At 41.6% G+C, this 144,179-nt stretch overlaps 4 protein-coding genes across 5 annotated transcripts; 3 read left to right on the top strand and 1 right to left on the bottom strand.

Moving 5' to 3' along the window:
- Positions 1-10,171: 10,171 nt before the first annotated feature.
- SCD (stearoyl-CoA desaturase) lies at positions 10,172-31,959 on the bottom strand. Its single transcript, XM_063307595.1, has 6 exons — positions 31,773-31,959; positions 29,659-29,932; positions 19,025-19,155; positions 17,775-17,980; positions 16,422-16,651; positions 10,172-14,421 (listed from the first exon to the last, which is right to left on the bottom strand). The coding sequence occupies exons 1-6, from the start codon at positions 31,797-31,799 to the stop codon at positions 14,234-14,236; spliced, it is 1,056 nt and encodes a 351-aa protein (XP_063163665.1). The 5' UTR covers positions 31,800-31,959; the 3' UTR covers positions 10,172-14,233.
- Positions 31,960-48,715: 16,756 nt separating this feature from the next.
- Positions 48,716-82,298, top strand: PKD2L1 (polycystin 2 like 1, transient receptor potential cation channel). The gene is made up of 15 exons (XM_063307594.1): positions 48,716-49,206; positions 55,516-55,629; positions 64,141-64,268; positions 65,034-65,287; positions 66,328-66,552; positions 68,639-68,867; positions 69,261-69,431; positions 70,082-70,263; positions 75,668-75,788; positions 76,393-76,491; positions 77,057-77,178; positions 77,352-77,469; positions 78,140-78,276; positions 79,149-79,275; positions 81,312-82,298. The coding sequence occupies exons 1-15, from the start codon at positions 48,906-48,908 to the stop codon at positions 81,525-81,527; spliced, it is 2,544 nt and encodes an 847-aa protein (XP_063163664.1). The 5' UTR covers positions 48,716-48,905; the 3' UTR covers positions 81,528-82,298.
- A 5,830-nt stretch (positions 82,299-88,128) lies between these two features.
- On the top strand, positions 88,129-97,064 carry BLOC1S2 (biogenesis of lysosomal organelles complex 1 subunit 2). The gene is made up of 5 exons (XM_063307592.1): positions 88,129-88,324; positions 93,718-93,834; positions 94,411-94,530; positions 95,098-95,202; positions 96,840-97,064. Exons 1-5 carry the CDS (start codon positions 88,264-88,266, stop codon positions 96,869-96,871), a joined length of 435 nt encoding a protein of 144 aa, XP_063163662.1. The 5' UTR covers positions 88,129-88,263; the 3' UTR covers positions 96,872-97,064.
- A 2,523-nt stretch (positions 97,065-99,587) lies between these two features.
- Positions 99,588-142,999, top strand: HELLS (helicase, lymphoid specific). 2 transcript variants are annotated; one of them, XM_063307590.1, is made up of 22 exons: positions 99,590-99,729; positions 99,853-99,998; positions 101,020-101,142; positions 103,465-103,518; positions 106,922-106,958; positions 107,039-107,100; positions 110,341-110,385; positions 111,773-111,997; positions 113,571-113,753; positions 115,549-115,692; positions 116,939-117,135; positions 119,968-120,064; positions 120,802-120,963; positions 123,328-123,473; positions 123,774-123,912; positions 129,481-129,564; positions 129,639-129,758; positions 130,418-130,534; positions 132,059-132,218; positions 136,414-136,510; positions 136,868-136,944; positions 142,518-142,996. In XM_063307590.1, exons 1-22 carry the CDS (start codon positions 99,678-99,680, stop codon positions 142,598-142,600), a joined length of 2,550 nt encoding a protein of 849 aa, XP_063163660.1. In that variant the 5' UTR covers positions 99,590-99,677; the 3' UTR covers positions 142,601-142,996. The 2 variants fall into 2 exon arrangements, with proteins under 2 accessions (XP_063163661.1, XP_063163660.1); XM_063307591.1 differs by lacking the exon at positions 136,868-136,944 and having other exon boundaries at positions 99,588-99,729; positions 142,518-142,999.
- The last annotated feature ends 1,180 nt before the right edge of the window (positions 143,000-144,179 follow it).

Below are 144,179 nucleotides of genomic sequence, written 5' to 3'. Positions count from 1 at the left end.
TATTATGATAATGACATATTTATTTACCTAAACATTAATAGATCCATTATATTAATACTACCTATTACTCCTTCCTCCTCCTATTTTCCCCACAACCACCCTGTGAGGTGGGTTGGGCTGAGAGAGAGTGACTGGCCCAGGTCATCCAGCTGGCTTTCATGCCTCAGGCGGGACTAGAACGCACCGCCTCCACATTGTGGCTTTTTCAGCAGGCTTGAGAATCCTTGGAAATAGAGACCCTCGAGTGGGTTACATTATGTGTAGGATGTTGGTCCATTCTCCCACAGTCTTATTTATATTTATGTTGAATTGTACTTAATAGTTATTTTAAACTTGTTTTAATTGTTTGTTTTGTTGTACGCTGCCCAGAGTCACATTTGTGAGAGCCAGTTTGGTCTAGTGTTTAAGGCAACAGGCTAGAAACCAGGAGACGCAGAGGCCAGACCCCTTCCCATATTTCCTTTCCAATATTCTGGTGGGCTGGAAAGTATAAAAAGGAATCCGTTGCAGAAAGCTTACCTGTAATCATTTTTTCAGGTGCTGAAGTTTCTAGAGACAGCTATAGCTGTTAAAATATCCTTTTGCTTATTCAGCAGCAAAAGAGAACATTTATGAGTAATTTAATCAAATGATAAAAACAAAACTGTACAGGAATTTTACAGCTAACAGTACCCTAAACTAAACACAGATATTCTTTTGCAATTCTTAAAATGGTGTCATTTCAGGTGTCACCTCTGAAGGGGGGGGGGGGTGTTCAAAAGTCAAGATAGCAGCCACAGCTGTGAGATTGAAGCCCTACCCCATGCACATAAAAAAGGTGGGTGACTTCCATCCTGTGGTTGCAGTCACCATTTTGAGACCTTTTTTCCCTCCCCTCTCCCTCCGCCATTCCCCCAGCCTCCCCTTAGCTACTGTTTGATTTCATTTGAAATTTCTTTCACCTATTTAGTCTGTTCTTGGGACACAAGTTGCTAAGCAAAATAAAGTCAGAGTCAAGGGACTGTCCAGCTCCCTGTTTAGCCATTATAAGAGGTCCAAGTCTGGCCGTGTTCAAAAGGGTGGGCACCGCCTGCAGCTGTGTGAGCCCACAGAGGGCTTCCCTTTCAAACTATCAAGCCTCCAATTTAATATACACTTTTGATTGATTGATTGATTGATTACGTGTTACCAAGTCGTTTAGTGAACACACAGATGGGTCTTCTCCATGACAATCTGTCCCTAACCGGGCCTTTCAGGTCTTCCAGCACTTTACCCATTGCCACTGGGATTAAGTCTACCCACCATGGTGTGCTTATTTCCTTCCCTATTTTCCTTAAGATCTCCAAGAGGCAGGTGAGTTCCAAAGCAAGGATATAATCTCACATGGGAGTTGCAATAGGAGGCCATTTTTCACAGGGCAGGGGGAGGAGGGAATCCTGTAACAAGTCTCTGCAGGATTTAAAGTGACCTGCCAGGCAGGCTCAGCTTGGCATCCGTTTCCCTCTCCGGATAACTGTACGCTACTGTCAGACATATTTGAGAGTTTGCAGCTCAACGTGTTTGAGCTTGAAGCGCAACCTCCTTCCAGAAAGTAGAAGCACCCTCGCCTCCCATGGCAACTGCAGCAGCCTTTGTAATCGGCTGTAGTTCCATAAATTAAGTGGGCAGGGCTGACCCTCCTCCCCTCCCTGGAGGTTACTGCCGGTCACAGCTGACTGTTTGCATTCATAACAGCCTGCAACTTCTGACCGCAGCACAGCCAATCGGCAAGCTGGCTTTCTTGTCTGACCCTGGCTGCACCAATGGGTGACAAACTCTCTGAGTCATTCCCACTTGCAAATTACTCACAGCTCTGTGGCTTTTTTAGAGTCATAAAGGGAAAGGTAATCATGGCAGAATGACAGCTTAATTAAGTGCGCATATCAGTACAGGTGTGCATATGTGTGCCTGTGAGAGAAAATGTGCGTATGATACCGGCACGCACACACACATAGAAATAGAATGGGGCATTGTCTCCAAACCTTTACTGCTCTAGCACTCGTGAGCCAGTGAAGAACGTGAAAGGTAGCTGCTTCTTAATCTGTCTTCCAAGGCCAGATAGCAATGAAGCAAAGCTCTTGGATCTGCCCCACCACGGAACTTTTGAAGCACCCTGCCCCAGAGGGAGGTAGGGAAGGAAGGATAACTCTGGCTTGCCTTTAGCAGTTTTATTTGAAATGTTGAGGGCCTCTGTAAATTTTATTTTCCTGGCGCTATTAATTGATTTTACAGTTTTAATTATCTTTTAATAGCTATGTACCTTATCCAAAGAACTCTCCAGTTAATCTCTGTTTCTGACTCCCTTCCAGTATGCTCCACCATTCCCCAAAGGAGGCAACCAAACTTTGGTTGATCCAACTTAAATTTGGAAAATCTCCTGGGGGTAATTTCAAAGCACTGTTACTAGTAAAATCCTACATGCCCATGATAATGGCATTTTTTAAAACTTGTATTGATCAGATATCCCAGACAGATCCAGATTGGGTCAAACCACAATCATCCTAATCCATGAAAAGGTCCGTGCTCTGATCTTCCTGCAAACAAACCTGACTCTTATGAATAGCAAGCTCTGTGCCAGGCACCCCTATTGAAAGCTCTTGGATTGGATGGAACAGCACTGAACAGTAGAACGAGGGTGAGGTGGGATCAGTCCCGCTAAATCAAGTCTTTATGCAATTCAGATGAGCTCCTGACTCCATATTCAAGAGCATAAAGCTAGAAGTCATTAGGTAACACCAGCAGGCTGACCTTGTCTAGGCTTGGAACGTAAGCAGGATTGCCTTATTTACTGCTTGGATGGAAGAACATCAGAAAATACCACAGCTACAGACTAGAGTGAGAAGTTGAAAAAAGCATTCCAGAAGTAGCCAATGACTGTTACTTTCCTGTTGCTGCAAGAAAAAAATGCATGGATGTGTCCATAAAGTCTCTGGGAATTGATCTTATCTTAATCTTGGGAAGCTTCCTTTATTTATAACTGTTGGCTCCTGCTAATCCGTATACCCTACAGATAGTCCTTGCTTAACAACCATTCATTTAGTGCTAGTTTGGACTTACAGTGGTCCTGGACTTATGACCGATCCTCACACTTACGACTGGTGCAGCATCCCTGTGGTCACATGATCACAATTTGGGTGCTTGGCAACCAGTTCGCATTTATGACCATCACAGCATCTTGTGGTCATGTGATTGCCATTTTCAACCTTCCTGGCTGGCTTCTGGCAAGCAAAATCAATGGGGAACCACATAATTTGCTTAACAACCACATGATTCGCTTAACATCCACAGTAATTCACCTAACAACCACCACAGAAAAGGTTGTAAAATCAGGTCAGATTCGCTTAATGACCACTTCGCTTAACAACCGAAATTCCTGTCCCAATTGTGGTCATTAAGCAAGGACTACCTATATGATAATACCTCTCTTATGATAAATTGCAATCTCTCTTGAGACACAATGCAATCCACAGGACAGTATGCCTGATTAGTTCTAAGACGTGAAGCACCTTAGTTGAAAGGTGTGAAGCTGAAAGGTGTGAAACAAAGAAACATTGTTGAAAGGTGAAAGGTGTGAAGCAAAGAAACATTATTGCATCCTCATTGGTAAAATGCTGCTATTCTAACTAGAAAACCAACAGCAACATTGCTAGACACTCAGAGCTCATCCATACCACCTCCTTATCCCAGCCAAAGGCACCCCACTTACCCTTTGCCAAGGGCATGTCTTCATGACTTCATCTCAGTCCCATTGTCAGCCCACTGGTAAGGCAGCCTGACCATGGCTTTACGGGATCTCATGTGGAAGTGATGTTTGCCATGCATTCTATGCAGATAAGCTAGGGTGCGTGGAGGAGGAGGCTTGGGATGATGCCATCGGGGTCAGGGATCTGCTCAGCTACAACTGGTCCAGCAAGTCTGCTGTGGGATCACCCCCTTCTGTCTGTGCTCTAGGAATCTTTTCAGTTTTGGTTGCAAGGGAGACCGGAATTCCAGCTTTTATAGCTACTTACTTGTTATGTTTTGTTTTGTGTTATGTTTTGCTCTTTTTTTTAAGTTAGTTTGACCAGTTGACATAAAGGTGGTCACTGCCTCAATCAAGGCTCTGTGCAACCCAGAACATTGGGGGTAAAAGGTGGACAGGGGACCTTCCTCTGCATTTACCATTGCTGTGGCTACAAGAGAGTCTGGAACCCCAATTGCAAGGAACTCACCAAATGGTTTATTTTCTGTATTTTGAAGAATACGTTGACCTATCCACCTCTACATATCCAGCAAAATACCTTTCTCAAACTCCAACTCTTCAACAATGCATTTCTAGAGCTGCATCTTGGCTGGACATATCTGGATGACAGGTTGATAATGGTTTTAGAGGAACAATATACTCAAGAGCATCCCCTAGGTTAACATGTTTGATATACTTCAGGAACACTTATGGTGCATAGCTTTGGGAATGAGCAACATACAAATATGGAAAACAAATAAATGGAATAAAATACACCTTGGCTGCACAAATCTGGGCCCCTTTGTGGAAAAAAAAAGATGGGATGGAGTTTCTAGAGCATATAGGCAACACTCCAGCACATATTCTCTATGGTGATTGATGGAGGCTTTTCCTGCAGTTGGTGACATTCAAACTTCAACCAAGGGAAACCACCAATCACTGTCCTTACCACACCAACGTGGTCCACCATGTGGACAGCAGCACACAGTCCTGTTCCAGTTGCAAAGTAAGAGCAGACTGTGGGGGCAGCAAGATTTAAAGCAACAGGAGTCCCTCCTGCTCTGGGACATCAAAGTGGCTGGGTGGATGAGCTCCCTCAGAGATGAGAAGAGCCCTTCAAGCTATAACCAAGATCATTTGAATTTAGCAGGACCCAAGATACCAGCTTTGCCAAAAGGCTTGTATCTCACAAATGGTAGTTTGTGGAAATGAAATTGAGCAAGCGCTTTCCAGGCTACACTAGACTTAAGCTGAGTTTGTCATATCTAAGGCCTGAAGAAGTGCTACAACCATCCTCAACTTCTTTCATTCTAGAGGTGAACATCCCATAGTGGCAACTCTTAAGGTATTTGAAGGTCAGGCTTTAGCTCAACTATTGTGTGGCTCTCAGATCTGCTTAAACTCCATTTGCACAACCTAAATTTCTTCAAACAGCCTTCTGTGATGCAAGGCGCATGCTCAGTGCAGCCCTGTGTCTGAAATAGGCTTAATCAAGAAGGGTGTTACAATATTTTCAAATTCACTTGAATAATTTCTTAGAGATCTTATGCAATGTCAAAGCAGAGCAATACACTACCACAGTAGGAGTTGGAACGAGCCAGGAGAACAAACAGTCATTTTGTAGCTCAGGGTTGAACCGTGGAGTCCTGGGTGCTCTCTGAGCCTTGTTGTTTTCTGGCAGACGTTTCATTGCCAGACTAGGCAACATCTTCAGTACGATTTGCCTAGTCTGGCAATGAAATGTCTGCAAGAAAAGAACAAGACTCAGAGAGCACCAAGGACTCCACAGTCATTTTCTCAGTTTTGTCTAGTGGTTAAGGTGCTGGGCTGTGAGTTCTAGTTCTGCCTTAGTCTGTGAGTTCTAGTCCTGCCTTAGGCATGAAAGCTGGCTGGGTGACCTTAGGCCCGTCACTCCTTCTCAGCCCAACTCACCTCACAGGGTTGCTGTTGTGGGGAAAAGAGGAGGAGGAAGGAGTATTAGGTATGTTCGCTGCCTTGAGTTATTTATAAAAATAATAAAGGCGGGATAAAAATTAAATAAATAAGTAAACTACTTTATTAGAGTTCATTCCATGCATACAGAGAACAGACACACACCCAGTCAGGCTTGTGGTTGGCCAGCCAAAGAAAAGAGAGTTGGGAGATCTAGGATGAGCATTTTTTTTTCTGAGGGAGGAGAGGTACTGCAAATCTCAGTTTTGCATTACCATTATTCGTCATTATATTTTCCTGCCATCATTTCTTTACCAGTTGGAACTGCTGGCTGCTTTTGCTCAGTCTGCATTGCAGGTGATCAAGACCTATCATAATAAGTGCCTCTGTGATTCTTGACGTGCTGGGTATGTTTATCCATATGGCCTGGTATTCAGCACCTGGTTCTTTTGGGCTAATTTCCACAAGTCTGTTGCAACATAGACTTGAAACACAGGGAGACCATGAGTTAAAGTATATCCCTCTCTTAGGCATGGGAGCCAGCTGGCTGACATCGGGTTAATCACTCTCTCTCAGCCCAACCTCCTCACAGGGTTGTTGTTGTGGGGAAATAGGGAACATTAGGTATATACACCACCTTAAGTTGATCAAAAATGACAGTGGGATAAAAATAAAATAAATAGGTAAATATCCCCTTGTTCCTTCCTTCACCTCTAGCATTCCAAACCCTATTCTCCCTTGGGCCTGCTAGTCCTTAATAGAGTATAATAAAAATGTGTGTGCGTGTTTGTGCGTGCATGTGCATGTGTAAAAAAATTCTCAGACTGAAAAGTTTTGATTGTGAATGTCAATATTCATCATACATCAGCTTTTGGGGAAATTTTCTGAATCTTTTCAAGCCCCCTGCTCGGACTAACCTTGTTATCTTGAAACAACATCAACCCTTCACTGTGACTCCCCTCAACATCGTAAGAGCAGTGTTGTCCCTGTGAACAGGGGTGGCCTCTTCCTGCCCTGCCCTTCCATCCTAACCCCCACTCTGCTGTCATTGTCCTCTCTTCATTGAATCAACTGGATACGCCTGATGAATTTGTGCTTACTGGCTTTAGGCAGGTCTGAAGCCATCAGTTACCCTCGGTGTGGCAGAATTTAGGGCTGCTGCCTGCCAGAGTTGGGCAGAGGTTGACTTGGGGCCCCGACCATTGTGAAATCACATCAGACAAGCAACCAGAATGCCAGGACGTGATATTCCCATGCAGTTGGCCAATTCCATGCAACTGCATACTATGAAGTAGCTCACAGCGTAGGGGATGGTTTTCTGCTCATTTCCCTGTAATGTATATTTGTAATCTTACTGGTTTGGCCAAGGATCATAATATTCATTCCACTTATCCTGTTTATCAGCAGATTAAAAACATAATACTGATAAAATATTCAAAAGTCATCAGAGGTTTCCTAACAAAGCTCCAGTGGCCTTATGGCTGCCTCATCTACAAGGAAACCCCCTTTGCAATGGGAATGTTCAGAGCACCCTCTTTTCACCTGAGCTTTCCCAATGCAGTAGTGCAAGGGAGAGAAGGGGTCATGAAGGCCCTCAAAGTCCAAGTCTTGTTCAGATCAGGAATCCAAATTTAGGCATAGAAGACAGATGGCAGTCCAGCCCCTATTTGAATACGTACCTCCAGTGAAAGGAGCCCACCATATCAACAGTTGTTGCCTCCACTAACTGCTTTGCAATAGGAAATGTGATTATTTCTTCCAGTATCTGTATGTGAAAGTGCTACTAACACCGCCCCCCGCTCAAACTCTTTTCTTCTCAAGGAAGAACATTCCCGTTTCCTTCAACCCCTGTTCATAAGATTTAGTTTCTAATCCCCTGTTCATAACCATTTCTCTTCTCTGTACCTATTCTAATTTCTTTAAATTGGTCTTAAAATATGGTGTCCAGAACTGGGGACATTGTTCAAAGTGGGGTTGGGCAAATGCAGTGTAGAAGAGCCATAGGACTGGACCGTAGGGCACCCTACTCAATACCTCTCCAGTTTGATAAGGAACCATTGAGGAGAGTTCTTGGAGTGCACGTTTTGAGCCAACTATGAATCCACTTAATTACTATGTTATTGAACCCACACTTAACTAGTTTGCCAAGCTGTTCTGAATGGCCCCTTAGAAATGCTTAGCATGGTAAAAGAGGCCTACTCAGCATTCCAAAAAGCTTTTAATTCTACCCTACCCTTAATACTTGCTGAGATCAACAGCATGAAGTTATGTAAGACAAAGGTCAAATTAACAAAACACTTCCAGAGGATCCTGAACCAAAATGTGGGGTATTGTGCAATTTTATTGAAAAGTGGGTGCCTATGTGGGTAAAAAGGAAGATAATAAGTATCAACAGGATTCCTACCAAAAGATGTTAACATTAATACCGGAACTCAAGAGCCGCAGGGCCAATCGCATCCAGCCTCCAAGGTGATATAAAAATGGTGCACATCCTGAAAGGGGAGGCCAGAGGCCTTCCCCCACTGGAGTGAGTTATTGGTGGAGGTGAGGTGCAAAGACTCCTTCTGCATACAGCTACACTTACAGTATATGTGTGAACGTTTTGAGGAGGACATTATTTCAGGGACATCAGCCAGGACCTATTGTAATGATGTGTGGGAATGACCTTGGGAGACAGGAGGAAGACCCGCAGCCAGGGCAATGGTCTGATGAGAGGCAGCTCAGACCACAGGTGGGGAAAAGGCATGAGAAGCATTTCAGAAGGGGGGCTCCCTAGTTTTCCGGAGACTAAAAAGAGGGGAGGGGAGAAATACTTTCAGTCTTGCAAGTTTGTTACTGTAACCTTACAATAAAGTAGGATTCATTCATCTGGGGTGCTTCTTGTCTGGAATACCTGACAAGGCTGACACCTACCCATATGCTGTGTGTGAATGTCTGAGAGAATTTCTCTTCTTTAGAATCCTGAATTCATCAACTGTCTCCATTTGAAATAGATCAAGGTTCAAAACTTTCTTCTTTGCCTGCATTCACACTAGTTACTAAATATATCTACTTTTTGGATTGGGACTATACATTAAACCATAAACTTCCCAAATGGGCCTGGTTCACACAACATGCTCAGCCATAAGAAAACCTAATCAAGCTTAGCACGTTATACAAATGCACCTGCTAGGTCTTTAAATGAGTTGGGTCCACGGCTGGTGTAAAGACAGTCTCAATCTCTCCATTTAAGAACCTCACATGTCTCTCTCCTTCTGTCTTGACTCCCTCACTTCGATATTCCAAACAAGGTTCTCCACCACTAGTCCCTATTCCAACATGCACAATTGCATCATGCCTTTCATCGTATATACACAGTATCTGTAATTATCTACAGTACCCTAAAAATACAATCTCAAAGTAAAATGCAATTCTTCTAGAGCTGTCACCTTTAATCTGATTGCTGTGAGTTGGTAGAGTGATTCCAAAGCTGAGGGCTGCCTTTTCCAGCCTGGGTATTACCCAGATACCAGAGCATTCTTTGCAACTAATATGCATGTTAGAGAATTCTGGGAATTTTGGTTGACAAAGGGTGGTCTAAGGTCTCTGGTCTCAACATCCAAATTTCAAGCAAGCTAGAAAATGAAACAGAGAGGGCATTCCTAGGTTTAGGCTAATTTAAAGTATTTGTCAGTACCTATCACACACAGTGGGTATGAGTGGAAAAGAATGTCCTTGATTTTCCCGTTATTTTATGGTTGGTTGAGTAACCAGGGTTGCATCCAAAGTGGTGGTGTTGCAAAATAAATCTTCCAGGTTTTTAACTTTTTAGTTTTAGGCAATTGAACTTGAGTGACACATGAACTTGAGACTCAATTGCCCAACTCTGACCCAGCAATGTCCTGTATTTAGTTGCAGGCTTTGAGGTTGGCACCACACCCCTGGTAAAGGGCCTGAACTGAAATATACTTCAGCCTGGACTAATTTCCAATGTTCCAGGCAGGGATTAAACAATGCAAATTAAAAGCACTCAATATAGCTCACTTACTTTCCCCTGAAGTCTCCAGTAATCTGAATGACGAAGGTTCCCAACTAAATCAACAACTCAGATTGGTTAAAAAAGGGAGACTCATCTGGCCTAGTTAGTTAGCTAACAAGACTAGAGATCTTTAAGCACTGAAATGGGCATTTAATTCTGGAGAATTTTTGAACTGGCTGAACGAGAAAAAGGAGACTAGCTGGGCAGAAGCAGCCCAGGAGATTTGGGACAATTGTTATGTAGTTCACCCCCGTTCTCTTATCTTTCTCAACCTATACATTTGTAGGATTGTGCAGTACTTTGGATTCAAAGAGGCACACATATGTCAGACTTTGTGGGGTGCTACCATAGCTATACTTAAAATCAAATTTCCATAGAGCAGTAGAAGTCTCTCCTTCAAGGAAAAATGTACTCCTAAGAGGCCTGGGAGTAGGAACTGAATAAGGGGAATGTAAGGTGGATTCACAGAAAGTCTGAAGAACTTGAAAATCAACTATTTTATTATAAACAAAAACTTCAAGTCTCATATTAGAAGCAATTAGTTGTGAGCACATAACATGTGAAAATATTAGAAATAGAAAAACAAAGGTTCTACCCAACTTCAAGAGCTTTGGAGCTTAGACAATACACATTAACTTTCATACCAACTGTTTAGATATTCTGCTTTTCAGCTTAAAAGGAGTGGGGCAATAAACTTGCTTATCTATTGCATTCTGATGGTTTGACACTATCACCTTTATTAGAATATTGCCAGCAAGTGTTACAAACAAAGTAACATTAAATTAATACTACAAACAAATTGTTAAACTAGAAAGAAGATATGCAAGCCAACTTTGTCCCAAATAGTAAACAGAAGTCCAGTGATGCAGATATCAGACCTGAAGCCATGGAAGAGTTAAGTCACGTCACATTTCCAGCTTAGGGCAGGCAGAAGAGGCTTGTCTATGACTCTAAGCTGCTGCCTTGCCAAATGTGAAGGCTCTGCTCTGGCTGCAAGGCCTCGCTCTCTCCTAAGACCGACACATCATGCTAAGCCCAACAACATGATTCCCAGTAGTATCAGTGAAAAGGCACTGAACAGCAAATCTTTCATTCCTTCCACAATGGATTTTCCATGGTCAAAAAAAGCAGCCAAAGAAGCAGTACAAAAACCTGAAAGAAAAATTTAACACCCCCTGATTCTGTGAGTAAGGAGCAAGGGAACCCTGTGGTAACAGCCTCATCTGGAAGCGCCCAGCAAGAGAGAGACAGAGAGGCACAGAGAGAGAGAGAGAGAGAGACACACACACACACACACACACTAAAATGTTCTGCACTAAGCACAAACCTCAGCAAATAAGACTAGTTTTGGCAAGTGATGAAAGCCTTTAATTAACCAAAACTGAACCCAACCCAAGAAAAAAAAAACTCCCTGTATCCGCAATTGAATGCAGGTGAATAATTAATGTAAAAATATTTCTTGAAAGATACTTCAGAAATAATTTACACACTAAACAACAATAAAAGACAGCAAATAACTCAATACTTGTATTCATGTTTTTAAAAAAAAACCCTAAAAAATCAACCCAATAAACCTGTAAGACACATCCAAATAGTTGTCCAATTACCAAGACATGTGAGGCAACTAAGTTTCCTTCCATGGACTTTCAGTAGCATCCCATTCATAAGTTCACATAGCTCCGGTCAAGTGTCCAATCGCATTTGTCCATGTGTGTGTGAATGTGACCGTGCCTTTGTTTCAAAACCCCATCCTGAGGAGGAAAAGGCATGTTTGGCCTGTCGGCCTCTTTTTTGTTGCCCCTGTCACATGACTGAATAGACCAGTTCGTAGCGTGACATTACCAGGGTTAAGAGGAAGACAAAGAGCATTTTTACCAGGCCTATATAATTCCAAACATCTTATGGCAGATTCAGCATGTGCCATCATACGATCTTTTTGTGATCTCTTGATCTCTTTAGGCCACTGACATAAAAAATGGAGGGGGCCGCATTCTTGGAGAAAAGAAAATGCCCCGCTAAGAAGCGGGCTTTTCCTGATCTCAGGTTCCCACCAATGTTAGAGACTTTGCTCTGCTCCTGTGCTTTTCTAACAGCATCTAAGCAAACCATCAGCTTCCAATTCAGTACAAACCTCTAAATCAAGAATCATAAAGCACATAGCATCTAATTAGCTAAGTAAGGGACTTTATTGATTTTATTTAGAATCTTTGCTATATATCAGTGTTTCTCAACATTAGCCATTTTAAGGTGTGTGGAATTCTACCCCCAGAACTCCCAGCAAGTATCTTAAAATGGCCAAGGTTGAGAAACGCTACTAAACATAATCGCTGCTTTCCTTTGTCCGTTTCCTCTTTCCCTTTTGCTCTGCTATTGAAAAAAGGGAATGTCTCACTAAATCTTCCTCAATTCAAGCCTGCAGGCTGCTTAACTTAGAGTTTTTACAAGGTTTTTGTTAAACTCTTTACTTCTGGGCAAAAACTTCCCAAGTACATTCTTTCTCTTTCCTCAACTGAAGGGAAGGGCCTTGGATATCTCTGGCTAAGAGAACTAAAACCTGAGACCTTTCAGGAAGTCCTGCCAGCCTGGTAATAACTTCCTGCCCTCTGAGATCCTTTTGTATTCACTTTTGTAGGTAAACAATAATGAAGGTATAAGTTCAATAAATACCTATAGAACTCACAATTGTCCATCAGCAAAACGATTGGTCTTTACACCTTTGGTACATGCTGTTCTTTAAAGATGCACTCAAAGGGGGAAACAAGTATGTTCAGTCAAGGGTGTCTGAGATCCTACCTTTCCAAATACCAGAAGAATGAAGTCCATGGGGTTTTCCATTATTTCCTTGTGTTGCTGAAGTGCTTAAGGAAGTACAACCAAATTTTAACTAACTGGTTATTATACCCTTGCTTTCGACTGGGGCAAAATACTCATCTTGGTGCCATATCTACTTGTCTTTGTTGATGCATCTTAACCAAGAATTTTCAGATAAGCCTAGATATTTAGAGGAGGCCTGATGGGTCAAAGTAGTCATTCATCAAATCCTGTCTTCCAGGGCCCAGCCAGATGTTTTTGGGAAACTGAGCAACAGGGAATGGAGATATGCCATCCCTTCTTGCTCTGCTGTTTGACCTCTATGTAGTACATTTACTCTCATGGCTAATATAAAAGCCCTGGAGAGACCAATTAGACTGCTAGAGGTAGGTGTGGCAAGGACATCGTGTCCTCCACTGGCTAGCAAACAAGTGCCCTAAAAATGAGACCTAATGGGATACATGAAAAAATAAACCACATGCTCCCAAGTTCCCTCTTTCTGGTATAAAAGCTCTGCCTCTCTCAATGTCAGGTCTCCACAATGACTACCTCAAAGGTTCCCATCATGACTTCATAGTAAATACTGAGATAATCAAATCAAGTAAGAGAATAGTGTAGCCTCTGCCCCTTCCTAAAAACGGGATCAGTTGTGGGGCAAGTGACTTCCCCGTTTGGAAGCAGCGACTAGCCAGCTGAACACTCAAGGGGAGTAAGAGTTGGGCCTATGGGAGATGTCCGCAAAACGAAGCCGAGAGCAGTCAGATGTTCTGCCCCACCATTTGCAAGGTAAGCGATAGGGGGAAATTGCTGAGAGAGAGAGACTGAGCAGGATAAAATTCAAAACAGATCCTGCCTTTACCATTAAGGAACAACCTGACTCTCCTCCAAGAGACAATACAACTTTTTCCTAGGACGTGGAGGGAGGGAGCTCCAATTGCCTAGTCCCAGCTAAAAACTCAACGGCTACTTCTGGGATTGATCTGTAAAATTAGGTGCTTCTCATATAAGATGATCTTATCTTCTGCCTTCCCATTCAGTATACACATCCTTTTCTCAATTTCTAATAGTTTTCAGAACTGCTGCCTAGAAGTCTAACTAACTCTAATGAGAGAAACAGAGAAAAAAACAGAGAAGAGAAAAGGAAAAGTTTGCAGAGGAGGGGTGGAAAAGACTTAGAAAAGCAGCCTCCAAGACCGACTGGGGGTGGGGGGCAAGGTTTGGCTACATGCCTTGAATATATTGTTTCAAAAGACAAAACTAGAATGAGTTAGTCACCCATTTAAACATCCTAAACACATTGCTTGGTAGTTATGTGGCTGTGCAAAGCATTTGAAAGGGGGGCTTTGCAAAATTAGTGAATTATCCACCCTCAAAGCATGAAGCAGCTGCAACGTGAAGACAGCTTGGCTTGGCTGTTTTGAGGGGCGACCCTGACTGTTCCCATCTGTGTGTGCATGCACAGAAAGCCCATCTGATTCAACTATCAGCCAAGCAAAGCAGCTGTGTATACACACACCTGAGCAGGGAACCAGGAAAATCTTCAAAACAGCAGCTCCTGGCCTTTCAGAGGACACAACTGATTTAATGTTCATTTGTGTCAATGCACTTTGCGAAGCCCCCTCCGTTTGATGCTTTGCACAGTCCTAACAGCTAGTAAACAAATCAAATGTATAACTAAGTTGCTGGAAAGACAAGGAAACAAACGTCAGGGAAACAGGTCTTCAGCCAGTCTTCTAGCTTCCATCACCAGTCCGAATTTTTCGAGCCAAGATGGTCTCCTTGGCCACTTTCTTGCAGTCGCTGGCCAAGCCAAGATAGCACATCAGATCAATGAAACCAGTAGTGAAATTCCACCGCCAGCCAAATTCACTCGTTGAGTAATCGAAGGGGAAAGTATGATGGTAATTATGGAAGCCTTCCCCTAAAGAGAGAGAGGAACAAGAAGAAAATGGTAAGAGGCAAAGCCCATCTTCCCCTCCTTTCCCTAGGAGTAGCCTTTGGGAAGTAGCCAACTCTACTCAGTGTTCCCCTCTTGTGACACAGGAAATGCATTTATCTGAAACGGGCTTCCTGGCATCATAGTCCTTTACTTTTTATTATTTATTCGTAACGTTTACTAGCCCCTCTTCATTATAAAATACTCCTAAAGCCAGGAGACAGCATCATAAAGCATGTAATAGAAAAGCAAAACAAAAGACATCGACACCCACAGCACAAACCCATCCAAAACCCTGTGTGGGCAAGAAAGATGTTGGTTTGTGTGGAAAGCTTACAAGCGCCAGCATCTCTGAGCAGGGAGAGGGGTCTGCAATTGGGAAGGGCTTCTTTTGCTTTTCCCCACAAGGAAGTGAACCCACAGCAGCACCAGAAAGAGGACAATGTTGAGATGGTAGCAAAGTTTTCTGATCTCCTTGTTGCCATCTAGCGGTCTTCCCAAATTTTGCGCCACTGATCTGGTAGTCCTTCCCAGACCACAAGTATTGAGTTTTGCAGATCAGTTCGAGGACGTTGTGCTTAGCTCGGTAGCATATTTAAATTCCCTATTCTTCACTGTTTATCCCTATATTGTCGCATATATTGTTGTCTGTCTTACCACCATTAACTTGTTTTTAAAAACACAGGATTAAACAGCTCATCTTTTATGAATACTACCACAGCACTAACTGAGTTAAACCTCGTTCCTTTCTGGTCATTTCAAGTGCTGATTTACTATTGGAATTATCATGGAAAGTGAGATTTACATTGTGGGATTTACACGCTCAAAATACTTTGATATGAAGTCTAGATTTCTTTCTTTTTTTAAAATCCAACATTAAGAAGCCTCTAGCCCAGAAATCTTCCTTTCCTGTTTCCAGGAAAAAGCTTTTTTTCCTCCTCAGATGAGTAGCTGATGGTGGGGCACGGAAATGCTGTTATCTGCAATAGAGCTTCCAAGAGCCTCTATTTCTATCAGTGGAGGCTGTTTTACAACCTAATTGCCCTGAAGGCCCTTGGGACTGGATGATGCTGAGGAAAGGGGGCCTGTACCTACCTTCTTTGAAAAGCATCTCACAACAGCCGAGAGTCATGGTGGCACTGAAGACTGCTTTAAGGCCAGCTGCTGCACACCAGAAGGGAATTTTCAAAGGTGGCCGAGAGGGAGGGAAAGATCTGTTGCTGTGTTACCACCCCTGCTCCTCCCAATGCTGAGAAAAAAAATTCTGCCCAGTATTTATTTTGGGTGGTGCAAAACCAGTGCCTTAATCCTTGCAAAGCTTTGTAAGGCTCTTCTTTTATCTTTTAAAACAACCCTATGCTTTCCCCATCTTGAACAGGACCCATTTTTCTTGTTTCTTGGTGGAACAGCCTTAAGCTGCTTAAGCCACTCATCTCACCACAGAAGCCAACCTGCTGGCCTCTGCCTATTCCAAGGGCATCACGAAGTTCCCGGCCATTCCCCTGCACCCCCAGCCAAAACCTGTTGCCAATTCCTAGCCTAAAAGCTGAACAGGAGCAATTTGACAAGGCTATAAAGAGAACAGCTGATATTTTCCAAAAGTGTCACCCACCCACCCTTCGTACTAAAATATGGCTTTAACATATCCTCCACTGGTAGGATTCAGATCTGGATTTCCAAGATGGGAAAAAACATAATCCTTCTCTCAGTTCCTTTGGAAAAATAAGACAAGACTGCAGAGTCTGCAGGTGAAAAACTCCACTGGCCACAACAGAGGGTCTCTTAAAAATCTGTTACAGCATGAGGGAGGCTGAACTATCCAACGAAGCAGGGAAGGGAAGGGTTAGGTCTTCTCCATCCCTCCTAGAGCGGCCTTGGTCTGCACTGGGCCCCTGATGAAATAGAATAAATAGAAACCGGAACTGAAGCGCCACAATCTACCACCAGCTCCATGGCTGCTGGCTGGCTTCCTACGCCTTACGTACCCAAGGCTCCAAAGACCACAAAGTGGTTTTCTCTGGGGTTGATATGGCGATCATATGGCCGATTGCCATACGTGTGTGCTGCACTGTTCACCAGCCAGGAGGCATTGAGGGTTACTGTGTAGCGGAGAATAGACAGCAGGAAGCTGGTGAGAAAGGCTTCTCCCCAGCAGTACCAAGGAACAAAGGAAGGAAACAAGAAGCACAGGAGCACCACGGAGGCCTTGTAATGCCTGAAAAGAAAATTGGATGTATTAATATACCAAACTATGGGGTGTCATGGAAATCATGGCAGAACTCTAATTTCTGCATTTTCAGTAAGGAAACTATTGGTGATACTGCTCCGGGTAGCAAAAAGTCAGGAGCCTAGTAGCACCTTTTCCAATTAACGGATTTTATTAAAAGGCGCAAACTTTTGTGCTACCAGACTCCTGATTTTTTGCCACCATGGAACACAGCTCTCCTCCTACAGTGCTCAAGGGTGGCATGTTTCATTCAAAAGCAATGAATGTTCAAGTTCAAAATTACAATTGCTAAAAATCTGAACTGCTGCCCTTGACTCGAGTCGAACACTGTCATTCTAGTTGTTGAACATTCTAGAAATCTTTACTTCACCAAAGGTTCAATTTTTGATAAATTACCTTGATGTATATATTATTCATTCTTGTCGATGGGACCTGCGGCACGCCCTGTTAGACCTAATGGGATTGGCAGATGTATTCAGGGAATACCTCTGATAACCCAATCCATACCACAGAGGGCTTTGAAGGTCAAAACCAGCACCTTGAATTGGACCGGAAACAGACTGATAACTGATGCAGCTCGTGGAGCAGAGGTGTGACGTGTGTTCTTCTGGAAACACATATAACTGCTCACGCCGCTACAGTCTGCACCAGCTGACGCTTCCGGATACTCTTCAAGGGCAGCTCCATGTAGAGTGCATTACAGCAGTCCAACTGGGAGGTGACGAGGGCATGAGTAACTGTGAGTAGAGCTCCTCAATCTAGAAATGGGTGCAACTGATGCACAATACGAAGTTAAGCAAAGGCCCTCCTAGCCACGATTGCCACCTGCTCCTCGAATGTATATAATTCTGATATACTGTAGGAAATGGAAGATAACATGCAGCAAATAAAAAGAAGAATTCAACAGAAGAATTATAATGGCTTAAACACAAGGTCTGGCCTTTAGTCTCTAGTCAAGTAGTAAACATTTGGGCTCAATTAGCAATTCAGTAACAGATAGCAATTGCAGCAGATGATGAAAAGAATTCAGCTGGCATTGTAATTCAGTCACTGCCAAGCACTTTTCCCAGATCGTTTTCATTTCTCATGACTGCAATAACCCCTTGCTCACCTTCTCTGGAACATCACAACTCGGTCACCTTTCAGGTCAGACAAGTCCAGCTTCTGTCCTTTTTCAATGACATCAGGGTGTTTGCGCACCAATAGCCAGCCAATATGAGCAAAGAAAAAGCCCCGTTTTGCATTGTGGGGATCTGCATCAGTCTCAGAGAATTTGTGGTGTGCACGGTGGTCTCTGGCCCACTCATAAATATCATTCTAGATGGAGCACAAAGAGAATAATTTGAACGATGTTCAAAAGTAGAATGCTCCTTAGATTTACTCCCTGCCTATCCCCAAGGAACAGGGAAGAAGGGAAAAAATACTTTATTAATCCTTTACTCTACTCTAGGGTAGGCAAAAAGTATTCCCATCTGACCAAATCACTGGATGATTTTGGCTACCTACCTATTCCTAGCCATTATTAATTCTGGTGATGGATTATAAAGATCGTAGTCTAACAATGTAACAAGATCCAACATGAGCGGGGAGGAGGGAAGGCTGCCTTGAGCTTGGGGACCTTCAGCTTGGATCCCTTCCAAATCGCAAAGCCAGCCTTCCACACTGACTCAAGTGTTTGTGAGCAGAGCATCCTGTTATTTCCACCCTTTCCAATAAGAGTATAACCCTTAGAAACAAAAGTAATATTCAACCATTTAAAACTATTTTATTTTGCTGATGTTACTTGACAGGTCTTGACTAAATGATGCCAGGAGAGACCAGAAAAATGGCAGTCTGATGTCCAAAAGTCTTTGGATGGTGTTTCCCAGTGTCAGGTACTTTAAGATATGTGGACTTCAACGCCCAGAATTCCCCAGCCAGCATCCCTAACCCCTGCTCCAGCTCCTGTTCTTTTCTAGGAGGAAATATTTGCTTTCTCTGCAAACAGTGGGAGGGAATATCTTTAGACCAACTTGAGCGTTGGTCACATTTGAGACAACAATGGCTGGAAGTCTTTGGCAGCCAGTTTTGGTTCACCCATCTCGCTCAAAATGTTATTTTGGGGATTGGCTTGTCACATGAACTGAGCTTTTGGTGGAATATAAATGATGGTTTATAGCTAGCCCCAAGCCTAGGTTAATTAAAAAGTAACTAGGTAACCAAAACAAAACGCCAACTGGAAACTTTTTTATAAAAATGACAGGGGGAAGTGTTCACATTCTCCATGAGATGCCAAATTCTGTACGGAATTCCAGGGCCAAACTGCAGAAATGTGCAGCCTTGTCTGCCGTATTTCCTATTGCCTTTGAAGCCCCTTCCTACCTGGAAAGCCATGGAGTTGATTATGGCCAAGAATATTCGGAGAGGCAAGGTAGCTTTGTAAGACCGGTGACTCCAAAGTCGATGTGCTCCAGCTGTAACTCCAAGACCACCCAAGATGAAGCACAAAACAGCTATAGATGAAAAAGGGGAGGAAAAGAACCTGTCAAGAGGATGGAACTGACATCTTAGCATAATCCCCAAAAGCCCCAGCTTTAAAAAAAAACTTCTTTAATATTCAGAAAAGATAAACTTCAGACAGAAGAGGGATTTCCATTCAGCTAACTAACCATGGGACCTGACACTATCCACTCTGGTGCATGGTTGTCCAGGTTCTTTCCAGATTCACTTTCACTACTAAATCACACAACTAATGTGTAAGGTTTGCATATTCCTTGTGTAGGAATCAAAAGTCTTCTATTATGAAGCATCACAGATGTCCAGAAATAATTCCTTTATCTATGGAACTTAAGAACCCGAACTGTATGACTTACGTGTTGCTTTTGATATGACAAGTGATTAATTATCCAATTCCAAACCACATTTCAAACATCCTGATTATCATGCTAACTCCTGCAAAGTAAGGACTCATGCCACAGGCAAAATTTTAAAACATTATCCCCAGTAATTCCTTAAGAGGATTCAGATCTGCTCTTGCATAAATCACTTCAGTCCAGTCAAGAGTTTTTTTGTCTAAGGTAAAGGTAAAGGTTTCCCTTGACGTAAAGTCCAGTTGTGTCCGACTCTAGGGGGCGGTGCTCATCTCCGTTTCTAAGCCTTAGAGCCGGCGTTGTCATAGACACTTCCGGGTCATGTGGCCAGCATGACTCGGAACGCCGTTACCTTCCCGCCGAAGCAGTACCTATTGATCTACTCACATTTGCATGTTTTCGAACTGCTAGGTGAGCAGGAGCTGGGATGAGCAACGGGAGCTCACCCCGCTGCGTGGCTTCGAACCGCCGACCTTCCGATCGGCAGCTCAGCGGTTTAACCCGCAGCGCCACCGCGTCCCTTACTTTTTTTGTCTAAGAAGGCACCTTATCTACCCAACTCAACAAAAAGAGGGATGGAAGTATCTGGATGCTGACAAGTCCACTCTATCTCCTTACTCACTAAGTTTGGCCTGGAAACCACGTGAGGTCTTCAGTCCAGGTCTTGTGGAGTGCAGGTTAAGATGCAGATAGGCTAGGATCTGAACTCACCCTCTGGAGAATTCTTTCAGGCAGATGAATACTGCGTACCTAAATGGATGCTACATTATTTTAACTATCATAGGAACTGGAGTTTGAATCAAGTGCTAGTGATTCATTAATAGGAAGAGCTGGGAATAGAATTCAGGACAATCCCCATATTGCTACCCAAACAAAGGGCAGGTGCCAGTCAAGAAAGCCTTCACCTGACATTACTACATTTGGGAAGCATTAAGCAAAAGTGCGTGCAAATCTGAGCACTGGATTTCAGCTGCAACTATTTATGATGACCCTGAACATTCCATTAATCCCATTGGTTTGGAAACAGGCAATACTATAATCAAGAGCAAACCCCTTTACTACCAGGTTTCCTTACCTGCACAACCTTGCAAGGTCACATTTTTTCGAGCCTATCACCAACACCTTCAATCACAATATTCACTAAGTAAATGTTGAAGCATGCAAATTAGGTAATTTATGTAGAGATGCTTAATTAGCAGCTTGTTCCAATTACATCTAATACTAAACAATAATGTGGGATTTTAAAAGCCAAAATTGCAAACCTTCCTGTCGCCAAAAGCCACTGACACAGCAACACCTATCATCTGCAAACTGAAAATGCCAATTGTTTGTAAGTTTTTGCAAGATCCCAACCCACGCCCAGAAAAAACTGTTGTGAAGAACAAATAGATTTGGAAAAGGAGGGGTCATTCTAAAAATATGTGCACACATATAAGCAAAGCATAGCCTGATCTAGTTCTGCAGGTCCTAGGAAAGAAATAAGCTTATAAGCTTTGTCTGGCTAAGGTGGTTGTCAGTTCATTCAGTTTCATTTTTTTTATTTATAAATGCATATTCAATTTTTGTCAGGGAAATAAACACTCAAAATGATTTACAATTACAGCAGAAGAAGAAAAAGCAATCTAAAGAAAATATTTTATTTATTTTTATGTATTTTTATGTATTTTTAATTTTATTTAATTTATTAGGCACTGATCGGCTCCAGGCAACTCTGGGAGGCTCACAATGTAACAAACAATAAAACACAATATGAATAATAAAAAACTAAAGAAAGAAAGAACAAGAAAATAAGAATAAGAAAAATAAAGAACAAAACCAAGATGGCAGTGTGGCCAATGACACAATTCTCTATGACTGCTTAAAAGCATTCAACGTGGGCTGGGGAAACATTCCATAAACTGGTATTTTTACAAATCGTACAGTGGAGCTTTCATAGATGGAGTACATTCTCAACCCAGATATTTCTTCCTACAGATGTTGATACTTCTCCAAATTGTACTTTACTTATATTGAAAAACACTATAATCTGAGAACATCTGTCAACTATCATAGTGCTGAAATCACTGTAAAAAGGTGCCACTTACACATCTGGAACTGAGAGGCAGTGTAGAAAACTGGGCTGTCTTCAAGCCCCAGTGGTCCTTTGGGATCATTGTCAAGAAAGTGGCTGAATAAGTACATGAGAGACACTCAAAAGCAAAATAGATCTCAACCTTTGAAACAAAGATTCCCTGACTAGATTATCCTTCTGCTATTCCATTATTCTCAAAGACGGAGGTGGACTGCAGATGGATGTGAGTAATATGGAGACACACCTGAGCTGATGGCCAATTTTAGGTTGCCTTTCAAAGCTCTTCCAGGAAAAGACATTGTGCTTTCCATTATTTCCAGCAATGACTTCACAGGATATTCCCAGAGCTAGCCTCCCACAGTTCTCAGATTCATCCCTGAGAAATGCAAATGTTACCACTGGGATGTTTTATATCCTCCCAGAAGGAACATTTAACAAGACAATCTATATAATGATGGCAGCTTGAACATGAACCAGATGCCACTCTTGCAGTACATCTTCTCAGAGAAATGACCAAATTGACTTAGAACTCAGATCTTGTTCAGAACAAAATGCCTTTGTGAGGACTCAACTTCTGCTTCCATTAGGGGGAAAAACAGTGCTAAGCCACAGAAATATATTAATGGGAAATAAAAAGGGGAACATTTGGTTGAGCTATCATTCCCAAACCTTGAATATCTCTCTCCAGCTGATTGCCTGCCTATATCTTAGAAGGCAACCTTTAAGTAGCAAATTGTTGCCTTAAATTCCATTCTGATCATACTGGCCATGATCCCCTCCCAGCAATTTGTACTGAATTTTCAAATGCCCCCCAGATCTTGTGGTATGTTCCATAGTCAAACCCTATTTTGTACTTTGTATCAAGTACAGCGTGGTGAAATGGTCAGCTACTCTAGTGAGGGGAGAGAGAATGGATGTTCATTTCTAGTTGTAAGTACCAGCCACAATGACCATATGTTCTTTATTATAAAGAACAATCCTTTATTTCAGAAAGCTGTCCTTTGGATTTATTTATTTATTTTCTTGGTTTTGCTCTTTTATTGTCCTTTGTAAAGCAAAGTTATAAACATAAACATTTTTTTAAATCCTGATGAACCTCTTTCAGATTTGCCAAGAAAATTTTCCAAGAAAATTGGGCACTGTAGTACTTGTCGGCATTTTTTTTCTGCTCTTGGCTACCATGGTAATTAAGTACTTCCTTAAGCATCTGCTGAGTGAAGAGGCCAAATTTAATTGTCCTCAGTTTAGGTGTTAATAGTTGCATTGCCTGAGGGGAAGGCAGCTTGCAGGACTTGTCTAGTTTTTAGCCTTGCAGCTAAGTAAGCAGCTCCTCTCTGAGAACGAGTGTGAATGCACAAGCCTGTAAATATGTTTTTGTGCTTTCTGTAAATAAACTTATTTTTTATAGAAATGCCTGGTGTGTGATTTTTCTGATCTCTCTGGGCCAAATGCTTTCCAGCACTCTGCAAGAGGTTATGGTCCCAGTAAACCCAGTAAAACAGCCCAATAAAACCCCAGAGAGAGCAGAGAGATCAGCTCCATACCTCATGCACAACTTAAAGGCAGGTAGCAAAGACCTGTGAAGATTTTTCTTTGGAGCCGCCTGGAGATTTTCCAGCAACTGCTGGTCTACAGGACAAAGAAGCCAGCTGAGGTGATTTGCAAAAGAAGGAAGAAGCCATGGCTACCTCCCAGCCCTCAGCGATGCCTCTGGAGCGCCTATCAGAGACCAACTATTTGAACTGGGCCCTGAAGATGGAAATGTATCTTCGCAGAGAGAATCTTTGGCTGCCAATTGGTGAGCAAACCCCCCAAAATCCCACTGTTGAATGGCTTAGACAGGATGAGTGGGCTAGAGCCACCATTATCCTGGGAGTTGAGGATAATCAGCTAGTCCACATGTGAGATATGCAGTCTGCAAAGCAACTTTGGGATGCTTTGAGAGACTTGTATGTAAAGGCAACAGCAGGGAGTAAAGTTACCTTGACGAAAAAGCTGTACAGAGCCTACCTTGCAGAAGGAGATAGCCTTCCTGAGCACCTGCATCATATTCAGCAGCTGTTTGTTGAGTTGCAGGAGAGAGGAATGGAATTTACACCTCGCACAAAATCCTATATACTGCTGTCCTCATGGGACACGCTAATTTATACCCTGGAGGCTATGCCTGAAGCAGACCTCACCCCATCGTATGTTACACAGCACTTACTCGCTGATTGGGAGAAGAGAGAGGAAAGAACCACCCCCCCACATCTCTTCTGGAAAGCTACAGCATCAGAAAACGAGGGAAAAGAAGGGAAAAGAAGCTGAGGCTACAGCGCTAGCCAGCCAGTGATGCTTCACTTGTAGTTCAGCTGGCCATTTGCAGAAAGACTGTGCCTTGAGACCCAAGAGTAGAAAGACAGAGAAGAAGAACACAAGGGCAACACAGAAGAAGGCTCTTCAGACAACCCAAATTGCACAGGTTGCTGAGAAGGGTAATTCTGATGTATGGGTGTTAGATTCTGGGGCCAATTGTCATTGATGTAATTGAAAAAGCTCTTTTGTGTCACTGTCTAAAACTGAAAGACAAAGTGTATCTTTGGCTGATGGGTCTGTGACCAAAATTATGGGACAAGGTGACTTGTATTTATCCTGCTTGGGAGAAACTGTAAAAAGTGTGTTGTATGTGCCAGATTTACAATCAAACCTTTTATCTGTGGCACAATTGGCTGCAACAGGGTATATCATAACATTTAAGAAAAATGATTGTGAGATACGTAAAAATGGGAAATTGTGTGCTACTGGTATGTTAAAAGACTCCTCGTACATTGTGCAAAATGCAAGGAAGCCACGCTGCAAGCCTGCAGTTGGCAACACGCCATATCATGACCAATTTGTACACCTGATGCATAGGAGATTTGGTCATGCTAATTTCAAGTATATAGCACAAATGCCACAGCTGTGTGCTGACCTAAAGATAAAACCCTGTGACAAATACTTAGACTGTGTAGTTTGCAAAGAGTGCAAAACACTAAAAGCTCCTGTGAGTAAGCACAGTGACAGAGTTACAACTAGACTTTTGGAAATTGTACACTCTGACATTATTGGTCCTTTTGCTCCACGTCTTGGACAAGCAAGGTATGCAATGACCATCATTGATGATTTCTCAAGATACACATTTATCTACATCTTAAAACATAAAGATGAGGCATTTGAGAAATTTAAAAGTTTTGTGACATGGGCAAATGGAAAATTCCCTAGGCCTGTATCTGCACTCCAATGTGATAGAGGAGGAGAGTACCTTTCTCACAAATTCAAAATGTTCCTAGCAGAAAAGGGGATAGAACAAATTCTAACCCTTACACCCCTCAGCAAAATGGTGTTGCTGAAAGAAAGGGCAGAACCTTGCAAAATGCAATGGAATGCATACTTAAAGATTCACATTTATCTTTTAAGTATTGGGGAGAGGCAATGTCCACTGCCTGTTATGTGCAAAACAGACTGTATAACTCTGTAATTCAGGACACTCCATTCCATTTGTTTTATGGTGCGAAAACAAAGGTAAATCATCTGAGAGTGTTTGGTAGCACTGCATGGGTTCATATTCCAAAACAACAGAGAAGGAAAGGAGGCCCCACAACAAAGAAAGCCATCTTTGTTGGCTGTGAACAAAGCCAAAGGAGCTACAGGCTCATAGTGGGAGAGAAATTAATAATTAGCAAAAGCGCTTCTTTTGCTGAACAAAACTGGGGGAGATTAAACTCTAGCTCTCCAGTTGATCTGACCACCACAAGAGAGCAGCAAGGACTTGCTGATGGTGATCTTTTGCCTGATGAGGACATTAAGCCAGAAAAGCAAACTGAAGATCTGTCTGATGAGACAGATGCTTCTCAGGAAAGTGATAGGAGTCAAAATTTAAGCCCTGTATTACCTCGCAGATCTCAGAGGAGTAATAAAGGCGTTCCTCCATCACGTTTTCAGGCTGAAACAGTAAAGGCTTTTCACATATTCACAGAACCTGAGTCCTTAGAACAAGTGAATGCTTTACCACCTGAGATTGCACAAAATTGGCATTCTGCCATGCAACAGGAGTTAGCATCCTTGAAAGAAAATAAAACATGGAAACTAGTAAATCTACCTCCCAATGAACGCTGTTTAGGTTGTAGGTGGGTTTTCAAACTGAAAAGGGATGCTCATGGCAAAATCCAAAAATATAAAGCAAGGTTGGTTGCAAAAGTGTTCACTCAAAGGAAAGATTTAGACTTTGACAAGACTTTTGCACCAGTTACTAAAGGTGAATCAATTAGATTACTGTTAAAAATTGTTGCACTCAAAGGAATGTCAGTTCATCACTATGGCTTGATTTTGAAGCCTGCATGAAAAGCCATTTCACATTAAAAAGCCTTGGAACAGTAACAAATTATCTAGGCTTGGAAATACACAGGAAGAAGGATGGTAGCTTTCTGTTAAGCCAACGTAGTAAAATTCAAAAGCTCCTAGAGGATTTTAATATGCAAGTCTGTAAACCAGTCTCTACTCCAATGATAACAAATTTTCGAAAGATATAGGAGAAACTCAATTAACTGAGGCAGAGAAATATAGATCTGCAATTGGAAGTTTACTGTACATTGCAAATCACTCTTGCCCAGATATCTCAAATTCTATGGCCATTTAAAATAGACAGGTACAGAAGCCTACATCTACTGGAAAAGCAGCACTGAAGAGGTTAATAAGGTATTTGCAAGGAACAAAGAATTATTGCCTGAAGCTAAATGCCTGTGGAACAAAGAAATTGCAGGCTTTTGCCAATTCTGACTGGGGAGCAGATGCCAGTAACAGGAAATCCACTTCTGGGATTTTAATTCAATTTGCTGGGTCGAGCTTAGGCTGGCATTCTAGAAAGCAAACACTTGTTGCTCTTTCCACTGCAGAAGCAGAGTTTTATTCTCTAGCACAAACCTGTAATGAGGTTATATGGTTTAAACAGTTGTGAAAAGACATAGGCATGGAAGTGAACCAGCCTATAACTGTTTATGAGGATAATCAAGCTTGCATTGCTATGGCAAAATCTGAAACCTGCAAGAATAGGACAAAACATGTAGATATTAGATATCACTATATCAAAGACATGATAGCCAAAGGGGAAATAATGTTAAAATATTGTGAATCAAAATATATGATGGCTGATATTTTAACCAAACCTCTTGCTCTACCAAGACATACAGAGTTGACAAAGAAAATTGGTTTGTGTCTTACTTGTTAGCATAAAAAAAGGGGGAGTGTTGGCATTTTTTTTCTGCTCTTGGCTGCCATGGTAATTAAGTACTTCCTTAAGCATCTGCTGAGTGAAGAGGTCAAATTTAATTGTCCTCAGTTTGGGTGTTAATAGTTGCATTGCCTGAGGGGAAGGCAGCTTGCAGGACTTGTCTAGTTTTTAGCCTTGCAGCTAAGTAAGCAGCTCCTCTCTGAGAGCGTGTGTGAATGCACAAGCCTGTAAATATGTTTTTGTGCTTTCTGTAAATAAATTTATTTTTATAGAAATGCCTGGTGTGTGATTTTTCTGATCTCTCTGGGCCAAATGCTTTCCAGCACTCTGCAAGAGTACTAGACCCCAATGAAGACATCAGAGGGAATGGAACAGATACTTTGGAAATTTAGATAAGTCTCAGGGGAACTCCATAGATGGTATGCTTGCTATGGTGGGCACAGCCAATAGCCATACTCCAGTTTTTGAGGAAAATGAGAGTAAAAGACAAGCCAGCCGCCCAGGAACCAGTTTAGAAGGCTGAGTTGAGGTCTAAAACCTAAAACAAAAATATACTTGAGGAACCCAGTTTCTCACTCTTCCTCCAGCAGGCAAGGGTCATTCCCTATAATCCATTCTTTCTCTTTAATGTTCATCCCAATGTGTCTGCCTGACTTTTCTGAACACACACTGAAAACACAGCATACTTTGTCCCCTCTCTGCCCTCGCAGTGCCTGCCAGTCTCTGCATTCCACTCCTGCTCTGGTGTCTTCTTTCTCTGCCAGGTAAGTTTGATGCACTCTAGTTCTGCCCCCCACTCCACTTCCCCCCTGCTCCTTGTTAAGACACAGCCAAATGCAGCCTCTTCCTCTTTCAGCTCTTCCTGAGTTACTTCCATTTCTCTCTCAATTTCCTTAATGTAGTTGCCTTCTCCTAATCTTTACCCTTTCCAAGTCATGGAATATGCCAGCTTTGACCACTTTTTCACTTCTTAAGTATGTTTCTTGGTCCATAAGGATCTCAGAGGCAGGCAAAGGAATTAACAGTGCCAACTGCTGGCCATCTGGATCGCCTCTTGATCAAAAATGTTCAGTGTTCAAATGTTGAAAGCACAGGGCCATTTTCCACAGATACAATTATGTCTATGGGTCTCCGCTGCCTGTTTCTAGCACATGTCAACAAAACTCAGACTTGGAGCAGCCAAAGAAAAAAGAACCAACCTTAATTGATGGCTCAATTGTTCTTGCCAGTGGTGAAAAAAATTATAAAGGTGAAAATAGATAGGCTGAGATGTGGCTTTTGCTATCTAGCCCAGTATTTAGAATGCTATCTAGAGTCAAAGAGAGTTGTAATTAAGATATTCTATACCATTATGACTGTTTTAATTTCTACTTCTCAAATAAATTCACTTCTCAGTTTGAAGAGGCTTTTGTGCAATGGTTCAAACAATTAACTAGATGGAGCTTCTGGCATTTGTTCGTGTGCTGTTCACTCCTCCTATCCAGCACACCCACGCCACCCTCCATCTACTTTGATCTTCAGTGGATATAATGAAAAAGTGGGGGTGGAGGAAGCAGCAAGCCATGGAAGGTTTTCTTCAACTCCATCTCCTCTCAAGTGGATGTTTCTACCTCCTCCACCTGGACTTGGCTCCCCCAGGAGATACCCTCAAATCCCCCCTTTCTGCTTTTAGACAAAGAGCCAAGACCTACCTTCATTAGCTAACCCTTTTCAATCTGAATTAATTTGCATTACTGGTGATTTTTACTGTTTGTCTCTTTGTTTTTTGTTAACTTCCTAGAGCAGGTTAAAGTGCTATGTACATAATGAAAAATGTATACATTATAACTATCTTCATATTTAGTTATGTACTTATTTATACAAATATTTGTGTGCCATCCACTCTCCAGACTCTTAGGAGACTGCACATCTCACTAGTGGGAAATGCCACAGTTGCATTTAAGACAACCCGCATGCAACATAAGGCCATTTAAATGCTGCCCTCTGAAAACGTGTAGCACAAAGCTCTAAGTGGAGATGAGCGACATCGTGGACAGCAAGTCTTTTCTGTCTTGTTACACTTTCCCTCAACCAACGCAACTTCATAAAACTAGGAAGAAGCACTTATCTATTAAGACATGTTAGGGAGCAGATTTTCAAAAATGATTTTTAAAAGGCACAATCTCAAATACTTGCACCTTTATTTTACTCTCTGACCACCTTTTGAAGAACTTAGAAATTGTTTATTATCTGGAAAACATTATCTCATTCATCATTTAACTACCTCTGCTACCCTAGAAGGATGCTGGATACTTCCCAGCACTACCCCTAAGTATTGTATTCTGAAGCGCCTGCTCTCTGTGGTGAATCCTGAAGGAAATGCTTTATGCTCAGTCAAATCACTGGATTCATCCAATTGGTTGTTGACTATGCTTAGGGCCCTCCAGATGTTGATGAACTGCATTATCTCCAAGGAGTATGGGAAACCGTAGTCTGTGCTGTGGTCCATATTGACCAGCAGCCATTCTTCAAGGTCTCAGCCTTAAGTACTGCATGGCAGGCCTGGTTCTCTTGCACGTAGCAAAATCCAATGACCTTCTGAAGCACTGAATATTTCTTACAGAATTGGGTATGTCTTTTGAACTCTTAAAGCATTCATGTGGCTGCCCAGAACAGCTTGTTTCTGAGTTCAAATGGCTATGACCCTCCCTGTGGCTATTGGGGAGATGTTGGGAACTCGAAGGGGAGGAAAGAAACCAACTGAAAACAACAGAAGCCCCTGCAGCAAGGCAGACCCTCTTATTTGTAAATTTACCCTCTTCCAACATAAATGAGGACAGTTTTGGCTTACCCCACACCAAAGTGAGTGGCTTTGCAGAAGGTATGAACAAGATGGCATACAGTGCAGTTACATGGAGAAGAGTCATGAGGATAATGTTCCTCCAGACGTATCTCATCACAGGCTTAGGACCCTCCTTCTCACGATACGTCTCATCGAAAATGTCATCTGTCATCTCTCTCCCTGACCCCAGATGCTCATAAGTGGGATGGACTTTTTCTGAATGAGCTACCCCATTCTGGGTAATGTCAGCAAAGGCAGGCATGGTAGAAAACTCTGGAGTAATCTGGCAAATAAAGAAAACAACCAAAATTACACACAAAATCCTATGTTGACCAAAAACCAGTAACATCTTCCTCCTTTCTGGGTTCTTCACTCTTGAAAGCTGGCACATGCCTAGGAGGCAACAGAATGCTTGCATCTCGTATGATATGAGTAGACAGTGATGGGTATTAAGTGACACATTAAATACAAGTCTGAAAGCCACTATTTGTAATTATAACTTATACAGTTTGCTGGATACCTAACTGTACTTGCAACTAGTGCTCCATAGGATAAGAAATTTGAGCATGCAGGCAGAGATACCCATGTTCCTCAGCTCGGTACTGAAGTTATGTCAGGAGTGGAGTCAGCAAGAGATTCCACTTATCTTCTCCATGCATTTCATTTATTTGGTGCATATATGCACTAGAAGGTATGATGCAAGTTTTTAAATGAATAATTATTATATTTCTGTACCAAGAGTTCTGGACAATATAGATGTTCAGATATGAATGGAGAATGTCTGTATACAGCATAAATCTGTAGCAGCTAAATAGTCCACCAGCCCTAAGTACAATATTTTAACTACAGGCTTGCTCCTTAAAAGCCATAGCACAAATCAAATCTGAGGCATAAAGAAATTGAGGCTGAATATTATGTAGACTTACTTAGAAATCCAGAAGCAAATCCCACTGAAGTCAGTACAGTTTTCTTCTACTGATTTCAGTGGGATTTGCTTCTGGATTTCTAAGTAAGTCTACATAATATTCAGCCTCAGTTTCTTTATGCCTCAGATTTGATTTGTGCTATGACTTTTAAGGAGGAAGCCTGTAGTTAAAATATTACACTTAGGGCTTGTAAATAGTGTTTTTGAAACATGGCAAAAGTGATGGATAATTCAGAGGGCTTTATTTCAACTAAATATAAAGAAGATTCTGACCTAATTTTAAGACTATTTTTTTCTCTCTGCCATAAGAGACTACAGCGAGACTGCTAAAGCCTATCCAGGGAGTGGGCTCCCAGCTGAAAGACACAATGGAAGCTTCTCCAGTAGCAAAAGAGAATTGGTGGGGAAACTCAGAGATTTGAATGAGTAACATCTGAACCCTGCAACAGCTTTGTAGCTAAGGCAGGGCAATTGCACAATGCAAGGCTCCCTGGGAATGTTGCCAGTGTGGAAATCTCACTGCCACTGAAGTGCCGGGTGTGGGGGCTGGCTACCTCAGAGGGCTTCCAAAGAGCAGCCTCCCAGCTCTGCCATTTCAGAAATCCAAGGTAGCCATTCCCTCTTTACCTTTCCCTGAGATTTCCTTGCAAACAGTCAGGACTGGGTGGCAAAAGAAAGGAGAGTAACCGGTTGTCTGGACTGCTAGTTAAGCGCTATGATAAGCCCAGGGCGATGCGCCAGAAGCATCCTTAGTAGGCAGCCCTACCTTCAAGCGGGCTCAGTGCCAGCGATGGCCGGGCATGCAGCTACCCAAAAAGAAAGCCACTGCCTGCCCCCCACCCACCCCAGAGCGCGCGCGCACCTCCCCTCGCAGCAAGCGCCTCAGATCTGCCCCGGGACCTCCCTCCCCGCCGCGGCGTGGATTCACCTGCGGGGAGCCAGGCGCCTCTTCCCGGCCACTGCGAAGGCGAAGCCCAACGGAGGCATCCTTCCGCCGGTAAACGCCAGTCGCTAGGGGAGGGGGCTGTGAAAAGGAGCCCCGGCGTCGCCTGGGGGCGGAGGCGGGGGGCCGGGGGCGCTACGTTTCTAAAGGCTCCCGGCGGCTGAGGGCACCTCGCGGCGCACCGCCCCCGCCCCGGGTTGGCTGGGCGCGGAGAGAGGGGCTCCCCCGCCGGCCGGCTCCGCGGGGAAGGCGTACCTCCTCCTGCAAAAACTGCGACGGCATCGAAAGGCCCTCGACCTGCAGGGTTGAAGCTCCTTCGCCCGGAACGGCGGCGAGAGGCGCGGCTTTCTCGGTTCTCGCCCGATCCTCCGGAGCCTCCTCGGATGCTGCGTCGCCGGCGGGGCTCTAGCGACGTCTGGCAGCCTGCGCTTAGCGCTCTCCGTCCCTCGAGCCCTTCCCCAGGAATTTAAACTGCCGGCAACGACCTGCAGTAACCCGCCACTGGCTGGCTGCGCTCCCACGACCTTGGCAGAAGTGCTGGCCGAGCCGAAGCAGCGCGCGCCGGGCGAGCGCTTGCCGGGGCTGGAAGCCGGTGACGCTGCAACGGGGCGGAGGGCGAGGCGGAGGGCGGCGATTGGCTGGCGGAACTTTGGTGCCACCGCGGAGCCTCCTCGGCATTGGCTGTCCGCAATCTGCTGTTGGACGTCGCTGCGGTGCCCCGGCTTTTCCCCGCGCTTCTGCGCTGCTGGTTCGGCCGGCCGGCGGCCACGCCTCTCCCGCGGCCGGGAAGGAAAGCCTCGGGCTGGGAGAGGGAGGCCGGCGTGTGGTGCTGCTTCGCGCCCCAGGTGGAAGCAGCTCGAAACCTCCGCTTGGCGCCCGGAGCGGGCCGCGGGTGAAGAGCCGCGCTCTGGCCTCCCCCGAGCCCTTCCACAGGGCTGCGTTTGTTGCAGCCACCCGGACCCTTCCTCAGTCCAGCGCCAAGGGGGAAGGGGGGGCGGCGCCTGAGCCAGGTGCCCCAAAGCAGCCGGACGCTCCCCCTTTCAGGGCGAAGCTTCCGAACTCCCCTTTCCCGGAGCAAGAGCCCCTTGAGCGGGGGGGGGAGACCGTCCCCCATTAGCCTGGCTTAGGGAACAAACGCAGCCGCGCAGAGTCAGCGTCCTCGGCCCCCCGAAAATTGGATGTAAGCCGTGGCCCCATTCCCCGGGGTTAAGTACGGCCTAGCAGGATCCCCAATGGTTGGGAGACACTGGAAGTGAGGCATGGCCAGGGACTGTGCTGGGTTCTGCTAAGCCTGCAAAATCACCTCTGCTTTTGACCTCCTGCCACGTGCCTCCAGCGCCAGATCTCCTCTTCTGGGGATTCCTGGTTTTCCCATCAAAGGCTGGGAGGGAGGCAGCCATGCCACTCTGGGTGTTTGTGTGGTGTTTGCATAAGAACATTTGCGACATACTCAGAGTGACCAGAGGTGGTAAGCATTTCATTATAAACTCAACTTATCACTTACTAGAAGGGCTTTACCCCTAGGAAGCCAGAATTCTTCAGTGAGTTACATCAGCAGCACCCACTTCTCTACCTCCTGTCATTTCAGTACTTCCAAATATCTGTATGTTGAAAATATACTTAAAAAGTCAAAAATTTCAATGGATGTACTTAGTTTTTCACATGACTATATCTAACCTTGAATCCAATCTTGAGTTTCAGCGTAGGAGTACAAGAAGAATGCTGTCTAAAGAATTTTTGTTTCTTTTAACAAAAACAGTACTATTATTTTGTTTAAAATGTGACAGGACATCTGTCTTTCTTTCTTATTTATTTATTTATATACATGTACATATACATGTACATATATATATATATATATATATATATTCATATTCTATCTTGCCTTTATTATATTATAGATAACTCAAGGCGGCAAACAGACCTAATGCTCCTTCCTCCTCCTATTTTCCCCACAACAACAACCCTGTGAGGTGGGTTGGGCTGAGAGAGCGACTGGCCCAAGGTCACCCAGCCGGCTTTCACGTCTGAGGCGGGACTAGAACTCACTGTCTCCTGATTTCTAGCCGGTTGCCTTAACCACTAGACCAAACTGGTTTATCCTTCATCAATTGTGATTTGCCTAATCATATTTTATAGAAAAAGCCACAAGTGGCTGGGTTCACACAACACATTAACCTAAAACCAAACCGTGCTGTGGCTTGAGGTGAAGCAGGCTATACTGATGTGCCTAGGCCAGTGTGGGAAAGTGCCAGACCAAAGGCATGGCAGGCAGAAAGAATAACTGTAAGTGACACTCTACAGCAGTGCTTCTCAACCTTGGCAGCTTGAAGATGCGTGGACTTCAACTGCCAGAGTTCCCCTGCCAGCATTCTGAGGAATTGAAGAATTCTGGGAGTTGAAGTCCACACATCTTCAAGCTGCCAAGGTTGAGAAACGCTGCTGTAGAGAGAAGCAGCCACTGGATCATGTGCAACAAGCCATGAATATCCAGCCCTTCATCTGGAAGATAGGCAAAGACTGGCCATTATTCTGAGGCTCATGGCAAGAACATGGCTTGTATCCCTTTCAGCCAATAGCAGAGGATGATGTTGGCCAACACTGAAAGCAAGTAGGACACTGTTCCCTTCTAGCTGCAGTGCAACAAGACTTCAGGCTGGGAAGTGCCAGAAATGGACAGATGGTGTAGAGAGCCTTTATTCCCAACCAAGTCCAGTGGGTTCAAGGAAAGACCTCTTTTTCACGTGACTGTAATAACAGAAATAACATCTTTACATGTAAGCAACAATGTAAGCAAAAATAAAATGCATGAACAACACACTAACCAATAGGAAACCATGAGGGCTATGCATAAATAAGCATAATACCAAAGGAATAAAACAGGAAAACATGAAATTTTGGAACTGATGCAAAACTTAGGGGAAAAATACTATTGAAAAAGGCTTAAATATATATCAGGAAATTTCAAATTAATTAGGTACGGATTAACAATAAAAAGCAATGCTGCATGTTACAACTGAACCTTTAGCATTAATGTCAACCCCCCTCCCCATTATACAAAGTAAGTAGCTACTGAGTTCTGTATTAAAAATTTGCCCAAGTTAGTTTAAAAAATAGGAATGTAACTCCCACAGAGCTGTAAAAACAGCATTCAAAGCATGGGTGCACTCTAACCACCACCACTCTGTAATATTTAGGAGAGGAGAATCTCTGCAATTACTAGAAACTGTATCAGTAAAAAAAAGTGTTCAACACCTTGATCCTATAAACAAAAAAATGCAAGTTTGAAGAGTTGCATGCCAGATTCTAAAGGTGAAAAATACTATGTTGAAGATTAAATAATTACAAAAATCTAATCACCAAAACATTGAATGATCGACGATTAGAGTAAGGAATGGGGGGCGGGGGCGATTAAAAAGTCAAGATAGCAGGCATAACTGTGATTGAAGCCCCTGCCATGAGGCAGATGCCTCTCATAAGGAAGTCAAGCCAAACATTTTAATCTTACTAGCCATTTAGCCTCTGTATAAAGAGGAACCCTTGTCTGCACAAGCTGCTATGTGGTCTAAAAACTTAAAAAGAAAAACTTAATAGTACAGCTGACACTGTAACCAATGCTTAATTAAGGGGAGCTTTAGGATTCTTATGTCTGACATTGCACAAATGTTCACCAATTCTTTTTTTTAAATATTTTAGTGACTTTAACTGCATAAAACAAGAAGAATCTTGATAATAAATTTCCAAAACAGAATTGCATCCAAGCCTTCTAATCGACAGAATTCTTTGAGTTTCAAAATACAGTGAAAATATATACACTGTCCACAAGAAAGTGACCTTGTGAAGGACCACACCTAAAACAGAAGAGCTGTCATAAACAAGATAATCATGAGGATCTTCTTTTGCTGGTCTGTGCTGTGACTCAGTTGTTTTGAGGACTGCCATAAAGGACATAAATGCAAGGGCCTGGCATTAGAATGAGTGAACTTGGCACTCAGGGCATTTCCTATCGCACTTTCTGCCACGTTGCTCCAAGTTGCACAAGTACCCAAATCTGATAATATAGAGGCAATCAGATGTGGTCACCCTTAGATCCACAGGGGAGACAAGGAAGTGGTGGAACTAGGGCTGGGCTGTAAATGGAGACCAGTTATGGGGAGGTCCATCAGCTAAACAGCCAACAAGGAGCAAACTTTTCTATAAATGTGTGGAAATATCAGACCTCAGACATAAAGTAGCAGTGTGATATATAGAGACCTGGTTCTCATGACCAAATAAACTGTATTGTGATTTGGATTACAGTGATGTCTCCTTTGAATTCAGTCCATGAATTAAATTGCAATTCAGGAGGAGAGTGTTTTATTTTTATTTATTTGTTTATCAAATTTTTATCACCGCCCATCTCCCCCCACAAGGAGGGACTTGTTAACCACAATCTCTGCCCTGTGGTCTATTTTTAATTGAATTATCTTAGTCACAATCTGGCATCGCTGTCCAAACCCAGCTAATGGTTAGGAGCCATTAGTTGTCCAAGAAAAGGAATGTGAAGGAGCTTCTACAAGACAGAGTCACTTCTTGCTTTGTGTACTGAACTCCAAACACAGGAACTGGAGAAGTTTGCAAGGGAGGAAATTTTCAAGACTGAGGGTTCCTTCCTGCAGATCACAGAGCTAAATCCTGATCATTATACTGTAGAAGGCCTGTCATTCACTCAAGGGTCCTGGGTCCTGGGCCCTGAACAGAGTCTGGCGTCCTGGAGTCCATAATATGCCGAAATATTTGACTGCATAGTTCTTGTGCAGGACTGAACTCAGAATCACTTCAAATTAGTGCTACAACTATGGTGGCTGGTCTGGGCTTCAAGAATTCAAAGCTTCATCCAGATGGTCTTAAAGGCTATGTGAAGGATAGCTAGGTTAAGCGGGGTGTCAGAAGTATGCAAGTAGTGGGAGGGCTTGTACACTCCTTGACAAGAGAAGCACACAGCTAGCATTTTATACCAAAAGAAGTTGATAAACTTCTTATAGAATAGTGGACTCTGTTTGAAAGGCTTTGAGTCTTCCTCAGTGGCCATAGTACAGTGTTGGGAGCACCGGGTTCCAAGTACACCTTGAAGAAACGGCTTTGAAAGAGATTGGGCAGGCAAGGCTTGGAGTGGGGCTGCCTCCTGCCCCTTTTCTTCGGAGGAAGTTGGGGGAAATTGTTTCCAGACCTTCTGACTCAGAGGTCATATTCTCAGTTTGTTCTTTAGGGTGAAGTCAGATCTGTCAAGAGGAACCTGGAGAGGGCTGGGATACTTTGTTTGTTAGTGTTGGAGGGGGTATAAATAGAGAATTTAAAATTACCAAAGTTTAAGGACTGGGCACTTATTTGCTATGTGCCTGCCAGTTATGTTTGTATAAAAAAGGTCTAGGGCAGGACTAGCCAGAATGTCACTCCAAATCCCCTTTTTCTGTCCTTCTTCATTCCACAACTGAAAATTGACATTCATTTGTCAGGAATGGCATCATCTTCCAGTGAGAACTCATTGCTCTACGTGGGGCACGTATGGTATAAAATGCTAGGTGTGTGCTTCTCTTGTCAAGGAGTGAAGCCCTCCCAGGGATGAAAAACACTCTCGGGTGACAGAGGCTGGCTAGAATCTGCCATAGAGGGGCAGAGAAAGCAGCCTCAAGTGTTGCTGGAGGCAAAGGTGACACCGTCTCTGGCCTTGTGGCCTGGCAGTTCTCATCGGACAGATCACACTAGAGCCCCAGCCATTGTTCTGCTGCAGATCTTACTGGCATAATAACATAGAAGCTGTGGTGTGCACTCATCCCATATTTGTGTGCCTGTCTCTCTATTCTCTGGTTTGATTGCAAAATAAATAAAAAATTGACAACAATGCAAGCAAAGAGAAAAATGTGTTTGAGGACCAGAGGACTTCAGGTGATCAGGCTGCCGACCAAAAGTGCCGAGAAAGAGCTCATGGAATCTACTCTCAAGAGGGGCATTGTTTTGAAACATTCAGAGCCTCCTTTTTAAGTTTTAAGACCCCAAGTAATGTGGGCTTGGAGTCAGAAAGGTAACTGGCCTCCATGCAGACTCTGAGAGGGTCAGAAGGAACACGCTTCTGCCGTTGTTTTACATGGGCCTACACGCCACCCCAATGCAGCAGGTCCCACAGGGTCACAGGAAGACAACTCACTTTCTGCAAACCTGTGGGTAGTTGTTTGCTATTGTTGATGGATTTATGTCATTAGCCATTGATTCTAGATTCTGAGTATTAAGGTGGTTTCTATTTTACTGCTTGATTTTAATTTTTTGTAAATACTCCATATCACAAGCTGTAAAACAGGTTGTAAATGTTAACATAAAGCAAAGATCTGCTTGAACCTTTTCTGCTGCTTTTGTTAACTTTACAATCTTGATCTAGTTCTCTTTCTGCCTGGGTTGTGTTATCTGAGGATTCATATGACTCAGTGTTCATGCAAATCTACCTGTAGTCAGCCTCTCTTCAGAGAAAGCTGGTTGTTGAGAGAAAGACTTTTAGCTTACCTTCTTTCTCGCAAGTTAGTTTTCTGTTTGCAATGACGTTTTCACAGGAAGGAAATGTCCATCACACTCAAGTCAAGTTTTTTTGTATCTCTGTTAGCTTTTAGTCCTTGGGTCATCAGGAAAATCAGGGATGAAAACTGAAACCAAACTGTAGAGGCTAAAACATGGCAAGTAAAACTAGAACAGGAATCTTTTTCCTCCATCAGCTGCAACCCCTGTTCCACAACCCAGGTTGCTTTGAGACTTCACTTTAAATCTTTAAATGTATGGTATTTATTTGTAAAGGTTGGATATATTGGGAAATGAGATAATTTAGATCATGTATTGGCAAAGGAACTTATGACTTATTTGTCAGAAGTGAACTACACTTTTTGATGTAGATACTATCCATATATGAATTCCCTTATCTAAGTCAACATCACAGAGATAGCTTATTAGAATCAGGAGAGGAGATTCACCATTCCACATTCTCCTCAGCAATTGAACTTTGTACAGTAACAAAGTCTAAGGTACAATTTTCAGATATTTCTAAGTGACCCAAGTGACACATACCACCACTTTTGGAGCACAGCCCCCCCCATCCCCACCACCCCAGTCCTGGAAAGCAATTACTTGGGCCTTGCTTCTAACATCCTGTGCTTTGGAAACAACCAGGTGATACTGTGTAAACAGAGCTGCACAATAGTTGGTGTTGTTGGTTCTGGCAATGTGCCTTCATCCCAGATGATCTCACAAGCCACCCCCTTGGCTGGTTTCAGTAGCTCTTTTGGATCTGTCATGCTTCCTTTGACTTGAGCAAAGCTCTTCAGAAGGAACAGTGCCTATATTGTATTAGCCAAGTTCTTTCATCACTGTGTTTTGCAAGCATCTTTCTATCCACATCAAATACCAATTGCACCACTTGCTACGAAGTTCTCTTGTACAAATTCTGATGAAAGGCTATAAAAAAGTAGCTAAGAAAGTGCAACAGCAATGCCAACACCAGGTATGTTCTAAACTTTTCTCATCAAACAATAATGCTAGATAATTACAGGAGACAGATGTCCTGTAACTGCATTTTTTTTCATTAGACAAACCCTGACTAATTGTTGACCAGTAGCAATTCTTCAAAAAAAGATCAGATCTTATTATGGCAATCATTGCACCCACTAATGTTCTTGCTGCTGAATTTTGGGCCAACTCTAATTTCCAAAGACTACTGAAAGATAGATTCAGTTAGAGCACCTCTGACCACACCAGTACAGTTGGCCAAAGGCATTCCTAGCTCAGTTACCACATGAGCTCCAGGTGCAAAACGGATCCAAAAAGCTCCCACCCCCGCACCCTGCAACTGCAGACTGAATTCTTCAGGGAGAAAACTATCCCATCCAAAGTAGGCTGAATTCCTACTCTGTTCACCAACAGCACATCTGTCTTGTCTTGAGTAAGAATCAATTTATTAACTCCTACCCAACTCATTGTTGCTGTCAGACACCAGTTCAGAATACCAACAGTTTCCCTGCCTCTGTCCCCATCCTGATTTGGGACATCAACAGCTTCCTTGGCCGGAGTCAAGCATCAAAGTAATAGAGCACTTTAGCCACATACAGATGACAAAATATCCTAAATCCCAGCAGTCCCAGTGTAAACGTTTAGTAGTATGGGAGCCAAGACAAAACACTGAGGAATCCTGTATGGCAGTGTCCAAGTCCTTCAGACTTGTTGGTTGGAACAGTCAGAGCTGAATTTAGCAGCAACTGTTTCATCCCAAATGCAAAGTCAGCATTAATGAAGCAAAATACTTTGCTGCCACCTCCTGGGCAAAAATCTTCTTTATATTGTTATTGAAAGGATATTCCTATTGCGCAAACAGAACATAGTTTCCCCAAAAAGAAGCCCTGGTGTTTTGCACATTGATAGGCAGCTATATACCCTTTGAAGATGTTTGCAGAAGTTTGTAAAACTAAAGTTTCTTACTAGGTCAAATTCCATCCCAGCAAAGAAGATTGAGAGTTACGAACCTGTCTGGTCGTTATGTGTACTGGCAGTTTGCAACAGAATGGTATGATTAGCTTAATTTATTAAATTTCTATCCACCTTTCAATCAGGAGCTCCAGTTTTTCCCTGCAACAGTCCTGTGCAGTAGGCCAGGCCGAGAGAGAATGTTTGGCTCAGAGTCATCCAATGAGTTTCCAGGGTTGAGAGGGGATTCGAACCTCAGGCTCTTGCTCCAAATCCAGGGCTTTCACCCTACCCAGCCTTCAATCCATGGATGCTCAAATGTTACCATACTGCATTTCGGTCCAACCAGTGCTTCTCATCCTTGGTAACTTTAAGACGGGTGGACTTTAACTCCCAGAATTCCCCAGTCAGCATGTTGAAGTCCCCAGTTGAAGTCCCCCCGTCTTAAAGTTGCTAAGGTTGAGAAACACTGACTACAACAATAAATTGGAATTGGTATGACTGCCCCAGCAATACAATGAATTATGTCATCACTGTTGGAGTGGAGCTGGAAATAAATATACCACTTATTTTTCATAATTAAATTTTAATCTATATATCAAAGAAGACAATGATGGAACTTTGCCATTTTAGAAAATAAAATGGAGAAAAATAAACTTAACTTGCACATATACTTTTACAGATACTCCAAAAACTGCAGCTATTTTATCATGAGCCACCATGGCAGAGATGCCAGAAACACATTTGTGTTTCCTAAGAGAAGCCAACCCCAACTTTCACTGTTCAGTGTCAGTAGATGTCATGTTCACCGTACCAATGTTGCTGGTACATCGTAACGTTTCACATGTCATTTCGCTGATACGTGTTTCATCTGGGAAGGGAGGAGGATTCCATCTTGTGGGGTTGTTATCTGTGGCTGCTGGTTTGGAATGTGTTTGGGTTATCTCATGTGTTCAAGGTTACTTTCCCAGGACATCAGTAGAAACGGTTACCAGCACCTGGGGGGGGGGGGGAGTTTGCAACAGCAAGCAGGGCGAGGGGAGGGATTACGTTTTGAGCCGAGGGTTTTTAGTTTGTATTTGGCGCGCTTTTACTCATTCTCAGCTTTCTCTGTATTTGCATACTATTCTTCTAATAAATCAGATATCATTAAGTACCTGCTTGTGAGTCTGAGTCTATTGGGATAGGCAATCATTACATAAAGCTGAGAATCCAAAGATTTTTTCCGTTAGCCCCTTTCCAGATTTATTTTGTGAGGGGAAGCGCTAGTGATGAGCAAACCAAATCCACAAACCATGGAAAGCGAGGAATCGAGCGAGGGGGAACCCGACTCTACAGTGATAAGAACGGAGAGAGTCCCTCATCGAGAGACTTCAGAAGTTCGGGAGGGGTCGAGCTTCAGCCTAGGAGACGAGGAGGTTGGAGGTAAAAGAGCCCCTGAACCGACCGGTGAGTCACCAGGCGAGTTGCTCACCTGGGATGAGACACAGGGAACCCTACCAGAGACGTCAAGGATGTCTTGGAAGCAGCGGTACCCGTTGTCCCCAACCGTGGTGAGGAAGGAGGGAAAGGAGGATTCCCAAACCCCTGCTTGTATAAAACTGGTGGAGGCTAAATTGGAGTCCTTAGAATTTATGTTTCGGAAAATGTCCATGGACTGGGGTCCACGGGAGTGGAGGAGAGAGTAGTCCAGTCATAGGTATTTGACTCCTTCTTCGCCCCCACCTTCCCCAGAGGAAAGGAGTAGGACCCGGCACCGAGAGGAAGTAAGAGCACCAAGGGTGGGAATTTCAAGGTCCCCTCCTCGAGAGCAGAGATCCCTGGGGGCTAGGAGGAAGCCCGACCGTCCAGCTGTGGCGAAGGGACTGCCCGGAGTGGGGGTAAAGGACTTTACCGTTAAATTTGATGGAGATCCAACTAAGCTGTCGTTTTTCCTTACCAATGCAAGGAGTTATATGGACGAATGGGAACAGTGTTTCCGCTCAGAAAGAGCCAAGATTAATGCCATTGCCACTAAGCTCAAGGGGCGGGCGGCCGATTGGTACGTGCAGTTATGTCAATCGGAGGCCCCTGAGCTGGAGGAGTTCGAGGAATTCCTGTGGGCACTAAAATTACACTTTGAAGACCCATTAGCCAAGGAAAGAGCAAAACGGGCATTGAGGGAGCTGTGCCAGGGGCCACGATCGGTGGCAGACTACGCTGTGGAATCTAAGGCTTTGCCTGGGAAAGTGGAGGATTGGTCCCAATCCACCTTAATAGAACTTTTTAAGGACGGTCTGAATACGGAGGTCCTAAGGTGGTCGCTTGGCCGAGACGACCCAGATTCCCTAAATGAGTGGATACAGCTGGCAGGGAAGGCTGAGCATGCCCATGAAACTTTTGCTCACTGGAAGGTGATGAGATATGCTAGGCTCAGCAAGGGTTCCCGCACTGCTGCACCCACTGGAAAGTCCGGCCAATGTGCTTGGGAAGAGGAGAGAGAGCGCCGCTATGCGAAGAATGTCTCTGATGTGGGAAGGAAGGTCATCGAGCGGCGGCGTGCCCGAAAGGAAAGACTGAGGAACATCCGGGAAAGTCGTCGGGGAAATCTCCCTCTTTACCCAGGAAAATGAAGGCAGCTTTGGCTGAGACTGAAGTGGAGGAAATTTGGGGATGAGGGGGAGCCCGATATATTCCAGCTGGCGGGAAACACCAGCCACCTGCTTTAAAGGGCACCGCTGGGCAGGTGGTAGAGGAAGGGCGCAACCATGTTTCAGTGAGTGGCAACTATCCCACACTGACAGTGAAAGTGAAGCTAGGCTCCCGCACAAGAACTGTTGAAGTGTGGGCTTTGATCGATTCAAGGTGTTCGCGTTGCTTGATGCACCCTGACGTGGTGGCTGCTTTGGAGTTAGCCAGTTTTCCACTAAAACGTCCCATGATTTTTACCCAGCTGGATGGTTCTACGGTGGGGGGGAAGCCAGTCACCCATTCCATGGGCATGGTGGCGTTGCAAATGGGCAGCCACCGTGAGGGGCTGCTGTTTGTAGTGGCACCTGTGGGGGGTCCTTTAGTCATTCTGGGGATTCCTTGGTTGGTCCAGCAAAACCCATATATAAATTGGGTGCACAGGACTTTGACTTTTGGGGATGGTTTCTAACAAGCCCCTGGGGAGTACGATGCTCCGCAGGCTGCAGTGGGGAGGGCGGCGGCAGCAACCCCGTATTTCGCTGCCACCCCACTGGAAGGCTTGCTGGAGCAATACCAGAGTTTTGCAGATGTGTTTGGTGAGAAGGAGGCGGACCAACTCCCACCTCATCAAAAAACTGACTGTGCAATAGAGTTGGTCCCAGATGCACAACTGCCCAAACCAAAAATCTATGCCATGACACAAAAGGAACTGGCGGCGCTGCGGGAGTTTGTGGACAAAAACTTGGCCAGGGGTTTTATTGAATCAGCAAATTCACCAGTGGGTGCCCCCGTCTTGTTTCGAGCGAAGAAGGATGGGACATTGAGACTTTGTACAGATTACCGCGGATTAAATGCAGTCTCGATATTAAACAAATATCCTCTGCCAATAATAAAAGACATGTTAGCACATCTGGCTAAGGGGAAAATCTTCTCTAAGCTGGATCTGAGGGAAGCCTATTTCCGTATCCGTATACGGGAGGGGGATGAGTGGAAGACTGCTTTCAACTGTCCTCTGGGCTCTTTCCAGTACAAGGTTTTGCCGTTTGGTTTGGCGGGGGCACCTGGGCTGTTTATGCAATTGATCAATGAAGTGTTACATGAGCATTTGTTCAAAGGGGTACTGGTCTATTTGGATGATGTTTTGATTTATACTGTAACGGTGGAGGAACATGAGCGCTTGGTGAAACAGGTGCTTAGCAAACTGAGAAAGGCTGAGCTTTATGCTAAACTTTCTAAGTGTGAATTTCATAAGACTCAGCTTGACTACTTGGGGTACAGAATTTCGGACAAGGGTATTGAAATGGACCCTGCGAAGATTCAAGCTATTTTGGAGTGGGAGCGCCCGCATACTCGCAGGCAGCTCCAGAGTTTTCTTGGCTTTTCCAACTATTATCGCCAGTTCATCCAGGAGTTCGCAGAAATTGCATTGCCTCTCACTGATTTATTACGTACAAAGGGGCTGGGGGACACACAGAAGGTGAAGAACCCGGGAGCATTGCTCAATTGGACACCTGAATGCCAGTTGGCTTTCGACAAACTCAAAAGCCTGTTCATTGCTGAACCCATTCTGCAACACCCTGATCCCACTAGACCCTTTGTGGTTCAAGTGGATGCTTCCGATTTCTCCATTGGAGCGCTCTTGCTGCAAGCGGATGCTGCTGGCCGCCTGAAGCCTTGAGCCCACAAATTTTCCGAGACGGAGAGGCGATGGCATGTTTGGGAAAAAGAGGCTTTTGCAGTCAAGGCTGCTTTGGAAGCATGATGCCACCTCTTAGAGAGGGCTAAATGTCCTTTTGAGGTTTGGACTGACCATAAGAATTTGGAAGCGCTTAGTACGCCCTGTAAGCTCAGTCCTAAGCAAATCCGTTGGGCTCAATTTTTCAGTCGCTTTGATTTTAAATTGAAGTTCATTCCAGGCAAGAAAAACTTCTTGGCTGATGCACTTTCCCGCCTGCCTCAAGATTCGGTCCAGGCACCTGACATTGTGGGTACACTGTGGACAGAACCCCAGTTGGGTTTGCAAGCTGTCACTCACAGTCAGACTCGTGCGCAGCTGCCCTCAACTTCAGTTTCACCGGCTGGGGGAAGAACGTCGATTCCTTCACAATTGCAACAACAGTTTCTCTCAGAACTGAAATCTGACACTTGGTTGCAAGCGAATAGAGACAATGTTACATTTGACCAAGGCTTCGCATGGAAGCAGAACCGCCTCTATGTCCCTGACAGTTTGCAAAGGGAGATTTTGAGTAGGTCTCATGACCTACTGGCTGGTTTGAGATTCAGTTAGAAAATATCTGTAAGGAGAAGCATCAAAGCACTGAGAGTTTTGTGACTGTAATGGGGACAAATTGAATGAATGAATACATAAATAAACAAATAAATAAGGATGTAGCAGTATTTGGGATAATGATAATAATAATAATAATGGAAATGATTAATGCAGAACACATGGAGGAAAAGACGATCCTGAAAGGTTTCAATTCCCAACTAGAAACGAGGAGTTTGGTAGCAACTTTTCTAACAAATTTTATTAAAAGGCATAATCTTTTCTGAACTCCAGCAGTTCATTAACATGACTCTCCTCCTCCAACTTCCCACCTAAAAACACAGGTGTATTCTAAAGGTGTTGGTAGAAAGGATTAACAAAGACTAAACCAATATAATTGGATAAAAGGTAAGAATGACCTCTCACTGTATATGTAGAATAGCAGTATAGTTGATAAAATCCTTGCAAGCTAGACCTCAAACCTACTTGACCATTAAAGATTGGAATGAGATTGAAAGGAATAACGTATCAAAGTTGGCCCCCAAGCCCAACCAGGATGTGCTGAGGATATGACCTTTTACCACAAGAACATGAGGTGTTGTTCACAAAGCCTCTGGGCTCCCACCCCCAACAGGTAAAGGAAAACAAATCTTTTATAGAATAAACTGCCATAAGTCAAATCACAAGGTACAAAAAGAAGAGAACAAGGAACTGACAGCAGTGGATAGAAGAGGAACCCTGCCCCCTAGAAGAGATAGGCGTCTTGAAGTCTGGCCAAGGATCTAACATAAAAGCCAGGTGACAGCTAAATCAGCCCCAGCAACAGGATCCCCTGGAAACAGAGCATGGAGAGGCAAAGTCAAGGCACACAAATGAACTCAGCTATGCCTGTCAGTGGGCAAATCATACATCAGGCCCTAAATGCCAGGGATTAAACACTAGTGGGGACATGACCAAAGTTACACCTCTGTTTCAGGTATTGCTTAGGTAATACAATAAGAGGAAATACCAAGGCCAACACAGACTGACAGCAAAAGGAAGGAAAGTCCCTTAGAGAGGAACAGCAGTATAAAAATAAAGCAAATACTAGTAAGGATTCATTGAGACTGAAAAGCCAAATACCAAAGTTAATTAAAACCAGCAATTTTAGAAGCCTCTGAATCTGATTAGATTGGAGTCCTGAATTGTTAAAAACAGATTTTTAGGAATCTAAAATCTGTGACAGATGTTAAGTCTTGGGCCAAGAGAAGTATTCCACAAAATGGATGTTTTGATGTAATAAAGTAAGATGGTATGTGATCATTGAGTTCAACCCTCTGCTTAGTGCAGGAAGCCAGATGAAGGCGTTCTCAGAAGATCTCTGTTCAGCCTTGCAGTCAGGACTTTGGCAGGTGCCTGAAGTGAAAATAATTTCTTCCCAAGGACAAAGTCACAGAGTTCTCTTTAGCAAGATTTATGAAGATTTATTAAGGCTGCAGCTGGCTATTTATGTAAAATTCACTCTTAGCCAGCCAGGGGCATAAGTAGTGCTCTCAGGGCCCCAAGCAAGCCTCTCAGATGGACTCCCCTAACCCAACCTCAGTCTTCAGTAAAAGGGCCAGTGGCTACATTCAAGGGAAAGGGAAAAGGATATATGCACATAAGCATTACATGCAGAATTGCTTATCTTTCCCTGACATTTGTCTTGGCATTGACCCTTGCTGAAGGGTGCTGAACTGGAAGAATTCTGACAGCTCACTCTGGATGAACGTGGCAGATGGATTCTTCTGTAAGGCGGTGGGAGAGGGGATGGCGCTTGGTTTGCTTCCTTCTCCATATTCCCAAAGAAGTATCATGTTGGAGTCATACCAGCCCTTTTGGTTTTGATTGGCTGTCTCAGTTGCCCATGAGCCAGTCCTGATATGTTTTGAGACCAGCTTTCTAGATCTTCGTCCAGTTCAGGGAATCTACCCATATCCATGAACTTCATTCATCATCCATCAGTCAAGCACAGCACTTTTACTCTTGGTTCTTGCTGTGAAGTACACAGGAAATACCACAGGTCTCTCTTATGCACTCACTCAGCACACATCCTTCTTCTCCAACAGCATATGATTTCCTTTGTTCTACAGCATGAAATAAAGCCCAAGTTTATTATGAGTGGAGGGAAAATGGCACCACCAGTAGCATACAGAGCAAACTTGAAATGCCCCCTAGGATTAGGGATATGGAAGTCTGGAAAAAATTAAAAAGGAGGAAAAAAATCCAGAATTTTCCCAGTTTCACCCTAAAGCATGTTTCTGTCCCTTTTCTTTCTCTCTTTTTTAAATTTAGAAATTGGAGGAAAAAGATAATAAAATATTTCCTAATCATACATAAAATGGTTGGGATCTAAAATGGCCCAATGTCTGGAAATACACTAGAATAAATTAACAGCTTGTCCTGTCCTAACACAGGCAAATGTTCCATTTTAGAAGTCCATGTAAAATGATAAAAATAAAGGCTCAGATTCAGAAAATGAGACTGATTCAATTTTTATCTGCAGCAAATTGTATATTGTCATGCTAAGCTTTTCTTCTGTTTTTCCCCCTGAAAACTAGTGTTGTCTTTCTCTGATACATTGGATGACAAAGGGACCCCCGAAACTCTCTCAGGGGTCCTCAAAATTAAAATTATTCACCAGCCTATGTTGAAAAAAAAATACAATTTTAAAATCCCATCAAACAATTGTGAGAAGCAGTAGCGGCAGCAAATGTGTCAATTTTAATTTTTAATATGGCAAATACCAGTAAATATAAACCATACAAACAAAAGCCGTTTTGGGGTCATCCATAATTTTTAAAAGTGGGAAGGAGTCCTGAGAGAAAAAAGTTTAAGAAATACTGGAATAATGGATTTCAGTTATATGAAGGCAGGTTCTAGATTTAATACTTGGAAGAATTGCCCAACAGTAAAAGCAGTTTGACCATTGGGATCACTCAGCATGTGATGGGCTCCTCTTCAAAGGATCAGGTAAAGCAAAGGCTAAACCGCCCAGAGTCCTTCCTTTGCGGGAAGATGGGCGGTCAAAAATTTGATTGATTAATTAATCAAATAAATAAATAAATAAATAAAACAACTGTCCATCTAGGACAGGATACTTGAATTTAATTTGGATTCCTGCTCAGAACAGGGAGTTGGACTGGATGGCCTTCCAAGTCTAGAATTCTGGGTCATCCAGAAAACCAGCATCTTCTCATCCTCCCTTCTCCCCTTTTGGCCTTTATGAAAACCATGGAGGACCTTCAGATAGACAAACAGAGAGACAGACAGACAAAGCTGTTCAATGATTACTCAACTATACCCTTTGTATAGAGCCAACCACAAAATCCATTCCCCCCATCAATCTTTTTGGTTTGATATTGGCTACTTCGTAATCCTGTATGTTGCCTTTTGAATAAGCATCATGAGTGCAATAATAAAGTCTTGACTACAGAATTAGCAAATGTTGTCTGTTCATAGACAAAAATGGCTATTTTGGATCTAGGGGTTCTTAAGAGCCCAGCTAAGTCTAGTTGCAAAAAGCAAGTGTAAAGTTTGTTTTATGGATCCCAAATGCTCTCTTGGTGCAGCTCTATTTAAAACTAAGCGCCTGTAATGTTTGGGGATGTGCCAGGTGTCACTCAGCACTGCCTCAACCCAAAGTGTCCAATGAACATCTTGCCTCTAATTTCCTGGAGAATTTAGCTGCAAGAACCAATATTTTAACAGCCAGATTCTCTGTGTGCAGGTTTTCATGACTGTTATATGCAGAGAGAAAGAGATCCACCCCTGGGTGTAGCTGGACTCACGGAAGAATAGAAGGTAACAGCTGCTCCCAACAATGGCCTCCACTCTCTATTTGTCACCCAGTGACTGAATATAAAAGAGGCCTCTGAGCAAAGTGCCAAGCAGATGAATGCTTCTGGCTGCTTAAACACTGGGGTCTTCTAAAAGAAACCTTTGCTTGACACAGCATCATGAGCTCTTCCCACCTAAGCAACAGAGCTGAGAGCCATTTCCAGGCACAAGAAGAACATGAACTGGAAACTCTGGGGAAGAAGGCATGGGACAACCCTGTTTACAACGGATCCCCTTCCTCCTCCCTGAAAATCAGGGCAATCTACAATCCAAAATCCATTTTGGAAAATCCCTATGAGAATATTGAAAAACTGACTGGCTCCCTGTCCTACCCAAATGACAGAAAGGCTAACGAGGAAGCAAAGAAGAAGGAAGCACCCTTCCCAGGATGCTGCTACTATGTCTTCAAAGGCATCCGAGGTAACTGGGGTGGTGGGTGGGGTGGTGGGATTAAGTACAGAGAAGACCAGTCATATGTGATAGCTCCATCAACAGGCAGGGGAAAGGGTACAACTTCTGTGCAGGGGCTACTGAGAGAATATTGGGCAGTAAACCTCGCTTTGCTAGTCCTTCTCTGTGTGGGTCAACCATGATGTGTTATCCACAGAATAAAAATCACAGTGATGATAGGAAGGAAAACTTGAATTATTAGCAAGCCTTGGTAGGACTCACAGAATTTGCTGTCCTTTTTTGATAGTTGGAAAGGCCCACCTCAGCGACCACCACTTGAAATTAGTTGGGGATATTAATGCCAACATTGTCTGAGCTTCAAAAGATGGACAGGAGCATATGCCCTTGAATTCAGAGGGCTAATTGTAGGTAAATATGCCTAGCTGCAAATCAGCCTAGTTCCAAATGTGGGTATCACGCGTAGAAAAATTGGAGAAGATGTTATCAAGCATGTTTGACATACTTAGTTAATGAAGCAATCTTTGTAAAATGTTGTGATAACTTAAGGAAGTGAATGTTCAGATGTGGTTGCTTTGGAAACATGAGAAGGGAGTCGGATTGTTTGGATTTATTTTTGTTGCGAATTTCAATCCCTTTCTGGAGCTGACATATTTGGAGCCACGATCATTGTTTCTATGAACGAATTATCGGATTTACACCTTTGTTTCTATTTAGTGATGCGACTTTCTCTGGCCTGCTTTTTTTTCGAAGAACCGACACGAAGCTCGTTGCCTTGTAGTGTATGTTCTGTTGTATGCTGCTGCCATCCCTGAGCTCCTTGAAAGGAACACAGTGAAATCTCTAGAGCTCTTGAGGGTGCCACTATTTTCGCTCAGTTTTGCATTCACTGCCAGCAAAAAGCTATCAAGACACTTTGTGGTTGGTAGACTGTCTCAAAATATCCTCCCAGGCATATTCCCTCCATCAGGCCAAGTGAGTCAGCCGGAGGACGTTAACTAGACTGGAGCTATTTCCATTCTCTTTCTCCGAGCCTGCTGTACTCAAGGTAGAGTCTGACCAATGCAGAATGGAATGGAACTGTTTGGAAATTATACCAAATCAATGTAGCCAAAAATGGATTTTTGCAGACTGAGTTTATCAACGTACTTGTATTTAGTTATAAAATTTATATACCACTTGTTTATATTTAAAAAGTGCCATACTATTTTTTTTACCATAACTCCAATAACTTTTATACAAGTATTATGGCATACTCTGGATTCTCTTCAGATCATATAAATCTTTTGCCTTTTACACAGTATTATGGCAAACCCTTCCACACTGATTTGTTTTTCCCAAGTGAAGAATTTTTGGGATATTAACTATCCTAATGACACCCAATTTTGTGTGATCCGCAAATTCGATAAGCATTTCTTCCACCCTCTCTCTTCAAATTCCTTAATGAAAATGTTAGCCAAAACCAAACTCTGCAGCCACTTAAGATTTTTTCCAGGGTTAAAATATTCTGGGAATAGCAAACGTGTTTAGCTGTGAGTTATCCTGTGTCACACAATAAAGTGCAATTAAATATTGCCAAATGAAGTAATTAATGCAACAACTGATTAGCAGTATTGTGAGTGGAAATACTTTTTGTCATATAAGAGTGGCTCTGGAGATCATTTGGGAGTCTAGGATAGTTAATTTCTTTATTTCCATGAAAAAACCTCAGAACTGAGATGGTTTGTGTCATGGAAGGTCTGAACACAGTTCTACAAAGATGACTTAGGAGACCAGCTGTCAGCAAGTGATAGAAGGAAGGTGAAGAGAGCTGCACTTCAGAGATGTAAAGAATAGTTTATATCCTTTCTGAACACAACAGAGTCTACCCACCTAAATCCCAAATCACCCAAAGATTTTACAACTGGGCAGAGTTAGAAAGACGTCTCAAGCAGTTTTCACACCAGGGCAGAAAGGACAGAAAGTTACAATTTTTTTCTTCTTCAAGGACCGAAATAACAAGAGCAGAGGCAGCCGGGTCCTCTCTTTGAGAATCCTAGATTTGGAAAGGGCCCTTGAGGCCAACCCACTGCTTAGCACAGGAATCCAAATTAAAGCATCCTGGAGAGGGGCTGTTCAGCTGCTGCAATGAAGGGGAGCCCACCACTTCACTGGTAAATGGTTCCCCTGTTCTGATTTTTGTGGGGCTTTATGTCTTCCTATAACTTGAACTCATCTTTACTCCATGTTGTGTACTCTGGAATGAAGGACAGGTTGGGATCTTTTTCTCTCTGACATCTTTTCAGGTATTTTGAAGACATTCCCTTCCCTTCCCTTCCATAATATTTTGAGCAAACCCTGATTCAAATATAGTTTCCTCAGGAATTGCTTGTATTTCTCTTAAAGGCAGGGAGTCTTTCAAATAAACCCTATCTTTCTCACCATACCTAAAACCAGGAGCCCATAATGATTTATGCTGGATGGCTCAGGGCCAACTGGACATCCATGTGGTCTGGAATTTGTCTGTTGATTAGCTTTGTATCCTGACATTCTTTAAGGAGCTCAAGGCCAAGTCCACAGGGCTCCCTTCACAACCACCACCCAGTGCAATAATTACATCAGCAACAGCTAGTGTGGAGAGGGGGGAATTTTATCAGGGGACTTTTATCATGTGTGCAGGTTTAACTTTTATTTCAATCCCCCCCCCCATCATTCCTCCCCTCCACCCCCCACCATTTGTATTTGGCCCTGGGAGTGGAGTGAAGTGTCCCCTCCCTGCATATTGTCTTCCCCAGTTCCTAATTCTTAAACAACCAAGCAGACAAGATTTCCAATGACGTGTCCAGTCCCAGAGTAACAATTGTGCTGTAGGCCCTCTCTGGGACTTCCTAGCTAAGCCACTTCCCAGCCGGTATCCACCCCTTGTGGACTCTGCACTCTGCTTGAACCGTCTGGTGAGGGGAAAAGCCTGCTGGCCTCCTTCGTGATACTTGACCTTCATGACTGACAGCTTGTTCACCATACAGATAACAACACCACGGTCTGCAGAACCACCTGCTTCATGCCAAAATCACTTGCAAGCCCTACCCTCTGGAACAATGATTACTATCTCTGCAGAAAAAAAATAGAGAAATTCAGAATTTTGCAGAAAGAAGGTCTCTCTCTGGAGGTGGCCGTGCTGGCGGGCACAAACATCTTGTGAGAGTAAGTCCACGGCTTTTAGGCCTGCAAGGTAGTCCAGATAAGAAGCACAACCAGGAGTACTAGCTCTACCTTTATTGTAAGGTTACATTAACAGAATCTTGCAAGACTGATAGTATTTTCCCCTCCTTGCCTTTTACTCTGGAAAACTAGGGAGTTCCCCTTCTGAAACGTTTCCCATGCCCTCCTTCCCTCTGGGGGCTGATACACCTTTTGCATGTTGGTTATCTAGTCTGCAACTCTCCCCCATGTCTCTCAAGGTCGTTCCCACATACCATTACAACAGCAGCCTGGCGGCAGGACTTAACTTGTGTTGAACGTGTTTTCTCTAGCCTGAACATTGAAATCAGGGGTAATGCATGTAAAAATAAGAGGGGCTTGGCCATGTGAGGGACAGCTACCATCTTGACTTTTTTGATTCTGCCATGGAACCTCGACTGAAATTCATACATATATATCCTCTTGACTAAGAATTGACTAAGCATGATTCTATAGCCGGGAAGGACAACTCTTTCAAAAAAGGGAATCTGGATTTTGAGACTGCAACCTTATATAGTTTCTCATCCTTGGGAATTTTAAGTTATGTGGACTTCAGCTCCCTTCCAACCCTTACATTCTATGATTCTGTATGTTCATATAGAAAAAAAATGAGCAGAAAGAGAGAAGCATGGAACCAATCACAAAATGGCAAAAATCAAGAATTATTTTTAAACAAGTTGCCCCATTAAATTGCTACTTATTATAATCAACTGTGCACATTTTCCATTAAAAGTTGAGTTTGAAAGCAGTGCTAGCACTTAAAAAAGAGAGTAACTTTTGAACCAGGAGCAGGAACCCCAAAGAGCTTTTAGCTGTTCCTGGCACCAATTGCCTGTGTTCTTCCATCTCAAGAGCTTTCGATCCAGGGTGTGGAGGAACATCTATCGCAGAGCTGTGGTTCTGAGTGTCCTTAAGGCTGAAAGGAACATAAACCCCTTTGGATATTGATGTGAGATCATTTACTCCACTTTCAAGTGGGAATTCACACCAACATTGGATGAAGGTTTAGGCGAGAAGAGCAATAACATCAAGCCATTAGTGAGGCAAGCTATTAAGCCTTAATGGTGTTCATTAGCAGTGAGCAATGGAAGAAAAGTGAAGTGAACAATGTTTCAAAGGAACCACCTTTTCTTGAACTCAAAAGAAAATTCACACTACATCACTAAAATAAAAGAGAGAAATTGATTTGGATCTAAGCTGAAGGTAAAGGATCAAACAAGTAAAATGGGGCATGGTTCTCTTTAATATTTATACCTTTCCACCCCTAAATATCTTTCTGACACTCTGTTATATTTACATACCTTCTCACCTGCCCCCTCTCTTTTACCTGCATCCATGGCTGCAGGAAACAGCCAGCGCCAATTCCTAATTCATCCTGTGCAGCAACCATTCCTGGAGAACGGTAGGGTGGCATTGTTTCTGAACAAACGTACTTAAACTGTTGAAACCCTATGTATACAATCAGGTGTTGAAATCAGGTTGCATACATTTCCCAGTTTTACAGACTTTTTTCCCCCAGCCAATCTCCCAAGTTTTTCTTAAAGTTAGTAATATTCACTGTAATATGTAATATGCATGAATAAAGAAATAGTAGTTGGGGTGGGGATGAAGAAACACAATTGGAAGGATATATCCTTATATATATCTTGAGCAAATGAGGGAGTTAATTGGCAGAGTTTTTTAAAGTATCTCACTGAGTGCATTAGAAACTTATTTACTTTTGAAAATGTAGAATCTGTAGCATTCAGAGGTAGATGGCTAAGCTCCAGAGACATGGCCAGGTCCTGAAAGTCTGAGGGCAGCTCTTGGAATTGTCACCCAACTCCTAACCTTATTTTGTATTCTCTTGAGAGAATTCTAGTATCTCACTGTATGTTAGCCATTTGTGTTTGCCTATTATTTCTCGTCTATAAAATGCTTCTTGTGCTGACACCCACAAAGGTGTTTTGGGGCACAACCTGGTTTTTTATCTATTCCACATTCTCAGTATGGCGCGTCTAACATAGTGATTTCTAAAATCCACATTAACCTTGACTTTGTCGTACCACAAATATCCAAGCCACCCAAATCTCAGGTCATGTCCTTCTAACTCTAAAAGTCTTCTGTTTCTCAGCAACACCCACTCTTTCATCCAGACCAAACAGCAAACGGCAAAATACAATTTGAAATCAGGTAAACACAATCCTCCTTTTTCCTTTGCATCTTTTTAACACCTTATATTTAACTTGTGGTTTTTTCCCTTGCTATACAAATTTAGATATATCCTTTTGCCCCTCTGTAAATGGTGCATCAGTTGTCAAAACCAATACTGTCTGAAATAAAAACATTGTAGGCAAAACATTCATTTTTATCACAGAAATTCTCCCTGACAATGACAATTGTAATTTTGAGCGCAGAGAAGTTTTCAAAAAGCTGAGTTTGATGCCCTTAGTTTTCTCATGCAAATATGATCCCCTCTGTCAAATTTAATCCTACATATTAATCCTACATATATTTCCATAGAAATAAGACTTTGAGAAGATATACCTAGGAAAATTGACAAATCTGTCAGTTTCAGTATCTCTAAATTGCTTATTTTTCCTGTTATCAAGGTAGTCCATCTCATGTTTGCATCAATTTGAAAATTAAATAATCATAATCATAATCTGCATTTTCATATGCATTTTCCCCAACATATGTACCTTTGGCAAGAAAAGATCATTCATATAATATTTTTAATATTACTTTTACTAATTATATACATTTGTACACCTCCTTTTTAAAATATATACATTATGAGCACAATTTTAGAGAATTGCATCACAAAATCCAGAGAACTATACATTTTGAAGTACAGTTGAATTTATTTTTGATATTGATCTTAAAAGTTGAAGTTAATGCTCCTTAAATGTACTTTGAAATATGAACTCAAAAAAAAACCTTCCATCCTTAGAATTCCGACATTCCCACAACCTAAACCATAGGATTCAAACCTGCCACCCACAGCTCCATTTTCTGTGAGGCAGACACATTCATTTCAGCACAAACAGGCTGACATGCTGGAGCAATTGAAGTTGGAATTAATCCACACTTTGCTCATTTTTCCTTATCGTTCTTTTACAGGGCTTTGGGGCACAACCTTGACTGAAAATACCACTGAGAACCGAGAGCTTTACGTAAAGACCACACTGCGTGAACTTCTGGTCTATATTGTATTCTTGGTGGACATCTGTTTGTGTGAGTAGTGTGGTTGCTGCTCTTGAGCATTGACACCATTTTTCTCTATTTTCTATTGTTCTCCCAGTTGTCCTTTTTAAAACTCTTCTCTGTCATCTCTTTCTGAGCCCATGTGAGATCATTTTAGAAAAAAGTAGACAAATTCTTTGATAACAGTTCTTTTAGTGCTTATTAGCATCATAGCTAATGGAAACTGCAAATTTATAATTTGCCCCAGCACTTTGCACCCTCAAAATAAGTCAATGGTAGACCACTTCCATAATGGTGCCAAGAAAACAACATGGAAATAAGGTTAAAACTAACTGAACTTAGCAAGTTGTGAAATGCAGCTACTAGATTTGTAAGTGACCTGGTGAAGCATGTTGTGTGAACATAACTGTGAGTTCCCAGATTGTGTAGGACATTGGAGGCAATGACACATTAGAGATGACAACAAGAGAGGTGGTGGAGGAAAACCTGTGAGCGCCTGTCCTCTTGTCCCTTAGCAGCTGAGTTTGTGCAGAAGCATTTCCTCAAGCTACTAAACTCATAGCTCTACTGAAGAAGGAGGTAAGGTTAATAAGATCTTATTTGCTTGTGACAAACCCATGCTGGCTTTTGCTGTTTGTTGCATTCTTGTCCAAGTGCTCACAAATATGCTGTATTTGTATGCCTTGCAAAGGATAACCATCAAGCTGATAGGTTTAGATTTTCCCAGGTCATCCTCCATGCTTTTTTTGAAGATGAGGACAGCAGTTCCTCTTCTCCAGTCTTTTGGGACTTCTCCAGCCTTCCAGGGGCTCTCAGCGAAAAGAGCTAGTGATTCTGCAATCACCTCTGCTAGTTCCTTCAGTACTCTACGTTCTAATCCATTGAGACTTGAATTTAAATTAGCTAAGTTTTTTTTTTAACCTCCTTTTTGTCCATCCTGATCTGCACCTCCTTTATTCCACTAGTGAAACAGTGATGGACTCACAAGGGGCTCAGTTTCCCTTTTGAAAGAAGACAGATGTAAAATACAAGTTGACTGTCTGCCTTCTCACCATCATCCATTATCAATTCACTCTTTCTTCTCACATTAGAACCAGAGCCTTGTTGCCTTTGTTTTAGTTTCTGACATATGCAAAAAAGCCTTTTTTGCTGTTTGGGGCATTTCTCATAAGCCTCAGTGCATTCTGCGCCTTTCTGACACAATTCCCACAGCTTCTGGCAACTGGCTTGTATCCTCCTTTAGTTATACACCTCTCATTCCATTTTCTGTGCATGTCCTTTTTTTCCTTTCAACATTTTGAAAGCTAACTATTCTGTGCCTACACTTAGTTTCTCTTTAATCATTCTTTCAACTCTTCCCTAGAACAGACGTTAAGTGGTGAGTAATTTCCTGTGTCACCTCTCGGTCACTTTCTAAAATTGGGGTCCTAATAGTTATTTTGAAGTCCTTGTAGTTAGCATGCAGGGGAACAACCTATCTCTCTGTGTATTAAGCGAACTATGTGGTTAAGTGAATCACATGGTACCCCATTGATTTTGCTTGCCAGAAGCCAGCTGGAAAGGTTGAAAATGGCAATCACATGACCACAGGATGCTGCAATGGTCATAAATGTGAACCGGTTGCCAAGCATCCAAATTGTGATCACATGACTGCACTGACGCTGCAATGGTCATAAGTATGAGTTCCAGTCATAAGTTGTTTTTTTCAGTACCGCCGTAAGTCCGAACCATCACTAAACAAATGGTTGTTAAGTGAGGACTACCTGTATTTCCTCACTACTGGAAGTCCCCCTCTACCCTTAAGCATATTCTTGCTACCAGAAGGTCTTTGTTTGGTCTCAGAGGATGGGTTCCTTCAAAGAAACCTTCCCCCCTTCCTTGGCATTATATTTTCCCACCCCGAGAAATTCATTTTGCAGGCCTGTTGAGGCAACACAGTTAGAGAGGGGTGCAACTATCTCAACCCCAAAGTCATCTATCACCAAACTATTTTTCCATGATCTCTAGTTCAGCCAACACAGCCTTAAGGAGTCAAACTTACTCCCTGAGAGCCAAAGTCTCACTGCATCCTCAGGACTTCTATCCAGCAGTCCTACATATGATAGTTGGTCTAAGGCAGTGTTTCTCAAACTTGGCAACTCTAAGATGTGTGGACTTCATGCTGGTGGGGAATTCTGAGAGTTGAAGTCCACACATCTTAATGTTGCTAAGGTTGAAAAAACACTGGTCTAAGGTACTGGATACCTCCCATATCTTTTCCAGCTTTTCTCACTGCATAGGTAAAGCTAAAGGTTTCCCCTGAACAGTCGTGTCCGACTCTAGGGGGCAGTGCTCATCTCCGTTTCTTAGCCGAAGAGCCAGCGCTGTCCAAAGATGCTTCCATGGTCATGTGGCCAGCATGACATGCACAGAACACTGTTACCATCCCACCGAAGTGGTCCCTATTTATCTACTTGCATTTACATGTTTTTGAACTGCTAGGTTGGCAAGAGCCGAGGCGAGTGTGAGAGCTCACTCCGTCACATGGGGCTAGGATCTCGAACCGCTGAACTTGGAACCTTCTGATTGACAATCCTGGCATCTTAACCACTGTAGTTAATTGTTAGGATATATTTAAATGGACCACCAAGTTTCTTAATATATCAGAAGAGAGGATTGGATGTCCTACCCTCCTTACTAAGCAGACTAATACCTGGGCTGCAAAACTCTAGATGCCTCCAGATGACTGCAAAGCCATACTTGAAAATCTTAATTCTTCACTGTCATCTAGTGGCCTTACAGATTTTTGAAAACCAGATATGATATACCTACTGCTTGCCCTACTGCCAAATCCAGATGAATGCTTTTGGCTGTAATCTGGTCTAAGTTTGATCTGACACATGGATGCTTAACTGATTGACAAACCTGCTTCACTGCAATTTATAAAAAAAGTGTTGTCATTGGTCAATGACACTGTGACATGCCATCATTGGGGCTTGCTTGTGCTTGGAGGACTAGGTTCCCTTGAAAGATGGACCCTTTTTATAGCTCTGGCTGGCTTTGCCCAACCTCCTGGCTGGAGCTAATGATATTGGGAAGGTGTGTGGAGAGGTTAAGTGGGGATGTTAGTAACACCAGCTGGAAATGGCGATATGTTTTGAGTGGTAATAGGAATTTGGAGGCAATCTCAGGAACGGTGTGGGTTTGCTGAGTCCGTCCAAGATACAAGCTCTGTCTCTCTCAGGCTTCTCAGTGTTGGGTTCCTTAAAGCTGCACTCTAGTTTCTTGGGGGCGGGGTTGTTTGCTTTGTTTTGTTTTTTGTCTTTAATCTGATTAAGCAAAATTCTAGACTGGGCTTTGCAAAACTAAGGCTGGGCTTTGCTGGAACCTATTTGTTAGGCTGCCCTGTGGGAAGCTCTGAGAGTCAAGCTTATACTGTTTCTTTAGTAAGCAGACTAGAAAATTCTGTTAGTCTGTGGGGTTTTTTTTTCTTTTTTAAAGTGATTTAAATCCACTTGATTTAAAGTTGATTTAAATCCACTCCACAATTTTAAATTTCAGATAAATTTGGTTACAGCTGTTGCCAGCCTACCTAGATCATGAGAACAAGAGAACAATTTTTATGGAATTTCCTCCCCTGGAAGTAAGTGATAGGCTTTCTAAGGAATCACCATCCTGGGATTCTTTTCAATAATAAGCATGCCTACCTTTCCATCACATTGACACTTGACTTGAGTCTGCTTTATAAAGTAGTCTGAGAGGTTCATCTGGCATCTGTTGCTCTCAGGTCATGGAACACCTTCTCTTGGGAGCTGCACTTGGACCCCACCTTCTCAGAAAATCTGCAGAAATGCCTTTCTTTTGCCAGACCTTTTTCCATCTCTTCATGAGCTACTTAACAGGGCCAAGGATTTTCTCATACTTCATGAAAGATGCCCCAAATGAAGCATGGACAGTCATGGTATTCAAAACATTGTGGATATGAGTAATCAGCCCTTTGCAGGAGCAGCAAACATGGGGTGGCAGATGGCAAGGCCCTTCAGTGAGGAGAGAGTGGTGGGCTTTTTGGGCTCTCATCGGCCTGGAACATGAAGAGGCCTCTGGGTGGGGAGACAGGCCTGGGCCCAGTTGTGCCCCTCTGCCTCATGGACAGATGGCTGTTGTAATGGAAAGAAGGGCCCATTTTCATTTCTAGGAACCTCAGACTGCCTCTTTCATGTCTCCTAGGTTAAACTTTTCACAGTGCTCTGAATGTTCCCCTCTAAACCTCAGTACAGGAAGAGTGGGAAAGGAGATAACACAGAGGCTTGTTCCTATTGTACTTTCTGGAGAGATTTAATGCAGCTCTTTACCAAATGTTGTTGTGTGGCGACAACAATGGCTGTTTGCTTTCAGTAAATTCACCATTATCTCAACTGAGCACCTGTGATCTCTCTGCACAGAAGGTTGTATTTCATGCCTAGGGCAGTGGCTCTTGAATATGAGCAATAGGGGAAAAGCTCAAATCATTCTTCTCACAGAGAAGTGATGTTCTGTTCAGTGCAAAGCAGGAGCTTTGGACATTTGTTTGAGTAAGAGGCTCATCAGGTTTTTCTGATAACTCAGCTATTGATTCTAGCATGGTAACTGCTTGAGCCTCTCAGTAGATATGCACGAACATGATAAGTTTTGATCCCAATCACAATTGATCACACCTTGGGGAGCAAGCAAAAGATGGCCCATTTACTGAATGGATGAGACATTTATCCCAGAAGCCAGGTTTGTGTGGACCATTGACTTATTGAAAGAATCATTGTTACCTCTTTTGTTCTACTGCACCATTTATTTCTAAATGACATTTCTTCACCCTATCAAGAGTCACATGGTGAATGTGATGTCACAACCATCAATCCTGATATCACTGAAACAAACAGAGCTCTCTCATTGCCCTTACTATGACCGATGGGGTGTATGCATTCCTATTGCCCAGGCAATCACAGTGAACCTTCTGCCTTGGCTGTGTTATGTTCACACTTGCATTGCTGTCAGACAGGAGACATGCCAAAATCCAACTACAGTCATATGCAGTTGCACAGCCAGATGAAAAATATTATATATTTATATATAGTGTGTGCAGTGTTGACCATATTTTTCTTCTTCTCTATCAACATTATACAGCTTGGGCAAGGGAAAGGAATATTAATTGGTTTGCCTCACTGGAATATTTCCTTTTAGTTTAAATTGTGGATGCTGTATAGTCAGCAAAAAATACCTGATTTCTTCCATTTTCAACTCCTGATTTTTGCAACAAATAGAAAGATAATGGCCTGGTAGGGCTGTGCAGTATTTTGGGTTCAAAGGCAAAAGGTGCTGCAGGACACATGTGGGGGCATGAACTTAGCATCTGTGTTCAGCACTATCATGCAGCTGCACATTTTCTCATCTCTGCTTCCAGAGCTGTTGCATAATCTCATGAAAGTTATATCTGCTTTAAGGAGTTGCAGTGGAGTGCTATGTTTGAGCCTTGTGTGCTCCGAAGGCACCTTTTGGCTTTCAAATCTGCAATATTACATAGCTCTAACAGACAGAGATGAAAGTGAGGAAAGCAGGCTCAGCCACTGGACAGCACAGTTGCCTGATCTTCAGATTTACTTACTAAAAAAGAAGGGATAGATGTAATATACAAATTTTTAAAGATCGGGGGTATCAGTTTGGTAGATTAACTGCCAAAAGTGGTAAACCTATTCTTTGATACTAGTAGTTACTTTTTTTTATTAATGACATAAAAGGCACAAGATCTGCAATTCTAGGAAAAAGCATGCTCGAAAGAGCACATTTGTGCAGATGTAACACTGAAATATGCAAATGTTGTGCTATGTTAGCTGATGAAAAAGCAGCTGATGAAACCATATGAAAGTAATGTGATCTCCAAGTCCTCTTCCTAAAATGGTTGCACTAAGTTTTTATAATGTAAGGATGCTAGAAAAACAAGTAGTTATGTTATAGAGGCACATGCAGTGATTAGAATCACATAGTCAATCAAGAATCACATACCCTACACTGTACCTGCCCTGCCCCATCCTCATCCCAGGAAAATATATTACAAATGCCTTTGGTGATAGATACACTCTCCAGCTGTATTTAGAGCCAGATTTGGCAGGACAAGTACTGTATATAAATGGAGCAAACCCCAACCTCACCAGCACTGATGACGTTACCTAGTTGGATAATGAAACGTCTGCAACCAAACAACCAAGCTCAGAGAGCACCAAGGACTCCACAGTTCACCCCTGAGCTACATATATTCTTTTCTATTGGAGGGAATACTGGGAATACATAGCTTTGAATACTTTAAAGTAATGTCATAATTTATGCTGGGGACAAATATTAGAAGGATCTTTGGATCCTGATCTCCAGTAATAGAACTCCAAATGTGCTGTTATTATTATGATTATTATCGGCATTTTCCAATTATTTGGATTCTAATCAACAGCCTAGGACTTATGGAGTTATTCCTGTAGTATATAGGAAGTTTCAAACAAGATGTTTTTTGGTAAGTCAGTCGTGTTCAAGTTCAATAAATTTAAAACATTCAAATATTTAGTGAATCCCTTTACTATATATCCAGAAATGATGATGATGATGATGATGATGATGATTCAGAAAGTATTTGGTAGAAACCACATAGATTAGAACTCTAAAATTCAAAAGGTGATATTTCAATGGAAGTCAAGAGGAGCCATATTGCTAATACATACATCTCCTAAATGAGTCCTATTATCTAGTGATAATCTTTACCTTTACTTTATCTAGTGATTAAATAGAAACAATTGAAAGTCAGTCTTGTGCTGGCTTCTTTTTCAACCCTAGAACCTCCATCAGGCTATTCCATCAAGAGCAGACAGCATGGAGTCTGTTCTCAAACCTCTGATACCCATGGCGGAACAGTCATTTTGTTTATCAAGAAGTATTTATACGTATCATTCTTAAATGTCATCTGCAACCCAAGAATTCCTCTTTAGGTGTCATCAGCCAGATTGTTCTGAAGAGACATCCTTTTGTGAGTAGCTGAACTTGCCAAGTAAAATGATTAATTCTAAATTAAGGTTCAATAGTTAATATTTACACGTTGTAGATATACTGTATGCTATCAGAGTTGAGCTGTTGGCATGTCTGACTTCTGGAGTACCAAGGCTGGTGACTGGAATGCCAACTTCTCAGTTATTTCCAGTCACTAGCTGGAACTATTTCTTTCTGCACATGTTTCTGAACATTGCAAACCCCTTTCTCTTACTGTTACAACCAGCTTTCCTGCATCTGTGGTTGGGAGGACCACTTTCTTTTTCTTCATAATTATTTCAGATCTAGCTATGTCAAGAATATATTCTTAATTCATCATTTTTCTATTAGCAGTTACTTTAGGCTTTTAATAAGTTGGGGTCTCTTAAAAAATAAATTCTTGATGTGGTAAATGAAGAGAATCAATGTTCTATTACAATTTGGGCAGATGTATGGATCCATCCTAGGAGGTAGTTAAAGTATTCAAAGAACTCGATGGGTCATAAAAGATCTGTACCACACTTCTCCAAACTGATCTGCCTTCTAATGACTGAGCTTCTCAGCAAGGTCCATGCAGGCTGGAAATTACTGCAAGCAGAAATTCATGCATCTGGAGGGCATCCAGTTTGTGGAAGATGTTCCAGCAGCTGCCTTGTTTTGCTTGTTCATTTGTTCCAGACATAAAGTTGTTATATTCTATGTTGTATTCTACAAGAACAGGTTCTAAAAAAAAAAAGAAGCCAAAGTAAGATTTGTACAGTTAAGAATTTCACTTGGAACACATTAAAACTTAACAAAGATTTGTATAATTCTACATTAATTAATTCATTAATTCATCATTCATTCATTTATACATTCATTTAATACATTTATATAGCTGCCTATCTATCCAAGGAATTCTGGGCACTGAACAAAGATTTTTTAAAAATCAATTACAGAAAACTAAAAATCTCAGTGTTAACCTATCAAATACACCCACACTCATGCCAGAGCTCCATCAACATCCTGGCCCCAGTGCCTGAGGAAAAAGCCAGGTCCTCATGGGTTTCTAGAAGGCCAGCAGGGTTGGGACTGTCCATAGCTTAGCAGGGAGACTGTTCCAAAAGACAGGTTCCATGACAGAGAAGGCACACTTTCTTGGACCCACCAAGTGACATTGTTTCAACTGATGGGACTTGGAGCATGCCCACTCTGCCAGATCTTATGGGCGGACACCGTCAGGGAAAGATGGTCCCATAAATAATCTGGCCCTTGCTACACACAGCTTTAAAGGTGACAACCAGCTCCTTGAATTGCACCCAGAAGCATACTGGGGATTAGAGCAGCAGTGTTGTGCAGGTATACATGATGCACCCAATACTACACATGCCACTGGGCCAACTGATGCTTCTATAGAATAAGCTTCAGTAAAAACCAAGATCGTCCCTAATCAGCACTGCATATTTCAAGGCAGTATTTAATTAAAATAAATTTAAAATCTTACGGTTAAATGTCCTAGTTTTTCCTTTTCTTAACTCCCTCTAGTGACCTATGGGATGACCAGTTCAAATGCCTATTACTACACCAAAGTGATGTCTGAACTCTTTTTGCAAACTCCTTCGGACAGTGGTGTCTCCTTCCAGACTATTGGAAGTATGGCTGACTTTTGGCGAGTGAGTACCAACAAGCTTTGGATGCTGAGTTTTCTGTGTCAAATGATGTAGCAATTTTAAATATGGCTCAGTAATGGAAAACCAATATGATTTTTGTGCTGACTTTAATCTAACTGAATTGTACACACATGAAAACAGATGTGTATTTCATTACAAGATAGCTTATGCACAGTGACTATGAAGACATGTACACAATTCATGCTATTGTGTAGTAGCAATCTGTGTACATTGTAGGTTATAATCAGTTCATCCCTTCCTCCAACATACATGGGGGACATATTGCTTTCAACATCCTGTTCTCTCTCCTTTTGGCTATATATCAAGGATTCAGATGGTATACCCTTTCTTCTTCTACCCTGATTCGCCTATTATGCAAAGAAATAGCACTAACTAATTCCAATTTGCAAACAGAAGCTCTCTTCCTATGCAGGTGAAATCCAATCATACAGAGGTGGGTAACTGGAAGCCACAGCAGCCCCAAATCCTTTTTTGCAGTCTCAGAAGCCCCTCTGATCACAAGTGGCAAAAATTGTCAGAACCATTTCCTGACTTTTTGAAACAGGAAACGCAATAAAACTATATTGTAACCCCTAAAAGAGATTTAAGCTAGTTTTTTAAAAATCCAAGAAATAGCCAAGATTGTTCATCCTTGCATTAATACAATTTATTTCATTTTGACATATGCAAAAAGCAAATTACATTAATGTTATTTTGTGTCATGTAGCTGTTTCAGATAACATCCCTCTTTTTTTTTTATCTCCATAGTACACACAAGGACCTTTCTTGGATAGTTTGTATTGGACTAAATGGTACAACAATAAATCTTTAGGCCACAACGCGCAATCATATATCTATTATGAGAACTTACTGCTTGGTGTCCCACGGCTACGCCAACTCAAGGTCCAGAACAACTCATGTGTGGTGCATGATGACTTCAAAGAAGATATTTCTGGTTGTTATGATGTATACAGTGAAGAGAAAGAGAACACGTCACCCTTTGGACTCTTCAATGGGACAGCGTAAGTGGATCATAACCTTTCTGAGCTTCATAAATTACCAGTCTGAAGATATCCTTCAATTTCAGAAGACAAAATGGCAATCAATTTCTTGTACAGATTCAGAGGCACAATATCATTTTGTCTCATTTTTTGTCTCATTTATTCAAAAAGCATATGCCATGTATTCATTAAAAAGAGCTTGGAAGCTCTCGAAAGCCCTGATAACCAAAACATCAAATTACAGAAAACATCAAATCCATCAGAATACAAAGATCTGTTAGAAATAATAAATCATAATGATAAGTAAGGCAACATTAAATTAATAGAACTGTCATAAGTGAGAAATGTGTTCAGTTCTGAGCTTGTGACAAAATAACCCTGCTTAAAACATTTCATCAGAACATTTAAAAATTCAAAATGGCTTGAGTATTCTATGTTCCACTGGAACAAAACTCAAAATAAAACCATAGAAAGCAATGGACATGTACAAAAAGTCCTCGCTCCCTTGTTTTTCACTCCAATGCCACAAATGTAGCAGGATGGCAATCCAGGCGGACTACTATATGCCATCCAACCTGCAAAAATGTTAGCCAAGGGAATTATTTTTTAAAAGAAAATATTTTTAAAAATCATCATTGGAAAGAAAATAAAAAGGTCACATATAGGAAGTGAAAAAAAGAGCAGGAATTCAAGAAAGAGTAGATAGTCTGGAATTGTAGAGACAGTGTCATGAAAGACTAAACTCAGAAGGTTGATGAAACATGACTAAGAAGAACAAAAAGGGCTATTTCAGATCTGTTCAGAATTAAAGGAAAGGAAAAGGGGCAGCATCTCAGATGTTCTGTGAATTTGGAAAAATGCTAATAGGTACCAAGAAAGGGCAGAACTGTTCAACTCCTATTTTGTTTAATTATTCTCAAAAAAGAGCCTAAGTTTTCCATAAGGAAATTGTGAAGAACAGATCAAAGGAGCAGAATTATAGCTTGAGGCTGATAGAAACATGTTCAAGGAACAGGCAATCATTACACTCTCTTTTTCCTCCATAACACTTTTGGGCATAGGTGGCAATATTACACGGAGCAAGAGCTTGATGGCTCCTCTCACTGGGGCAGATTAACCAGTTATAGTGGAGGAGGCTATTATGTAGATCTCAAAATAATCCGGGAGGAAAGTGCTGAAACCCTGCAAATTTTGAAAGAAAACCTATGGCTGGATCGGGGAACCCGTGTCGTTTTTATGGACTTCTCTGTGTATAATGCCAACATCAACCTCTTCTGTGTGCTGAGGTAAGGGGCATTTGAACATGGCAGTTCTAGATCATTCTTGTGATTTTTTCCTTGTCTTTCTTTTCTTTTTCTATAATTTTTATTAAATCGTGGAATTCAATGCTTCATTCAGACAATCCACTTCGAAACATTCCTCTGTAGTCCATAACATTTCTCACAAAGGAAGAGTAAGATTACTGCTACAGTAATAAACATATTTACATCAAAATGAGCCAGACTGAATGTGCCCTCCAAGAAAGACGGAGAACTTCTTTCAGTATGAGGCCAAACCAACTCAGAAGAAACAGCCCCATGGGGAAGCAGTCCCTGTCAAACGTTCTCTCCTTCTCCATCCTCATGCCCTATTCATACCTGAAATGCTGTTCAGAATATGGTCCTAAACCTTTAGTGGTGACAGTGGCAGAGAAATGGAGAAAATGTGGTCTTAAGCCTACACAAAAACCTGGGCATTGGAAGCAGAGTACAGCTGCCGTGCCTGCCCTAGATTTTCATGGAAAGAGAATTGTGAAATTAAGCACTATAAAGTTTGGGGGGGGGGGGAAGCTAGTGAGATGGCAGAAGTATGGCTGAATGTCTTGATATAACAGGAATGCCAGCAAAGTAGTAAATTTCAAAAATGGCATTTCTTTTCTTTTCTTTCTTGAAAACTGATGAGTTAGACAGGTGAATATACCTGCTTTTTAAGTTTGTCTCCTTGTTCCCAAAATCTCTAAAAATCTTAAAACTAAAAAGGACAATGGTAAAATCCATTGAACAGAGATAAAGTCAGGAAAAGAAATTATTAACCATCATGAATATATGAACAGTTTCTATTTCAGGTTGACAGAGGGCAATCAACAGTTTAAAGTGGCTTTTTTGCATAAAAATTCTTACCAAGATGTTGCTTCTTCCATGCTTAAGTAGGGAGCCTGACAGTTTGGTCACTGCTTCATTTACTTCTGCTACAAGCCATCAAAGAGAGCTCCAGGGAGAGCACATTGCAAGAGTCAAACTGTGAGGTGATAAGGGCAGGAGTGACTGTTTGGAGAGCTCCCAGTCCAGGAAGGGGCACACCTGGCACGCCAGATGAGCTCTGCAAATGCCCTCTTGGCTGCAGCTGCCACCTGCTCTTCCAGCAGGAGCAGTGAGCCCAAGGGACATCAAGTTGCACGCAACTCCTGAGTGGGAAGTGCAACCCCATCCAGGGGTAACTATGGAAAATCCCTAGACCTAGGCAGGCCCAACAACTAGAATCACTTGATATTGGTGTTAATCAAAGGAACCAAGTATGTTGCTCTCCTGCCCAAGATTACAAAGGCAGAACAGCAGACTAGAAATAAACAGCTTTCATTATCAGTAATTGGTAGGATAGCTACCTTTAAAATAATCACTCTTTCCAAAATTCTGTTTTTGTATCAAATAAGCTCAAATTCCATTTTCATTACCATTGTCATATATGGCAAAGAATGTTTTCCTCACTCATCTTGAATCAATAAAAATCCAGAGTTAGGCAAACCAAATATTATATACAAAAGTATGATGCAGTTTTAGGCATAGCAGTTTTAAACATTATTTTGATGCATTTCAGCTACAACTATTGATTGATATCATTAGGAATTCAAATAATGTACAATAAGTATAAACTGAGTTAATATTGAAATTCCCTTTCAATTAGGCTAAATCTCTTCTTGCCTGAGACTAAGAAATTAATGTCTACCATTTCAAAACCAAATTTAAAATTTAGCACAGAAGTTTCGAACAAACATTAACAGTTCTTGACTCTTATTCCTCTATCTTTCTTTTTTAAGCATGAATATATTTCTTCAGTACAAGGAATTGGACATTAGATAATTTTATAGAATTAGAGACTAAATTATAGAAGGAAAGCCTGTTCCTGCTGAATGTATTTTGCAAAAGTTAATCACAAGTTCCAACTTGATACCCCACTTCCCCAGGGACTGCAGACGAAATAAAAATTCAGTTTCCAAATAGATTAATTTTTCTATCTTAATTTTTTCTGTATATCTAGCGGCTGACCATCCAATGTGAATATGCATACGAAGAGAATATTAGCCCTTATTTATACACCATCTTCCCTGCTGCCTAGGTTGGTGGTGGAATTCCCTGCCACTGGGGGCGCCATTCCCTCGTGGCAGATTCGGACTGTGAAACTCCTCCGGTATGTCAGCACTTGGGATTTCTTCATTGTCTCTTGTGAAATTGTCTTCTGCATCTTTATCTTCTATTACATTGTGGAAGAAATCCTGGAACTGCACATTCACAGGCTTCAGTACTTCACCAGCATCTGGAACATTTTGGATATAGTGGTCATTTTGGTGAGATTTCCTCTAATTAATAGGATTATCATAATAAATTCATTATCACAGTGTAAATGATTAATATTATAACTTAAAGGGGAGAAGAAAGAAAGTGGGCCACAGAGATTAGACTTGAAAATATTTATTGGTTAAATTGATTAGTTAATGAAGTATTTACTTAGTTGCATGTGTGTTATAATTATAGTGACATTTATTTACAAGCACAGAGTAAGGAAATCACAGCAGAAAATGGGCATGAAATTAAGCGTTTTCCTTCCTTGCTCCTGTGTATTCGTGTCCCTAGGGGAATTCTTCCCAAGGCAGAGAGTTGGCAAGGGAGGGAAGAGGAGGAGAGGGAAAAGCTGCCCCCCCCCACTGCACAATTCCCATTGAATCTCACATTTTTCTCAGCTTTCTGTTTTAGCCATTGGATTCCACATTTTTCGTACCATTGAAGTTAACAGGTTGATGGGGCAGCTGCTAAGAAATCCCAGCATCTATGCAGACTTTGAATTTCTGGCTTTTTGGCAGACCCAGTACAACAACATGAATGCTGTGAACTTATTCTTTGCCTGGATCAAGGTACTTTTTGCCCTTTCTCTTTCATCCCAATGTCAGAGAGTAAGAACTTTCTGCCCAGTAGGGTAACAAAGAGGTGATGGGGGTGGGGGGAGAAGTTTTGTTTGTTGATTTATATCCTGTTATTTTGTCCATAGGGCACTCAGGGTGGCCAACAGTCTAAAATAAAAATAACCAGACAATGAAAACCAAATGAAAACAGTTAGCACCGTTATTCACACATTCCATCTGAAGAGAAAGATTTTAATATTTTCCCTGAAAGTGCCAGGGCCAAATGCAGTTCTTGGGGAAGATATTTCATAGTTGGGGAGCAATTCAAGTGATGACCTTGGGAAAGCCTTTCCACTCATTTTCCCCTTTACAGTAATCTCTTTTTGGATTGCAAAACAGTAGTAAATGTGAAATAACTTGAGAAAGCCGATGTACTTTATATATGTCTCTGATCCCATTGCAATGCAGAATAGTGAATTAACAGGGTATGGCTAACCCCTAAAATTAGCTTTCTGGAAGGATTTGTAAAGCTCAGATAGAGATTGTTGTACTTTGGTTCTCATCATCTCATCCAACCCAAAACTAAGAAGTTTGCTTTGCCAGGAGATCATATGGTATGTTGTGGTCCTTCACTTGCATTTATCTTTTCCTCTCCCATCCAGATATTCAAATACATTAGCTTTAACAAAACAATGACCCAGCTGTCCTCCACCCTTGCCCGATGTGCCAAGGACATCCTGGGCTTTGCCATCATGTTCTTCATTGTCTTTTTTGCCTATGCGCAACTGGGATATCTCCTTTTTGGAACCCAAGTAGAAAACTTCAGCACCTTTGTTAAATGCATGTGAGTGTCTCCCATTCTGTCCTTTCCTTTTCTGGTTTTCCTTCATGGCAAGGTTCTCGGTCAGATGTCTGAGAACAAGTAGGGTGGTCACCTACAGGATTAAGAAGTGTTGCACCTCTAGTATATGTTGTGAGGCAGTATGAAAGTGGGGTTACTAAGTGAACAGGAAGCTAGACTTGATGTCCTTATCATTATATTCACTCTGATTCTGGGTATAAATCCTTATTTATTTATTTATTATTTCAATTCTGAGGCCGCCTGACTCCACAGCTACTCTGGGATGCTTACAATTAAAAAGCAAAGAAGAAAATAACATATATCAAAGAAAAAGAATACAGTTGACCAGGTGCTCAACCACTATCCTAACCCAAGGCCTGAGAATATGTTTATGTTTACTGCTTTTCATTAAAAGATAATCCAACATCTTATTAAACTGAACCCTGGTTGCAAGTCTTGTGGATTAATGCTGATAATTAAAACAGCAGCAAATACACAGAGTTAACTGTTAATTTCTCCTAGATTTATCAGGTATCAGCAATACCCCATTTGCAGCCTCCCAAGCTGCCGTGTGTGAACAGGATGAAAATTCTGAGGACTGTTTTTCGGGGGGGGGTCTCATTTGGGCACTATGGCAACCCTTTAAAAGACCCACATAACACTCATTTGGACTGATTGTACCATATGGGGAATTAAGTTACCCTGGTCAGCTGTATTCTTTTTCTCTGAAATATGTTTTCTTTTTTGCTTTTTAATTGTAACCCACCCAGAGAAGCTGTGGAGTTGGGCAGCCTCAAAACTGAAATAATGGATGCCTTAAGCCTTAGAGATGTTTATTGCACCCATATCTTCCCTTGAATCCCCCCAAACCCAAAACCCACAGATGGTAAGAAATGTTGGCCTCACCTGCTCAAGTGACACCACCAAGCCATCAGCCCCCCATCCCTCTGGCCTCAGACAAGACAAAAAGACAGAAAGAAAATGATTGCCCACCCCGACCAAAGGTATCAGTAAAAGTTATAATAATCATCTGGTTATGTGAACGACGTGATGCTTCCTGGTCTCAAGACCCTTCTTGAACTGATTCTCAGTGGATCCACATCTACTTCAGTTTAGATGTTCTAAGATTGGTCAGATATTCTATGTGCCCAGTTAGAAATCTAGCTGCAAGATTTGTGGGAATGGAAGAGCTGCTCATCCAGGAGAGTTTTAAAGTCTCTATCAGACAATTCAGAGGGATCTAATTCCCTCTCTCCACCCGCTCTCCCATTGACCAGCCCATTTCCGTTTTCTTACTCCATCCTCCACCCCCTGCCATGCCCTCTGGTCTTCCGGAGGAGAACATGTCACGGAGCTGGCAGCCATGATGGTTTAACTCATAGTTCATCTGTTCTTCCACTTCTTCTTGCAAAAGGAGCTGTGGCAAGTGGTCAGCCTTAGATTTTAGAAGTTGATCTACAAATACATTCATCCCCATCCATATGTATTTTCTTCCATAGCAAAGTCCATATGGGGGAGTAGGATTGATGATGGACTGACAACTTCATTCTAAGATTCTCCTAAGCTTTGATTAGGCTCCCAAGCTCTTTTATAAGAATCTTCTATCCCTTTAGCAGTAATGGGTAAAATCATTAATGTAATAGGTTTTATATGTTTTTATAAATATTTTGGTCCCTAGTTGTAAACCACCCAAAATCATACAGGAGTTGAGTGGCCTATAAATTAAATAAACAAACAAACAGCTAAAATAATAGTTTAAAAGTATCACGGAAAACACTCCAGACACCAAATAGCTGCTAAGAGCAAAAAAACCAGCAGAAATTAGAATACTTGATGCCTCTTCAAGATTCACATTCTAAAGTAAAAAAAAAATGCCTTGAATCTTCTTCAGACAGATAATAAATTTGCTGTGTTAAATGAGTTATTGGGGATAATGAAGAATTGATAACTGATGAAGATAGGAATGATGATAGTGAATAGCAGATGGAAATTGTATTTAGCATCTCTGTTCCTTCTTATATTTGCTACAAAAAATCTTGCAGGAAGGGCTGCTGGTCTTCCATTTAATCTCTGATTTAGCTTTGCTAACCCATCACTGTCCTCTTATTGCAGGGACCATGAGCTCTAGTTCCGCTTTAGGCATGAATCCAGCAGGGTGACCTTGACCAGTCACTCTCTCTCAGCTCTAGGAAGAAGGCAATGGCAAACCACTTCCAGGGTTGGGGTGGGGGGAACACTTGCCAAGAAAACTGCAGGGACTAGTCCAGGCAGTTGCCAGGAATCAAATGGGCTGTCTCAAAGGCACACAAAAGAAGAGTGAAAGTGAAAATCCTTGCTTGAGTCACCTACACGGATTTATGAAGGGGAACAGATGAACAGATTGAAGGGTTTCTCTTAGATACAAACAGTACTAAAACAAAAAAAGTTAGTTTGCCCATCAATAGTCAAAAAAGTACAATGTATAGGATCACTGAAAGAAGTAAGGTAAGATAAGGAGATCCTGGAGATATAATGAACAATGGAGGCAGGATGACAGCAACATACAAAGATTTTTTAAGTAGTAGAAGCAACATACATATGCAAGGGAGCTCTCATCCTGACCAGCCATGATGAACAGTGGCAGGAGAGGCACTTTGTCATGATGTGTCTGTCACCATGGGTTCTTGAGGACTCAGGTTTATAGTCCTGGGCTCCCCCCATCCGGTACCAGGAAACTGTGCCAGGGTGATCAATCATGAAACTGATATTTGGGCGTTCCTATCAGTAACAGCATGTGAATGGGAACGAGGGCTACTTCCTGCTCCCCAAGCTGCAGGCAATAAATCTATTGATGGAAACGGAAGCTGGTTACATGATCAGGGAGAGAGAAGGGTACACTGATAGCAAGAATGGAAAGGCCGTTTACACTGAAAAGGGGAGGCCGCAGGCTGGCTCCTTACCTGCTGAGCCGGGTGGCCCAAGAGCCTGCAGGACTTTCTTGGAAGAAATGGCAGGAAGAGACTAGCTTGACTAGTAAAGAAATACAGGCGCTGGCCAGTCTTGAGAATAATTTTTACAAGAGTGCCTGAACTTAAATGTAAATAACAGTGACTCCTTATCTGAAGCAAAATAATAGGGAAATAGAAGACCAAGACAGAAGAATTATAATAATAGCAACTCAGAGATCATCTTGTGGTGCTTCAGATAATAATGAGTAACGTAAAAAGAGGAAGATGCCAACCTTGACCTCTTTAATGCAGCTTGTGCACTGCACTCTCTTCCATGTGGACTTGGAAAAAGCGACTAGGCTCTCCCGACAGCATAATAAATATAAGTAGTAAAGAATTCTTCTCGCATTTAAGCAGCCCGTTATTCCACCAGGGCTCAGGAGAATGGATTTTCTTTTTTTTTAACAAGAACTTTATTAATTTTCAAAGTATAGTTAAAATACAAAATATAGAATATAGAAAAGCTAGAATATAGAACTAAAGAAAAAAAGAAAAAAACTATAAAAGTGCAAAACAGACAGAAAACAGAAAGAGGTGACTTCCAACTTTCTCCAATACAGATATGAATAAGTTTACAAATATAATCTCTTACCGTTAGTTAAACCTTAGTAACATTAGTTCTATCAAAACAAACCATTTAATCACTAAAACCCAAAATCAAAGCTTTATTTTTTTCTGACACAAGCAAGTAATCTAAAAGTGGTTGCCAAATACAAATAAGTCCAGAAACAGTATTTTCTCTTATTAACACTGTCAACTCAGCCATTTGGGCCAGCTCCACCAGTTTAATAATCCAGTCTTTCACTGTAGGTATTTGTGGATCTTTCCACTGTATGAGAATGGATTTTCTGAGCAGATGTCAGATTACTCCAAGTTTTCTAAAATGATTATATTGCTCCACTCGTCCTACCCTATAAGGTAGACCAGACTACCAGAAACTAGTGCCAGATAGGTCAGGACGACTTTTATTGCCACAGCTATCGTAACAGTCTTGCAAGGCTGAAGGTGCTTCCCCCACCCTCACTTTATCTCCCTGTGAACTAGAGAGGGGCTTGTCTGAGTCATTTTTACAAGTTATACTCCACCAAATGTTGTACTTATAAAGTGCCTGTACTGTGATTCCATTTTTTTTTACAGTAATAATTTTCAAATTCAATTCTATTTTTTTGAGGGAACGCCAGTATGGTGCAATGGTTAGGGTGCTGGATTAGGAATGAGGAGACCCAGGTTCTAGGACTCCCTTAGGCACAGGAACCAGCTGGGTGACTTTGGCCAGGCACTCTCTCTCGGCCCTTGACTCGGGGATTGAAAAATATCCACCTACCAAGCAGCATGGTTGATTACAGTCCACAATCTTCAGTGGATACAGTCCAAACCTTCAGCTGGTTGATTTGGGCTGCTAATAATACATTACTGGTGTGTGCGTATTTTATATGAAGAGTTGGGGTTTTTTTTAAATGGAATATTGAAAAGAAATTATGCAGAAGGGATCCTGACTGGCTGGCTGTCCCTATTTCTGTCCATTCATCAGCAGGATAACTCTCCAAAACCTGGACAGAATAGGACCAGGTTTTGTAAATTGGAAGAAGCCAGCCAAAGAGAAACGGAGTTCAAAAATCAGGGTCATCTGAAGGCTTCAGCAGATAAAAGCATTCCCAGAAATATTCTCCCAGTGCACCCTTATGGGAGAGGCACTTGGGCAACAGATAACAATATTGCCAGCTCCTCCTTCCTGGTGCCAAGCAGATCAGAGGATATGTTGCCCTCCCTATGCCTCTTAGTGTACACATACACACAAGCATACACATAGACATAGGGTGAAAGCAGAAACACACAAACACAAATGCACACAGACACAACATGTACATTTGTAACATACAGTAGAAGGAAAAAAAGATGGTTCTTAGAATTCTAGAACCCAGAAAGAATTTCAGAACCCGTACTCTGTATGCTTTCCCTCCCTTGTTTATTTTTTACAGTTAAGCAGAAGTTGGAAATAAATTAAGCTGGTAAAAGACTGATCAAGTCAAAAAATGGGCTAGATCAGATTGTGGCAGGGGAGACCAAAAGATCCAGAAAAAGTCGCCCTAAAGCATTCCTGTGGGAGAAGCTGTTGGGCAGTGGTTTGGGAAGGGGCTAACTCCTCCCTTCTAAGCTCCCGCCCCCTCCCAGTCACATGACCCACAGGGGGTCATTCCTAAAGGTCTCAGGAAGGATTCTAGAGACACCACCCTCTGTGTGTTTCTCTTGCCTTGTTTATTGGTTCCTAGAGATTCATAGAGATCTAACTCTGAACTACTTAGTGCTATATTTCAGAAAGGAGGGGGGACATATTTTCCCTTATCCAAATCCTTCCATCTCAGCAAAGCTCTTTCCTCAAAAACCATATTGCTGACCTCATTCCCTTTTCCACTGTATAGCTTCACGCAGTTTCGCATCATTCTTGGTGACTTTGACTACAATGCTATTGACAATGCCAACAGAATCTTGGGACCGATATATTTCGTCACCTATGTCTTCTTTGTCTTCTTTGTGCTGTTGGTAAGTTGGTTTTGTTTTTAAAGGAGGGTAGATTTTGCATGAATCCTAATGGAAAAAACCTAATGGTAAAAGCAGTTTTACAGTGAACCAGCTACTAAGTGAGATATGGAGCTCTCCTGCACTTGATATGTTCAGGCAAAGGCCATAAGCACAGGACTCAAATGTTTTAATGCCCCCTTCCAACTTTATGAGGTTTTGATAAATAGCTGTCCCTCCATAACATATAAATCTAACAAATAAATGAAAAGAAATGCCTTTTCTTGAGTCTGGAGTTTCAGCTTGAAAATTTAAGAGCAGCCACAAAATTGTGAATTGTATTAGAATCAAGCAAACAGAAAGTATGCAGTTTTTCATATAAAATCTTTTCCATGGTTTTCAAAAAATGAAATATCAGAACAGAGAATAAAGGTGGCCTTGTTTTGGAATTCCCACAATTTGTTGAGGTATCCATTTCAATTCTTCAGATCACATAGAAGCCATGAGTACCTTCTGAGTACAGAGCAAATCGCCCCTCCCCCCAACTGCACATAAAGCACCATTAAGAAGAGTGGGTTCTTAATTTGAAGATAATCTGCTCTGTATACTTTCCTTTTCCTTTCTACAGAACATGTTTCTGGCTATTATAAATGACACCTACTCAGAAGTAAAAGAAGAACTTTCAAACCAGAAGAATGAACTGCAGCTGTCGGACATTCTGAAACAAGTGATTCATTCATTTACACCTTTATTTCTTCTACTGTTAATGAAGTCGCTTTTGAATGAATGCTTGCAGATTTGGCACGCATGTTTTCCTGGACGCCCAGAATGCTTTGGAAATCTCCATTGGCGTGGCAACCGTATGATGCAACCCTCAGGGTGTCCCCAACACGTGATAAAAGCTCCTACTGTGTGTTGTGTTTTGCCTGCATCTTGTTGATGGCAGATTTCATACTATCCCACCATAGTGACAGCGAGGTGGGCCAGTCCTTCCAGGTGCCCACATCAGTGAAGACTGCTGGGGAGAAGTAAACTACTTTATACAACAGTAGTTGTACAAAAGTGGCCATAGTATCAGTTTCTTTCCATTATTTGTGTCTGTGCCTTATTCAAGTAATTTCAGAAAAGTTGTAGAGGCAACTGGAAGCCACAGAAAGGAACTTGTGAATTAACTCCCCAGCTCTATCAGGGGCTTCTCTCATTGTGCAGTCTGTTCCTGCAGGTGCCATTCTTGATGACCACAGTATGAAACAACAAGAGATAACTTTCTTTTGCGTTATTTTTAACACTAGGGCTATAACAGGACCCTGATGAAGCTGAAACTGAAAAAAGACCGGATCTCTGATGTGCAGAAAGCTTTGCAGAAAGGAACCAAAGAATTGGAATATGAAGACTTTAAGAACAGTTTGAGAGAGTAAGTGACTTAAGAGCTTCCAGTGAATTTCACAAGTATCCATCATTAGGCCATCACATCAATCAAGCAGTGTGCTTCGGTACCAACCTTGCTATTTATGCGTTAAATGTTACATTTTCAGATTTGAATTCACCCTCCTCTCTGTACCCCATCCTTACCCCCAACTTCCTTAGGCTGGGTCATGCTGAACATGAAATCACAGCAGCCTTTGCAAAATTTGATAAAGATGGTAACCAGATCCTTGATGAGGAAGAACAGAAGAGAATGCGGAATGATTTGGAGGAGAAGAAAGTAAGGGGAAAGGAGTATTGACCTGATATTCCATGGTCTGAATTAGGAAATACTTTACAGGTAGAACTTGTGCCCATGTAATGATTTCTCTACCTTGGCCTTTATGTATTTGGTAAGAAAAGGGGAGAAAACTCAGTGTAGTTCATTTTTAAGTTAACTAATTAATGCTTCCTGAAGCAATATGCGAACCAATATGCAATTATCCTTCAGTATTTACTCCTCTACTACACTTTTCTCCCCAACAGCAAAAACAGAAATAAGGGAAACTATGCACAAAAATGCACATATTGGTGAGTGTTACATGCAAAAACACATTTTACTATGGAGTTTTTTTGATGCTTCTATTAGGAAAAATGTGTATAATATGTATATTCAGATAAGAGTGGGTGAAAATATGTATGGACTTATGACAACTATGGACAGCTCTATTGCACAAGAAGTTAAATGATCTGGAGCAATTATTGAGAAGGCCCCACTAGAGTTAGGAGTTTCAGGATCTAGCAGAAGGGGGCTATAACATAAATTTGTTAGCCGCACAGAGAATTAAAATGAGCCCCTTAGGCCTGGGATAAATCCAATGGAAGAAAACACACAAATCCATGACTGCAAGATTTTTAATTATTACGGTGAAATCTGGGTAAGACTAAACAGATTGGATTTTGTTCCTCAGGTTGCTCTGAATGAAGAAATTGAGAATTTGGGGAAATCCTTCAGGGACAACACTTTGGACAATACTCTTGGCTTTGCAGAGGCAAAGAATAATCAAGCAAACAAAACCAGCCGTGTTTCTGAGGAAGAATTCCAAATGTGTGTAATATTTCACTTGATTTTTATCAATAATCAAATCGATATCAAAATATACATGTAAAATACATGGACCCAAACGTGACAGAAAATATTTAAATATACTAACAAACACACACGCAAATGTGTGCATGCAGAGACCAAAAAAAACTGTTAATGTTGATTAATAAATCTGAAACCTGTTTCATTCATTCATTCATGCACAATAAAGCAAGATGGTAGGTTTTAGCTTTCAGGTTGAGTGGATAAGTTGTTTATGAAGTGTTAGGTGTGAGATTAGGATCTGGAGGGACATAGGATTTGGCATTGATTAGCTTCTGAATTTGAGTATAATTTTGATGTGTAGCTGTGATTTTGGCCAGGTCAGGATAGAGTGGGTGAGAGTACCAAAACTGAGAGTTCAATTTTTCAAACCCCCCATCTTCTACCCCTTCCAGCCTACTGACTACAACGGGCAATGGAGTATAAATAGGAAGTTAGGGACTTACAGTACTCTGTGACTTCTCTTCCACTCTGCCTGCTCTTTGTCCAGAAGACTGCTAATTTCAAGATCTTCCCTTGCCTTTGTTCCCAGGCACGCAAGGACATAGCTCTTCCTCTCTGAATTGCTTTGTATTCCCTAAAATGAACCTTCTTGTTGTTGAAATGGTAAACTTGCTTCACTGATTCTTGCTGAAGAACCTGCTTCTGCTGTCAGGAAAACTCATAACCATGCAGAAACACTTCATATCCCAACACATGCTGTGCATGCATCAGAACCAGATGAAAATGTACTTGCAGGGAATGGCCTTGACTAGTTGTTACATAGTATCCTATGTACTATCTTAAAAGTGGGTTCTCAAAGCCTCCCTCCCTCCCTCCCTCCCTCTCTACAGACTCCTGAGACGAGTGCTACAGTTGGAGAATTCTGTTGGTGGCATCATATCCAAGACAGAAGCCTTGGTAATTAAACTGGAAGACCTTGAGAGAAGCAAATTGAAGAAAAAAGACTCGGTACCTGAGGTACATTAAGCAGACTGTCAGGAATGGCTTGGAAATGATCTAGAGCACAACAGAGAGCTATTTCCCCACCAGTGCTTTAGGGCAATGTTTCTCAACCTTGGCAACTTTAAGATGCGTGGACTTCCGCTCCCCAAATCCCCATGTTGCTTAGGGAATTCTAGAAGCTGGTCTACACTTCTTAAAGTTGCCAAGGTTGAGAAAAGTTGCTTTAAAGCATCTTTTAGCATCATCCAGCCCTCACTGAGGCAATAAAAAACCTATCCCCATCACTATTAAATCAGCACATTGATGGTTGGATGATGCTAGAAATGCTATAAATTCGGTGACCATTATTTTCTTAGAAAAAATAAAGGACAAACACGAAAAAGGGGCAAATTGACAGAGGTTCATATGGATAAAAAAATTAATTGTTTATGTTTATAACTTTGCTTTACAAAGGAAAACTCAAGAACAAAACCAAGAAAAACTGTAGAAAAATGCATATTCTAATCAAAATATATTAAATCAAATATTATATGCAAATTTATTTATAAAAGACAATTCAATTTTCATATTTTTCACATGAATGTGAAAGACTGTGCATTAAGTGGTACCATTTGTACAGTAAAAGTTAAATGACCAAAATAAAGGAAAAAAGTGAGTTTTGAAAAATAAATAAATCTAAAGGACAGCTTTCTGAAATAAAGGACTGTCCTTTATAATAAAGGACATATGGTCACTGTAGCTGTAAATTACTAGTGAGGAAACAGACATAGTTGTTTCTGCATTTTGTATCCCATGTGGAGCATCAAGATTAATTTACTTCTGTGCATTATTAACAGCAGATATCCTTAAATCCAGACAGTGTTCAGTACACATGCATCAACCAATAAATGGAGAAAGAAATGGACTTCCATTCTATATAAATCTACTTGTAAAATAATAATGGCATGGATGTCTGCAGGGAAGGGTAAAAAAAAATAGAGCAGCAGTGACCACATGGTCAAAGCCCCACCCCTTTTCTACATGTAACTGCTCATAAAAAAGGGTCACTGTGAGGTCATGGTTTTCATCTTGGTTTTTTTGATCCCTGAATCTATTTTTTTAGTTCGTTATTTATTTGTCAAATTTATATGACTGCCCATCTCACACAGAGTGAACAGTGGTATAATAATCTACATTATTGGAGAAACACTTTTTAAACTTTCAGAAGATCATGTACATTTAACTAAAATTTACAGAGCTTGCAGGGCCAGCCCTGTCTCATGGCAGGGAAATGATTCAGCAGTGTGGTAGAGGAGATGGCAACTTGCTGCCTCTGTAGATTCTAAAGATTTTGCTTTGTCATTCACTCCCAGCGTCTGGCAGATTAAAAGATCAAGAATTAGCTGATCATTAGATGGTTCAATGATGGTGTATGGTGCATCTTATTCTCTATCACACCAATTCTGCAGGTAGGGTAATTCATTAATTAATTAATTAAGCCCTTTATAGGGCCACTCAACTCAACCAATGTGACACTGGGTGATGCACAGTAGAAGTAACATTGTCAAAAAAATAACCATGATAGTTTAAAAAAAAGACCACCCATATATAAAATGGCAAACCAAATGGGATAATTAAAAACCGAAAGGGGACTCCACTCAACTGGACCCAAATGTTTAGGGAAAGGCACGCAAGAAATATTTACCTCTCTATTTTCATGGTATGCCTTTGTATGAATGCATTTTTTACCACTGGATGTGAATATTTCCTCTCGCTTCTACAATTCCCAGACCAACTACAGGAATCCAGCATGTCACCCACATACTGAATTCAGATACCTGCAACTACTCAGCGCTTTTCCTTCTTTCGCTCTTCGTTGGCACTCAGTTCATTTGTGTCATTTACTTTCCTCCTGAAATTCAAGATATTACAATCAATATACCCAAGAAGCTAACATAGCAGTATTACCATCCTAGAAAGAAGGAAAAATCCTTGCTTTTGGAAGAATGCCTTAGTCTTTCCTTCACCACATTTCTGAATGACAAGTGTCTTTCCCCTTTCCTTCCTTGCAGGGAGAACATCTGACTGAAGAAAATCTGGCTCCGCAGAATGCTGAACGTGTTGTTACAGAAGAGGGCAGACTGGACACAGCCCAAGTGCAGGAGAATTATATCAGTGTGAATTCTCTGAATAGGAGTCAGGGTGTCTACCCCATTCTGTCCAGATTAGACCTATTAAACTCTCAAACTCCCAAGAACATCCAGTTCAAATCTAACAGGAACTTCTAGCTTATTGCTGAATACATGCAGTATTAATTACTCTTCTTGCGGTTTCATTATGTTTAGGCTAGTAAAGCATTTAATTATATTTTATAATCCTGCCTCTAGGAATATCTCTGCCCTTTTCTTTACAAAAAGGAGCTTTGGGATAGGGGATATTCAAGCAGAACTGGGTGGACGAATGGTTCTTTTAACCTCTTTCTAAACACTACCAGTCTACTGCTGGGTGAGTTTTCTTCATGCAGAAGAGATAAAACATAAGCAGATTTATGTATTTAGCCATATACGATCAGACATAATGAAAAAGGAAACATCCCCTGAGTTTTAAAGGGATCACAAACCTGGATCTAAATTTTGCACTGTATTTTTAATCTTTCAAAGTAATCTCTGTACTTATCCAGGTCAGATATGAAGCCCAAGTTTAAATTTGAAACTTGGCATTGCCAGTATTCACAGAAGGAATATTTCTGCACAGGTTTCACTTCTCGAAGGAAAACCATGTACATACTGGAGATTGTAATGAGCTGGTGTGTTATTGTTATTCTGGGTGCTAGGATTCAAATACTCAAGTGACAATTCTGAAACCTGGCTAAAGATCTGCAGGATGGTAAGCATATTTAAATAGCCCGATTTATACACAAGAAAATAGCATACTGTATACTATTTTCTGACAATGTAAAACTCCTTTTACATTTCAGTAGATTATTTTGACCACTGTAAAGTGTCTACATTCCTAGATTATAATAAATAGAAGGATTGGTATGTATCATGGACACTAAATTTTTTTTTTTAAATGCCTATCTTTTTCAGTCAGTGGGTAATATGCCCAATGTTAACAAAGCATATACTGTATGTCCTTCTGAAGCTGGAGATTCCTACCAGATGTTTGGGTGGCAAACTATATGCGGCTGTTATTTTCACTCATATACATAGGATTGCAGTCCACTGCCTCAGATGCATCCTTGACTATTGGATGCATTCTCCTTGTCTGATTATCTTATAAATGTCCTGAAATAGAAGTGCAAGTATTTTTTTAATGCCAGACAATATATCAATCCATTATATGCTAGCCATTGTTAATCTTCAGCCAGTTTTCAGCACTTGAGTATCCCAATTGTAGTTGCTATTAATACATTGAGATTTCATTCTCTGTCTTCTAGACAGTGCAGCCTCTGACCTTGGCAGATTTTAGAAGCAAAGTAAGGCTAGACCTAGTTAGTACTTGGATCACCTGGGAATTCTAGGGTGTTGGCTAGTCTGAGAAGTTGAAAAAACACCTCAGGAGAAGACAGTGGCAAACTATTTGCATCACACTGCCAAGAAAACTGCATGGATGCTGTCACCATGAATCAATTTTGATCTGAGAATATCTCTGCCCTTAATAGAAGTACATCATGTCATGGAGATTGCTTTTAACCTACAATTTTGTACATTGTTTTTAACGTCTGCCACATTAGAGCCCAAAGCCACATGCAGAACTATATACTGGAGGCTTAGCAATAAAGCTGGTTCTACTACGTAATTCGCCACCACGTAACTTCCCTGTGTCCTTCTGATGCCCCGTGTGATCTCTAATACAAAATCCACTTGTCTTGATCACCTGTGGATGTTTTGCTTGTGAATGTCAGGAACATGAAGCACTTTCCTGCACTGTATAGATTTGCTATTTGTTCTGACCCAATGCAGTCCCATTTAGTCCTGCTTGGATATATCCTTTGTCGTTTATGTAAACTGATATGTGCAACCCAAAGGCATTTGGTGAAGAAATTAGATTCAATAATGTCATATTCTTCCATCTCTGCTATAGTTGTTCTTGTGTGATGCATCAAGACAATCTCTCCAAGCCAGTGCAGCAGTAATACTTAAGAACCTTTCCCTGTATGGCTATTGTTGGTTGGTACAATCATCTGCATTTTCATTGTGATTTCTTGTATTAGTGCAGCAATATTGCGCTTTTACTGATAATGTATCATGCAACTTGAAAAAATGAAGTATTTTTCAGGGAAGAAGGTTGTTTTGTACTTTCTCTCCTCACACAAAGAAAGCAAGCTCAAAGGTCAGGGAGCCTGCATGTTTTACTAAAAGTCGCCATGTGGGTGGGAGGATGGATGCTAGGATGCACTGTATTTCTGAAGACGAAAACTCTTCCATAGCTTCCATCTCCTTAGGAGTGTGAGAACCTTTCTTGTTCATAGAAGGTGAAAGAGACAACTACTGCAGAATAAGTTCACTGTACATACTTTTTGCTTTCTTAAATAAATAAGGTAACAATGATGCAAATATAACAAATGTCAGTCATCTTTCAGTATTACAGAAATGTTAGCAAACCACATGATCTGAATGAACAACTAGCACCACAGTATCCTTGTGAAGTATGAAATGAATTATTTGACAAATTGGAAATACAGCATGATATAGCAAAGTACACCATATGTATGTATTGACAAGAACTGTACAGTCATGCTAACAATTATATATATTTGGCCAAAATATGGCCATAGTAAAAGGCCAGACTATGTGAGTTAATGTTTTAGTTCCTGAACTGAATTACCAGCAGCAAAGAAACAAATACTGTAAGTTTTTATTGACATTCTGAGATACCCAATATACACAAAACATTTTGTTAGATACGGATGGCAGGTTCTGAAAACAAATTGTATTTTCAAAGATGTGTGAAACAGTACTGATGAAGGACTTTAATTACTCTGCCATCATTTGGGAGACAGGTTCTGCCAAGCATCCGCCTTCCTGGAAAATCTAAACTTGTCTTCCTAACAGTTTTCTCCTTCAGATGCAAGAAGAGACAAGAAATCAATTATCCTTGACTAGATGCTAATTATTATGGAAAACGTAGTCAAAGAAGCAAAAGTAGTAAGAACTTTGGAAGGAATTACTGATCTTAACGGAAACTAAAGCTGAATAGGCAAATGTTTATTTGCACTTTAATGAATTCAGCGTAAGATTCCCGGGCAGAAGCTAATGGGAAAAGGAGCGCAAGATAGACGAGATATATGAGCAGAAATGCAAACAGTTCCAATGAAGAAAAAAACAGCCATCTCCTTTCCCTACAGAATAAATTCTTGAGCCTTCAATGGAGATACATTGAGGGAACTTCTAACTCAGTATCAGATAAAGCTATCGGCTTCAGTAAAGCATGGTTTTACGAGTTTATCCAGATAGCCCTTGAAAGGTGCTTTCCTTCAGTCTAGGAGGCAACACAAAAGTATGTCGGCATAATTTGCTCTATCCCAACAGTTGATACCTATCCTGCCGCATAACAAGGCCAGTGAGTACAGTAGTGCTATCTTTTACAGTTTTAATTTTTTTTTAATCATCTGGCATAGCAGCTTGGTGTTCATGCTGCTTTTTCTTGCTGGGAAATCCTTGAGGTCCAGCAGACAGATGTGTTGACCATTTAGCTGTGACAAGTCATATTGCCCGGGGTGCACCACGAGGAGGCTAGTCTACATTGCACCGAGTTGGGCTGAGAGAGAGGGACTGGCCCAAGGTCACCCAGCCGGCTTTCATGCCTAAGGTGGGACTAGAACTCACAGACTCCTGGTTTCTAGCCCAGTTTTAATGCAGGACAGCTAAAGGGCAGTAGTTGGTGGCTGTGTTTTCCCTCCTCCCCGCTGGTAGTAGAAAAAAACATCAAATTAATTGAAGAGAATATTTGTAGCTCAGGGTTGAACTGTGGAGTCCTTGGTGCTCTCTGAGCCTTATTGTTTTCTTGCAGACGTTTCATTGCCAGACTAGGCAACATCTTCAGGGCGAAAAAGGAGTGGGGTTTGGAGAGAACAACACCCCCACCAGTGCAAGCAGGGCAAGCCATTGTATATAAACAGAAAGCAAATCCCACTCCCTTTTCGCATTGAAGATGTTGCCTAGTCCGGCAATGAAACGTCTGCAAGAAAACAACAAGGCTCAGAGGGCACCAAGGACTCCACATCAAATTAATGTTCTTAACAGGGTTGGGCATTTAAAAGCAGCCAACAGGAATTGGGCAGTGTGTGCTTATAAGCATACACCATATCAGTGTTTCTCAACTTGGGAACCTTAAGATGTGTGGACTTCAGCTCCCAGAATTCTCCAGCCAGCATATCAAAATTACTAGTACTTCTACAACTTTATCTTGCATGCAGAGATGACAAAAAAATCACATTAACATCCAATCAACTAAATTCCAAGTGAGGGGGCCTCAACTATGGGCTGAGGGATGAAACAAAGGCAACATAATGAGGACATGTCCTAAAAGAATGGTTAGCAAGGCATCTTCAAGCTGGTTAGGGGGACATGTGGACAAGTCTTTGCATGTTTTAACTTTAGACACCAAGCAATGACATTGTAAGAAATAGTCAAGGCAAAACAACTTCTGTGTGCAGAAGGAAGTTCTATTTAAATTGGGAAGAATTAAAATAAAGCCCATTATCCACTAATTAAATGTAATTTAATCTTGCAAAGTATTATATAGTGGAGACTAGAATTTGGGGAGATCCAAAATACGATTAAAATCTTATTATACTGTTCACTGGTATGGAAATAACTGCATACAGTATTTGTTATGGAGAGTCCAGTGTTGGCCAAAGAAAATTATTGTTAAATCTGCAATTAAATCAATTAAAGTTTTTAATCTATTAAAATGTGTGTCTTTACCTTGTATCAAATGACAGGCTTTACTAACTGAAATGACAATAATTCTTTTATGTTTAAAATTGCAAGTTTCATTACACTAGCCTTCCATAAGATCTCTTTAACTTTTGGGGGGAAAGTGGGTTTCCAGTAAAAAAAACTCTATGATGATTTCCACTTTTTAAAGCACAATCAACACCTGCCTTCCCTTAGGAAGAGTCCCGATTGCTTTAACATTCTATTGTATAAGAGAAACTACCTAAAATTATAAATACCTGTATCAGAAACACAGATCAAGAAAAGGATCACATTTTTTTAACCCAATGGGGCTTCCATAGACAAAGCTTGTCTATCAGTGCTTACTCTAAGCTTTGTTTTCTGCTTTGCTTGCACAAGCCTTCAGAGGAATGATGGTGCCTGGGGCTGCAGTACTGTGAGGGAGAGAGAGGAAGTAACAGAATGGAGTGGTGAAGACCTGGAAGGAGGTGGCCGGGCTGGAACTGAGGTCTCCTAGGACTGGGCCTAGAGGAAATGAGCTTGGTGAGGCTGGAAGTTTGCAAGCGAAATAATACTGATCACTGGATTCTTGTAAGACTTGAAAAACTGAATTGTCATGAAGAACAGCTCACTAGGTTTCATGGTTGTCAGTGGCATCCACAGCAAATTGCAACGACACCAAAATTATAACCCTTATGCAGTGATGTCATTGTACAAATCTCACCTTTAGGCAGTTGTGCAGTACATTAGCACAGCATCTGCACGATAACACTGCCACACCCATTTCATCATTTCCCCCTTGCCCCGACTGTAATTGACATGAAATCCACTGCGAAATTGCTCAGCCACTTTCTTGAAACCCCAACAAACAAGGCCTCTGAGAAACACCTGAGTTGGAGTAGAAGTTAAGACGTTGGGCTAAAAACAGGGAGACCCAGGTTCTAGGCCACTCAACCACAGAAGCTCCATGGGGGACTTTGGGCCTTCCCCTCCCCTGATCCAACCTACTTCACAGGGTTGTTGCGGAGGACAATGAAAAGGAGGGCTATGTACCCCACCTTGAGCTCCTCAATGACCAACAGGATAAATAAAGACAAGTTATATCATTTTTTTTAAAAAAAGGAAGTCATACAGTATTGGCTGCATTCACATTTCCAATTCTCATGATCTGTTGAACACACATGGTTGACTACTCCAGAGCTGGTTTGGTTTATGCCTCTCCAGAATGTATTACTAATGTGCTTGCTTCTACATTCCTTTTCTAAACCATACAGGTCCATTTTTATTTATTTAATTTGTCAGGTTTATATGCTACTTTGGATCATAAACCTGACTCTATGCAACCTACAGTCTGATCCAGTAACAGCTGCAACAGTGTTTCTCAACCTTGGCCACTTTAAGATGTGTGGACTTCAACTCCCAGAATTCCCCAGCCAGCACCTTAAAGTGGCCAAGGTTGAAAAACACTGAACCAGAATACAGTACATAGCATGAACTCCCATATAAGCAACAGGCTGAAGGGCAATACTGTATATTTCTGGGCAATTATGGCCAGGTCTCCAATTAAGCCCAGCTGCCATTGCGACCTTTCTCCCTGGGCTCCAGGCTCCTCTTCCAGCCCCTGGTGCGTCAACACCGCGCCTCCCCGTCCCTAGGCCTCAGGGGGAGCAGGGCCGAGGGGGCTTCGCAGCCGGGCTCCTCCTGGGCGACGCTTTCCCTGCTTCCAAGGCGCATCGCGGGGAAGGCCCGTCTCCAATGCGCATCCGACTCACTTTTCATTTCCCAGCCCAAACGCTCCCGGCCGGCGGGGACTTATCCGCAGCGCCGCAGGACTCCCGAAGCTGCGCCCTGCGAGCGGCGCCGAAGGTCCCCTGACAGTCGCGCCCCGGAAGAGGCGTTTAAGGGCCCTGCCCCTCGGCTCGGGCGGCGCAAGTCAGTGGGAAGCTCCGGGCCGGGAGCGCAGCCTCCGAGAAGACGCGAGCGAGGCCGAGGGGCGCGCAGAGCAGGATGCCGGGCGCCTGAGGTGGCCGCGAGCGCGCAGCAGCGCCCGGAGCCGCCGACCGCGCTCGGGGGCCGCCGCCGCCAGCCCTCCTCGCTCTCTGTTCCCGGGAAGGCTGCCATGGCCGCGGCCGCCGCCTCGCTGGAAGACAGCTTGGAGGCCCGCCACCAAGCCTCCAAACGTAAGCGCCTCGCCGGGCTCCCCCGCATGGTAGCAGGACTGCCTGCTCGGCGCGCCCCTCGGCCCTGCGCGCTGGAGAGTTCCTCCGCGGGCGTGAGCAGAGCCTCCCCCGCAGCCGGCTCTGCGGAGGAGCCGACGCCTCGGCACCCCACTTCCCACCGAAGCCAGGAGTCGGGCGCGCCTCTTCCCCGCAGGAAAGGCCGGTTAGGCCCCAGCAAGGCCAAACAGCTTCCCTTGAGCCTTTCCCCACGTTCCCCTAAGCATGGGACCCATGCCCGGCCGGTGACGTTGCCTTTTATCCTCTCCAGCCCACCCCTGCGCAGCCACCGGGCTTCCCTGGCAGTGCTCTTTTCCCCTGAGCCAAGAGCACCCGGTTCGAAAGGGTGGCGGATCTAAGGCGCTTCCTGCCAGTGGCCTGGCCAGTTCACAGCAGGGGGTGGGATCGACTTCCATCTAGTGGCCGCTTTAGGCCGGTTGGGTAGACCGCCTCCCGGGGACCTGGGCTGTCTCCACCAGGACATTCCGCTTGGGGAGCTAGAAAGCTTGGCTCTCTCAAATTAGGCTGTCTGTTGGACCCACCAACTCCTAGAGGCTGCAGGTTAGCCCGCGTTCCAGGAGAGGAAGAACAGCTAGGGTGCTATAGTGGCTGAATGTGGACTAGGACAGGGAGACACCCCATAGCTTTGCTTATGAGCACTTCATCTACATTTTGGAGCAATGTGGCAAAGCGAGTTGATCATGAGCTAGGATTCCAAGGCATCTTGGTGATCTTTTCATTTTTAAAGAGACCATACTCCAATATTGTTAGACAATTAGTGATCTACCTCTGTGTACGTAGTGTGGCATTTGATGCCAAGAAACCCTTGGAGGCTGGCACAAGGAATGATATAAACCAACATCTGATGCATCACCCATCACTGGCCAAATGACTCTTATGCTGGCTGTCCTTGAAGTTTTGTTCTCCTGATCCTTTTGCTGGTTGGCAGGTTTCACCTTCCAGGGCCTGATTGCTGGACAGCAGGAGTGTCAGAGCATCCATCTGTGTTACAAGAAGTTTGTCCTCTTCTATAGAATGGGAATCTTTTTATGCAGCACTAGTGCAGAGTCACTGAATGACCCTACTGAACAATAGCAAGAGACTACTGATAGACTTTAAAAGCTTATTTTAACAATATAAGCACCTGACATTCACTAATTCATTCAGTTCTTACATATCAGTGGTACCTTCCTTGTCGTTGCCCAAGTGACAATAGGCATGGGAAGTCTCCTTGGAGTGCTCTCTGAGATGATCTTCAGTGGAATGGAATATGGGACTTCAAACTTTTATTCTCTCGTTCTCTTTTGAGAGGCCATGCTGGATTACTGGGTATCCTTAGCATTGTTCATATTTTTTAATCAAATTTATGTAGCCACCCATCTCACTGACATGTCTTTGGGTGGCATACAAACAATTAAATCTTATGTAACTATTAAAAGCAACATAAAATATAAATAAGATAACAGGAGAATGCACCAAAATCTCACATACGATACCGCCATCTCACAGGCTCCCTATTATCATGGGATCCCCAAGCCTGCTGAAAAAACAATGTCTTAAGAGATTTTGAAAAGGACAATACAGTTGGAATTGATCTCACCTCAGGAGGAATGATGTTCCTAAGGGCAGGTGTTTCGGCAAAAAAAGCTCATCTCCTGGGTCCAATCAAATGGAATTCTTTAGCAGATGGGACTGTAACATGCCTCTCCTGCCAGACCTGATGTGACAGGCAGTTGTAATCAGAGAGGGGTCCCTCAGATAACTCAGCCCCATGCCATGTAGGACTTTAAAGTCCAGCACCTTGAATTGGATCTGGGAGCAAACTGGCAACTAATGCAGCTCACAGAGCAGAGGTGTAATTCTAGGGCGACACATAACTGCCTGCACCACTGCATTTTGCACCAGTTGAAGCTTCCAGATACTCTTCAAAGGTAGTCACATGTAGAGCTTGTTACAGTAGTCCATTCAGAAGGTGGTCAGAACATGAGTAACTCTGAGTAGAGCCTCTTGATCCAGGAACGGGTGCAACTGGTACACAACACAAAGCTGTGCAAAGACCCTCCTAGACATGACTGCCACTTCCTTCTTGAGTCATAAGTCCAGAAGGACCCCCAGATTGTGCATATTGATGATACCTCACGGCAATGGATGATCTCACCTAATGGTTTCATATTGAGTAGCTGTTTATCTGGTAGTCTGGTTAGTTGTCAAGATGTCTTTTGTCATGACTGTACCATGATAGTAGGGAGTACAAAAACGTTCATTTCTCTGTCTCTTCACATCTAGGCTTGAAACACCTTGGTATGTCTTGTGTTTGGATATACTTTCGTACAATCATTATATTTGCATTCCAGATCTCTTTTTCAGCTAGCACGACTTGTAATTTTTTCAACCCTTTAGTGTCTGATCCCATAACAGGCTTGGAGACCTGGTGTACAAAGAGCCTCCTCCCATTTGCATGCCATCCCTCTTACCTGGGAGTTCAACCCCTGGTTGGGAAAGATGGCAGGTGAAGTGTGGGCAAGTTCTGACAGATGGTTAAACCTATAAGTCTAACCACTGGTCAAAACCACCGAATCCATCACTGTGGACACTCCCTGCCATCTCTGGTCAGCTGCTATTCTGGCTGATCCATATATTTGAGCTAGATATCAGCTCAGAGATGTAATGTTGGACACTGTGCTCTCCCACTGTCCAAAGCAGAATAGCCCTGGAAGATAGTACACGTAGACCAGACAGGGAGCGTCTGCAGCAACATTTTTATTGGGCAGCATACAAGTATTGCTGCTGGAGGAAGACAAGGACCGAATCTGACTGAACACAAGCTAGAGCCGCTATTAAAGCCTACCTTGTGGCGGTAAGAGCAGGGAAACCTCAATATTTCTCCACTCATATTGCGTCCGCAGAATGTTGCCAGACGGCCCTGTTTGGGATTACCCGATCCCGCTTGGGTAAGGGGGATTCAGTGATCCACCTACAGGGCCATGCGGAGGAGTTTTTGGAGCCTCTGCAGGATAAAATCGCTCAGAACCATTCTAAGTTGGACTCTAAGTGTGAGGCACAGTCTCGGGAGATGCTGAGGGAACGTGCTTACCCTGTTATCTGGGAACAGTTTGATCCTGTTGGGCCTGAGGAAGTGGACAGGATCCTCTGGACTGCAAATGCAACCACATGCCACCTTGACCCATGCCCTTCCTGGCAGGTAAAATCAGCCCGGGAGGTGACTTGTGGTTGCGTCCAGGCAATGGTTAACACATCCTTGAGGGAGGGGATGTTTCTGGCTGCCTTTAAGGAGGCGCTGGTACACCCCCTCCCCAAGAAGCCATCCCTGGACCCTATTATACTGGGCAATTTTCGCCCTGTCTCTGTCCTAACAACCAGGAAACACACTGAGACAATGAACTGGTCTCTAATATTTATTGCTAGTACTTAACAGGAATCCTAACAAACTGAAGAAGCGTGGGAAAAACCCAGACATATAACCCCCAAGGGTTAAGGCGGTCCCGATCTGTGTCTCTTTGAATGGCTGAACAATTCCTCAGTGCTACGCATGCGCTTGACAGTCTGGATGGGAGCCCCCTGCTCGCCATCCTTACTCATGACAGTCTCCCACCTTCCCTTTTGGGGAAAGGTGGTTGAGAAAGTGGTAGCGTTGCAGCTCCAGAGGATTCTGGAGGAAACTGATTATCTGGACCCCTTTCAGTCAGGTTTCAGACCAGGATATGGGACAGAGACTGCATTGGTCGCACTTGTGGATGATCTCTGGCGAGAGCGGGATGGACGGAGTGCATCATCCTGGCTCTTCTTGACCTCTCAGCAACTTTTGATACCATTGACCATGGTATCCTTTTGGGTTGGATCAGGGAGTTGGGGGTGGGTGGCGTAGTCTTACACTGGTTCACCTCCTTCCTCCAGGGCCAGTCCCAATCGGTGGTGATAGGGAGTGAGAGATCCAACCCTCGGTCCCTGCTGTGTGGGGTGCCGCAGGGTTCGGTTCTCTCCCCTCTCCTATTCAACATCTACATGAAACTGCTGGGTGAGATCATCCATCACCATGGGATGAGGTATCATCAGTATGCTGATGATACCCAATTCTACCTATCTGTCCCGGGTGAGGTAAGTGATGCTGTGACTACCCTCTCTCAGTGCCTGGGGGCTGTGGGGGTCTGGATGGGGAACAACAGGCTTCAACTGAACCCTGGTAAGATGGAGTGGCTGTGGGTTGACAGCTCCTCTGTATCTGGGAAGTTATCTTTAGTTCTGGATGGGGTTGCACTGCCCCATTCAGACCCGGTGCGTATCTTGGGGGTCCTCCTGGACTCACGACTCCTGCTCGAAGAGCAGGTGGTAGTCGTGGCCAGAAGGGCCTTTGCGCAACTCTGTGTTGTGCGCCAGTTATGCCCTTTCCTAGATCAAGAAGCCCTCCAAACAGTCACTCATGCCCTGGTCATCTCCCACATAGACTACTGCAATGTGCTTTACATGGGGCTACCCTTGAAGAGTATCTGGAAGCTTCAACTGGTCCAGAATGCGGCCGCGCGAGCAGCTATTGGTGCCCCAAGATCGGCACATGTGACACCACTGCTACGTGAGCTGCACTGGGTACCAGTTTGCTTCCGGGTCCAATTCAAGGTGTTGGTTATCACCTATAAAGCCCCACATGGCATGGGACCAGGTTACCTGAGGGACCCTGTCATCCCCTTAACATCGACCCGTCCCACCCGTCATGAAGAGAGAGCATGCTACAAACCCTGCCGGTAAGGGAATTCCACCTGGCAGGGTCCAGGAGGTGGGCCTTCTCTGCAGTGGCACCCGCCCTCTGGAACATTCTGCCCCCGGAGGTGAGACAGGCCACTTCGCTCCCAGCCTTCTGGAAGAACTTGAAAACCTGGTTCTGCTGCCTCGCCTGAGGTGGGAGGGGCACCAATTCTTGGGGGTGGCTAGATCTCTCCCCAACGAATAAGATCTTCACCTCTTGGATTTTATATCTATTTTATCTTTATTTATTGGTCTCTTATATGTAATTTATATGCTTTTAATTTTTATTTTATTGTAAACTGCTCAGAGTTCCCCTTTTGGGAGAGATGGGTGGTAATAGAAATTTGAAAAATAGATAGATAGATAGATAGATAGATAGATAGATAGATAGATAGATAGATAGATAGATAGATAGCAAATGAACCAGGGTCTTTCTTTCAAGTATTGGTAACAGTAAGGTGAAGGTGTTTGCATACCGATGATTTTTGGCTCTTACGTTATATATACAGTCAAGAGTCCTAATCCTCAGGACTTCCTACAGCTGATAACATTAAGGTTGTGTTTCTAAATACAAGTGTTTCTTTTATACTTCTGAATAGAGGAACCTGTTGTGGAAACTGCAGAAGAAGCCACAGAACCAGCAGAAGCTGATATTAATGAACTTTGTAAGGAGATGTTCAACAAAATGGCTATTTACCTAACAGGTGAACTGACTGGTGAGTTAATATTAAATTTAACATGATTCTTTGCAAATTTTCTTGAAATCCTAAACAGGAGTCAAAAAGTACTTTCTGAGAGAAACTACTTGTTTAAAAAAAGGAAATTTCAAATGGAGTCAGAACATGTCTGATCAGTTGGTCAGTCAGCCCACTTTTTCCCCATTGTTTCATAAAAAAGAGTGACGTCTGCTAATAGCTCTAGCCCCATCCACTTTTGACAGGCTTCTGATTGTGGCCCAGTCTAGACAGGAAACTGTGCAGTTGCCCTTAACTTCCTCCTTTCCTCTCTTGAGAAAAACATATTTCTGAGTGTTTCTGATAAAATTAAAAACCAAAATCAACACTGATGGTTTTCAGATTCATATTCCATGATCAGCATGAGAGAGTTATTTACATATTATGAACATCATTGAAACTAAAACTGTGGTTACGTTTTACAGAAGGAAAGTTTCACTTGGTTGATTTCGTTTTTGATTCAGTGTGACATGTGGTCCAGCCACTATGATTGGTAAACCATGGTTTTGGGTTTAGTATTTGTGAACCCAGCCATTTGTTGCTCCTTATGTTTTTTAGCAACTAGTGAAGATTACAAACTCCTGGAAAACATGAACAAACTAACTAGTTTGAAGTACCTGGAAATGAAAGACATTGCTATAAACATAAGTCGGAATTTGAAAGACTTAAACCAGAAATGTAAGTAGAAATAAACTCTAATTATGTACAATCATAGGATGTTACTATGCTTGTTCGCATTTTGGAGGTATGTCAAAATACCTCCAAGAAAGAATTGAGTATGAAAAATGTACAAGAACAAAAAGAAGGTCTGAGAGACCTTAGCATAGCCTTTCCCAGGTGGATATGTTAATCCATGATCAGGCAGTTGATTGGCTTCTTAATGCATGTCCAAAGAATGGCTGAGGAAGGCTCCAGCAAACCCAACAGCATAAGACAACAAATATTTTAAAAGAAAACATGGAGGGCATTGATCTGTTACTTAAGATCTAATATTCATAGCTCTATGTATTACTCATAGGAGAAGAGGCATAGCTTTGCATGCATGCAGCTTTTCTAATCTCCAGCACCAAAGAGAAGGCGGCAGGCGGCAGTGAGACCTGGAGAACTGTTGTCCATCAAGAGTAGACAACCCTGGGCAGTAACAACCAGTGGTCTGATCTAGTAGAAGGCACCTTCCTATCAAGTAGCAATTATTTTTTAATCCTCAATGAGTTACTTTTTTTTCCCCTCTCCATTTTCCCCAAGATGCTGCACTTCAGCCATATCTGGAACAAATCAATCAGATTGAAGAGCAAGTTGCAGCTTTGGAACAGGCTGCCTACAAGCTGGATGCATATTCCAAGAAACTTGGTAGTTATTTGTGATATTACTAAAACAGTGCTGTTAGGAGTCCCATGACATGCAGGTTTTGGTTTTATCTGTTTCCCCAAGCAAGGGCTGGGGATGTTATCCTTGTTAATACTAGTAAGTTGTATCGTATGATGCCAACTTCCACACCTCTCATATTGCAGAGAAAGAGAGTTGGCAATGCCTGACCTAAAGCAAAGCACTGGATGTCTGATTCAGCATTCTACCACCTTGTAATTATCTGTGGGGAATAATTGAATGTTAGTGTCTTTCTTCTTCTGCATTATGGGTTACTGTTGAGATCAAAAGGCTGTTCTCTATTTTGAAATTAGTTCTCACCTATTTCAGTTATGGCCAAAAGGGTTGCACATTTCACCAAACTATGATTTAATCATGGTTTATTGAACTATGATTTTTTTGGGGTTCAATTCGCATGAATTGTTGAGATTTACAATGGGATTTGATACAAAGCTGCCACGCCTAATCTGTTTCTAATTCAGATGGTGACTGTGCCACCAGTGTCCACTACTGATTGCAAGTATTGGAAAACAAAGGATGCTTATTACTGTTATTAGGCTCTCCTGAAATAAATTCAAAGCAAAAATCAATATGCAGCAATAGCTGAGAAACATAGCTTTGTACTGAGTATCTGGCAGAACAGACTGTTAACTGACAATGTTAAAATGGGCCTCAAGTTGCATTTTAGTAACGATTATTAGAACAACACACCTAGTTGCCATTCTGTTTGATCTCATACCAAGTGCTTTTTCCCTCAAAAAAAGAAAAGGATATAAATGAAGGGTTTAGGCAAAGGCCAACCAAAGCAAAATCTGGGAGGAATAATTGCTGACAAAATCCTATCAAGTAGATAAGAATTTAATCAGTGATTTGATCCAATCAGTAAATAATTCCTTTGCTTTTCTACTTTATACTATTTTCATATGTGCATTTTCTGGTATTTCAAGTTCCTGATTAATCAGTTCAGACCTTATGTATTTGTATTGGTATCATCTATTCCAGTTTCTCTTCCCTTCTCAATTTTTAGTTATAATGACAGGATGTGACTGTTGTCTCACCCTTAACCAGGGGCATCAAGGTGATTGCAGGGCAAAAGGTATTTTGCCTTTTTTTACACCCCACCACCCATGAACACTTCTGCTCTTAACATAACCCTGAAAAGTAATTGTCAGTACTCATGACTAGGTGAAGTTTTTAGCATATTCCAAAACTCAGAAGTTGTTTATTAAGTTTCAGAGGCAGTTTGAAAGAGACAACAAATGCATTAGAACATTAAGATTTATATATGGTAGCTGATCCTCATTCTGCCTCAAGAAGTTTAATTTTATGTAGGATGTTTGTCTTACGGCAAAGAATAGGAAAACTCTAGATATCCAAGGGAATTTTGGATACATTCCTTCAAAAGCAGTACTCCCAGCTCTTTTAAGAAATCAAATCAATTTTAAAGTTTGTGATCTGACATAAGTTGTCATTTAAAAGAAGAAATTACATTGAATGTGCTTAGTATCAATGTTTTGTTCTAATTTCTTCTTATACACAACAGACTGTGCTACTAGATTTACAATTAAAATGCAAATGAAATGTTTTACTTGCACTAAGGCCATGCCTTTTGTCCTCTACAGAAGCAAAGTACAAAAAATTGGAAAAGCGATGAAAGGACCTTAGATAATGAAACTGCTTCTAGAATACATGACTCTTTTGCAAGAAACCAGATGAAAGATTTCTGATGCTGAACTTCTGAAACAGAATTTATGCCTCAGCAATGCATTTGGACTAGAATAACCTTTCAAAAGTAGCAGTGGCTACATGTGTCTAAGAATAAACTACTTCTCTTATTGTAGAATTTATTCCCTTTTTACTGTTTTTGATACTCATTTTACTCAGAATATAGAAGCCACTCTTAACTGCTTCAGTTCTGCCAGTGTTGTTTTTTTTGTTTGCATAAGACTTTTCTCTCTGCTTCTCTATGAAGCAAGAAATTGGTCACTTCTGAACTCTAAATCCTTCACTTGTAAATCAAGAAGATTTCATTGCTTCCTGATTGCCGCTAAAATGGCATTTGTTAAAACATCTTCCCTGGCCTTGTTTTATACTTTTAGTTTTGATGAACAAACCCTAGGAAAGACGTCTGTCTTCATGAAGGGAAATGCTTTTGATCTTCAGAGAGAGTCTGAATCACGTGAATCTTAACTTCATTAGCCCAAATTTAGCTTGAGTTTATACAAGAACTGAGAGGCAGTGTGGTGTAGTGGTGAAGGCACCAGGCTAGAAACTGGGAGACCATGAGTTCTAGTCCCACCTTAGGCACAAAGCCAGCTGGGTGAACTTGAGCCAATTATTTTCTCAGCCCTAGGAAGGAGGCAATGGCACTTCTGAAAAACCTGCCAAGAAGACTGCAAGGACTTGTCCAGGCAATCTCTGAGAATCAGACACAACTGAACCGATAAAAAAACCACACACACAAGAATTGACTCTGGTATGGTATCAGCACTTATCTGCATGGGTTGAAGACAACTTGTGACAATTCCATTGATTTGTCAGTTAGAAACAGTTTACTGATTTCAGTGGCGCAGATGGATTGGCTGCAAGGATGCCAGATGCTATTAAAAAAAAAACTCAGAAATATAAACGAAAAAAAGACACACACCCCAAATGAAAGCGGTTGAAATGAAAATGAAAACAAGCAGTCTTGCTGAAGTTGGTGAGATTCTGGTATCATCGTTCCCACCACTATTACAATTTTAAGACACTGCTTCAGCGGCTACAACTTACGAAGTGGTTCTTCCTATGAATGTGAAAGACATGGTAAATGGTTAAATAGCTAATATCGTCACCATAGCTAGAATGTTGTGATTAAAACTTCAATATAATTCCATTTTCCATAATAGTAAATATTTTTCCTGTGGAATGATCAACCATGTTGTCTACTCTAGTTTCTGCTCTCAAGGTTCAAAGAAGTCAAGTAACTTCATAAGTTCTTTACAATATATGAGAAGACACTACTGTAATAACAGCCACATGCTTGATAGACTCGGCACCAAGGCCTGGTGTAAGAGAAAGGGAGAAGCCATTTCAGGGAGGGAAGGGAACAGAACAGAAAACTGGCAGCCAGGCTTACTGCCATACTGCACAAACCAGAAACCTGTAGTCCAAGATACTGCCAAAGTTAAAAAAAAAATGCTAGGTGACCCCATTAAAATGTTAGCCTAGTATGGCTGTCATAATTCACAGGTGATGTTCACACAACATGCTTGGCCAGGTCGAAGGTACTGGCTGCTTCTGCACAACATTCCATGCAGTTAATATTAACCTTTATTAGATCTTTTGTGGCTTGACATCCAGCATGTTTGATCAGTGAATGGTTCATTATGTGAACCTAGAAATTGGGCTATTGCAATAACCAGGTTAAACATGTATGAACACAACCTGGATGTGAGCTACAGGCCTACTTTAACACACATGATTATGATGTACTTTAATTGGTAGGCTAAGTTTTTACACTCACCATCTTTGTTCTTCCCGCTGTTTGTTCAGAATTACTTTTAGTAGGCCAAAATCACTTACCTACTAACTACTTAAAAAAAATCCAAACAGCTTTTTCTTACAAAATGGGCAGGAAAGTGACACATTTTGCTTTGTATCTCTGCAACTGTCAGTAGCTCTTTATTTAAATACAAGCGGGAAATTGGAAATTAAAGTTTATCATAGAGAGAAGGGAAGTGCCCATGCACCTGGGCATGGTGTTAAAAAAACGAAAACAGTATGAAAACAAGGCTGGGGCTAAGTCCCGCCCCTCTGGAAGAAGAAAAGGATGTTCATGCCATGATGCTATTCCACCCCCCACCCCGCTCCCGGCCTAGCCTACTGGTAATGTTAAGGCAGCAAGAAGGTAACATTTCCCCTGGTTTAAAGGGGGCTGGGACGGGCACTCGGGTTCAGAGGCCAATCTGAAGAAGGACGCAGAGGACGAAGGCGCCCAGGAGAACGCCTGATGTGCAGATGGCCCCAGGAGCGCAGGAAGGATGCTTCCCGAGCAGAAAGCCGCTGTTCGCCGAAGACCAGGCGCGGACCTGGGGAACTCCTCCTTTCCTTCCAGCGAGACGCCGGAAGAGACCCGCCGAGCTCCTCCGCAGAGCCTCCTCGGCCTCCACCCTCTCCCGCACTGAACGTGGCGAGCTGGTGGAATCCTGCTGCTCCGCCCCAAACCCGACGGCGAGCGGCTGCCAAGGGCACCGGGTCTTCCAACTCGCCCTCCCGGGGCCCGGATGCCCCTTCCGGGCTTCCGCGGGGGCGGGGGCGGGGGCGGTGCTGCTGCGGCCGCTTTCGCGCGAGGCGAGGGCGACTTCTCGCAAGAGTGAAAAGCGCGCGAGTTTCCTTTGGGCGGAACTGGGCGGTCGCTCCTCGTGCGCGGCCGGAGCGGAGTCCGGGTCCCGGAGGGGTGGAAGGGCGCGCGGGCAGCTATGCCGGCCGAGAGCAGCAGCGCCAGCAGCAGCAGCAGCAGCAGCGACCCAAGTCCAGGTAACGCGGAGCTGCTTCGCCCCTCTGGCTCGCGCGCGGCGCCCGGGCCGAGGGGCGCTGAGGGAGGGGAGGGAGGGAGCCAAGCCCCGCCGTCCCTCACCTTTGTTCCCCTTGCAGAGCCTCCGATGGCCGAGCTGCACGAGCCGGACAAAGCTGGAGCCGGAGCGGGGGCTGCAGCGGCGCTGATCACCACGGCCATGCGGGAGGAGGAGGAGCGCCTGGAGGCGGAGGGCAGGGAGAAGGAGCGGCAGAGGATGGAGAAGGTGCGCGGCCCCGAGCGGGAAGCCCGCCGTGCCCTCCCGGCGGCTGGGTGCCAAGGCAGGAAGGCGGGCTCGCCCGGGCGGCGCGGCTGGGTCCGCTGGGATGGGGGTCCGCAGCAGGTGGCCTGCCCGCGCTGGGCGGCGCGCTGGCTTGTTTGAAAGCACGCAGTCGGCCTGAGTGGAAGGAGCCCTCGAGGTCGGCCGGCCCAGGTCAGCGCGCCCCGGAGCGATCATGGCAGTCTCCGCTCCCATCCAATGAAGGGAACCCGCCGCCTCTGGGAAATTGGTCCCGCCCTCGGAGGGCTGCTAGTCAGCAAGCTTTTTCTCACATTAAATCAGAATCTGCCTTGTGTTAATTTGCCCTGTGGAACAAGGAAGCAGGACTGCCTTTTCAGGGAGGTGCTTCCATATTCCCCTTACATTGTCTTTCCTCAAGGCTAGACAAGCCCAGTTCCTGCTTGAACTCAGGACAGGCTCAAGGTGGGATCTGTGCATCCTCTAAAACCTTTATTTTTTTTAATTATTCAGATTTTATCCAGCCTTTATTTTTGCTCCACTTCTTTTGTACACAATACAGAGATCTGCTTTTTTAAACAAATGCTTTGCTTGGGAACTTCCTGTAATGCAAATAAAATTAATTAAAACTCCTTTAACTCAACTAACTGATTGGAAGCCTAATTTTCCCTCCTCTGATAAAACTTGATATCAATCAATAATGCTTATTCAGTCAATGAAGAGCAAATTTTAAAAGATTTTTTTTTAAGGTTGGGAAGTTCAGAGCAAGACAGCACTGGAAATATAAAATGACAATTTCCCATCAAGAAACTGGAGAAATTACAATTGTGGGACCTCTCAGTTGACTAATAAAGCTGTATTTGCAGTAGGCCATTGAAGAAAAACATAGGGCTCAATTATTTAAATTGCATATAGTTTTAACTAGTGAAAGATAATACCAACTTTTATATTTCCAATACTATGGTCAGTTAATGTTGAAATTGATAATTGATGACTTCTTCTCTCATAGGCTTACATGACCTGGGACAGAGATTCAAATGAAATGCGGTACAAGAGACTTCAACATTTGCTTGAAAAAAGCAACATCTACTCAAAGTTCTTGCTGACTAAAATGGAACAGCAGCAACTGGAGGTTAGCAAGCTTTAAAATTTAAATTAGAAGCTAGATGTACATATCTAATAATGCATTTAAGATAAAGGATTCATAATGTTACCATATTTTATCATTGTGATTAAGAAAAACACATCTAATCATTCATTTTGATTTCATGACCTAGCTTCAGCCTAAATATAAATGAGTCCACCTGAAGATACATATGTGACAGAAAGCCAGTTTGGTCTAGCAGTTAAGGGTTGATCTGACTTTCAGTCCTGCCTTAGACACAGAAGCCAACCAGATAACCTTGGGCCAGTCACTTTCTCTCAGCCGTAGGAAGAAGGCAATGGCAAACCACTTCCAAAAGGTTGCCTGGAAGACTTGTCCATGTAGTCACCAGTAGTCAAGGAAGACTCGAAGGCTCTGTGTAATGTACGTATATCTATATATATCTGCCCAAAATCACTAGTTTTGTGGCATACGCTAACAGGGTCAATTATCTGACTTCTTTACTTCAGTTTAAAAAAAACCCTCTGGAGTACAACATTATGCTGTACCAATAGACATTTTGTAGTACTGAAAATAGTGAATTAGAATCAGTGCAAAAAAAAGAACCATAGCAAAAATCAAATAATTTGGAACCGCAGCAAAAATCAAATAATTTGAAAAGCCCTGTGGGGCATGGGGAACACATTTTCCTAATGGAAAGACTGAGAATTTTATAAATTGATTATTGATGGAAATCTTGTTAATGCTGAATTTTGCACAAAAGCGGATCACAATTTCTAATTGCTTATTTTAAAAATTGTAAGATTGGTACATATTACCATCTTTGGGGGGAGTGCTCAGTTGTCATTTCTGTTTGTTAAATGCTTTTGAATAACTCAGGAAACTTTTCACAGGCTTGCTGTTTATTGACCATAGTTTGAAACGCATATAGTTTAACCCAACATTAGCAAAGAGCATTGAACTGGAAGAACCCATTTAGGTGATCGAATTCAACCTCTTGTTCAAGACACAAATCCAGATTAAAGGATTTTTAAGTGAATATGAAGTAGGAAGGGCAAGGTAGAGGTGGCAGTGGTGCTGCAAGCAAACTTTCACTGGAGGTCACAGCATTGTGAACCTGTCATACATTACCCATCCTCAGATGAATCGAATGAAGAAGCTGGCCCTATGCAAGAATGTGTGTAGCCTTAGCAAGCCGATGCTGAACAGCTAGGATTTTTGAGCTGGAGTCAGAAAGTGGAAGAGCCACCTAGAAGTAGCACCATATCTAATCTATAAACAGCTGCTTATGCCTGACTTGGATGGTCAACTTCTTCTAATTCTAAGTTCTCACAGATAGTGAAAGCTTGAAAAAAGTCAAAGAAATAGGCATGATCCCTCTCCCCCCTAAAGTTCTTAAGTTGTCATGAAACTACTGGAATGAGGGGCATAGAACCTATAATATTGGCTGCAGGAGCTCCATTTTATGGGCTTTCAGACCTTATCCTAACCCATATTACTGTGTTGTGTGTTCATGTTTGACTCCTTGGAACAGTGCTCCAATTAACAGTTTCTATTTATTGGTCTGGCTTTAACTTTTCCTAAATTTACAAAAGTTTGGTTTATTGGACTGGCAATTAATCTCTATATTTTGTTATCACAAGGCCCTCTGGTTCATGGCCTTGTTATCTTGCCTTCCATTGTAAGCAAGACAAAACTTTATCCTGATGGACCATTGAATTGCTGTTCTGTTATGGTATCTCTGATTCTCACATTTTGTTCCATAGTCTGTTCTCCCCTGGATTGATTAAAGGACTTAGTGCTACTGGGATATTTTTCCTCCTGAAATATCAGTTCCTGTCTATTGTCCTGCCCATCCCACCAGCAGGCCCATGTTATTCTTGAGCCTAAAGTTATAGTGATTCAAGGAACTCTGTATGTTAACTATTTGCCTCTGTACTTCTGCTCGGAAGTGGCTGCCCTCTTCTGAGAGATCCTCTGCTTACAGGACCATGTCAAGCATATTTCTAAGACAGCTCACTTTATAGAGCTGTAGGTTAATGTTAGAGCTTAAGCGTACCATAACTTTTAGTGATTTCAAGGAAAGCTTTGAACACCACCAGCTGCTGAGGTATTTGTGTCACCTTTGTGCACAGAAAATGGCTCTTGTGTGTCAAAATCCCAAAGTCTAGGCTTTTCCTGAACATCATTTTCCTGCTCAGATAGGCATCCCAGCATAAGGTATGTGGAGTTCCATGGGATACATTTATGCAGTCTTAAATACTACCAAAGTAGAGGTACATAGAGCTGTGAAGTTAACTTTTCTGTTGTATAAAGAAACAACTGGTTTGTAAAACCTTGTTTTTTCAGGAGCAACAAAAGAAAGAGAAACTTGAAAGGAAAGGAACATTAAATATTGCAAAGGTAAAATTGTGTTTGATAATGTCCCCCCAAGTATCTGACTTTTTTTTCAGTTATAAAACCAGACTTACCCATCAACTTTTCTTGATTGTGTGTAGTCATATTCTTTATTTATTTATTTATTTTATAAATTTATTCACCGCCCATCTCTCCCCTAAGTGGGGACTCTGGGCGGCTTACAATAAAACAGGATTAAAATTCAAAACCATTACAATACAAAATACAGTAAAAATACAAATATAATAAAATCCACATGGCGAAAAGATCTTAATCAGTCCTTGAGTGTAATAGGCCCCTCAGAATCACTTTACGGTGCTAGCCATTCCCAGGTGTAATTATTCCCCCTCCCATTCCAAGCCTGCAGACAAAAACAGGTCTTTAATCTTTTGCGAAAGTCCAGGAGCAAGGGGGCTTGTCTTACCTCTGGGGGAAGGATGTTCCAAAGGGCGGCAGCTACAGCAGAGAAGGCACGCTTCGGAGACCCCACTAGGTGGAATTCTTTTATAGATGAGGTCTGTAACATGCCCTCCCTGCATGACCAGATGGGGCAGGTCAATGTAATAGGGATGAGACTCCCTCAGATATCCTGGTCCCATGCCATGTAGGGCTTTAAAAGTGATGACCAACACCTTGAATTGGAGCCAGAAGCAAACTGGGACTCAGTGCAGCTCACGCAACAAAGGTGTTACGTGTGCAAATCTTGGGACACCCAAGATTGTCCGCGTGGCCGCATTCTGGACCAGCTGTAGCTTCCAGATATTCTTCAAGGGTAGCCCCATGTGGAGCACATTACAGTAGTCTGTATGGGAGATGACCAGGGCATGGGTGACCGTTCAGAGGGCCTCTCAATCCAGGAAGGGGCATAACTGGCACACAACACGAAGTTGCGCAAAGGCCCTTCTGGCCACGACTGCCACCTGCTCTTCAAGCGGGAGTTGTGAGTCTAAGAGGACCCCCAAGTTACGCACCGGGTCTGTCTGGGGCAGTGCAACCCCATCCAGCACTAAAGGTGACAAGTTCCTGGCACCCAAGGTGCCATTAATCCACAGCCACTCTGTCTTATTAGGGTTCAGTCGAAGCCTGTTGTTCCTCATCCAGGCCCCCACAGCCCACAGAAAGGGTGGTCACGGCATCACTTACTTCACCTGGGATGGAGATATACAATTGAGTTTCATCAGCATACTGATGATACCTCATCCCATGGTGACGGATGATCTCGCCCAGTGGTTTCATGTAGATGTTAAAAAGGAGAGGGGAGAGTACTGATCCCTGCGGCATCCCACAAAGAAGGGGCTGTGAGGCCGATCTCTCCTCCCCTATCAACACTGATTGGGACCTGCCCTGGAGGAAGGAGGTGAACCAGCGCAAGACTACGCCACCCACCCCCATCTCCCTGAGCCGACCCCAAAGGATATCATGGTCGATGGCATTGAAAGCCGCTGAGAGGTCAAGAAGAACCAGGATGGATGCACTCCCTCCATCCCGCTCCCGCCAGAGATCATCCATAAGTGCAACCAATGCCGTTTCCATCCCATAACGGCCTCAAACCTGACTGGAAGGGGTCTAGATAATCTGTTTCCTCCAGAATCCTCTGGAGCTGCAACGCCACCACTTTCTCAACCACTTTCCCCAAAAAGGGGGGGGGGAGACTGGGTGAAAGTTGTCTAGTACACTAGGATCCAGCGATGGTTTCTTGAGTGGGCGCACCAGCTCCTCTTTGAAGGCTGCCGGAAACACCCCCTCTCTCAAGGATGCATTTACCATCGCCTGGACCCAACCACATGTCCCCTCCTGAGCTGCCTTCACCAGCCAGGAGGGGCATGGATCTAATTGGCAAGTGGTGGTGTTTACAGTCTGGAGGATCCTGTCCACTTCCTCGGGCTCAACAGGAACAAGCCGTTCCCAGATAACAGAGTAAGAACGTCCCCCAGGCATCTCCACAGATACTGCCTCATGCTCAGAGTCCAACCTGGAGCGAATCTGAGTGATTTTATCCTGCAGATGCCCAGAAAACTCCTCAGATTGGCCCTGTAGATGGATCTCTAAGTCCCCTTTCCCCAAGAGGGATCGGGCGGCTTTCTGCGGATACAATAAGAGTGGAGAAATACTTTTGGTCACTCTTACTGCCACAAGGTAGGCCTTAATAGTGGCTCTAGCTTGTGTTCAGTCGGGTTTGGTTTTTGTCTTCCTCCAGCGGCACTCTAGGCGTCCCTTAATCCTCTTCAGAAGCCTCAGCTCCTCCGTAAAGCACAGGGAGTGTTGGGCTCAATAGGATGCCGCACAGGCACAATCCTGTCCAAGGCCCCGGCCACTTCCCTATTCCAGGTGGCAGCCAGGGCCTCCGCTGGACTGTGCAGCAGATCCTCAGGTATAATCCCCAGCTCCCTCCGAAACCCTGTTGGGTCTATTAGTTGCTGGGGCGGACCAATCGATGTTCTTGATCAACATCTTTTCTGTTAATTTAAGTCCAGCTAATCACTCAAATTCCTTTAATTTCTTCATCAAATGTTCAACAACATTCAAAGGGTCTTGTAATATTAAAACTAAATCATCAGCAAAGGCCCTCAGTTTGAAGACCTCCTCCTTTATCTTCAAACCCTTTGTTTGATCAACTTGTCTAATGTGTCTATTCAGGATTTCCAAAACTAGGATAAAGAATAAAAGTGACAGAGGATAGCCTTGCCTTGTTCCTTTCTGTATATGACAAGGCTCAGTTAAATTGCCATTTACAATAATACGTGCTTTTTGAGGCACACAAATTGATTTAATTCCTTGAATAAAATTATCTCCAAAGTCTCTATTTTCTGAAACTTCGAACCTAGAAGTCCAGTTCAAATTGTCAAAGGCCTTCTCTGCATCTGAAAAGATGAGAGCTGCTTGCCGTTCATTGTGGTGGTGTAGATATTCTGTAATGTCCAAAACTATTCTCACATTGTCTCTTAATTGCCTTTTGGGTAGAAAACCACATTGATCTTGGTGAGTGTATATGCATTGTTGTATATGGCGATACTCAAAATCTTTGATGCCGGGATATTTGTATATGAATTTTCCTCCTCAGTGGCAGTTCCTTCTGCCTAACAGGTTGCTGCCCCAGAGGGATTTCTGAAATGCATGGACTGAGGGAGCTGAGAGTGGGTCAAGGGAATCATCTGGGGGGAGGCTTTCAAAAGCTGTGGTTTTAATTTCTGTACAAAAAGTTGTATATATTCAACTTTGTTGCAAGTAGAGATACATTATCTTGTTTCTGTTTAGCAGCAACCTAGCTTAGAAAAAACACTGTTGAAATCATTTTTGGCCAGGGTTCTTACAATCTACAGTGCAAAATGAATGAAATTACAGCTATGAGTTATTATATACACAAATAATAACATTAACGTTATTTTGCTCTCAAAATTTTGGTTTATAGAATGAAAAACTAAGTGGTCAGAAAGATCAGAAAATTGGTAAGTTTTATCAAAGACCTGCACTATTTTGCGATATATCTAGAAAATTTGGGTACTGAAATCAATATATTTTCTTATAGTTAAAAAGAAGAGAGTTCGAGAAGATAGAACATACAATATTTCTGATGTCATGTCAAAAGAGGTAAATTGCTTAAATACAAATCCACCAATTATTACTCTTGAGCGATTCAAAGAGATGTATTTTTATTTTTTTTAATTTATTAAATGTATATAGCTGCCCATCTCACGCTTGTGACTCTGAAAGGCACACACAGTTAAAAACACAAAGCCAAACAACGTAATTAAAGCAAAACTATTAAAATACAGTTAAAACAAAAACTATAACAACAAAAAGACGGGGGGAGTGTATTCTAAACTTACACATGATACAGCCCTTGAACAGGCTCCACACTTCCATGGGATCCCCAGGCCCGGTGGCAAAAGTAAGTTTTAAGGGCCTTTTGGAAGGCCAGCATGATTGGGACCAATCTCACTTTGGGGGAGAAGGATGTTCCACAGGTGAAACATCATTTACCCCAACAAAGGTTTAACTAATTTTGTGATTTGGTAGCAATTTAATCTCAGCTTGTCCTGATGAAAATGTGGTTATCCACTTGACTGCCAGCTGCCATTGCAGGTTAAATAGCATGAATGGAAAGGAAAGGTTGGCCTCCTCACTGACCTTGGGGAGAGGGGGACTGGGGTGTTTTTGCGGTGTCTGCAAGATAGCTCTAGGTATGAGAGGAACCATAGCAAGTGCTACCACAGTAAGGGACATTCCACTTCAGGCATCTAATGTCTTTCCAGATGTTCTAACAGCATCTAGATACCTCAGAAAGAGCATTAATAAATTTAATTTTTAGCCAACTTTTAGATGGATTGTTTTCATCCAGAGCAACCTATTCTTTTTAACAAATTCTTGAGGACAGAGGTTGCAAAACATCTAATTAGAGGAGCTGAAAAATTAGCAATTCTGAGTGTTCCCATTTGGGACTCCCATTGTCCCCCTAGGTTATTGGTGAGAGTCAATATGGGCACTTACCACCTGTTATACAGAGCATATGGATTACTTTCTTATCTCAAGCTTTGGGGTCAGTGAAGCAAAAGAGCTGTCTACCCAAGGAGATTCTCCACTTGGGTCTGGTCCAAGTCTCTGCACACTTTTGCTACATAAGGAGAGTGTGACAATCCCACTACCAAAATCCTAACTTAGAAATTCTCCAGACAGTCCATCAGAAAGCTTAAAGAATTCTTTATTAAGGATCCAATTAACACAGGATAGTAATCAAAGCTCCAAGTGAGATTTTGGTGCCAAGACATTCAAAGTGATTCTTTCCCTCCTCTGATCTCATCCCTCCTCCCTGTCTCACAAACAAGCTGTTTCTCACTCCTGAGTTCCCCCTCCCATCTCATTAGAGTGATTAACAAGACAGGTGTCTTACCAGCAGTAAAGCGTCCTTGGCTGAAACGGCTGAGGCAAAGGAATGTGAAGCTAACACGGTTGGTTCTCTGGGAATGCAGTGAATGTGTGAAGCCAGCTAACGCATGTAGGAACTTCTAATGGCAGGCGAACCAAGAGACGGGAGCCTGACACCAAGTTGTATTGATGTACTAGGGGTGTCCACGAGGGATGATAGTATATTTGAAATTCCATGGACTCAGATGCACTTGGGTCTTTACTGTTGCTTCTCCTTGCATACCAGCTTTCCATTCTTGCAGAGTCTATCTCAACTTCAGACTTCCGTTGTTGAAAACCAGTCTTTGCAATATAAGTTATTGTCAGGCTTCTGGTATCAGTTGGACTGGAAGTGATTAATCCAAAGAACAATTTTCTCTGACCTCTGATTAGAAACACTTATTAAGAAAAGACTAAAGTAACAATAATGATTGATAATTAAGTTGGGAAAGTTCTGCTTCTCTTTCTCATATGCTTTCTGTGTAAAAGGTCTTGTCTCCTTGCATTCTTGACTTGGTACCAATCTGAGAATCAGCTTTCACAATGTGATCTTTCCAACAACTATTGGAACCCCTTTATTTGTTGGACCCATTGTTGAAAGAATACACCAAGTGTCAGATCACCCCAGATGCTAGTCTGTGGGGTGGGATGCTCATCTCTAGTCAGATGGCTCAAATGAGAAGCATCTCGCTTGATTGACTTTCTGGAGCTGAGAGCTCCTTATCAGCATTAGATGCTTTCTTGACTCCTTATAATGTTTTTTATTGAGTTTGTTGACATCTGGAGGCAGCTGACACTTGACCTCTCTGGATATGAATAACCCCAAAGTCCTAATACAAATTCAGAATTTTAAGGCAATTACAATGGATGGCCCAGATGCTGCTATATATTGTTACCTAAAGTATATATATATATTCTCACCCTTGTAGATTGCCCGTAGCACTCAAATCTATGTGATGTGCAATATCAGACTTTGGAGAATCTCAGCTTTCACTTTTCTCTAGGCGTAGAGGTAGCAATGAGTGGATAGAAAGACCATAGTAACCCCAATCAGTTATGACTTTTACTTTTCACCTTGATGAGAAATTCTCAAGAATCAATGGGCTAACAGAAAATAGAAATCGGAGTCAATAAGAGACTTTGTGTAGTCATCTCTCAACTGTTGGTTACCATTTAATTTGATTTCAGTCTTAATCTGCAACTCAGTGAAGCTATAGTTGCAGCCTTTAGGTCCAGACCTTGGGTACAATGACAGAGTTTTGTTAAAGCCTTTTTCTCTAAAAACTGATGGTAGGGCGAGTTAAAGCAGTAGATATAGGTGGAATCAGAAGAGCATGTTGATCCCTATCCTAGCAAAAGGGTGTGTGTGTGTGTGTAAAATCTAAAACAAGCTAAACATAAATAAAAGGAAAGAGAATAGAGAGGAGTAAAAAGTGCAAGGAAAAAGAAGAGAAGAAAGAAAAAAGTAAGAATATAATAAAGAGAAAAAGTTATTAAAAATATGATTCCCATGTGGCTTTGCTTGTTTTCATTCAGCAGATTAACATAAGTGGTTCCTCCTGGCTTGGACTGGCTGTTTATCTGTTTTGGAGTTTTTTCCTCCTTTGTTTATGTATTTGCTATTGTTTAGCACACCACTTACTGATTGTTAATTATTCCACTTTTCTCCATGATTTTTTTTCATCCATTTTCTTTACATATTTGATCCAGTAGAACTTGGACATTCTGATTCTTATAATCTATATATAATTTAGATATGAGCATTATAACTGTGCAATGTAAGAAATAGGAATCATTAAATAAATACCATTCTATTCCTCTTTGTGGATTTTGCATATATAATCCTTTTTGGTAAAAGTGCTGTAGCGTTTAATGTTCATTTAAAGTTATTCGATAATTTTATTGCTTTTCTTTATTTCTGCACAGGAAATTTTGTTAGCGGCCAAAAAAAGCAAAGTTGAAAATGATCAGGTATATTTCAAGTTTTGAACACATGCTGTTAGAGTATATTATCATCTGATATCTATTTCTAAAAATCTCCTTTAAGAATTTTAAATAATGACTTCAGAAGCACTATGAATTTCAAATTATTTCAAGAGAGCATTTGGAATTAGTGTAACAACTAAGTTTCTTTCTCTCTTCTAATCTTCTAAAAACAAGCGGAAGGCAATGGCAAAACGTTTCCCATATTGTTGCAAAGAAAACTACCTTTGCCGTGTATGGTTTCTTTAGAGCATATGGACATGTCCATGAAGTCACCAGCAGTCAAGCTTGATTCAGTCAGTGCTTGTTTATTTGTAGTCCATAAAACCTTAGTATTTGAGGGGAATGGCACCAGCATATATTAAACTGATTGTAATCCTGAAAATAATTAGGAATATTTTCTTATATACATGTGCAATACATATGCAAATGCCATCTTTAACTTTTAAAGTAGGGGTACAGAGTGTCATTCTCAGGTAGTCCTCAACTTATGACCGTTTGTTTAACGATGGTCTGAAGTTATGACAGCCTTGGAACAGGTGCTTTGCGGCTTCTGAGCATCACAAAATGTTGCGGCCTCCCCCCGGCCACACGTACCCTGCAGGCATTTGATTTCATTTCACATGCTTGGCAACTGGCTCTCATTTACAACTGGTTGCAGCATCCCACAGTTACATGATTGCGTATTGCAACTTTTTTGCTGTTTTCCAGCAAAAAATGCCCATTGGGGAAGCTAGATTTGCTTAACAACTGCTGTAAAAATGGTTGTAAAATCAGGTCTGGCCACATGGTGACTCAGCTTAATGGCTTCCAGTGGAAATTCCAGTCCCAAATGTGGTTGTAAGTCAAGGACTGCCTGTAATAAAACATGCCTTCATTATGGGTGGTATTAGCTTGTTTAAGGGGCAGAATGAGTACCTAAAGCCTCTTCATTTTACCCTGTGGAAGGAATGCTGATATGCCAAAGGTGCCTTTTCTGAGAGCTGTGAATATTGAAGGAAAGCTGGGTTTCAGTTTGGTCATTGTGCTGTGTAGGGAAGAGAATTTGTTTTAGAAAGGAAAATATCTGTGACACCTTTCATAGGCTGCACTTATTCATAATAACAGCAACACAGCTTTCAAATTGTGCCAAGCTGCATTATGTGAATACTGATACAAGTGATTGTTATAATTATAGGAAATTCATGTTACTGTAACTTAAAACAATACTTGAATTTAGAAGAATTTTCACTAGTGGTTGAGTTTCTTTTACAAGTGATCTTGACTTTGTCTGGCTTAACTATCAACCCTGAAATAACTCACATAAATAAATGATTGCATAAAAACTTGGCAAGAATTTAAAACAATGATATTGCCTATGTGCTTTCTTCTATAGATTGAAAGTTGTCCTCCAAAACTATGTGCAGAAGAAATCGAGAATAATGGGGATTCAAACAGCATTATTAAGGATAGATTGGCACAGGTGATGCGACATAGCGCCAAGCATTTTGTTGACCCAAAACGAAAATTTAAAGGACAGCCAGTACCTTTTCAGCAGCCAAAACTTTTCACTGGAGGAGTAATGAGGTGGTATCAAGTTGAAGGCATGGAATGGCTTAGGGTATGAGTTTATATTTTATCTTATAAAACCACATTTGGCTAGGTCATTAGCAATTATTCATGATACTGATTTCAAATAGAAGTACCTGACTATAAAAAGATCCAACTTCCTTGGAATAACTATGTCAATTAAGACAACATTAATCCTCCTCCTGTACCTACCAAATCCTCACCTGAGACTCTACTCAAGGTGTCCCATGAACTCAAGTGGGTGGCTACCAGACAAAGGGGTCCGTGTGATAGTGTCACATTTTTAGCCTTCCTGAACTCTACTCAGGTTGCCAGCATTGTACCAAATAGTAATCACTCTTTTCAAGCTCTGTCTTGGGCACGAGCATCCTTCTGTGTCTTGGATGATGATAATACTGTGCGGGGGGTGTAGCCTGAGATTGATGCCAGAGCTGAGGTTTAGTGAAGTGACATTCCCTCCATTAATACCCCCCACCCCAGCTAGAGAGAATGCACAGCGAATGTTCTGTTGGACATAGAGCCATTGCTCTCCACATCTTTTGTCATGGAAAAAAGTGTTTTTCCCACTGGGGAAAGACTCTCATCGTACAAACCTACAAGAGTTAGCTTTCTACTTTTCCAAGTTGAGAAGTGCGATGAGCTCAAGGAAACTGACATTAAGGACTAGAATGATCCTCTATGACATACAGTACATAATAGGCTAATTTTTTGCTTTGCTTCCTCTTAGACCCCACTGTGGTATACTCAAAATTAATGCAAGCATTCACCATCAGCCCTAATAGACAGTGAAAATACAAATGTTCAATACAAAGTTGTTGTTTTAAAAAAAAAAAAAAAAGCAGCCCCGAAGTGCCAGGCTCTAGACAGTTGGTACTTTGGAAATGTCTTGGTGTAGAGGTATGTCTTTGGTTCATATTGAAAATAAAACACATAAGAGTGCAGAAATATTTCCCTTAGGAGAGAATTCCATAGTTGGGGTGTTAGAACCAAGAAGGCCCTCCTCCTGGCATTGGGATCATAAGTGGTGCCTCCCCAGGTGATCTTAATGCATGGGTTGGAGGAAAGTAGGCCTGAGGGAAGATATCTTTTGATTATTTTTAAAACTCTAGAAATTCCCAAATAATGTTTTGTGAAGGCAAAGAAGCCATACATGGAAGTCCATAGATAACAAGTAAAAATTCTAGGTCAGCATCCAGAGATTCCTTAGTAATAGACGGAATGTGGAATTAATTAGAACTTACTTGTTTGCTTGTTTAAAATGTTTCACTATAGCTTCCCATTTTAAAAAAAATCCTAAAGTCATTTACAATATAACACAGACATTTAAACCTTCAAATTAAAATAATAAAAACATTCATTAAAACATAGTATAGAATACAGTAAAAATATCCCGATTTGCCTGTAAGTTTGAAAGCTCATGCAATTAGCGTTTGTGTTTATTAATATTAATAATCAAATATTCTTGAGCATTGTGTGTCTTGTGTTCATTTAGTTGCAAAGCGTATTAATGAACATTTGGGTTCATAATGTTGGATCAAGGGGTTCATATTTCAGTTTTTATCCATTAGTGTAGTTGAAGCATATTTTTTTCTTTTTCTATGCAGATGCTCTGGGAAAATGGCATCAATGGTATTTTGGCTGATGAAATGGGCTTAGGGAAGACCATCCAGTGTATTGCAACAATTGCCTTGATGGTGGAGAGAGGGGTTGCCGGACCATTTCTGATATGTGGGCCCCTATCCACTCTTCCTAACTGGATGGCTGAATTCAAAAGGTTTACACCAGAGGTGAGAGATGTTTTAAAAAATGATAATGCTGAACTCTGTGCATAACATTCAGTGCCCAGTGAAACTTCTCTTCCTGTAGCAAATAGACACAGTCCATTTCTTGTTCTTGCCTTCCCATACTGGCCTGGTCCCAGCAAGCATGGCAACCATCAGTCAGGATTATTTGGTCTTCCTTAAGAGCCTAATACTTTTCTTGTTACTTCTTTAAGTGGAATTTCTAGCAGTTCCTTTTACACCTTAGTCCCCATCTACTTTAATCCCTGCCCTGATGCTCCGTTTTGGCTAGGGCTAATCACTGAGTGACTAGTTTTAGAGGTTGTTGTATGTTGCTTGACTCTCAATGACTGTATATGTTTCTCAATGGTATACAGGTAGTCCTTGGTTAATTACCATGATTGGGATTGGGAACTCTGTCACTAAGTGACACGGTTGTAAAGTGAAAAATCATGTGACCATGCCAGCTTACAAAGGCAGTTCTGGTTTATGTGACTAAGCGAATCATGCGTGGTTGTTAAGCACAACTTCATGTGACCACAACTTCCGACTTCCTGCTGGCTTCCCCATTGACTTTGCTTGTGGGAAGCCAGCAGCGAAGGTCACAAATGAGGATCATGTGACCACAGGATGCTGCAACAGCTGCAACTTCAAGGACAGGCCGTAAGTCTCCTCATTCAGTGCCATTGTAACTTTGAACGGTCACTGAACGAGTGGTAGTCTACCAAGGACTACCTATATTTCTCTCCTGTCTGGGAAAGGCAATCCTAATTGAGTCACTTCATGGAGGATCTTCGTGTTGCCAAAAACCAGCGTGCCGTCTTAGGATCGGTGCACAATTACACCAACACAGCAGGCTTGAAGGCCTTATTGTGTAGCACCCCGGTTCCTCTTCTTGGGAGGGATTGCAGGAGATTGGATCCTTCCATTAACTCTCTCAATTCCATGGATCAAATGGACTGAGCTTTTGGAAGAGCTCAAAGAGAGGGTAGTCCAAGGATTCCTATGTGGAGCAGGTAATAAATTACTATCACCAAATAGAAAACCTCTGCCAAGCCTCTTCCATAAATAAGTGCAAACACTGGGAAAGCCTTCCTATGAATTCCTTCTCTGACTTGGACCTTGAGTTGTCTTCCTTCCTGTTCTATCTTGCTCTCTACAGTAAAGAGCACCAGGCTGACAAAATCTGGGGAGTGTCTAGAGGGTATCTAGGGGCTAAGAAATAGCCCTTTTTTGCAGCCAAGGTCTGGCAGCCTAAGCAAACAGGGCCAAGTGGTCTAGGGCAGGGGGAGTGGGTCATCAGTTCCGTGCTCCCCCAACATCCGTGTTCCGGCTACAGTCACTCAGGTGCCCCTGAAACAGATTGTTCTGTTAGATACTTGAAACAACATTTCCAGTTGAAGTTAACAATATTTTTTTTAAAAGTCAATAGTTTAACTGGTTGTAAAACTACTTCACCCTGCTTGATAAAAACAGGAGATTTAATGTAATTATAATTAATTTTTATTTATTATGTGTGCCTTTGTATGCCACCTACTCTATTGATTTATCAGTTTTATCTACCTTATTCAGTCTCTTAAAAAGACAGCCCATGGGCTAGAAGTCTCTTGGAACTTAAAGTTCCAAGACCTTTAAGACAGAAGAAATTGCAGAGACAGCAATAGCATCACAAGCAGCCACTTTGAATAAAAGTACTGTGAAGTAAATAAAAATAAAGATGAAGTTTTATAAATGTTTTTAAAGCCGCTTGGATTACTATTTAAATACGAATTATTTGAAAGTGATTGCAAAATTATTTTAGATTCCTATAATGCTGTACCATGGAACCCAGCAAGAACGACGTGCACTTGTTCATAAAATACGAAGGAAAGAAGGGTCAGTGAATATCCATCCTGTTGTTATTACGTCTTTTGAAATTGCAATGAGAGATAGACATTCTCTTCAGGTATGTAAGAAAATGCTGTTCACTCAGCACTCCTTTACAGAACAGTAGTTGATATTTTATGCAAAATCAGTGTAAATTAAGCTATTTGAAGTGCTAATACTAGATCGTAACTGTGAGTCAACAATCCAAAATTGTAGATATTCACAGCTGTCCTGCTTATTTAATATAATCTGGTGCCAGATTTCACCAGGACTTGGGCCTGGTGTTGGCCTCCCATTGCACTTTTGCCATCCCATTCTCATCCTTTCTTACCACTCCCATTTGTGAGCTCTTAGTTTTGTATTTAGAAATGTTTATAATGTGACTCTTTAAATTAAATCAGGAGTTTAACATTTATGGAACACATTGAAACTTTCCTGGAACATATATTTCTTGGAGTAGTAGATGTGCAATCGTTTATTTTTAGACAATTGTATCTTTCTCTTTACTAAGAGGATAAATTTATTACAGAATCAAATGCATCATATCAGTGTCAGAACCAGTATTAAAATATGTGAGCAATAAAATGATGTAGAATAGCATGCACTAAATATCAGGTTCCTAATATACCAATATACTACTATAACACAACTCTTTATATAAGGTAGCTGCTTACCAGGTTATATAAGTTAAAGAGATGAAAAAGTCTTTCCACCAGAAAGCTAAAGGCCTCGGGTTCTTGAGTGCTTTGGACTTTTTCATCTAATAATTTATATTACATGCTTGGATATATAGCCTTAGGCAAATCAAACTCTATAAGGCCTACCACCTTCTCAACAACCTTCTCCCAAAAGGGAAAGTTGGAGACTGGATGAAATCCACTAATGACCTCTTGAGGGCACAGACCACCACTTTCTTCAAGGCACATGGAACGATTCCTTGCTGCAGAGAAGCATTTACTATCACCTGGACTCAGCTACATGTCACCTCCCAGGAGGCATTGATCGACCAGGAGGGACATGGATCTAACACATAGGTGGCAAAAGTCAACATCCCAAGGACCCTGTCCACTTCCCTGGATCAAACTCAGCCTAGATGACTAGACAAGACCCAGCCTGTCATCTCCACAGGACCAGCACAGCCAGAGTCTAATCATGAATAATAAGATATGTAGTCAATACTTTGCATAAAAAAAGAAACATCAAAGGCAATAATATAATAGGAAAAAAACATATTTGGTGTCCTGGTATATCATATATTTTAAAGAAATGAAATCTTTATTGATGGATTTTGCTTTTTGGAATAATTGGATACTTTTTTCCTTTAGAATTTCTACTGGAAATATCTGATTGTAGATGAAGGACATAGGATTAAGAATATGAACTGTCGTCTTATTCGGGAATTAAAACGGTTTAGCACTGATAATAAGCTCCTGTTAACTGGAACTCCACTACAAAACAATTTATCTGAGCTTTGGTCCCTCCTTAATTTCCTGCTTCCAGATGTGTTTGATGACTTGAAAAGGTAAGCAGTCAGTATTGATTTTTAATTGTGCACAAAATTGAACATCTGAAAATAAACAACCTTCAGGAGAGATGTAACTTTTCATGGTTTCTCCAAAAGCTTTTGCTCTGACATTTCTCTCTCTCAGTGAACAAGAAATGAGTCACGATTCTTCCAGCCATAGCTTGTGGCAGATCATCACAAAAAATAGGCCAGATATTTATGGCAATGCTTGCTTCTTGATCGGAAGGTCGGCGGTTCGAAACCGCGCAGCGGGGTGAGCTCCCGTTGTTAATCCCAGCTCCTGCTCACCTAGCAGTTCGAAAACATGCAAATGTGAGTAGATCAATAGGTACCGCTTCGGCGGGAAGGTAACGGCGTTCCATGTCGTCATGCTGGCCACATGACCCGGAAGTGTCTATGACAACGCCGGCTCCAAGGCTTAGAAACGGAGATGAGCACCGCCCCCTAGAGTCGGATTCGACTGGACTTTACGTCAAGGGAAACCTTTACCTTTACCTTTGCTTCTTGAGAAGGAGAGACTGACTGTGATGACAGAAAAGTGGGGTTACGGCCAGGCCCTTTTCTAAAGAGGGCAAGCATCCCTTGAGCGCTCCAAGGCCAAGAATACTCATGAGCAATCAAATTGAAGTTCAGAAGTCCTCCCAGATATGACAGTGAACATATCCACGTCTGGGAACAGTCTTTGGAACATTACATTTCTGACATGGAGAGAGACTTGTCTTAAGGCAGCTACATTATCTAGTGATTTGTGCTTGAAATGTAATGTTTACACGAACTACCAGACAGGGATAAGTGCAAAAAGATCCTGGTATTCCCTGTTCCTTTCTAGCGATGATCCTTAGAGCGATAGCACAGGATCTCCTCATTTCTACAGGAACAGAAGACTTCGCGACCCACTGAGGGAAGAAATGGAGATCCAAAACAAAGTTTCTTTACTAAAATACCTTAAAACAGTGATCATTGGGCTCCCAACCAATCAGACCAAGAACCCCAAATACAGATTTGCAAAGGATTGTATAGAAAAAGGTACATTACCTATCATGAATTAATTCGCATTGGCAGGAAATACTCCCAACATTATATCAACAATTAAGTAATTGCCCAAATCCACGTGGTTAGTCTTGTCGCCTTTTATCTACATTCTTGCACTATTAGAAGTGTTATAAGATGACCCTTTTTGTACTACCCTTTGTCTGACATTTTTACACCTTGTTATCTGGTTTCTGTTCCCTTCTTCATGGTCACATCAAGGTATCGGGTCTCATGGGCTACTTGATTTTTACATAGTTACATTTTTACCACAAACACAAGGTTTTAAACAGAAAAATCAGTTCTTAAGTAAGAAACAACAAAAAAAATTACCTAAACAGATGTCTTTTCAACTTTCAAACATGGTAACTAAAATTGATTGTGCTTGACTGAATTTTATTTATTTATTTATCTATCTATCTACCTATCAAACTTTATCACTGCACATCTCCCCCACACTGGAATTATCCTTAAATCCAGGTTTTTTGGCTGCCTATGCTTCCAGGATGAGAAGATAAAGGCAGAAAGCTCCTCTGACAGTTCCAGTAATGACTTGCCAGATGTTTTCCAGCAGGAGTCTTGTATCCAACTATTTCCCTCCCTTTCTCAAGTTTCATGTGATTTCAAGCATTTCTTTGTGATCAAGCATTCTTGCTAACAAATTCATTAACAGTGCATCAATTTGGACCAACAATTGGACTCAGACGTGTGTGCTTTCCGGTCTTGCTGATTTCAAGCCCATTGATAATTATATTTCCAGCACATTGTTGCCAAGGTGCCTTGTTGCAGAACTGGCCTCTGCAATTCTTTATCTTTTAAGGGATAAGAATGCTCAACAGTGATTAATAAAAGGAAATATGTTGTCTACAAGTAAGGGTCTGGTACTTCTGTTGTTCAAATCAGGACTATCAGTACCAACCCTGGCACCATCCTTGACTTCTCCTGTACTAACTGCAGAGGGTGCTGCAGGATCTTGAGCAATCTGCAAGTATTAGGGTCTCTCTCAGAATGAGAAATCTACTCAAGTTTTCCATAATGGCAGCATTGACGGAAATGATCTCTGGAGCTGCCATAGCCGTGACTTTGTCATCTTTGGTACAAAACCAGCTTACTTGGTTATGGTACCGTTTATGATTTCTAAAGCTTTGGAGATCCTACAGTTGATTTTACCTACCCAGATGGTACTAGCGATCTCAAATATTGATGCTCTGCTTCCTCAACATTATCTAGATTGGGGCCAGTGGAAGATCCACTTGCGATACAAAGGAATGTGCCCCGTTTTCTGTTAAATTGAAGGAAAATCCTTTTATATTCCTTAATCCCAACTATTCCCATCTACCAGCTAAATCCTTTGTTGTACACTTTGAGGTTATATGCTGGTTCTGATTCTGCTTAGCTGGTAAAGGCATTTTAATAATTCCTGGAGGGACTAACTGGAAACTTTCATCCTACACTGCCAATAGATCTTTGCTTGATGAACTGACAGCAAATCTTTGGGACTAGCTGTATATTTGATTTCTAGATTCTATAAATGAAGATGGATGTGAAAATAAGTATAAAATTCAAATGCTTCAAGAATGGTGGAGGAAATGGCAAGTAAAGTTTCACTCTAACGACTGGACAAAGTTTCATGCCCTGCGTATCTCTTCCCTTTCTTGAAAGGCAAAATAATACGAACAAGAAAAAAGGCACGTCAATTTGGATAATCAGTGCACACTGTAGAACTTTGTTTTCTTCAGTACTGAACCAAGTTGTCGCTCCTCAGCTCTTAATTCATTTTTCTTTGCTGATTTTCTCTAGCTTTGAATCCTGGTTTGATATTACCAGTATTTCTGAAATTGCTGAAGATATTGTTGCTAAGGAAAGAGAACAGAATGTTTTGCACATGCTGCACCAGGTCAGTTTTTATTGCTTAAAATATGTTATCTTTGTCTTCCCGATTGCTACTTTTTCATTAAATATACTGTACTGTATTATTGATAACGATATATGTTCACATGTGGATACACATGCAGATACCACTGTTACGTATATCTGTGGGCATCCTTACTTTCCCAATATGAATTCCTCACAATGAAGGTATATTTACTCAGAAATTAAGGGTTTTTTTCCCCATGAAATTGTTTTTATAGTCAACACCTGAACATTAAGGATTTAGTCTTTGCCTAGGGCAATGGAAGCTTTCTGTGATGCAGATGAGGTAGGTTGGTTGGTTGGTTGGTTGGTTGGTTGGTTGGTTGGATAGACTGTGCAAGTATAGATGGAGGGGGTCATCCCTTTTCCCAATCACAAAGAGTGCAGTTGCTTCTGTTTTGTGTTGTACTACGGTAGAGAGTGGTTATATATGGAAGTATTTAGCTTTGATGAAATTGAGAGTGCTTATCTTCTGGTTTTGCAAAAAAAAAAAAACAGATTCTTAATTCCTTGCCTTAGAAGGAAGTTTTAAGCACTCCATAGTTTATAGAAGGGGTTTGCCAAAGCCATATTTTCTGTCAAAATGTGGCTGAGAGCAATTACATACAGAACATCACACCATGCAGTTTTGGAATGACAGCACTTTCCTTTGAAATAAGCAGGATTATACCTTTTAAACATAAATGGTTAGAAATATATTTTGATTTTTTTTTATTCTAGATTTTGACTCCTTTCTTACTGAGAAGGCTGAAATCAGATGTAGCTGTAGAAGTCCCTCCCAAGCGTGAAGTTGTGGTCTATGCACCTCTTGTTAAGAAACAAGAAATCTTCTATAGTGCCATTGTAAACAAGACAATTCAGAAGCTTTTGGGAAACAACCAGGTACTTGTTGCAATATTTTGGCTTAGGGGTCTTCCTAAGCAGCTGTATTTTGGGTATTGTCTCCTCTTCAGGTAATGATAGAATGTTTTCTTGGTGTAATCAATAAAAATAACAAATCAGAGCATAAGGAAAATAGTACTGCCAAGCTTTTCAAAAGTATAAAATTCTTAGGTAGGGTATGAGCAATATGGGAAGTATAGAAAATTCTTTCCCATTCTGATTCCTTATACAGGTTTGTGGCTCTATACACAATGAAACCCCTGCCATGTCTTATGGTATCTGAAGACTTATGGGACTTCATTGTCACTCCTTGGTTAGTTTTAAACTGGGCAGTATAAATCTCCACAGCAGTGAAGGATGGGTTAAAACGCTTCTATTCGGTTGTCTGATGGATCTGAATAGCTTCCTGAATGCACTTGGAAAATTTTTCATTGCTTGTCCATTATATTGTTGCTGCCCTTACTATTCCGTGGAATACAAAGGGCCCAGAGGCTTAACAGAGTTGCTCCTACATGTCGTCTTCCCTCTCACAAAGCCAAACTGTTGTCTTACCAGGAAGTGAAAGCAGTGAAACGGATGGAGAACGAGAGGGAGACTGGAAAAGCTGAAGTGCCGCTTTTCCATTTTGTGCCGCATCTCTCCACCAAAAACTGGAAGGAGGAAGCTGGAATACTCAGTTGTTGGAAATAAAGTCACTTGGGCCCATTGCAACTTAGACTTTAGCATTGGGGCAAGTCATAAGGATGTAACTTCAGCAGTTGTGTATCTTGTTATGGTATCTTGGATTCTCTGCTACTTATAGATTTTGAACTTGTTGAGATATGAGGGCAACCACCTGCTTGCTCTGCACTTTCTCCACCAGTCTGGAATTGGGAGGTGATCAGTGCCACCTTATGGAAGGGATGTGATCCCCCATTTCAAGAAGGCAGTAATAAGATCATTAATAAAGAAACTCTTTTGCCCTGGGAGATTTCTACAATTATAGACCAGTTTCAAACATACCATTTTGGGGAAAAGTGATGAAGAACTGATGCAACTCCCAGTGTTTCTAAATGATAGTGGTTTTTCTGGATCCATTTATGCTGTCAGGATTTGGTATTGCTTTGGTTACCTATACTTTTGGTTGCCATGGCTACCTGGACTGAAACTCAGTGGAGACCACATGGTCCAGCTAGTTCCAGATCTCTTGTCTGCTTGCAGTATCATTGACTATCACATCATTATTGAATCACCTGTCAAGATTGGATCTTGGGAACACTGTTTACAGTGGTCCTATTCTCCCCTCTCAGCTCTGTCTGGAAGGTGTTGTGGGAGATTACTGTTGACCTATGCCACTCAAAAGATTCATGATACTCAGTGTTTACATGAAACTGCTGAGGGAGATCACCCAGAGTTTTGGAGTAGGGTGTCATCAGCATACTAACACCCAGCTCTCTTGCTTCTTACCATCCAATACCACGGAAGCAATAAGTATCCTGGAACATTGCTTACTTTTGATAAGTAAGGCAAAACAAGCTGAAATTATATCTAGATATAATTTCACAGGGCAGTTGGTACATAGAAAGCTGAAGTCACAGATAGTGGTTCTGGCAAGGAGAACCTTTGCACCATAGCTACAATTCTTCCCTGGCCTGTCAGATTTGGCAAGGATTATCCCTATTTTAGTTACATCTTGTTCTGACCTTGTATGGGGCTGTCCTTGAAAAGTGTCTGAATATTGCAGTTTGCTCAAAAGGTAGCAGCTAAGCTGGTAATTGGTGCAAAGTACAGAGGTTATATGATTCCATTCATGAAAGATCTATATTAGTTCTCAATACTGCACAGTTTAAGGTGTCATTGACCTTTAAAGCTGTAAATGGCTTAGGTCACGATTATCTGCAGACTGGCTCTCCTGTTATGAACCTGTCTAGCTGTTAAGATTTGCAGGAGAGGCCTTTTTGAAGATGCCTCTGCTGTCAGAAGCCTTTTTCTGGCACTGCTCCTGCATTGCACTAAGCTGTGGAACACACTCTCCTAAGACTTGCATTTAACTTCCATTCTCTCAGGATTAAAAAATAACTTTCAGCATTCTTACAGCTCTTAGTATTTTTAAAAGATAGGTTTTAACTCGCTCTTAACTGGCAAAAAGAAGAAAAAAGAATCTGTAACAGATTCTCTGAGTGGTTGCCTGTGTATTTTCACACCCCACTCTTTACTGCTCTGTCACTCAGCGGAATTGTGAGGAATAAGCTGGACCAGAGATGGCACACACTGAGGAGTGCAAAGGAAAATGTACCAGGCAGGCACAAGACCTGTCAGTGTAAATGCACTGATCACTGCTCAAGGAACACGCTACTGTAAATAACCAGTTCTTCCGCTCTATAGAAAGAAGTTGTGGAGCTGAGTTCTACTGGCCGACCAAAGCGACGCAGTCGGAAAGTGGTTAGTTATCGTGAGCTCAGTGAAAATGATTTCCCTGATGCACTGGAAGAGCTAATCAGTAAAACGCAAGAAGAAACTGAAAAAGAGAGGTACTTAATCTAAAGGTTGTTTGGATTATTTGCAGAATGTCTTTGTAGCCAGACAACATTGAGAAATAAATTCTTATAATAAATAAGCTTAAATATTCTTAATCTTAGTGATAAAATGTTAATATACACACACTCACACCATTTGTGTGTGTGTGTGTAGAGAGAGTGTGTGTGTCTGATAGATTGATCAGTACTGAAGCAGAATAATTGGATGAAATAGCTCTTGAAGTGTAACACTGACATGCTTGGTAGATTTTGACTGTGCTTATGGTTTTACTTCAACTTGCTTTCATTTGCAAGGCCAGTGATCGCAGTGAATATGCCTTTGGATTCAGAAGTCAACCTGAAGTTGCAGAACATTATGATGCTGCTAAGGAAGTGTTGCAACCATCCATATCTTATTGAATATCCCTTGGACTCTGTCACAAAGCAGTTTAAGGTAAACCCTTTATATACACTTTGAGCAGACATAAAACTGTGGGCATTGTTTATATAGACTTATTTTGTCTGTGTTGGCTGAAAGACTATCTGTCTACAGCTTTAATCAATTGCTAAGCAAAGCTATGGGCTGGCCAGAAGAAGTAGAGTTTACAAAGTATCCTAAGATACTGCATATACCTAAATGATGGGATATGGGCAACATTATGTTGGTTTGCAAGGTAGTTTCTAGGTTAAAGATCCTGGCTTGCACATACTATTGTATAGACTACATAAGCATGCTTTGAGGTAAAACAAGACTTTGTTGTGTTTGTGGCATACTAGCCAAAATTCATCAAAACCCACCAATACTGATCTCTTTTTCTCTGTTTTATTAAAAAATGTTTGAAAGCTTTGATTGACCAAAGCCACAATAGGTGGTAGAGATCAATATCAATTTATTCGGGCCTGTCTCTATATGGTATATGGACAATTGCAGCTTGCTGTTTCAGAGAAGTAAAGGTAAAGGGCATGAAATGAAAGGAAGAAAAATTAGGTACATTGTATGTTTGTGAAATTAAGAGGAGGAGGAAGAATACAATAGACAAGTATTAAAACAGTCTTATCTTGTGGAGTGGAAGAATACATGCAGGGAAGTGCAGATACAGGTTTAATTATGAATGTTTAAAATGTATGAAGAGGGGTCATCTAGGTTTTTGTGAGTTCATATGAAAACAGGAATTCATAGGTTGATCATAGTTGTATGTTATACTCTAATGAATATAATGAAAACCAGAGATGAATTTTGGGAATTACGCAACATTCTGAATGAATACAATCCAAGGGGGAAATACTTTGTTAGGTGACATGAATGGGTGAGAACAAGAGAGTACCAAAATGACATGGATCTTTTGGAGACCCAAGAATGAATAAATGGGGACTTGTGGGTAGAAAAATGTCTGTTTCAAATATGCAGCTTAAGCATAAGCCTGTTCATGCATACACAAGGCCAAGGAAAGAATATAAATCTTAAAGCATGATTGATTTCATCAGCGAGGATTGATGAGAGGTTGTAAATGTGAGATACATCATTATTTGAGAGTGTGAGGAGTGGATCTTGGGAAGAAAAGGAAAGAAGAGAAAAACAAAACAAAAAAGTAAAATGACTACAGGAAGAGAAAATTTGTCCTGCCTGAAAAAGTATTAGACCAATGTTTCTCAAGCTTAGCCACTTTAAGATGTGTAGACTTCAACGCATGGCTGCGAGAGCTGGACCATAAGGAAGGCTGAGAGAAGGAAGATGGATGCTTTGGAACTGTGGTGTTGGAGGAAAATTCTGAGAGTGCCTTGGACTGCAAGAAGATCCAACCAGTCCATCCTCCAGGAAATAAAGCCAGACTGCTCACTTGAGGGAATGATATTAAAGGCAAAACTGAAATACTTTGGCCACATAATGAGAAGACAGGACACCCTGGAGAAGATGCTGATGCTAGGGAGAGTGGAAGGCAAAAGGAAGAGGGGCCGACCAAGGGCAAGATGGATGGATGATATTCTAGAGGTGATGGATTCATCCCTGGGGGAGCTGGGAGTGTTGACGACCAACAGGAAGCTCTGGCGTGGGCTGGTCCATGAAATCATGAAGAGTCGGAAGCGACTGAACGAATAAACAACAAGACTTCAACTCCCAGAATTCCCCAGCCAGCATGTCTGCAGATTCAGTAGAAGACTAGAATGCCACCATTGCTCCCCTATATTACACAACAGAAAGGCATGCAAAACCTCCAGGGTGTAAGTGCACCTGGGAAGATGCTTGGCAGAATCCTTTTTTTTTTAAATAATATTTTTATTAAAAGTTTTAACTACAATAATAAAAGATAGTACAAAGTAAAAAAAAAGAGAAAAAGAGAAAGAGAATAAAAGGTACAAGAAAGCAAAAAAGAGAAAAGAAACTAAGAAAGTGAGTTCCCAGCCTCATCACAAGTATAAACAGTTTCACTATCTCTTCACCTGCTTTTAGCTGACAGATAGAAAACTCTTCACCCCATAACTCAGCTCTTAACTCTAGGCAAGTCCAATAAACAGTGTCTTTTCCAATCCAGGTGTCAGCAACAAGTCCAAACAGAGCCCTAAAACAGTCTCGTTAGTTAACAAATATAAAACTCATCCTTCTATATCTCAACTCTTACCTGTAAGCAAATCCTATATGCAACATGTTTTCCAGACCAGATGCCAGCAAGTCCAGCAAGAACCCTCCAGAACAACAACACATCCCCTCTTAACCCTGATCAAATAAGCCAACTGTATGTTCCTCCGTTTTACATAAAACAATCGTGCTCTTTAATCCATTCAAAAGATCATTAACCCATGTCTCAAATTTCTTCAAAACTTTAGCAAGCCTCTTTTGTAAGTCCAACAGGAAGAAATTATTCCAATTACTCTCTTGAATTGGCATTTTTATTTCCTTCTTAATTTTTAGAGCCTCATCTGTTTTTTTTTTTTGTTTTTTTTGTATATCCAGTGATAAATTCTTGTTCTCTATAATCACATGAGATAGGCTTTGTTCCAGATCTTTTTCTGTAACAGCTTCTTCTGGGAACAGGATGTTCATAAAAACACACAACATATCTGACACTGTTGATTAAGTCCTGTTCCCATTCCTCAACAATATCTCTGAACACCATTGTTGCTTATCTTGTTATATCTCCAATATCAAAAATACTTTTTCTTCCCCCAAAAAATACATTCTTTAAAATTAATTTCAAAATCTTAATATTCAAAATCAAATATTCTATTTTTTCTGAGCTCTTTATCTGTTTAAAACTTTCTATAGCCAAAGCCTTACCTTGCTTTTTGCTGTTTGTTTTAAATTCTTAAAGCTTATGAAGATGCAGTTTCATTTTCTTATATTAAGGATTGAAAGCATTCACCCAATGTTTCCAGGCTTGTCATTTTGAAGGCGTCTAACTTCTTTAAAGCAGTTAATAAGCAATATCCGCAAATGGTTAGCAAAGGAAGTGCAAACTTAATGTCCAACTGGAGCAAGAATGGCAAATTCCATCACCTCCAGTTCTCTGACCCTTCAGAGACCGCTACCTTGCGGTCTCCTCATGAGGAGCAACCATATGGAGCACAGCGTGGGCAATCTCATCTGCTCTCTTTCTCCAGAGAGGGTGGAAGGGACCTATCTACTTGTCGGCTCCTTATTCTTAACTACAGTCATTGGCCCCGCTTTGCGCGGAACCATCTTCTGTCCATCATTCTTCTCCAGAAATCAGTGCTTTGCAGAATTCTGATTGAAAGAGGTGGCAATCCACAATATTTGGGAAGTTCAGTACAGTTTTTCGCTAGGCAGAGGCAAACTAGATTTTTGTTCTTCACCAGCTCATGGAAAAACTAAGAGAAAATAAGTTTATTGTACATTTGTTCATTTAAAGAGAGAATAGGATAAGGTGAATTGCCTTGAATTGTGGAGTATTTTGCATGAATATTGTCGAAGCTGGGTTTCTGGGTGCAACAAGAGAAGTTGTGGTGGAAATAAAGGATATGTAAGAACTGAATGCTTAGTGAATGGTTCACCATGGAGCAGGAAACAATACAAGGATGAGTAACAATTAATGGAGAACTGTGGTGATGTTACAAACCAGTGAAAGGTAGCCTAGTATGTTGAAAAGAATGGATGTTTGACAAAACGAGAGGTGTGATCAGCTGTAATAATCATAACACTGTGCATCAGAGTAGGCTTTTGCCTACTTTGTTATACAGAAGTGAGGGTATATTGGAGAAAAATAAAAGGAAGCGGTAGAAATGGTTTACTTAAGAACTGTTTAAACTTCCCCTTAGTGATCAAATTATATATTTTCAGTCCCAAATAAAATACAAGTACAAAATTTGAAATGCAGAAAAACCAAACCTGAAACAATTAGTAATAAGAGATTAATCAATCCTCCAGTCCTTTTCTATACAGAACTCATAAGTTTCTTTCTCTGCAGTTGTTGCAGTTGTACTTTTACTCATTTCATTCACTTCTTTTCCTGATCTATGTCCTTTTTTCCACAAGATCCACTTTTAACACTTCAGAATGGCCAGTCACTTTTTCTGTACTCTCTCATTTCATTCAAATCATGTCATTTAAACAGAATACTCTCCCCCCTCCATTGCATTCATTCAGATGATGTCTATTGTTGGCTCAAATTCCAAACAATTTGCAGGAGATGTTAGATTATATGATACAGTGAGGAATATGGACCTAAAAATTAATGTATCCAAAACCAAGATAACTGTGTTTAACAAGAAAATGGAGTGAACAATTACAAGTTCTCTTGTATATATACCTTATATAAGAGTGAAATACTAGAGCAAGTAGATGAATTTGTGGGCCTGTCTGTAATGCTTACTGAAGATAGGAACATGGGGACATTTTAATAGAAATGCTGGTAGAAAGGGGTGAGTAATATGTGGTCTGTTGCAAGGAATGACTGTTTGTTAAGAGAAGTGAAAATGGCTGTGTATAAGAGCAAGTTTCTCCTGGTTTCTCTTATATGACGGTGAGAATCTGCAGGGTAAACCTTTTTCAAGGACTCTTTATGGTAAACTGTCAGTTGACTTTGCTCATCCTTGCTTTTTGATTTCTGTATTTTATTAACTCTTAGCATTGGTTTGGCACTCTTTATGCTTCCTGCCTTCATTTCCAAACCTGTAGAAAGCAGGCAAGGAAAAGCAGATTCTTCTGCTTTAGGGCTTCCTTTTGTGTGCTGGCAGCTAGTACAGACAGCTTGGTAGCAAAAAAACACCAAAAGATTCCAGACTCTTAAATAATTGTAAATCACCAGCAATTGCCTCATTGTTCATGTAGCATAAATATCTGTACATATAGTCTTGTCCATGATGTTTCCTTCAGCAGAGAGGTGCTATTATTTATCAACTTCTAAACATCAGCCTTGTTCTTCAGGTTACCTGATGAATTATCACTGTCTTAAGAACTGCCTTCCTAGTGTGTGTTACAGGAAAGGATGAGGCTTTTTCTAAAAATCCTAGCCTTGGCAACTTCCTTAAGGCTGGGACCATTTTTCACCCAAAGGTTTGATAAATTTTTAAGTATTGCACTGTGTTTTCAGCTGTAGGACAGCATCCTGTCTACACATATGATCTCACCTTCAAGATCATCAAATTTCTTCATCCCACGTAGAAGGATGAAGCAATATATATTTAAGAAAGTCTTCATTTACAACAGCAGTCCCATTCAGCAAATACTAGGCAAAAATAAATATTTATGCTCAGGACAATTTATATTGATAGACTACATTAATTATGTTAGCCATACTTTCAGTTATCTCACTTATCTAATATTCTGTCTATTAACCAAAAGGACATATTTTCCAGAATTATAACCTCTGGAATCTTATACAATGTCTTTTTTTGCTAGTCTCTGATGAAAGGAAATGAGGCCGTATTCACAAATGTTGCTTTCAAAAGGCCAGGAAAAGCATTATGTGATTAGGTGATAAAGTGTGATAAATAAATAAATGAATAGTGTTAAACCAGTAATTCATAATATAATTTTGACTTATGTTGTTTCCCTTCTCATGTCAAGGTTGATGAGGATCTAGTGAAGAATTCTGGAAAAGTGTTACTCTTGGATCGCATGTTACCAGAACTAAAAAAGCGAGGACACAAGGTATTGCTTTTGAGTTCAGTAAAAGTTTTCCAGACCTCTGAGATAAGCTACTAAGGAATATTTCCTCAATTCAGGTGGTACTGTTTTCACAAATGACCCAGATGTTGGATATTTTGATGGACTACTGCTATCTGAGAGATTACCAGTTTAGTCGTCTGGATGGAAGCATGTCCTATGCAGACAGAGAAGAAAATGTAGGTGACTCTTTTCTTGGAAACATTCGCTTAGTTTGCTTGATTTAACACTATCAGGAAAGTGAGTTGGAAGTAGGTTATTTGGCTTTAATTTCTCCTTTGCAAAAAGTCACTGGACATCCTCTACAATCCTGTTGCTCTATTTTAGAGAGATGTTATTGAGATAATAAGGTTGTACAGTACTATAGAATTGCTGGAGATTATTGTGTATTAATAGATCATGCCTTGAAACATACATTTATGTTGATAAATACATCAGAAATACATTTTAGCTGGGGAATTCTGAGAGTTGGACCACACAGCTTCAAGTTGCCACGGTTGAAAAACACTGTCTTAGGTGATCATGAATAATTGCAGGTGTAACAGCTTAATTTTCAAATTAGTTTTGAATCACATACCCCTTTTATTTAATCAGTTTTCAACCAATTCATTAGGAATGAAAAATAACTTTTCCACGGTTTTCAACATATGTTCTGAATCTTCTCAGCCACAAAACAATTGTGAAATGCAGGTATGTGCCATAATATAATTCTTCCTACAACTTTTTGTGATTGAAGCAGAAAGGTAGCTAGAGATCTCTATCTATAATACTATATCTAAGGACAAGCATGCTGACTTTCCTATTTTATGTTAATGTGGAAATATTATGCCTTTTACAGATGAGGGATTTTAATGCAAACCCTGAAGTTTTTATATTTCTGGTGAGCACACGGGCTGGCGGTCTTGGCATTAATCTGACTGCAGCGGATACAGTCATCATTTATGACAGTGACTGGGTATGTGCTGTGTATTGACACGCTTAAACTGACAGAGGTCCTGATCCCAAAGGACTGTATGTTCAACGCCATCAGTAGAGTACAGCTTTAGAATCAACAGAAGAGAATATATGTAACTCAGGGTTATATCTGTAGCTTAGGATTCCACAGTTTTAGAATCCTCTTGGAATGGAAGCCTCTGAAACTCGGTGCAGTTTTAGAATAAATGCTACTTAAATTAGTAAAGGGAGAGCCAGTTTGGTGTAGTGGTTAATGCACCAGGCTAGAAACTGGGAGACAGTGAGTTCTAGTCCCACCTTAGGCACAAAGCCAGCTGGGTGACCTTGGGCCAGTCACTCTCTCTCAGCCCTAGGAAGGAGTAAATGGCAAACCACTTCTGAAAAACCTTGCCAAGAGAACTGCAGGGAGATGCCCAGGCAGTCACGAGGAGTCAGCACTGACTTGCAGGCACCAAAAAAAAAAATAGTAGAAAAGATTTTGTTTCACAAATTCAAAGTTTAATTGGAGAATATTATGTTTCTGTTTGTTCTCATTAAAAGCCTCAAGTTTGCACGTTTCAAAGAACAGGTGAAAATAATTAGGAAAAATAAAATTAACACAATCCTGTTCTTCCTTTGCCACTTAGTATGAGAGAATCCATAGCTGAATAACATGGTAACTGCTATGTGTACGGTTGTCTAAAATTCAGTCCCCTGCATTGCTGTAATTGCAAAATATCATAGGAAAGTTCACTCTTCCCTCACCTGTTGAGCTTTCTGTAGTTTGGCAGTCAGTAGAGTCCAAGCTTGGTAGCAGAGGACATGCTTTAAGTACAGAAAATACCAGATTCAATTCTGTAATTTCTCCAAGAATGTTTTTAAGGACATGTAAGAACAGGAAAAACTTCTCCTAATCACAGTAATCAAGCATGAGCAATGTTGAGCCTCTCTAACCAAACATCTAAGATCCTTGGAATGAAATAAAAATGTAAATAAATAAATGCTTTTAAATGCCTGAAGATTGGCAGATCTTGTGAGATTTCAGCTTAGAATGGAAGGTTTCTTGTCGGTGGGGTCACCTAGCACTTGAAAATGTTGCCCATTGTTGCATCTGAGAACAGACCAATGTAAAGCAATAGCTTTATACTAAGTTTTGCTTGAACATGACATGCTTGAACATCAACAAACATATAAAGTATTCAGGATTCTTAATAATAGGCTATATAGAGATTCAGATTCGAAGGGTAACATGTGATTTGAAGCATGTGCAGCTATTGGGAATGCTTTAAAGCAGCTGCATCTTCTCCTGAGCTCACACAGCTGCCTCTGCATCTGATGTGTGATCTGTGTTTTTTGTTGCACTGCTTAATATGTACAACTAGACTGAGTCAGTTATACCCCTCTCTCTTAGATCTTTCTCCCCAATTTGTTTCTAAACAAGAACCCAGAAGTCCTTTTTCTTGAGAAAATTCTTTACATGCAGTTGAAAATATCTGAGGTTCATGTAACCACTAAATACTAAATTCATATATTTTTCTTTTCTTAGAACCCTCAGTCTGACCTTCAAGCACAAGACCGATGTCACAGAATTGGTCAGACAAAGCCAGTGGTTGTATATCGTTTTGTAACTGCAAATACCATTGACCAGAAGATTGTGGAGAGGGCTGCTGCCAAAAGGAAGTTAGAGAAGCTGATTATCCACAAAAGTTAGTAATAACTCTTGTTGTTGTTTATTCGTTCAGTCGCTTCCGACTTTTCTTGACTTCATGGACCAGCCCACGCCAGAGCTTCCTGTCAGTCGTCAACACCCCCAGCTCCCCCAGGGACGAGTTCGCCACCTCTAGAAAATCATCCATCCATCTTGCCCTTGGTCGGCCCCTCTTCCTTTTGCCCTCCACTCTCCCTAGCATCAGCATCTTCTCCAGGGTGTCCTGTCTTCTCATTATGTGGCCAAAGTATTTCAGTTTTGCCTTTAATATCATTCCCTCAAGTGAGCAGTCTGGCTTTATTTCCTGGAGGATGGACTGGTTTGATCTTCTTGCAGTCCAAGGCACTCTCAGAATTTTCCTCCAGCACCACAGTTCAAAAGCATCGATCTTCCTTCTCTCAGCCTTCCTTATGGTCCAGCTCTCGCAGCCATATGTTACTACGGGGAACACCATTGCTTTAACTATGCGGGCCTTTGTTGTCAGTGTGATGTCTCTGCTCTTAACTATTTTATCGAGATTTGTCATTGCTCTTCTCCCAAGGATTAAGCGTCTTCTGATTTCCTGACTGCAGTCAGCATCTGCAGTAATCTTCGCACCTCGAAATACAAAGTCTTTCACTGCTTCCACATTTTCTCCCTCTATTTGCCAGTTATCAATCAAGCTGGTTGCCATAATCTTGGTTTTTCTGAGGTTTAGCTGCAAGCCAGCTTTTGCACTTTCTTCTTTCACCTTCATCATAAGGCTCCTCGGTTCCTCTTCGCTTTCAGCCATCAGAGTGGTATCATCTGCATATCTGAGATTGTTAATGTTTCTTCAGCGATTTTAACTCCAGCCTTGGATTCCTCAAGCCCAGCATGTTGCATGATGTGTTCTGCATACAAGTTGAATAGGTAGGGTGAGAGTATACAACCCTGCCGTACTCCTTTCCCAATCTTAAACCAGTCCGTTGTTCCGTGGTCTGTTCTTACTGTTGCTACTTGGTCGAGTAATAACTCTATAATTCTTAAAAATCATGTTCACATTTTTTCTTTATTGGATCATCAGCTGTGAGGTTTTTCTAGCTAACAATACTATGCCTTTAATAGTCTTCTATTTAAAACCTATTTGTTTGTTTCTTTGTTTATTGACACAGCCAACAGTACAGACTATAAGGACAAATTGTCAAAAACAGCATGAAACATAAAGTATAAATCATTCCTGAAAGCCCTCACTAAGATACTGCAAACAAATAGGTCCCTAGGTTCTAATTGCAGTCCTGTAGGAAATGTTCTACAGCTTGGGAGCAGCCTAAGAGAAGGTCCTCTCCAGCATACCTACAATGGCCTTCTAGATCCCAGGAGCTGAGACATCTTCAGAAGGGCATTTCCTGCATATCTTAATGCCCCGTAGGCTCATAATGAGACAGGCACTTCCTTAGGCAGCCACTCCCTGTGGTGTTTCAAGGTTTAAAAATCAAAAGCAACAGTTTAAATTGTTTCTGGAAAACAAATGGCACCATGGCTGAACATTTAATATAGGTATGATTACAATATCACATTGCCACATTTTGAACCAATTGAAGCCAGATTGTACTCTTCAAAGGGTAGCCTAAGAACAAGTAGGTTTTAAGTCTTTTCATGATGTAATCAAGGCATGGATGACTGTTGCGAGAGTTGTCAGGCTTAGACTGAATTGCAGCTAAGGTGCTAAATGTAGTTGTACAAAAACTCTTGGTGGAATAGTAGCTGAATACAGACTTCCAGGAGAGGTATGGTGAACTGAAGAGCCAATGACGGCGGCCAAGACCAAGGAACCAGTGAGTAGACTGTTTCCTTGGAACCTCTCCGAATAAGGAGAGGATGGGAGATTGCCCACATGTGCTCCGGATGGCTGTTCCTCATGAGGAGACCACAGTCAGCGGTTTTCCATAGGTTTGAGCACCAAGAGACAACAGGATTAACCATTTTGCCTGCAACCACAGCGAAGGCTTTTAAAGAATGCTAAGTTCACAAACCTCATTTTCTGATCACTTTTGGAAATTGCTCATTAAGTTATTAGAGACCTTCAGACCAACAAGTCTGAAAACATCAGGTAAGTCTGCCTTCAATCCTGAATGAAAGAAAATTTTAATCATAAGCTTAAGAATTTAAAGAAAATAAACAACAAAAAGCTAAATAAGATTTTGATCTTAGAAAGTTATAAATGGACTAAGGTTCCAGATAAAATTAGAATATCAAAACTTTTACAGTAAGGTTTTGAAATTATAAAGAACAAACAGCTTCTTGTGGAAAATAGATTCTGCTCTGGTTCTTACAAGACAAAACAAAGATAAGTAATTTCATGATTTCAACAACTGGACACTAGAGGGGACTAAAGTTTATAAGTAGAAGAAAGATTTACAAACCTGCAAAATGTTGCAAAACGTTCTAACAATGAAAATATTCAAGGAGACTTTTGAAGAATGGAGTAAGAAAATAGTAGCCACAATATCAACAATGTCAGTAATGATGTCTGCTTCTATGGATAGACTATGTCTAAAAGATGTTATTGAAGAAATGACAGATGGAGAACAAATTTAGAGATGGTATCAAAAGTGGGTTTACAACTGACAGGCAAAGAGAATGACTTAGGAAAGGATGTTTCACTGGATCTACAAAAGAAGTTGGCCAAGGCTTTAAAATTTAAAAAGGAAATACAAATGACAAACCAAGAGAGTGACCTGGATAATTTTTTCCTACTGGATATACTAAAAAGGCTTGTTAAAGTCTTAAAGAATTCTGTGCAATGAGACAAGAAAAGAGGAATCAAATCATAGGACAATATTTGAATTACAGATTGAGACTATTAGAAGTAAAGGGAAGGAATATAAAGTTGGTTTATTTGATCATGGTTAAAACAAGGTATGTTATTACTTACAGACTTTCTGCTGACACTAGGAATGAAAAGATGATGTTTTATGTATTGGTTTATAGATAAGAGATGGGATATGGGATCAAGAGATAAAGACAGTTGAGAAGAGGAGACAGAAGAGAGAGTACCCTTCCATAACTGCTAAACAGCACAGGGGCCATCACCCTACTTAATTAGTTGTCTAATTATGTGACACATAATCCTAGTAAGCGGCAGCTTGCAGTCATTCCGTTTTACAGAACTATAAAGTTCAGACCAATTCACCCTTTAAGTGTGATTTACTAGACACTAGACTACTGGAAACTTCTGGACTGGTTCCATAAGGAGTATATTCTAGGAACAAGTAGTCTTTAGGACAAACTGAGGGATTTTCTGGTGATAAGAGATGTGAGGCAGTGGAACCATCCACCTACAACAATGATGAATTCACCCCATTGGCGGAAGTTTTCAAATGGGTCCCTCCCAGTTCTAACATTATATGATCCTATAAGCACTAGATAGTGCTTGAGTCTGGGTTCTGATCTATGGCATTATACTGAATCTTTGTAGAATTCAAGTTTGTGTTCAACCTCAGAGAGGAACTATTTTAAAAAATTGGGATTATCCACATTGATAGACATTTGCTGATACATCCCTGCTTATAAAAAAGGGAGCCATGGAATATATTGCTCCCTTTCTATTCTACTTTTTTATTAATTTGTTGTATCTTTCTAAATTAGATTATCATCCCCCTAAGTAGGTCAGTAAAACACCATCTATCCTGTCCTATTTTATGTAGATGCTGTAGTTACTCTCTCTGTGTCCATTGATGGAATAAAAAGAGTTCTACAGCTATTTGCCACTTATTGTGAAGCTGAACAAAGTCTTTGAAGAAGCAGAAACAGCTCAAAAAATGAGATTGAGTAAATGTCTAAAGGTAGCTAAGTTTTATGCTGCTTGATGTCAGAGTATATTGTCCCGTATTCTCTCTGACAGCAATGATGCCTACTTGGTTTCAAGTTGATTGATATTAGAAGTGCTTCAAATTTTTATTTTTCTGCATTAGTTCTTTAATAACGAATAGTATTTCCACTATATAAACCTGAATCTCAAATGACTGTATTTTCTTCCACTGAACATAATATTGGGGAGCTCTTTTTGGAAAATATTTGTCTTTGCATTACTTTTCTGTAACTATAATTCTATTCTTCTACTTTAGAATTATTACTGAAATGACTGGCAGTTTATATATTTAATTAAAAAATCACTGACAAAGTGAGAGTGCTGATCAGTAAAGTTTTTTTTTTCCTTGTCTACATTTAAGACCAGTTCAAAGGTGGAAAGTTCGGAATAAACCAGTCAAAGAGCTGCTTAGACCCCAAGGAGTTAATAGAATTGCTGCGGTCCAGGGATTATGACAGGTATGATTGCTAACTTGCTTGCTTACTTACTTGATTTATATCCTATTTTTCATTTTGTAGTTCAAGGTGGCATAGACAGCACTTCGTCCTCCTGTTTCCCCACAACACCCACCCTGTGAGGTAGGTTGGGTTAAGACAGAGCGACTGGCCCATCATTATCCAGCGAGCTTCCATGGCTGAGATAGACAGGAACCCAAGTTTCTCCACTCCTGTGCAATCCCTTAATCCCTGCCCCACACGGAACAAAAGTTTACACGAAGGAAGCATTTTCATAAGTAAAGCTAAAGTCTTTGCCAAAAAGTTAAGTCCTAAAATACAAGGAACTTAGTAAAAAAAATTCCTTCTTTCTTTTTATAGAGAGATTAAAGGTTCAAGAGAAAAAGTAATAACTGACAAAGATTTAGAGCTACTGCTGGACAGAAGTGACCTTATCAGTGAGTATTGGTTATATTGGTATACCGTCTGTTTTATCGCACTCTTTCAAGAAGTTCATTCTAAATACCAATGGTGTATGTAGAGCTGTGGTGTTGGTGGGCACCAGTATGTTTATGAATATCTCCCTTGCTCTGCCCCAGATTATGTAATTGTTTTACATTTAACCCTGATATATCTCACAGCAACCACACATAAACACACGACAGTCCCTTCCTTTCAGGGGTGTCCTGCTCACACCACACCTACCCACGTACCACGTGTATCTAGTCCTGTATCCCTGAAGGAAGATTGTCAGCCCCTGGATTAAGCCACAGCAAGATAAAATTCTTTGTTTCCAAGTGATCATCATCTTCACTTCAGCTGTATTTCTGTCCCAACCAGTGCAATCTGATTAATTGCTCACTACCAGGTTTCCAGTCACATCTTAATTCTTTTCTTCTTCTTGTACCCCAGACCCAACAAGTCTTTCTCCTGTAGTTTGTGATAAGGCTTAGCGTATACATAGTTGAGCAGACCAATAACTTTGACCTTTTTTTTAATCGATACAGCTCCCAGTCCTTGAGGGCATTTACAATTTACTTGTTAGCTTCTCCAGTAACTCTTTTCTATAGTGTAGTCCTTATACTATGGTTGACACCATGCAGGTCCTCATTTGGGGCATTTGAATAGTATTTTCCTACCCTCTTGGGCCTCCTAATAAATATCAATATTCATGTTGTTGCCCCATACCTTTCCTTCAATTTAGTACCATGCATCTCCACCCATTATTTCCCTACCTCTGTTAAGCAACCATTATACATCTCTAATATTTCTTTTCAAAATTCATCCATCAGAAAGATCTAGGGATAGAATTTGGGAGGTCTAAAAGGTTCATTTTTCGTAAAGTGGGCATTTTGGTTGATAAAAAAGGAGTGTTTTATACTGTTACTAATTCATCACAGCTTCAACTCGATGCCCTACATTTAAATCATGTATTGAACCCAGTTGTGTAATGAATGAACCCTAGATTATAGACACTGTAATTCATGCTAATCCAAAATTCTCGTGCTGGCTTGGTACCAAGGAGAGAGACAAGAATTCTAACAGAGCGTGTGAGAGGCTTACTCATGAATAACATCCTTTACTGGCAAATTGAAATGTTACATCTTGAACTTAAAAATAGAACTGTTCTTTTAAAGCTTTTCATTAAATAGCCCTTGTGATACCGCTCACATAAAACACAAAGGTGTGACATCAAGGACGCACCAAGAAACATAGACTGAATCATCAAATCAGAAGGTTGGGAGAGAGTTTGGAGGTCTTCTAGTCCAACCCCCTGCCCAGAGCAGGAATCGTCAGCCCATACCAAATAGCTGCCCAACCTTTGCTTGCCTCTAGTGATGAAGCTCCCATGACTCCAGGAGGCAGGCTGTTCCACCATGTAATAGGTCTCATAGTCCGGAAATCCTCCTTGTTTTGAGTTTGGATCTCCAGCTGTAAAGGTTCCACCTATTGCTTCCCTTCTTACCCTTGGGCACTATAGAGAATAAATCCACACCCTCCTCACTGTGACAACCCTTCAAGTATTGAAAGGCTGCTAGCATGTCTCCCTTCATTCTTCCTGGGGCTGAACACACCCAGTTTCTTTAACTATTCTTCATAGGATTTAGCCTCCAGTCCTTCACCATCTTTGTTGCTTTTCTATGCACTCTTTCCAGTTCCTCGGCATTCTTCTTGTACTGTGACAACCAACCAAAACTGGATATGGTATTCCAGGTGCAGTCTGACCAGTGCGGCATAGAGCAGAACTATCCGTACCCATGATCACACCATTTATGTCTCTGTTGATGCAGCCCAAGATTGCACTGGCTTTTCTGGCAGCTCTAGCACACTGCTGGCTAATGCTTAATCTGTGCTCTACCAGGACACCCAGATGTTTCTCACAAGAACTACTGCTTAGCCAGGTTCTGCCTATGCTTGTACCTGTGCAACTGGTTTTTTCCAACCTAAGTGCAGAACCTCACATTTCTCTCCACTGAACAGGATCTGGGTGGATAGAGCCCAATGTTCAAGTCTATTTAGATCCCCTGGAACCTTCCCTGTCTTTTAAGGTGTTAGCAATCCCCCAGCTTTGTGTCCTGTGCAGATTTGATGAACATCCTTTCTATCCCCTCATCTAAGTTATTTATAAAAAATGTTGAAGAGCACTGGGCTCAGGACAAAACCCTGAGGTACCCCACTGCATACGTCTCTCCATGTAGACACCGATCCATTAAAGAGCGTGAATCAGGTACATTTGTTCAGCCAACTACAAATCTATCCGGTACTGAAACCATCCATCCCACATTGTTCCATTTTACCAAGGAGGCGGCTCTGGTCAATTTTACCAAATGCCTTCCTGAAGTATAGGTACACTGCATCCACAGCCTTCCCTTGGTGTACTTATCTAGTCACCTTGTCAAAAAAAAAAAAAAATTAAAATTTGTCTGGCGGAACCTATTTTTAACAATCACATGCTGGCCTATAATAATCATCTTGCTCCTTTCTAAGTGCTTGCAAACTCACTATTTGATTGTATTTTTTAGAATTGCTGACATCTAGATTATTACATACTTTTTCACTGAAATGATTGTTAGCCTGTAGTTAGAAATAAAAGCAGAAACAAAAGATTACTTATTTTTGGCATGTCTTGCAATTAGCACTCTACTGGTCTTGAGTATTCAGGCAAATCTAAACTGCATGTTTCATAACAGGGAAGCTTCTCTAGCATCCTTCTGATTTTAGAAAACACAAAACTTTTATTTAACTTACTGAAACACGTAACATTTCAGCAAGGTTAGATACTTACAAATTTTTGGACAAAGGTATATCCATGTGTATTTCTTATGTCCCTGAGAAACAAAGCAGAAACAAATGCAAAAATGCTCTTTTTTATTCCTTTGGCATCTAGTATTGGTTTTGATCTATATCAGCTTCTCCTCTGTTTGCTTTAACTTTTCAGCCCTTCCCTTCCTTCGTACCCTCTGTGATACACATAGATCAACGAAGTGTTGTTGTATAGTTTCCGTTTCCTTGGCAGGTCTCTCGCACTCCCTTTGGGGACTTCCTTCTTGCTGAGCTTTCATTATTCCAACTCCAAACATTTGAAATTAATCCTTGGATTCACAAGATTCTCTCATACTTCTAACATAGATGTTCACACCCACCCACAAAATAAACGGCTAATTTAGACAAACTGATTATTTGGAGCATAGTTCATAAACTATGATATTCAGTATTCATACATTCCTGTGACCTCTAAAATGTTCTGAGTTTCAGTAATCCTAACACAAATCTTAAAACTCAAAATGTCCCCACCAGCGAATCTCAGGGTTTCTTAAGTGGAAACTTTCCACAGACCTAATCGCCAGGTGTCAATTCTGCATCTTACCGCATGCATCAATTAAGTTGCCTTGTTTTTGTGTGTTCCATACAGAATGAGGTTCTTGGAGACCAGGTTTCTGTTAAATTGCTATTTATGTAACTTTTGGAGTTGCCAGAAGCAACAGAATATCTGTATGGATGGTTGGGCTAGGGAAGGGGAAGCTGGCAGCTTAGTTTGGATGAACACTGCAGATGCATTCTTCACCCTTTCCTTATTGTGACGCAAGGAATTTTTTTTATAGGCTTTGAGCTTTCTTCCTTCTGGACTCTTCTCAAAGGAACTTCCTTCTTTGGGCGTGTAATGTTCATGCTGTGGTCAGACAGACCCTTCCTTCTGATTAATTCTCTTTACTGGTGCACCAGCTGATTTTTTTTATTTTTTTTATCCCTTTATTATTTTTACAAATAACTCACGGCGGGGAACATACCTAATACTCCTCCTTCCTCCTATTATCCCTACAGCAACAACCCTGTGAGGTGAGTTGGGCTGAGAGAGAGAGACTGGCCCAAGGTCACCCAGCCGGCTTTCATGCCTCAGGCGGGACTAGAACTCTCAGTCTCCCAGTTTCTAGCCTGGTGCCTTAACCACTAGACCATTGGTTCCGCGTTAGCACAAGTTCAGGAACCTGATGTTTGTTTCAGCAGACCTTGCATGGCATGTTCACCTTGCTGCTTTTGCTTGAGAAACCTGTATATTTTATATGAGAAGGCTGTCTTCATTGTGATTTTTCCCATATCAACCCGACTCTGTTCTCTCGTAACTGGTGCAGACATCCACTGCCCAGCTGTAACGGTGAGCTCATACTAGTCATTCCATTGGTTTACCAAATCACACATACTTTTTTATATTCCCAAGCTGACCTCTGCCATTCTGAAATTCTCCACTTATTCTCCATTTACACACTCAAATAGCCACATGGAGCTTCATTATTTAAAACATAAACACTTAATGGACTAATCAGGGGACAGGAGTGTCTTTTAAAGCAGAAGATCTGCTACATCCAAATTGGATTTTATTGTATGTATTTTATGCATGTATAAAATGGCAGATGGGGTTTTACAGATGTGCAGAAGGAAATTCTATATAAACAAGCCAGTATCTGTTAAATGGAAGGCTTACTGTATCCACATAACTTGGCCTAATGCTTAATTGGCTGCACAACGTCAAAGCACATGGCCGGGTCTGGATGAGTTTTCCATTCCAGACGTATTTGCAGCACAATCTTCACCGGAAGGCAAGGGAAGGGAGCTTCTGCTTCCTTCTAGCAAAAGTGATGAATGGGGACCCACCCTGGCCTTTGGAGACTGTCAGCTGCCTGTGGCTTATCAACCCCTACATTGTGTTAGACATATCTAGGCATTAATTTGTTTCTTTGTGTCACTGAAATAACTCTTCTCAGGCATTCAGAAATTTTCAAAGCTCCCCTAAAATGTCCCATGCTATGTTCCAATGTCCCATGCTATGTGAGGGACGCAGTGGCGCTGCGGGTTAAACCGCTGAGCTGTCGATCGGAAGGTCGGCGGTTCGAAACCGCGCGGCGGGGTGAGCTCCCGTTGTTAATCCCAGCTCCTGCTCACCTAGCAGTTCGAAAACATGCAAATGTGAGTAGATTAATTGGTACCGCTTCGGCGGGAAGGTAACGGCGTTCCGTGAGTCATGCTGGCCACATGACCCGGAAGTGTCCTATGGACAACGCCGGCTCCAAGGCTTAGAAACGGAGATGAGCACCGCCCCCTAGAGTCGGACACGACTGGACTTTACGTCAAGGGAAACCTTTACCTTTACCTTATGTTCCAATAACGTAAGCATTTTCAATAAGGGTCAAAACCTTGAAATTGTAAAACATTGGATGCAATTTTAACAAACGGCTATGGGATGAGTTTGCCTTAAGACAACTTTGCCCTATAGCAATAAATGTACAGGCGTTCCTTCAAAAAGAAACACAGGGTTTTAGCTCTGACTATTTATGAAAGTAATCTACCCACCTCAAAAGGTCTGATTTTTAAATAATTATCTGGTCAAAATAAAATATCGGAATTTAAATTCCACACAAAGAATGGTGAATTTTCAGACATTTAAAGAAGCCTCATTTTGTTCAAATGGAAGTCTGGGAAGAACACTTGCTGTTTGTCTGTAGTCCTCTGAACTGTGTGCTTTCATTTCTTCTAGATCAAATGAAAACTTCTGAGAGACTGAAAGAAAAAATGGGCAAGTTCATGATATTAGAGAACACTGATGATCCTAGCATGTAAATTGTACTTCAAAATTTGGGCAGCTAAACAATTTTTCTATCCCTTTGTAATCTGAACATGGATACGTTTATAACAGTTGCCTTATTGTTGGTCCCTGTTGTTTCAAAAAGCATTATTGTCAAAAGCTCTGAAGTGTAAGTTGCTAAGTTTTCATATGTGAAAAATGGATCTTGGAGCCTCTTGTTGATACCCGACTGATTTTAGATTCTTTTTCAGTCTTCAGTAGTTCATAACTGACTAATCTGTGCATTTTACTGCAGAAGTTCTGCTAAAGAAATTTTACTTCTATTTTTTACCTCTTGCTTTTAGTGTGTCTTATCAGAGCAGAAGAAGATAGTCAGAGTATTTGTTTACAACCCTTAGTTGTACTTCTTTTTGTTAACATTACAAATAAATATTTTGCTTGAAATATGAGTGTTTTGTTTAACCGCTGCTCCTGTTATTTATTGTAGAATTGTTGCAATACAGATTTATCTGTCTCTTTTAGATACCTTACTGTCACCAATTTATATTGTTTTTTGTAACTTTTTAATATTCTCTTTGAACATGTTTTACACTTTGTTGGCAATCATTTGACACGTGAGTCATCTAAAAGATGAGTTTCTCTTTGTACTTGTTTTGTCTGAGTTGAAAGAGCCAGGAAATTAATTGAAGGAGGCAGAAGATCCAAAGTTCTACTTGAGTTCATGAAACTGTTTACATTTGCAAATCAGTTTAAAGATCTCTGTTGTTAGAACCACTAAGGTTCTCATTAGCAAACAGGGACAAAATAGGGTTGAGAAGCTTACTGAACACAATGCCAAGAGAAGGAGTGAGCCTAATAATATGCATAGAGATGCACAACAGCAGCCACGTGGGGTAGGCTGGGCTGAGAGTGAGTGACTGGCCCAAAGTCACCCAGGGAGCTTTGATGGTTTGGGGTGGACAAACTGATCTCTGTCCTAAATCAACAGCCCACTTATGTCACATTGCTTATTCACTCAGGTAGAATTATAATTCATGAATTTCTATACAATGCAGCAACATCCAGTGCAGCCCAGCTTGGAATTACATACCATGTCTTCTGGAACCAAAATAGTAACATTCATGATTAATGTTTCTTGCCAGATTTTCAGAGTCCTGGAGTTGAAAGGAGCCGACCCCAACTCAGTGCAAGAATCCAAATTAAAGCAACTTAGACAGATGGCTGTCAAGCCCCTGTTTTAACACATCCAGTGAAGGGAAGCCCACCATCTCCCTGCATAATTGGTTGCATTGCTAAACTGCTGTTATGGTGAGTCATGGCAGTTGGTATCCTACTACTCTGAAAAACTGAAACACATTGATAGTTTCTATCAGCTAGTGAAATATGCTGTTTGCCAGGAGGAAGTTCAGGACAAGATAGAAAAATTTCCAAGACTTATCAAGTCCCCTTCCCACTGATACTTATGGGGCAAAGTGGTACTGCACAGAACAGCTATAACCATATCACCACAGTCTTGAAACTCAAGAACTTGAGGTGGTCATCTTGACCATCATTCCTGTCCATGAACAAGAATCAGGAAAGAAATAATATTAAAGAGGAAAAGGGAGGGAAAAA

The sequence above is a fragment of the Candoia aspera genome, chromosome 6, assembly GCF_035149785.1.
Source record: "Candoia aspera isolate rCanAsp1 chromosome 6, rCanAsp1.hap2, whole genome shotgun sequence".
Lineage (NCBI taxonomy): Eukaryota > Metazoa > Chordata > Lepidosauria > Squamata > Boidae > Candoia > Candoia aspera.
Note: the sequence above shows the minus strand (reverse complement) of the source record. Positions and strands in the feature narration are given on the sequence as shown.

Excerpts from the sequence above, each read along its gene's own strand:
- PKD2L1 (XM_063307594.1), top strand. The coding sequence starts at position 48,906 with ATGAGCTCTTCCCACCTAAGCAACAGAGCTGAGAGCCATTTCCAGGCA. Across the intron at positions 49,207-55,515 it reads TGTCTTCAAAGGCATCCGAG|GGCTTTGGGGCACAACCTTG; the intron begins GTAACTGGGGTG and ends GTTCTTTTACAG. Across the intron at positions 70,264-75,667 it reads AGCACCTTTGTTAAATGCAT|CTTCACGCAGTTTCGCATCA; the intron begins GTGAGTGTCTCC and ends TCCACTGTATAG.
- HELLS (XM_063307590.1), top strand. The coding sequence starts at position 99,678 with ATGCCGGCCGAGAGCAGCAGCGCCAGCAGCAGCAGCAGCAGCAGCGAC. Across the intron at positions 103,519-106,921 it reads GAACATTAAATATTGCAAAG|AATGAAAAACTAAGTGGTCA; the intron begins GTAAAATTGTGT and ends TTTGGTTTATAG. Across the intron at positions 113,754-115,548 it reads TCAAAAGGTTTACACCAGAG|ATTCCTATAATGCTGTACCA; the intron begins GTGAGAGATGTT and ends AAATTATTTTAG.
- BLOC1S2 (XM_063307592.1), top strand. The coding sequence starts at position 88,264 with ATGGCCGCGGCCGCCGCCTCGCTGGAAGACAGCTTGGAGGCCCGCCAC. Across the intron at positions 88,325-93,717 it reads CCGCCACCAAGCCTCCAAAC|AGGAACCTGTTGTGGAAACT; the intron begins GTAAGCGCCTCG and ends ACTTCTGAATAG. Across the intron at positions 95,203-96,839 it reads TGCATATTCCAAGAAACTTG|AAGCAAAGTACAAAAAATTG; the intron begins GTAGTTATTTGT and ends TGTCCTCTACAG.
- SCD (XM_063307595.1), bottom strand. The coding sequence starts at position 31,799 with ATGCCGTCGCAGTTTTTGCAGGAGGAG. Across the intron at positions 29,933-31,772 it reads CGCAGTTTTTGCAGGAGGAG|ATTACTCCAGAGTTTTCTAC; the intron begins GTACGCCTTCCC and ends TTTATTTGCCAG. Across the intron at positions 16,652-17,774 it reads GTTGTGATGTTCCAGAGAAG|GCATTACAAGGCCTCCGTGG; the intron begins GTGAGCAAGGGG and ends TTTTCTTTTCAG.